The 144,179-nt window shown below is 45.8% G+C and overlaps 1 protein-coding gene across 3 annotated transcripts; it reads right to left on the reverse strand.

Moving 5' to 3' along the window:
* Positions 1 to 10,998: 10,998 nt before the first annotated feature.
* STARD8 (StAR related lipid transfer domain containing 8) lies at positions 10,999 to 93,023 on the reverse strand. Of its 3 annotated transcripts, XM_070365404.1 has the most exons (15): positions 92,820 to 93,023; positions 77,747 to 77,780; positions 25,148 to 25,219; positions 22,984 to 23,065; positions 21,932 to 21,995; positions 19,185 to 20,587; positions 18,320 to 18,493; positions 16,300 to 16,459; positions 15,652 to 15,850; positions 15,048 to 15,258; positions 14,662 to 14,776; positions 14,156 to 14,380; positions 12,941 to 13,158; positions 12,664 to 12,840; positions 10,999 to 12,516 (listed from the first exon to the last, which is right to left on the reverse strand). In XM_070365404.1, the coding sequence occupies exons 1-15, from the start codon at positions 92,862 to 92,864 to the stop codon at positions 12,399 to 12,401; spliced, it is 3,297 nt and encodes a 1,098-aa protein (XP_070221505.1). In that variant the 5' UTR covers positions 92,865 to 93,023; the 3' UTR covers positions 10,999 to 12,398. The 3 variants fall into 3 exon arrangements, with proteins under 3 accessions (XP_070221505.1, XP_070221506.1, XP_070221507.1); XM_070365405.1 differs by lacking the exons at positions 77,747 to 77,780; positions 92,820 to 93,023 and adding an exon at positions 44,260 to 44,428; XM_070365406.1 differs by lacking the exons at positions 22,984 to 23,065; positions 77,747 to 77,780; positions 92,820 to 93,023 and adding an exon at positions 44,260 to 44,428.
* Between the last annotated feature and the right edge of the window lie 51,156 nt (positions 93,024 to 144,179).

Here is a 144,179-nt window from a genome sequence, read left to right on the forward strand (position 1 = left end):
ACATGCTCTTTTTGTGAGCACTTGGGCCAGTCAGGCACCTGTAGGCTGGGGGCCTTGTTCAGTGTATGCAGTGTGTGTTCATGTGGAGAAAGGCGCCCATTGCTATTGCCTACAGCAATAGCCCATTAGAGTGTTTCCACACTTTACCAGGGTATGGAACTGAGGCTAATCCATGGGAAGATGAGCTACTATTTGTACCTCCATCCTCACTGTTCAGCCAGCTTTCCCAAAATAATCCCTCTAGTGGGAGATCATAAAATGTCTCATAAAAGAGAAGGAAGCCTGGGGCCAGTCATATTCATACTACAAATTGCATTAGGGAGAAATGGATTTGAGGACTGTGGGTGTTGTGGGAACCCAGTCTTTCAAGATTTTAAGATGGAGAGAAGCCAGAAACCCAACCTCCTCAACTGTCAGCACACTGGCATCCTGGGCAGTTCAGAGGAACTGAGGCTGGAAAGGTAGAGTAGGACTGGTCAGGGAGAATACAGGCAGACTTGAAGTGGGACTGGGCTGACCATGAGGGCTCAGTCCTGGGCTGTGGGCAAGCTTCAGGGCACATGGACTGGGCCCAATTCAAAGACGAGGCTGGTTCTGATGTCATGAACCATCCCTGCTGTACCTTTGCTATGAGTGGGACTCTTAATTCTCCTGCCTTCATGATTACAGTTATCTCCCCTGATCTCCCTGCAGCTCTTCTTGCCCTCTCATGTCCACAACCCACACAAGCATCCAGAGTGAGCCTTCCAAAAAAACAGGCCCAATCTTGTCACTCGCAACCTAAAACCCTCTGCTTGTTCCCTTGAGTCTATGGCAACAGTCCCCAAATTATGTGGCCTGGGATGATCACTGAGATCTGGATACAAAAAGGGTTCCCAGGGCAAATATGTTAGGAAAATGCTTCATTCAAAAAAGTAAAACAGAGGTCTTTATTGTAGAGCAGATCAGCATTTGTACTGTGCTAATATGTATGTCATCTATCCCATATTTCTCATAGGACATAGCACTCAGCAGAACCCAGTTTGAGAAACACTGGCTCTGAATGCCATTTACAATCTGGTGCTTGCATACACCTCCAGCTCCTTTGTCTTTACTCATGCTGTCCCCTCAACTGGAATGCCTTCCTTGGCCTTCCCATTGTCGCCTAATTCATACTCATCTTTTTTTTTTTTAACTTTACAATATTGTATTGGTTTTTGCCATATATCAACATGAATCTGCCACAGGTATACATGTGTTCCCCATCCTGAACCCTCCTCCCTCCTCCCTCCCCGTACCATCCCTGAGTCGTCCCAGTGCACCAGCCCCAATCATCCAGTATCATGCATCAAACCTGGACTGGTGACTCATTTCATATATGATATTATACATGTTTCAATGCCATTCTCCCAAATCATCCCACCTTCTCCCTCTCCCACAGAGTCCACAAGACTGTTCTATACATCTTTGAAGACATTTAGATTGTGCCTCCTCTATGAAACCTACTCTGGCTTTCCCTACCCACTCTTCATCCTTTATTCTCCAGGCTGTGCCTATGTCTGACTTGTGACTTATTGCCATGTATTGAACAATTTCCATATTTGCCTCCTGCATGGGATTTTGAACTCCTTGTAGGCAGTCTGGGCTTTATTCAACTCTGGGCCCAGAGCCCAGCCTTGATGAATGCTAGATGGAGAGATGGGACAGAAAGAGCAATAGAGAAAGAAGAAAGAGAGCTTAAGGGGAGTAGAGAGAGGGAATGAGAGAGCAAAAGCAAGTATATGAAAGCTTTGGTCAGGAAGCCCTTGTAGTGCCCCAGTTTCTATGTGCCAAGCTAATGGATTTGAAATAGAAGAACAGAACATTATATAAGATGCTCTATGCAGCTTTTCTAGAAATGGTCAACGGCTCTTGGCTTATTGGCATCCAATAAGGCTGCAGCCCACACACATTTCCACTCAAGCCAGCCCTCATGTGCCCTCCAGCACACCCGCTGCCCACATAAGCCCTAAACCCAGCCCTGCTCTTGCCCCTGGTCTGCTCTGGCTTTTGGGGCCTCTTTGGCACTCCTTCCCTGGTTTTTTCAGAACTTTTCCCTAGTGGCTATGAGTAGGTTTCTGTCCTTCTGGGGATGGGAGCAAGATGGAGGGGAGATAAGAAAAGGCTCAGTGAATGTTGGGAAAGGCAGTCTCCTGCAGCTGTCCACCCCCTACCCACCCTGGGTCTTGGACCTGGAATGCTGTGCAGGGCTTACGGCCTTGTGAGGGACTCTCTCTCTGTTCCAGGCTTTACGTACTTTCCTTTGTTCTGCTTAATCCCCGCCATCAGTGACCCTCAAGTATGCTCCCAACTTTCTGTATTTCAGCCCCTGGAGGCAGGGAGGGGAAGAATGGGGTTCTTCTGCTGCGGCATGAAGTGTAGCACCTGTAGTCATGCTTCAGAACAGATCCTCCAGCCCTGGGGGACCCACACTCTGCAAGGGACTGAATCCTGAGAACCCTTTCTCCTCTCTTGCTGTAAGTAAAACCTGGCGTGCCTGTCCTCTGTTGTCAGCAACCTGGAATCATGCACTGGTCTCTTACCCTGGTGGCACTTATTTGCTTTTTAACCTTGGCTGCACAGCCTGAGCACCCCATGAACAATGACACAGAGAGACCTCTCCACACATTGGTTGCTGGTTTTCACCCCCTGTGTGTAGGCAAAGCAGGATAGCACAAGGCTGAGGTCCTGGCAAGAACCCCACTCGGAAAGAGACATCATCTCAGATGTTTACAAACTTCTTGGCCACGTTGTCAGGGCAACTCTGTGACACTTTCCTGGAGGCTGTCTAGGAGGAGGGCTGCAGTCCAAGAAAGGCTGACTGGAGGCCATGCTTCTGACTGCACCCCACCTGGGAGCTGGTCTTCCTGCCTGAGCAACAGCCGCCTGCTGCACCCCCTTGCTGAGGTTCACTTCCTTGAAGAAGTCTGGATAGCAGTAAGCTCACTCAGCTGCTTCTGAATCCATCCTGGGGCTAAGATCCTTGCTTTCTGTAAGTTCTTGATTCTATCCATTCTTCTCCTCACATTTGCTTGAGCCAGGGAACAAAGAGTCTGGATTGTGTCTATGACTTTGTGTGTGCACACATGAGTATGTGTGTGCAACACACATGTCCATGGGCACACGTGTATATGCATAGGCACGCTTTACCCTCTGAGCCACAAGAAGCTCTCTATACCCATACCCAGGAGAGGGCCAGGGGCTTCTTCTCAGGGAACAGGAGCCCAGAAGCCCCCACATCTACCCTCTGATGGAGAATGTGGAGGGCATACTCTGGTTCAGCCTCCTAGATCCTGCGGGCTTAGAAAAAGAGCTGGTTGTAGAGGTCTTGCTCAGGGTCACATAGCTGAGAAGCAAAAGAGTTGAGTCGAGACCCCTCACAACTTCACGGCTCCTGACTCATGGAGTAGGGTTTTTTCTACTACCCCAGAGCAGACAGAAGCACCTTCATCCTGCCTATCCCTGAAGCACTGATGAGAACCACAGAAGCCAGTGGACAGAGCAGTGCATAGTTGGATGTAAAGGACTGTGTGGCTGTGAGAGATGACTCTTAGGTACTGTCCTTCCCTGGGTGTCTGGTGGAGTGTTGAGCTCCTGGAGGGTACTCAATCTTGTCTGTTTGCTTGCCACTGCCAAGGCACCAGCTTGATAATTCTCTCCTTACATCCTGCCATTTCTCTCTGCACCCAGCTGCCCAAGCTGCAGTGGTTGTGAGGGCTGCTCCTTTAGAGCTCCGAGAGCAGGGCTATGTGGTACAGTCAGTTCCCTGTAGCCCTTCTTTTCTTCTCCCTTTACCTTCTCACTCTTGAGCTCTAGACTTCGGTCTTGGCCAGTTAACCCCAATCACAGTCAGAAGGCTTTGGGTTAGACCAGGGGTTCTCAGCCCTGGCACTATAGGTGTTTGGGGGCTGGGGAAATTCTGTTATGGAGCCAGTCCTGTGTTCTAAGCAGCAGCATCCCTGGCCTCTCTGCCATTCCATGTGCCATTGGCACACGCCTCCCCCCCGCCACCCCTTAGCTGTGACAATCAAAAGCATTTCCAGATATTGTCAAATGTCCCCTGGGAGGCAAGATTGCCTTCCATTGAGAAGCACTGGGTTAGACTGAAGGCAGCTACTGTGGTTCTGCTTCCCTTTTCTGGAAAGGCTACCATGTGGTGGGCTAGTCCATCTCCAAAGCTCCCAGTACCTCTCTGATGGCTTTTCTCTGCCATGTTCCTTTCCTGTTTCCACTAAATCCTGTAACTCCAGGGCTAACACTTGGTGGCTAGGCCTGGACACTCCCATCCACACAAGACCTCAGGACTCAGGTGGCTTGGGGTGAGAGCTGGTGGGAAGGAAGGGGACAGAGGCTGGCGGAGGACACTGGGACTCACCAGTATATCAGTAGTAAAACTAGATTTTCAATGCCAAGTCCTAGGCCAATGCATCACTTACATTTTGTAGCCCAGCTGGGTCTTTCTAAGACTTTGCCTGTCCTGCTAGGTGCTCACACCATGGCTGAGCCCCAAGCTCCTGGCTTTCTCCTCTTGAAATTCCTGATTAATTAAATGAAAAGTCTCCCTCTGGGCATGTAGGGGCAAGCCTCTGCTCCAGACCCATCCCCACATGCATGCTAAGTTGCTTCAGTCATGTCTGACTCTGTGCAACCCTATGGACTACAGTCTGCCAGGCCCCTCTGTCCATGGGATTATACAGGCAAGAATAGTGGAGTGGGTTGCCATGCCCTCCTTTCCCAATCCAGGGATCAAACCCAGGTCTCCCTCATTGCAGGCCGATTCTCTACTGTCTGAGCCACCAGAGGTTTTGTGAGCATCTAATGAGAAAACAGAGAGGCAAACTGAGTCAACTACACTGAGGAGGAGCAGGCTGGGTTTCATTTCTGTGACTCCCCCTCCTTGCCCTGGGCCCTGGGCCCTGTCTCCCTTCTCAGCACCCTGCCCCTCCACCCCCTATCTTTGTCTCCCCTCAACTCTGCTTCCCCTCCTCATAAAGCTGTCACAGGCCGGGACATGGCCATTTCCTCTGACTACACAATCAGTGCTTGTTTATGCTGATATTTTTCTGTGACCTGGACAACATGTCCCACCCCAGGGACAAGCTGGAGCCACTGGTTCAGCTGACTCCGCCCCCTGGGGGAGCTTGTTGGAAGGAGGCCAGTCTTAGGCCAGGCTCAGTTCTTCCCCGGCCCTTCAGAGGGGAAGCTAGGAGCTGGGGGCTCTGCCTCCCAGTCAGGAGCTTGGGGCCATAAATCACTGTCATCTGACAGCAAAGAGTTTGTCTGAGGTCATATAAGCCAGTTAGAGGCCCTGACAGGCACTTGCTTGCCTCTCTGGACTAGGAAGTATAGCTGGGGTAGAGCCGGGAAATGATAAGGGTGTCCACATGCTTGTTCAATGCACCCAAAGAGAAATGTAAAGATAGACACCCAGCTGTTCAGGCCTCAGGACCTCTCTCCCCCTGAGCAGAGGTGTTTTTACTCATTTATAGCTTCTGTGTTGCCCTCTGCAAGGTCCAGCTTATTATTAGTTTTGTAGGCCCAGCATCCAGGGCCCACAAAAATGTTTTAACTTTATTTTATTATCAGAAGAGAAAAATGAATATAATGCCAATGGATATATTTATAATGATTAGTCTAGCCCAGACAATATTTGTCTTTATATCAATGCAATTTTAAAATGTTGTTTAGGAAGGAAGGGCCTATGAAGACAAAAGTAGGCAGGGCCTTGAAAGTCCATATGCTACCCCAGTCTGTGCTCAATCCCAGGCCTTTTCCATTAGCTTGAGATAACATCCACCTGTCTAGAGGCTGCAGCAGCCCAAGGCCACCCTATGGTCCTTCTTGGGCAGGGCAGGAATCCTAGGGGCAGGCAGACCAACCCCCAGCAGCCTGTGGGGGTGGCCTGGGGCAGAGGAAAGTAACTTCCATGACTAGTGTGCATCCCTGCAGCCCTGTCCCTCTGCCCTCCATCCTGGTTTCAGCTTTCCTCAAATGCTTTTCCCCCCTGTTCAATAGCTCTCATGCTTACCACTCGCGGCTCCCTCTCCACCATTCTAGCAGACACACTGACACTACCAGCAAGAGGTGGGAGCATCCTCTCACTTCGCTCTCGGGGGGGAGTGGGAAGAAGACAACCTTGGGAGTCTGGGCGGAAGTCCCAGCTGAGCCACTTGCTTGCTGTGCACCCCAGGGTAAGTCTCCTTGCCTCTCAGACTCTCAGATCTCCATCCAGGAAAAGGGGATGATAACAATGCACAGGGGAATTTTGAAGTTAAAGGATATCCTGTGTGGGCCTGGTATAGAGTCAGCAATCAGTATCCATGTGCTCCCTCCTGGGTGGCGGAAGTTTGTTGCAGTCCTTACTCAACCTTCCCCAGGTTCCTTCGAGCTCCAGGGCCCCTTCCCATTCCCACAACCCCAATTTCATGTTCTTTCATGTCTCCCTGCTCCTACACACATTCAGTTGCATTCAGTACACACTCCCTGAGCTCCCTGATGTTGGCTCTTCTAGACCAGACCCGGTGCTGGCCACTGGAACTACAGAGATGCCTCTCACTTGGCCCCTGTTCTGGATGTCATAGCCTAGACGAAGAGATGAGCTTGTACATTTGAGGTCAGTTTTATGTGATAAAATTCCACTCAAAAAAATACTTCATGAGCTCAGAGGCAGGCTGGGTGGGGGAGGCTAGCTGAGCCTGGAAGGGTGTAAACAGAGAGGATAGAAGAGGGCAAACCAAGTTGCAGGGAGTGGGACTTGGACAGCAAGGGCTTGGAGTAAAGGAGCCTACACAGGAAACACAGGGAAGTGGTCCCTTTCTGCCTAGGACTATACTGGGCACTGTACTGGATATGTGGGTTCCTTGCGACACCGTAGAGAGGTAGGCATTCCTGAACCCATTTTACAGATGAGGCTCAGAGTCAAGTTCACACTGCTAACAAGTGGCAGAACCAGAACTTGATCCCACTTCTGTGTCTCCAGATGCCTTCCCTGGACCTCCCAGCCTCCTCAAGCTGGGCACTATGAAGGACTCAGAGACGAATCTCACCAGGATCAGGATCCCAGGTGCTCCCAAATTAATGGGGATACTGGCAATGTGACTGGTACCCAAAGAATCCTAAGATGAGGCATCAGCAAGATGGAGGTCTTAGATGCAAAGGGCAATGGCAACTCAGAGGAGGGACAGAACAAACCTTGCTAGAAGTTCTGGGAATGACTTTATTGTAGAGACATATTGGGCCTGAGTGTTGCCAGACTGGTGAGGCTGGAGGGTGAGAGTACCTTGCAATAATCAACCTACCTTGCTAAGTAGTTCACACATCTCTCTGAAGCTTGTTTTAGTTATGTGCAGGGAAACCGGGGCCCCAAAAGATTAAATGATTTGTCCATAGCCCCACAGCTAAGAACTGGCAGAGACTTGAACCTGGGTCTACTGAGTCCAAGATAGTCCTACAAAAAGGAACTAAAGGAGCATGCCCAGGACATGGCTGGAGAACAGAAGTGAAGGGGGAAGAAACCTGGTGGACAGATCAAGGCTGCATTGTGGGGTCCTGAATGCCATAGTTTAGTAGTCAACTGGAGGGGGAAGGAAAGTGGAGGCACTGACAGTTTTTGAGTCAGAAAGACACTCGACTTTGGAAGATTAACCTAGTATGAGGTATAGGTGGAAAAGGCTGCAAGAGGAGAGACAGGAGGTAAGGACCTCTGCTGAATATCCATGTAGAAAGAAATGCACAGTGAACTGGGTTGTTGCAGACACTGGGGCAGGGGCTGAAAGGGGGACGGCTTGCAGCAAGACTCAACCAGATGTGGCTATTTCCTCATTAGGCCCACGTGATCTGGCCCTACATCTTTGACCCCATCTTCTCCCACTTTCCCCCACTCCCTGCACCCCAGCCACCCTGACTTGGGAATGTCAACTCTGTCTCCACCTTAAAGTCATGGTACTTGCTCTGTATTTCTTCTGCCCATAACTCTTTACCCTAAATCTTTGCATGGCCCATTCCTTCTCCTCGGGTCTTGGCTTCCATATCACCTGCTCAAAAAGGCCCTCTGTGACCACCCTATTGGAGTAAGTGCTCAGTCACTATTACCTCAGCAGGTTTTAATGCCTTCATCACCATTATCATAGCTGAAGTTAGCTTATCCACCTCCCTCCACCCATCCATCTACTAGAATGGGCACTAAAGGCAGGTGAGAATCTTATCAGTCTTGTTAACTGATGTATTCTCTGTGCTTCAGCAGAGTCTGGCAAAAAACTGACATTCCACAACTACATGTCAAATGGCAGAATGGATGAGAAGTTGAATGAATGTATGGATGGATGCATTGGTTGAGAAAGAAGGAGGGATCATGGCTGATGTGGGGATCTGAGCTGGGCAGCCAGGAAGAGACAGCACCACAAGTTGAGACAGAGCAGGAAGCAAGGAGCAGACTGTGTGTGGGAAGATGGTGAGTTTGGCTTGAGCCTGTTAAGTTTCATATGCAGGTGGGGCCTCCAGGTGGAAAGGTCCATTTATACAGTGGGAAATATTGGCCAGAGCCAAAAGAAGTGATGGAGCTGTCAGTCATGATGGTAGGGGCATCTGCACAGAGGTTTAAACTGAAACAATGGATGTCAGCGAGGTCCCTAATGAACAAGGTGAGACAGAGGGGACAGGATAAGAAAGGAAGGCATGGACGGATAAACAGGAAGATCAGCCCATGGGGCCAACTTCTTCAGGAGGAAGTAGGGTGAAAACCAATCAGTGGTTAGGACACAAAGAGATCACCAGGATATTTAGGGCCTGGTCAAGAGGTAGCTGTGTCCAGAATGGTGAAAGCCAAGGTTGTGGGGGTCTGAGAGTCAAAAGGGTAGGTGGGGCTTTGGTGCAAGTCAGGAAATGATATGCATATGTAGCCCAACCCCACCCAGCCAAACACCCAGGCCCAAGCCCTCCACAGAGGCTGATTGGCAGGGAGGAGGCAGGACAGGGGAGACTATGATTTATTCATGTCTGCCATGTCCTAGGCACTGTGTAGCCATATTCACAATCATTGGTTTATTTAAATATGACAACAACCTTAAAGACACAAACAATCATTAGCCTTGTCTTCTGTGAGAAAAACCAAATCAGAAAGGTTTCATGTGCCACTTAAAGTCACAGAACCCGGTGATGATAGATCTTGTCTGGGTTTGTCTACCATCTACCCTCAGCCACTCTGGCAACAGGGCACTGGAGACTAGAAAATAACAAATTGATGCTCGCAGATAGATTGTCCAGTTCCCATGTGGGATTCACCCACAGTCTGGTTTCATTGAAGTAGTGGATCTGGGGAACTATATGGGTTGGGAATTTGAAGATGAAAATTCTCTGGCAACAGGGCAAGGCCAACTCAAGGTGGATCAAGATATAAGACTGAGGGTTACAAATGGCCATGAGTGGTGCCTGCCATGTGTGGGAGCGGCCTGGGTGACCCTCATCATCATGACATCTACTCCCACGTCTATAAGCTATGGCAGTCCATTCACAGACTGCATGGCGGGCCAGGCAGAGAGGCAGGGATGGAGGAATGGAAGCCTCTGCTTTACGCAGGGGAATAACACTAAGGCCCGGAGAAGCTCCCCTGCTTGGTACTACCTCTCTCAGAAAGACAAACATGGAGGAGCCACACCAGGCAACTGGTCCAGGGCCTCAGAGTCCAGAGCTGAAAGACTAGAATTCTCTGGCCCTTCTAAGAGCCTCCTCTGTAACTCTTTTCTGTCTCCTAGTGGCCATCACCTGGGAGGTCAATTTCATGCCACCCATGAACAGCATGCTCAACCTCATTCTCTGTTACCATCACCATGGCCTCCTTCCATGACCAAGTGGGGCAGCACTGTGCCAGAAGGTCCCCTAGCTGCCTGCCTGGAAAAGTACTGGCTTGGGCTTCACACCAGTGTTGCCTAACACCAGAGCTGCTTGAGTGATTTCCTATCCTACCATCATACCTGGGTTGCCTTCATTGTTTTCCCAAAGTCAAGGGGCTAACAGGCCCTCTGCTCCACTCTCTTCCAGGTCTAGCCAAGACCCCCAGGCAGCAGCAGTGAGGAAAGGCCAATGACATGTATGTATGGCTGAACCCAGAAGAGATTGGAAGAAGGTGACAGAGAAAGGGACTTGAAAAGTACCCTGATCTGTTCAGGCAGGGTAGAGGTACAGACTGGGATGGGCCATGTTGAACATTTACCAAGTCAGACTTGTGACGAGGTGATCACTGGCCTGTTTGGCCCAAGAGGAAGCTGAGGTTCCGAGAGAGAGAGAGAGAGAGAGAGAGAGAGAGACACCGTGAGCAAGCGAGCAGGACTTGTTTTCTCCAGGCTGCTCAACAGTACTCAAAGGGTGCAAACAGACTGGTTGGAAAGCCTATACTCTCTCCAGCTGCCCCTCAGAGCTTGGGAATTTTATGGCTACAGCAATGTGACCAAAAAAGTGCTTCCTACAGGAAGTCAATATGAGGAGGCCTCTCTTTGCTGGTCACTGGAGCCAAATCAGGGGCTGCCCTGAGGCGCTGAGACATGTCTTGTGGGTAGAACAGGGTCCCCAAGCTTCCTGAGACTGGGTCATAACTCTTTATCCATCAGCTTGAGCTGTGCGCAACAGAGGAAGAAAGGACAGCACAGCCAAAGGCATCCCTCCATAGGGCTATCATTAGTATGCATAAGGTCATGCTTAGGAGCTGCTCAGATAGGGGACCTGGTCAAGTCAGGGAATAGGGTTTGTGGCTTCTACTGAAGCCCTACTTCTTGGAATCCTACCTCCCCCCAGCCCCAATAAACTCCCAAAGAGAAAGACTGAAGCCTTTCCCCATTTTTCCTGCGGCCTCCCCTGGTGTCCTGTGTTAATGTTCACAACATCTGAGCCTGAAGTTGAACTGAACTTGCATCGTAACTTGTCCCTTGTCCCTGGCCAATCACCTCCGCAAAGACAACCACACAGGTAGAGTGCATCTCTAGGAATGCTTTATTGTTGCACTGGGGGGTATCACATGGACTGTGCTCTCCACCTCCCCTGTCTCATCTTAAGTGCCCTGCCCCCCAAGGCTTGCTAGACCTCTGCCCCCACCCACAGATTATGGTACACTCATGATAGAATATGTGTGTGTGTATATATAGATAGATGTGACTGTATAATATATATATATTTATCTATATGTACATAACACAGTTTTAATATTGATACAATACTGACTGTACAGTATTTATAGGTACAAATAAAATAGATAGGTTTAAACATTACAACTGGTTGGCTGGAACCCATCCCACTACAGTTTATTCAGCCAAAAATAACAAAGCACCAGTTGGCGTTTGGCATTTGACTTTGCATGTGAACCAACATGACTGGTAGGTGGGATAGATCAGGTTTGGATCAAGTCCCAGTGGGCTGAGATGACACTAAGCCCTTCCATCTGACGGGCTGGCTGCTTGAACCAGGGGCCAGGTCTCTGCTGGAGGGAGGGGCTGTCATATCAGCCTGCTACCACAGGCAAGAAGAGCAGAAAAAGTGATACAAACACAGATAGTGTCTCCTCACCACCATCTGCTTTTATTCAGCCTGTGCGGTGTCTGTTTACTCACTAGACATGGCAGTGCATGGCCAACGGCTACATGGGACCCCAGGGAGTGGCAGATAAAGTATGGGGCCCAAGTCAGGGGAGACTGGCTCATTGGTCTCTTGAGATCTGATAAAGGAAGGTTCTCCCCACTCTCACATCCCAAGCTAACCCAAATCGTCATGTCACCTACTGGGACCCATCGTTGCCCCCTCCTTAAATCAGCCTCGTAAAAATCAGCATCTTATTTACACAAATCAAACAGCTCATGGTGGTTGGGGCTGTGCTGTGCTCTGCCCCTGTGCCTGTCCACTCCAGTTCAATTTCTCTGCAAAAGCCAGTTCAGGATCAGTGCTGGGCCCAAAGGCAAGACCAGAACCTCCTGTCCAACCTCAAAAGGACCCTAGCAGCAAACAGGATGACTTAACCTCTCGGAATAGCAGAGAGCTGGGAGCACACACTGCTCTCTGCCTCCTCAACCCACAGGCAGGAGAGCTGAGAAGACTTTAGACTGACTGGTCGCCCCATGGACCCAGAGGGCAGTAGCTGTCTTCCTGCTCTGAAAATGACTCCTTTCTCTCAGAAGGGCAGAACACAAGTTCAGGGGTGGAGGTGGAATGGAGAGCGGACACCGAAATTCTCTTTTCCTCCCTTGTACATATGGAGGAACTTCAGGAAGTAAAGGGGACTGCGTGGCCTTGCCTCTACCCTTAGGAGCAGCATCCATCTGGGAGCTCTCTGCTCTCATCCCCCCCTCACTGCCTTTGTGCCAGGGGGCCTGAGCAGTGGCACTCTGGGATCAGGCTGAGGCTCACAACTTTGTCTCAGGGCCAGCTGCCTGCAGGGTCGGGAAGGAATCCCGGATCTTTGCCACCTCCATGGCGCACAGGTGTCCGAAGACTTTGTTGTACCAGTCAGGAGAACGGCCCCTGAGGAGGTAGAAGCAGGAAGGCGTGAGTTGTGGGTTCTTCCTTTGAGCCCCTTCCAGGGACAAGGAAGATAGGACTTGCCTCCTAGGATCAGGGGCATGGGGCGGGGCAGGGGCAAGGGACACCAGGGCTGAGGGGGCTTTGTACCTGAGGTCAGCACGGCAGATGTGAGTGAGCCGGGAGCGGCCCAGGCCACAGGGTTCCATGAGGTACTGGGACGTGAGCATCAGAGCCCGCACCCCCGACTCCGGCACAGGCTGCTCAGGATCCAGGGACTGAGACACGAGGAGGCAACCCCCACGGGGCAGGTCAGAGCGCCACATCCTGTGGGGAAGGGATGCACACATTCAGCTTCCTGGCACTGGTTTCCTCCCCACCTCCCCAGTCCCCCAAGCACACAAGAGTGACAGCTCATGCCCCTCACCGGAGCACCACAAAGTCACGGCAGGGATGGGGTGCCATGCTGTCAGTGACATAGTGGTACAGCTCCACACCCGGCATCAGGGCTTCCAACACCTGGGCCCGCAGGAGATCCTCATCCCAGAGGGCCCTCTCCCGCAGGACACGGTGTAGCACCACGGCTGGAGGGGCTGCCACTTCTGTGGATGCCTTCCACACGCGCAGCGGGTGCCCGTCTGGTGCCTGTGAGCAACAAGAGGAGGGACAGGGGCGGCTGTCAGGCCTGGAGAACTCCCACTCCACCCCTGGGCAACGGCCTACCCTCACTCCAGCCCCCAACAAGGGAAGGCTGCAGGGCTACTCCGCTAACTCCAGCCAGATCCAGACAGACCAGCCCTGTGTTTCCTGTCCTCTTCCTCCTTTTCAGATTTCTGCTCCTCTGCCTGCTCAAGAGCACAAAAGATGACAGGACACATATTCTCCAAGGCCTACTAGGCTCTACCAAGCAATGGGCACAGTGCTTGGAATTTCTGGAACCAATGATGATGGTCATCCTCAATGAACTCCTCCACCTACCATGGCAAGTGGAGCACGTGCAAAGCAACAAAAGCTGCCACTCCTGGTGCCTTTTGCATGTGCCAGACCCTGTACAAGCCTCTTACCCTGATCCTGTGAGGGGGTTTTTACTATGACCATGGCAAACCTCGGACTTGTGGCCTTACTTATAATCAGAATTGGAGAAGGAACATGGCTCATGTCAAGAAGGACAGAGAGAAGTTACCTCCAGCCTGGGGCATGACTGGAGCCTTTGAACAGAGGAGGGGGCATATCAAGTTGGGGCTGGAAATGGCTGGGGAAATATAATGCTTGGGGCAGGTCTGTCCTGGCAGAAGAACAGCAGCGGTAAGAAGCACAAAGGTGGAAATGTAAGGAGCTCAGCATGACTGCGGTGCAGGGAGGGATGGGAGTGAGGCTCTAAAAGTAGTGACCTTTTAGTCAGTGCGGCCTTCTGGAAGGAGCCTTCGGGAAGGTAATGCCAGCAGGTGCTCCCCAAGACAGAGCCCTGGTCTCGCTTGCTTCTCACTTCCTTATGGTGCTTGCTCTGCTGCCTGCCATTCTCCATTCTCCATGCAGAAGCACAGTGAGAGGCGGGGCAGCTCCTTCCTTGGGGATCCTTGCACACAGCCTGTGCTCTGCCCCCTCTTGGTCCCATGGCCAGCCTGGGCAGCAAGGTCCTCACCTTCTTGCAAGCCAGCTCCGTGTGCTGGGGCCCCGGCATGCTCATCCAGCCCTTGAAGCGCTCAGCAGCATTGTGCAGCAGCTCCTGGATGCTCTCTTCCATATAGAGGCTCAGGCTTACACCAGCAGCCCGGGCCTGCCGCAGTTCAGCCAGGGCTGGGCCTGGAGGGCTGAGTTCGGCCGCACTGTAGGAGCCACACAGTTGCAGCACCATGTCTTGGGGCACCTGGGAGGGCATACACAGACTGGGTTGGGGGCCAGGGGGAGTGGCAGAAGGTCAGGAACCTCCGGTCCTAGAGCCTATGGGGTCTGCCAGGTTCATTTTAAGGGAGCAGAGCTCTGGATGCTGCAGGGTGGTAGATGAAAAACTACAGGGGAAGAGCTGAAAGTAGGAGATTGAGGCATATGTGGTCAAGATCGGCCCTATCCCTGATTTAGGCTGCAAAGGTCAGGTATGTTGGTTCTACTGGGTCTGGGAAGTAGGCAACATGGCCTAGAGTGACTCACCTGGAAAAGTTTCTTGCAGTCACTGATCATGTGTGATAAGCCCTGGGTGGCAGCCATGTTCTCACTTAAGTCCCTAGGGCCTGGCCGGCCAACTAGGCTGCGTTTGCTCTTGATCCTGGAGGGAAGGGCCAGGAAGAGAGGGCCAGGAAGAGAAGATGGCATAAGGGCACAAGACAAGCTCCCCAGAAGCCTGCTTGCCAGTCCTGAACACAAAACAATCTGTTGCCCTTTCCAAGCCCCTGCTTCACAGCGTCCAACCAGCCCCAGGCCCCTGAAGAGTCAGACTGACCCCTTGTGGTGATGCCTGGGAACTGCCGTGCCAGCCAACCAGGGCCAAAAAGCCAATGAGCCCCAAACCCTCCCTGCCATGCCCTGCCCTGTTTCACCTGGGTGAGGGGTTATCCTTCTTGGAGACGTTGAGGTGGAAAATAGAAGGTGCCAGGCACACTGCCAAGTTACCGGCTGTCATCTGGTTCTCCTCAGCAGAGGCAATGTCACTTAGGAAATAGAGCAGGGTCTGTAGTACCTCTCGGTTCTCATCGGGGAGCAGCAAGGTGGCGGCTTGTGTGGCTGCCAACCACTGATCCTTGGGGAGGACTGTGAGGAAGGCATGACAGAAGGGTTTCCTTATTCCCCAAGAGCCTCTGCATTCCAGGAATGCAGAAGGCACAGCAATCCCAATGTGAAATTGGTGAGGGGGAAGGTGGACTCTGGGGGGGTCTCTGGGTGCTAGATCAAGCCTGGCTCTAATGTGAAGTGTACCCTCGTGGAAGTCCCTGCCTTTCTTCAGGGCCTCAGTCTATCCTTCCATATAATGGGTTTGGGGAATACAATGTGGTCTTTAACAACCTTACAACTCGGCATAGAAAATCTTTCACTGAGCTCATGGGCATGGCTATACTTGCCTGCACAAGGTTTATCTTCCACAAACCCTAGGATTCAGGAAGGCTGAGAATCTGGCAAGTTACCGGGGATAGGTGGGTGACTCACGCTGGTAGATCTGCAGGAAAGTGGTAGTAAGCTTGCTGGTGAAGATGGGCTCGGGCAGGTCCCGGAAATACTGCTTCAGTAAGTCAGCCACATCATAGGCTGACTGACCCTCATAGCAGACGTTGTCAGGGGAGGTCTCATTCATTTGACGCAGGGTCTGGATCCTGGACTTCACCCCAGACTTGCGGAAGATGCCCACCTGGCCCATGGGGGGGAGGGAAGGAGACTGTGAGGCCAGCCATAGACTAGGTATCAGGAGTGTAGGGCACCCCGGAGACCCCCAAGCCTGGCAAGCTTCCTGCTAGGCAGGGTAGGAGAGAAGTGGAAAAACCAAAAAGATGAGTTTTTATAGCTTTGGGTCCAAGGAAAGAGATGGCCTTAAGGGAGATGAGTAGGAAAACAAGGTCCTAGGCTAAGGCAGGCTCCTGGTAGATGGGGGCTACTGCACTTGGGCAAGAAAAAGCTGGCACAGAGCCAGGTGAAAGGGAGCTTGGGTCCATCCTTCTTTGGCCTTCATGAATATAGGAAAAGTCTCCGTTGGGCCAGCCCGACCCAGGAGGAAGGCCAGAGTGGCTTCCCTCCCCGATCCCTCAGCCTTGGACTTCTTTCCCATTGCCATCTCTCCTCATGCTCCCTGGAAGGCCTCACCTGGTCCAGGCACTGGCTACGCAGGTAGCGCATGGCTTGCTGAATGCTCTGGGGCAGTGGCTGGCCTGTGCGCTGCACATGAATGAGGGGTGGCACCCCAAATACCTGCTGGCCCCGGTAGTTTGGTGTCTTGTTCCTCTTCATGAACTTGGGGACTGACCTATTCAAGGGAGAGATAAAAGATCAGGAATGGGGACAGGGTAGGCCCAGACACAGCTTGGAGACTGTCTCTAGTCTTGGGAACTCAGGTCCAGCTGCCCAGAGTCAACATTCATTGAGCATCCACTCTAGGCCAAGTCCTAGGGAGTCCCAGAGGAACACAGGGAGCTCTCAGTCTGGTCAAGGAGATGACTGCATTGATAGGCAGTGACAATACACATGGCCAGAAGTGAGCCAAGAACTTAAGGAAGACCCACAAGGGAGGGTAACTATACCTAGCAGGTCAGGGAAGGCTTCAGAGGGAAGGTAGAAATTCAGCCAGCTCTTGAGGGATAGGTAGGCATTGTCCCACAGGAGAAATGGGGAAAAAAGACATTCCAGGCAGACAGAAGAGCATGGTCAAAGGTAAAGAGGCAGGAACCAAATTCTACATTCAGAGAAGGGTGACTGGTCTGCTGGCCTGAATGGTGGTGTTGTTTGGGCATGGTAGAATAAAGACCCTGACAGATGAGGCAGGGTTGAAATGTGAAAGGATCATGATGGGAAGGAAGCCGGATCTTATTCTTTGACACAGGAGGGTTTTATCAGGAAAATGATCACCAAAGCTGCATTTCAGGACAATCTCCTTAGTGGCAGCATGGAAATTGAGATAGAAGAGGTATAGCTGGGGGGCCTGGGGTCCCCCTTCACCCCCTCCTCATCCATGGCACACACTCATGTAAATCCCATGTGCATCTCCCACAGACATACATAAGGCACCCGGAATGGCTCACAAGCACATGAAAAGATGCTCAACATCACTCATTATCAGAGAAGTGCAAATCAAAACCACAATGAGGTACCATTTCACGCCAGTCAGAATGGCTGCAATCCAAAAGTCTACAAGCAATAAATGCTGGAGAGGGTGTGGAGAAAAGGGAACTCTCTTACACTGTTGGTGGGAATACAAACTAGTACAGCCACTATGGAGAACAGTGTGGAGATTCCTTAAAAAACTGGAAATAGAACTGCCTTATGATCCAGCAATCACACTGCTGGACATACACACCGAGGAAACCAGAAGGGAAAGAGACACGTGTACCCCAGTGTTCATTGCAGCACTGTTTATAATAGCCAGGATATGGAAGCAACCTAGATGTCCATCAGCAGACGAATGGATAAGAAAGCTGTGGTACATATACACAATGGAGTATTACTCAGCCATTAAAAAGAATACATTTGAATCAGTTCTAATGAGGTGGATGAAACTGCAGAGTGAAGTAAGCCAGAAAGAAAAACACCAATACAGTATACTAACGCATATATATGGAATTTAGAAAGATGGCAATGATAACCCTGTATATGAGACAGCAAAAGAGACACAGATGTATAGAACAGTCTTTTGGACTCTGTGGGAGAGGGCGAGGGTGGGATGATATGGGAGAATGGCATTGAAATACGTAAATTACCACATGTGAAACGAATCGCCAGTCCAGGTTCGACACATGATATAGGGTGCTCAGGGCTGGTGCACTGGGATGACCCAGAGGGATGGGATGGGGAGGGACATGGGAGGGGGGTTCAGGATGGGGAACACATGTACACCCATGGTGGATTCATGTCAATGTATGGCAAAACCAATACAATATTGTAAAGTAAATAAATAAATAAAACTGAGATTAAAAAAAAAGAAAATAAGGCACCTGGAGTCATGCTGGCCTCTCCAGTTCCCCAGCACATCCCACCAGTCCACTGACATAAGGGCTCCGCCTGCCTGACCCACTTTCTGAGGATGACCCTCCCAGGACCCTGGAGTGGGGCAGGGAGGGATCTAAGACCTGGATAAGCAGCTCAGTGCCCACTCTGGCCCAGGAGGACTCACCAGACCCAGCCCTGTTTGTGGGGGATGGTGTACTTCTCCATGAAAGTGGTGAGCCGCAGCAGTGAGCCCTTGTGCAGGAGGTGTATCTGGCTGGCAAACTGCCGGTTGATCTCCAATGACTCTGAGTTGAGGCTGGGCCGGTGAGAGTTCTGAAAGCTGTGCCAACGGAGCTTCCTAGTGAGAGGCGAGGGGGTAGAGAAGGCTGGAGGAGCAGGTTTCAGCAAACCTTAGGAAAAGTTGTGTTCTTCTGGTCCTTTTCCTCCCCCCGCCAAAGAAAATATATACAAAGAGATGGGACCACTGTCAGCACTGCTGCGGGGCTCCAGGGTGGAGGAAGCTTAGTCTTGATTTCCAGGGCTGCCCAGAGGCCAAGATGTTGTCAGGGAGGGTGGTACAGAGATCGGGCCCATCTAGTGCCAGCAAGCAGTATGAGCCCCTCTTCCATTCAAGACTGCAGGGGAGGGGCTTCTCTGAAAAACCCAGAATAGTGAAGCTGGGGATCAGAGACCATCTCCTGCAATGCCCTTGATTTACACATGGGCTACCTAAAACCCAAAAGGAGCTACAGTTTGCACAGGCCGTAGCAGAGGCAGGTCCTAAAGCTTACATTCTAGATTCCCGAGTCCCGTACTTTCTTTTTCTCTTCTGGGACTGGCTGCAGCCAGGCAATCACTCAGCCCCTAAGAACTTTCCCCTGTGCCTTGTGACTAAAAAACTGGAAGTGGGAAAGGGGGACATGGAGGGCGGATAAGGAAGGGAGGGGAGAAAAGGGGTAAGGGAAGAGATGAGAGGAGGGGGAGGGAAAGGGAGAAGGGAGAAAGAGAGACAACAGAATCCTTGCCCCACCCTTACCCTGAACTCCCACCTGCAGGGTCTGGTAAGTGAGGCCCCGACACCTGAATCTCGTCGCTCACGGGATACTGATGTCTGGAGTCCAGTTGGGGACCCTGTAGCCTCAGCCTCGTTCATGGAGTTCCTGCTACTATCCAGCTCACTGGAGGAGGCCACAGTGTCGGAAACGTGTCCTTCTTCCACAGACAGGCTGGAGGAAGAGGTTGGTTCTCCCACTGAATGTGTCTCCTCCTCATGATCCTGGGCAAAGCCTGGGGCCCCAGTCTCTGACTGTGCCAGGAACTTAGCCTTGGCAGGGGTCTGAGGCTGAGCCAGGACTCCAAGTTGCACATCCACCTGGCCCAGGGCTAGGGACTCCCTGAGGGCTGGAGCCTCTCCCTGGGTCCGAGCCTCACCGGTCTGGCCTTCCACTCCATCGGTGGCTATTTCTACTGTTGAAGTGGCCTCCTCCTCTACTTCCTCCTCCTCCTCTTCTTCCTTATCTCCAGGCCCCAGGTCTGGGCACATGGCCTGAGACCAGAGCTCTACCCGCTGCTGCAACCCCCACACGTGCTGGAGGATGTCATCCAGGTGAGTGTAGCTGTCCCCACCTTCCTCCTCCTCCTCTTCAGCCTCGGCCCCAGCCAGTACAGGCTCAGCTGGATACAGCTCTGGCATGTTGTCATAGATGCTGGTGTGGCTACCTGTGGAGCCACAGGAGCCCCGGCGCCCTTCATGGCCCCAGTGCCTACCCGGCTGCCAATCTGCCAGGCGGTGTCCATCCTCTGGGCACAGGCTCTCAATGGACAAGGAACGAGGGAATGTGCCTGGTTTGTGGTCTCTGGGCACATGCACCAGGCAATCACCCTGGTGTGCCCGCGGAGGAGGCTGGAACATGGCCACAGGCCAGGCCTCCCAGGCCCTCTGAGTCTCAGCGCCACTGCCACTGGCTGATGTGGCCGCCTGGTTCTTGGCCCGATAGAGGAAGCCATGGCGACTTCGGAAAGAGAAGGCTTTGGCAACCTTTTCTGAGGTGACTGAGCTGTGCTCCAGATCTGCTTGCCGGCCTCCACCCTTTTCCTTCCGTCTGAGAGACTCAAGGTGCTTGAGGAAGCTCTGGGAACGGTGCTTCTTGGTTTTGTCCCGGGGGCCCTCCTGGCCCCGAGTGGGGCTGAAGAAGGGCCAGTGACTTGGGCTGGAAGAATGGCCTAGCAAGGGCAGATCCGCTGGCTCAGGTGGTAGGCTCACAGTGATGGCAGGCAGGGAGGTGGCACTAAGCTCAGTGAGGACGCCCTCACAGCTAGAGGTCACTGGCAGGTCAGGGCTTGCTGGGGCCAACAAGTCAGAGGAACCCATGCGAGACCACTGCTTATTTTCTCGCTCAAAGGTCCAGTGGTTGCTGATGGTACAGTGCTCTTCCTCCTCTGAGTCTTCATTCTGAGAAGAGCATCACAGGGTAGGGTCACGGGTAGCCAGTCCACAAGCCCTTTCTTGGGCTCCACTCTCTGCCTCCAAACTCTTTGGGGACTTGGGGGCAAAGGGCCCTGCTCTCTGACTGAGAACACATCCTCAGAGTAGGAGGCACTCCTCGGCACTCTGGGAGTGCCGGAAGAAGCCAGGAGTCATGGAGAAAGCCTGGATGGAGGGTAGTGGTCATCTGGTCAATGAAATCCCTACCCATTTTTACAGACAGGGAAACCTAAACAAATGAGAAGCTGCTTGCCCAAGGTCATGGCAACCCACTTCAGTATTCTTGCCGGGAGAATTCCATGGACAGAGGAGCCTGAAGGGCTATAGTCCATGGGGTTCCAAAGAGTCAGACGTGACTGAGGGACTAACAATTTCACTTTCAAGTGAATGACACAGCAGGGCTGGAATCCAAGCATCCCTGACATCCTGTCCTCAGCAGCCTCCCAGCGAGTCTTGAGGCTATAGTCTTAGATAAGAATCCCAGAATGCCAGAGCTAGAAAGGATATTTTACATTTTCTAGTTTTCTACTTTGCAAAGTGGGGACGCTGAGGAACAGAGAGGGGAAGAACTTTGTCCAAAGTCACTGAAAAGTCAGTGCAGAGCTGGGGCTAGGAGCCCAGGCTCTCCTGTTTCCCTGGCGACTTGTTTACGGCAGGCCTCTGGTGGAAAAAGCTCCAGAGAAAAACCCATAAAGCCTGACCCCAGGGAAGGGTAGGTTCATTTCCCCACCTTCCAGGGCTACATGCAGACTCAGAGCCATCTTAGTTCCTACAATCCCAGACTAGCAGAGTCAGAAAGGTTTTTGGAGGGTATTAATGCTGCTCTCAATTCATTGTAGAGCTGGAGAAAATGAGGCTTAGTGTAAGACTTCGTGAAGTGAGATTGGACATCCTGACTTCTAAGATCTTCTAAGATCATATAGGCCATGATTTTCCATCACATTATTCTGTCTCTGCCCCCAGTGAAGGAATTTTTGCCATCACAGAGAAGGCATGTAGGCAGATGGACTTCCCTGAGGGATGTCCATCACTAGGTCAAGTTATTAGAAAATCCAGGAGGGAGTGGTGGGCTGATAAGGCTGAGTGATGCTATGAGTCAGGGTACTTTTTCTCATACCCCAACTTTGAGACCAGGCTAGCCGAAACCCAGCAGCCTCATAAACGTACATCCTACTCCCAGGCTGGAGCAAGGCACCACCCTGGACAGCCCAGCCTCCTAGGACACTGGACTAGTTTCATAAGTTGTTCGTGTTCGTCCTGGGTTCGCCATGGTGCCACAAGACCACAGACCCTATCCTTGCCCTAACTCACCTGCTTGCATTGAAAATGAACCTCCAGTTTCATCGAGGCACAACTGTTCAAGGTCATCAGCCTCCTGCAAGTAACACAAAGCAGGGTTCACCCAAGGGTCACAAGCCACCGAGCCTGCAGGGACTAGCCTAGGACACTAGGAAGATGCCGTCCACTGCTTCACATGCTCAAGACATCAAAACATCTCCCAAGTCCCTGTGTTCATGAAGGTTTCAGTGCTAGACATGATGCTGTAGAAATTATGGGCTCTTGTCCTCTAGGAACTTACAGATGTGAGACAAAAAATAAAAACAGCCACTACAGAGATGGGACACATTCAAGAACAGAGCAGACAGAAGGCATAGAGGGCACACAGAGGGTGGGACGAGCAACTTCCCTGAAGGCAGGGGGGGTGCAGTCAAAGAGAAGTCTTGCTGGAGAACAGAAATGGGATTTGGATCGACAGAGAGACAGAGACTCCTATCCCAGTCTTCAACCAAAGCCTGTGACAAGGTAGAGAGGGAAATGGTCAATAAACAGACCAGTGCATGTGTGAGGGGTAGACTGAGGCTGATAAGGTTGGGCAGAGCCATGTTGCAAAAGGCCTCAGGTGTCATGCTAAAAAAGCTTTAGACTTCTTTCTGCAGACGGCGACATATTTCAAGCAGAGGAGCACTCACTGGGAAGCTGACTCTGATGGCTCTTGTGGAGTTGTATCAGAGCAAGGATGGGAATGCAGAGATGGAAGATAGGAAGGCCAGTTAGAAGGATGGATCCAAGAAGTCGTGGTTTGGCCTCAAAAAGTAGAGGGGGACAAATTAGAGGAATGTTTGGAGGCTCTAACTGAAGGGAAATAAAAGGCCAAAGACCTTGGCTTTCTAGTGCCTGGGGGTGGGCAGTGAGGATATCACAGGCACAGAGACAGAGTGAAGAGTGAAGAGCATGAGAGCAGCAGATAAGCTTTGTTAATAGGCAGGTTACTCTGTCAGGGGGGCAAGGATGGCTTTTTTTTCCCACGAGGAAGCCCCAAGCCAGGCCCATGACCTCCCAGGCCTAGCCCTTAGCCCCCCTACCTGCACAGGGCCCCCAAAGAGTCCTCGTCCAAAAAACTGTGGTCCTTCTTCACAGAGCCAATATCCACAGGAAACAAACCTTCTGTATGGCAGAGAAAAGCAGAGATGAGTCTAGAGCAGCAGGTTAGAAACTCAGTGCCAGGGACCCTGCAGTGAGAAGAAGGGGGAGCAGGCAGCAGGGAGCCAGGCAGGCGAGAGCTGAGGAGGAGGAGAAAGGCTGCAGTGAAGGAGGGACCCAGGGAGCTCACGGTTGGCCACAGGGGGAAGATCAAGGAGAAGACAGAAAAGTCAAGCTGGACAAGAGGACCCATCAGTCAGTGAGGCAGGTTCATGCGGGAGGCTGCTCAAGACGGGGAACCTCCTCTCTGGCCCAAGGTGAACCAGGGGGACCAGGAAAAGAACAAGGACACTGTGCAGTCAAACAATAGCTCCCTTTCCCTTCTGCTCAGAGCAAGAGCACCTGCTCCCTGGGGTTTGAGAAGGGAAAGGGGGAGAGGAAGGAGCGGAGGAAGAGGAGAGAATACCTGCAAAATCTCACACCTCTCTGCCTACTGGTAAAACAAGCCCATGAACTCATTTACTAATGTTAATTGAGCACCAACTTTCTGCTAGACACTGGGGACACAACAGCGAATGAGACAAAAATGATCCAAGCTTTCATGGAGTTTGCGCTCTCACAGGGGCAACAGATGGTGAACAGTATGCGAGAGAAACAAAGTATGCTGTTACAAATGCTAGCAAAGACATGAGCCAGGGTGACAGGGTAAAGAGAGGCCTTACTAAGGCTGAGCCCTGAAGAGCAAGAAGGGGTCAACTGGGCCAGGAGTCTGGGAGAAAGTCTCCAGCAGGACCAAAACTAAGGCTCCAAGGAGGGCGAGAGTCTGGTGTGAGCAGGTGGTAGGAAGAAGCCCAGAGAGTAGTGAGCAAAGTGGAGAGAAGCACGTGGAAGCTGGGCGATGCAGTTTTGTCGGCTAGAACAAAGCGTTGCCGCTCACTTCATTTTGGGTGTGCCATGAAGCCCACGGAGGAGTGAGTGACAGAGTGGAGTGGGGTATACTGTGGTCAGGCCTGCACTCCCTGGGTCACTCTAGCTGCTGAACATCAGAGTAGAGGACGGAGTGTAGAAAGGAGGCTGTAGCACTAGGCTGGGCGAACAGATCACACTAATGTGACAGTTAAGGCGATATGAAGTGGATAGATTCAAGATATAGTCTGGAGGGAGCAGGGTCTTGCTGAAGGGTTAGATACAGGCACAAAGGAAAAGAGAACCAGAGGATGATGTCGGGATGTGGGGCTTAGGTGGTGGTGGCGCCATCAGGTGGTAACATCTTAGACGGCTGTCAGACAGCTGAGCAAAGATACTGAACTGAGAGTTGAAGCGATGAATCTGGAGTTTGGGCCTAAGGGCTGGACAGAGAGACATTGGGGAGTCATCAGAATATACATGGTGCTCAGAAAAGGATCTCCTCAGAGATAAATGTCCACAGAGAAGAAGGGCTAGGACAGAGCCCTGGGACACTCTAACAATGAGAACAGTTAGAGGAAGCTGAGCCGGTGAAGGAGACTGAGAGTGGCTGCCAGAAAGCCGGGAGAAGAGGGTAGTCCAGGAGCTGGAATGGCCAACTGCACTGAATGCTACTGCGAGATTAAGTCAGGTCTGAGAAGTGACCGCTGAATTTGACCACATGTAGGTCCCTGGTGAACTTGACAAGGACTGTTTTGTTAGTGAGGTGGGGATGAAGCCAAGATACAAGTGGGGATGTGGGAAGAATGGAAACAGCAAGTATGAACAACTCTAGAGAAAAACAGAAAAATGAAGGAAAGCAGAGAAATAAGGCCGTTGAGAGGGGAGGTGAAAGCAGGGCTACCCGAGTGCACCCTCCATGTTACGTCTACATAAATACCTTCCCTGGGAGCTGTGCAGAGCAGCAGCCCTGCCTGAGACAAGGTGCTTTAACATATGGGAGACCCCAGAACTTGTGAGAGCTGATGAGAAGGCAGGAGAAAAGACAGGACAGAGGTTGTAACGATGGGAGCAGGCCAGGATAAACAGCTTCTTGTGTGGTGGGAGAAAAAAAATCTTACGGGCCCCATGTTCCAACTGAAAAATGGAGGGATAAGGCAACTCTGGGGTGGGGCAGGGGGAACCACTGAGTGACCTTACCTTCAAAAAGCTGAGCATACTTAGGGAAGCCTGTTGCTCGGAGCCACCTGCATGCTTTTTTGGCCTCAGCTTCTAAAACAGATGAGAGGAAGAGAGACAGGCAGAGGAAGAAGGTTAGCAGGTGCTGGCGGCAAGCCACCCTGGATATGCACACTTGAACCTCCAGCAGGGAAGCACCTATAGCTCTGGTGACCTGGAAATGACAAGAGAAGCACAAAGGAGCTATCGCATTCCCTCCATGTCACAGCTAGGATTTCCTTTCTGCTCCCCAAACCCTACTCCCTGGATGTGGTGGGACACCTCTCTCACACCGTATTCTCTGCCCAAGAACAGGACCACCACCAGCAACAACTCTAAGGAACATCTGGGGTCCAGGAATACTGCCAGGGGAAGAAACCACCACTGTGTCTTCATCCACTCCTTCCCCCACCACCGGGGGTCACCCCCTTCCACAGCCCAGGTCCAGCTAGGGATACAAAATGTTCAACAGCGTTATTCTGTTTTCCATCATCATACCTAGTATTCCCCAGCATTCTGATAACAAATCTCATTTAACAGACACCATAAGCTGTGCGGATTTTAATATGCTTATTTTACACATATCCAAATAGGTTCAGAAAGGAAGGGCTCATCTGTAAGTCTCACACCATAAGGCAGTAGTGCAGAGGCCAGAGTTCAAGCTCAGTGTGATCCCCGCTCAAGGTTCTGACCCCTTCTAACAAAGCAGCTCTTCTCCCCCATCACCAAGGTCCAGGTGAGGATGCCTCCATCCCCATGGGGCTTCCCCGGACTGCTCCAGCCCTCCCCCATGGCTTGGCCTCTTTGTGGCACAACCCAATGCTGACTGTCCAGCTGACAGTGCTGGCTTATGGGAGTCTTGGAGGGCAATGGCTGGGTTAGCCTCCCAACTCTGCCCTGGGAGTGCCTGGCACAGGGTAAGGTACCCCTGATAGCCTCAGTGGAGACTTGCAGGTGGACTAAAGCCACAGTGGAGGCGCTCCTGGCCATGGCAGGCTGAATATCTGCAGCAGAACCCTGGGACTGCCCAATTCCCCACCCATGGTGCCAGGGAGCAGTGGGGCTGGGGCCATGGGAGCTGTCATTGATGTTGGGGCCACAGAGAGGCTGCCGCCTCTGCAGAGCTGCTCTGCCCATGGATTCCTGCCCCCACATTTCTTCCACTTCCTTACAGACTATAACCAGGAGCCTCCAAGGAGACTGGTGGGGATTTTCCAAGACAGGAAGAGCTCTCTCCCCAGTGGTCTCCCACAGGGAAATCCAAGATGAGATTCTGGCAGCCAGGAATCATAAGTAAAGGACACAAATGTATTTCAGAGATCCTAGGTGGGTAGACAAGGGAAGGAAGAATGTGGGAAGGTGGAAGTTGGTCGGAAAAAGATAGCCTGACCAAGGGTCACTAATGAGGAGTTGTTGCAGAGAAGAAAAGGCTCTGAAGCCTCTGGAGCCCCTAAGGGCTTAATGGGCCAAGGGCAGGGGTGGGAATGAACACTCTGCATTTCTGAGAGCGTGTGCATTGGTTGCTGCTGTCCCAGTATCTGTCTCTGCAAGTAACTGTAGCCAAGTTTGCTCATGTCCGTGATCCACATAGATCAGTGTGGGACCATGCACCCGGATACACTCCCCCTCAGCCACCTCAGTCTGTACCCACACCTGCATCTGTGTGCACACGTGTTTTACGTCACTATAACCTTCTAACCTATGACAGAGATTTAGGAATCATGAGGACCTCTGAGAGGTACTGGAAAGTGTTTGCTCCCACAGAGCCCAGCTAGCAGTACCTCAGCCCCTCTGGCAGGGGGCAATGCTAGACCAGAAAAGGATCTGGATCTCTAGGTCAGTGGTGATCCGGGGACATAGTGAGAACAGCCCTAAGGAACTTCACTCCAGCCCAGGCCGCATTTGACGGACATGGTTTTGCTGGTAGGACAGCTGAGCCAGCTGCCACAGCCACTTCCCTGTCTTTTGCTCCTACCAGCCCCCCGGGAAAAGGCCACCCGAGGCAGGGGGACCACCCTTCAGGATCAGGTCTGCATGTCAGGAACACATGTAGCCTGAAGACCACTGTAGCCTCTGGTCACTCATGGCTTAGAGGCAGAACAAGGAGGAGGCAGCAGAGGGAGACACATCCGGATGCCCTTCCTGAGCCTGGAGGAGATGGAAGACGGCAGAAATGAAGTCCTGATCTTACACATCTGCACATTTCACCTGAGTCACAAGGGGCCGTGGGAGAGGGGAAGGCTGCCCACTACCCTAGTGCTTGGCAGTAGCCCTGGCCAGGGTTGGTGGGAAGGGAACCAGCTCACTCAGGTGGGTGCCAAGGCTTTTCATTCATACATAGAGCCCTCTGTGCTGTGCTGTGCTTAGTCGTTCAGTCTCATCCGACTCTTTGCGATCCCATGGACTGTAGCCCGCCAGGCTCCTCTGTACATGGGGATTCTCCAGGCAAGAATACTAGAGTGGGTTGCTATCCTCCTGGCGATCTTCCCAACCCTGGGATCGAACCCAGGTCTCCCACATTGGGAGCCCAAGAATTGGGAAGCCCAAGAATACTGGAGTGGGTAGCCTAGCCCTTTTCCAGAAGATCTTCCTGACCCAGGAAACGAACCATGGTCTCCTGCATTGCAGGCAGATTCTTTACCAGCTGAGCTACCAGGGAAGCCCTTAGAGCCCTCTAGCTTCCTGCTATTCAAAGTGTGATCATTAGACTAGCGGCATCGGCTTCACCTTGGAACTTGTTAGAAAGGCAGAATCCCAGACTTTCTGAAACAGAATCTACATTTAAGTAAGTCCTTGAGTGATCTGCATGCACATTAGAGTTTGGGAAGCACTGGCACAAATCAGCTAGCTCAGGGATTTTCACCCGTGGACGCACATTAGAATCAACTAGGAAGCTTTGTAAAACTACCAATCCCTGGGAGCCCCACCCCCAGAGGCCGATTTAATTGATCTGTGGTAAGACTCTCCAAATCAGTATTTTTTAAAAGCTACAGTATAGACATACTGGAAATGGCCCAAGGGACTTTACCAAATCACACAGAATTAAGTGTCACAACTGAAATTACTACCATCTTTTAATTCCATGTCCTGTGCTCTTTCCATTGTATTATGGCACTTGCCTTCAGATGCCACATAAACAAAAGGCTTAGATTCAAAGGAACCAACTCCAGGTCCCCAAACTTTTTTCTGCCCTTCTGATCTAGTGGAGTGACAAGTCTGAGTTCAAATCCTGGTCAGTCACTTGCTCTCTGACTAAGCAGTCTGACTAGCTAATTCTCTAACTTTGGGCAAGTTGTTTAACCTCTCTCTGACTCAGTATTCTTTTCTGTAAAATGACAAAAATAGAATCCACCTCTAATAGCTACTGAGAACATTAAATAAAATACCAGGGATAAAAAGCACTGGCACATTGTACCGAGCATTCAGCAGAGAGTTACTACCCAACACTGACAGGAGGGTCCCAAGGAAAAAGAGAAAATGGGAGAAAAAGACCCAACTAGTATTCTTTTCTGGGCCTGGATAATGGCTGCATCTATACCTCTGTCAGAATTGGAACTAGATGGCTCAAGGAAGTGAGAGTAGGAGGCAGAATTATCAAAGAGGCCACAATAATTCCAAAAGACAAAGCAGCCAAGGGGTTAGAAGCAGGGTCTGAATGAATCCTCAACAGCACCTCCTGGCAGGAATCTAAAGAATGTAATGGCTTATTACCTGCCAGGATGTCAGGGACATTGGCTCCTGACAATAGACCACCTCACAGAGGCTTGAGAGGCCCTGAGGCTCCCTCCCAGATGGAGTGGTCAGGGGCTTTTGTCTTAGTGATTAAGGGCTGAGCTAAGGTGCTTTGCTTTGTCCTTCCCACCAATCCTAGCCTGGCCAGGCTGGGGCCAGGAGTGACCACCCATCCCCAGTAGTCAGTCAGTGTCCCTGGGGCTGGGGCTCAGGGAGCCCAGACCAACGATTGCCTTATGTGCCTGGCAGGAAGAGTGACACTGGGCAGGCTGAGACGAGTGATGGAGGAATGTCTGTGGCCCCTGGTCCTGCCTGTGTCCAGATGTGCGAATTCCAACAGTTTTAACTACTATGTTCTGCAGGCCATTTTGCTGGCCAAGACTAGGGTAATATGCCAGGACAGGTCAGGGACTGCATCCAGCTGGCACAAGCTGTATTCCACTAAGATTTAAGCCGAGATTCCCTGGGGAGGGGCCCAGCCGATCCCCTCAAGGGTTGGGGGAGAGGACATACTAGAATGCTCCAGAGTCAATCATGCCTCAGTCTCCCAAAGGGAATGACAAAGAAGAACTAGCTGAGCAGCAGTGTACTGTCTCAGGGGTAAATGACAGTATCTACACCTACACTTCCACAGGCCACATCCAGGGATCCTCTTAGCACTGCACATTTTTCTATACAGAGGAGGATACAATGAAGAGAAAAGCAGGGCTTCTGTTTTAGAGAAACTACATGAACAAGGGAAGAGTTTATGGACTCAGGAAAAAGGCAGCACTATTTCCCACTGAGGAAATACAATAACACCCAAAGATGATACCTGAGTTGGAGAAAAAGCTTTGTCCAATCAAGCTGACTCTCCCACTTGCTGCCTAAATCATCATATGCAACTTGCTTTACTCTCTAAGCTTTGGTTTCCAAATCTACAATTTGGGGACTAACAACTTTACTGCCTACCTCTGAGGTTACTGTGTGCATCTGGCTGGGTTCTGTCTGATTTTGAGAGGCTGTATGAAAGTTATCATCAGAGAGGGCTGCTTTTAATAAGACAACTTGAACTTTGTATCCAGAGTCTTTAAAGTTCAGTTCAGATTGTGTCCTAGGTATAAAGAAGTGGGAAAGTGAGCTAGGAGAAGAAAAGACAATCAACAACTAAGCTGCCAGAGCTCGGGTCTCATCCAGCCACTCTCCTCACTCGCCAGTCACCCCTCTTCACACCACTGTCGGGGAACTCAAGGCCTTTATGCCTTTGGTTACCCTGTGGGCTGTGAGATAGCTGCTGCCCAAGTCCTGGTTCAGCCTGCTCCCTCCCAACCCAAAATCCGGCTCAGGCCTCAGGACTGGGCAAGATCCAGGGCCTAGGACAAGAAAGGGGTAGATGTCACAGAGGCCCAAATCAAAGTGTTCTTGTTACTACCAGAGCAGTCCCCTCTCGATTTGGGTACATATTATAATCTGGGGAACTTGAAAATGCCAGTGCCCGAGGCCCAATTAAATCATGACCAATTAAATCAGACTCTCTGGAGATATAATTAGTTTTGTTTTGTTTTTGAGAGCTCTCCAGGTGATTTGAAAGCACACCCAGGATCGAGAACCGCTGCCCAAAACAGACATAACCTGGTAAAAAAAAGCCACAGCATAGGTCTTCAGAAATATTCTATCCAGAGGCTACACTCAGGCCTGTTCTTATCACTGGCTCATGCTCTCTTTGGGGCCAACGAACAGTGATGTGAATGCATGTGATAGACATCTGCAGGTGTCTGTGAAGGCAATTTATTCAGTTAGCTGACTTATTCCATGAGGCAGCTTTCAACAAACTTGGTTTCGTTTCTCTTACTTAGCTGCCTATTTGGAAGGGCATCTCCCCCGTGGCCCTCAGTGCAGGATGAGTGATAGTCAGTCAGTCATGTCAGATTCTTTGTGACCACATAGACTGCAGCCCACCAGGTTCCTTTGTCCATGACATTCTCCAGGCAAGAACACTGGAGTGGGTTGCCATTTCCTTCTCCAGGGTGAATGCAGGATGGGTATCTCCAAAACAAGGTTTGTTTCAGCATGGTGTCTCCCACCTCCAGTGAGCCTAGGGGAAAGAGCCAATGTTCAGAGGGGTGAAGAAAGCCCTGGGAGGCTGCTGTCTATGTGACAACCCAAGGTCCCAGGTATCTATGTGACAACTCAAGTTTCCAGGGTGGACTCTGTGAGGCCAAGCTGGTCGCCCTCTGGTAGGCAGAGGGGCCACTGACCACTCGTCTTGCTGTTGCACGTGGGAAATGCCAAGTCCTAGCAAAGAGCTTCTCAGATCATTTCTCTTGGTTGATGCAGCTCTCAGTTCTTCTGCCCACCCCTATTCCTAGAGAGGGACCTCACTTGAGGAGGTGTTGGCCTTCCAGCAGAGGGCTCGGATCTCAGCTGACCCCAAGTGCTTGTGACCTGCTCCTTCCACTCTCCCATAAGATTACACTAAGGGGCCTTGGCCATGAGAAATGTGTCCACTCAGCCCCGAGGCAGTACTTCATTTGAATTTGCACAAAGGGGTCTGTGGGATTTGTTCTGACCCTGGCAAAGGTGCTGCAACAGGTGACCACCCAGATATGCACCTCTCTGTCTGGGAGACTGATGGAGAAGGGCCTTCACAAGGGCCAAGACTAAGAGTTGTCATGGATGCCGGGACTGTCAAGACTTCCCCTCCTGACCTTGCAGCGGACATGCCGGGGTCTACCATGCTCTGTCTACTGGGAGGTCAGGTGTACTGGTTGTCTCTCCTGCTCTTAGCTGGAATCACAACTCTAACTAGGTTCTTCCAGGGGAGGGGGAAAGGGAGACTGAGACCAAAATAACTCTTATCCCACATTCCAACCGTTGCAGGAGGGGTGCCGCAGCAAGGACTGCTGATGTCAAGTGGCCGAGCTTGATAGTGCTAGACACTGACTGGCCTCTGGTGGCTGGGCAGAACTCGGGGCCCCTGCTGCACCTGTTCGGATGTGAGCCCTGGTCTCAGCTAGAGCTACTGTGGGACTGGGTGGCAACAAAATGAAGCCACAAAATCTACTTGCTGGCCAGTGGCAGGTTCACAGGTGTGGCCCTCCTTCTCTAACACTCCATGTCCATGCCATGGCCATGAGGCCACAAGGATTCTCAACCAGAGACAATTTAACCCCCCACCCATCACTACCACAGGAGACCTTGGGCAATGTTGGGAGACATTTTTGGTCATCACAACTGGGGAAGGATGCTGCTAGTATCTACCGAGTAGAGGTCAGGGATGCTACTAAACATCCTATAATGCACAGGACACCTCCCATAATAAAAGAAAGCTTGACTCCAGACCTGAAGTGTAAGAGACCAGGAACAGCAGCTTCCTTCCACCTTACCTGGGGGCCTCAAGCACCTCCAGGCAGCCCCAGCCCACCTTGGGGATGTCCTGAGAAGTGAGGTGAAGAATGAATGCAATGTTCACTGTAGGTCCCTTATCTCTGGACACTGTGGACCCCTTTCAGCATCAGCCAGGGGAGGTGACAGTTCTTATTTTTGGAGTTTTTATAAATATGGAAGTGATATAAGGAACTTCCAACTGTGCTCTGTCTCCACACACATACACAAAGCTGTAGCCCAAGCTGCAGTATGCAGCCATAAGTGGAGGAGGGCCATGAGGGCCCTGTGGCTAAGCCAGACTTCTGGCCTGCTGGGGCTGCTTGAGAATTTGGGTCCAGAGGCGGCCCGGTCTGTGGTCTCCTAGGCAAGCACTTGATGCAGCAGAGCCAAAGCAGACAGCTGACATTTTGCCTGGCACAGGGCTTCCTTGTGAAAGTGAAGGTCAAAGCTGTCACCTGCTCTGCCACAGAGGCTCCATTAGCTTTCTTGCCCTCAGGGGATCCTGTCCCCTATCCGGATCATCCCAGGTGCTCTGACAAGGTCATGGGAGACAAGGAAAGACAGGTGTTTTAATAATTCACGTGCTACTCCATCACTTCCAGTTCCCAGCCTGGAGGCAAGAGATACCAGCCTAACTGGTATGGGGCAGATGGAACTGCCCTCCACTGTGGTATGGGTGAACAGGGTACTGGATCCAAAGTCAGGAGAACTACATTCTGATCTTAGCTCCACTAGGAACCTGTCAGATGACCTTGGGCAAGCCAGTACCTCCATCTAAGTGGCAGTTTCCCTATCTTTCAATGGCCACTCACCAAAATCTAGACCCAGAACAGAAGTATGTGTGATTGGTAGAGAGGGGAGCCTCCTCTTGCATGCTCTCTTCTGGGAGACTCAAGAAAGAACCCTCAATAGGGACCAAGAACAAACCCATCTTTCCCTTCCAATTCAGCTCTCCTGATTTCTGGCCTCCAAAGGCACCAAACATTAAGGCTTAAACCTCTAGTCAGGCTGGTCTGTCCTCTCTCTGCTCATGTATTTAGCCACCAAATTCTATCCATTTTTCCATCCAACAGTCACGATTTCCCATGCCCAATCGTGCTCCAGGTTCTCATGCCTGGATTATTTCCGCCCTGCAAGTTCCCAGCCTCCAGGCTGTCCTTTCAACAGGTCATCCTGCCAGCTTCTTCTCCAAAGAGCCCAGCTCTGACCTGGCCACTCTCCTAGTCTGCAACCTAATGGGCTCCCCACCGCCCACAGCTGGGGCAGACATCAAACTGATTTCCACCTCCACACTCAAGACCCGGCCTGACTTGAAGCTGCAAATTCCTATTATTTATCACGATGAAGGTCAGACACCCTATCCCATGAAGACTTCATTCCCTGATCTCTCACCAACCCCCTAACACCCAGTTAAATTAAGTGCCCCCCCCGAATATTTCCATTACCTTCTCGACAGCATGTATCTGTTTCCCCCATTCCACTGGAGCTCCAGCAATTGGGTCCTTTGTATCTCAGTCTCCCCAGTGCTATGTGGTGTAGGCTACTGCATGCTCTGGCAACACCTAGATAGGAAGTCCTGTTTCCCAACTAAACATCGTGCAGACCTTTGACTTCACCCCCTCCTCTGGCATCTCCACAGTGGGGACACAGAACTGAGCTGCTGCTGCTGCTAAGTCACTTCAGTCGTGTCTGACTCTGTGCGACCCCATAGACGGCAGTCCACCAGGCTCCCCCGTCCCTGGGATTCTCCAGGCAAGAACACTGGAGTAGGTTGCCATTTCCTTCTCCAATGCATGAAAGTGAAAAGTGAAAGTGAAGTCGCTCAGTCGTGTCCAACTCCTAGCGACCCTGTGGACTGCAGCCTACCAGGCTCCTCTGCCCATGTGATTTTCCAGGCAAGAGTACTGGAGTGGGGTGCCATTGCCTTCTCCACAGAACTGAGCACACATCTGCAATTCAGCAGACTGGCTGACTGGCAGCCCACCTTGCCCCAGGGCAGAAACCATACATTCAGGAACCAAGGACCAAAGGTGTGAGAATAGAAGATAAACTCCGGATGAGGGTGGAGGCATTCTGCCTCATGGAGCACTTAGCTCTCCCATCCCAAGCTCCTGTGAGCACGCAAACTTACTTAAGAGAAGGGACATCCACCATCTTCTGCTTCCCTTTCCTGTTCTGCAAAATGTTGGTGCTCACCTGTTTTGACCCTGTACCACCACTTCTACATCCCAACCCCCCTTCCTAAACCCAACTTCCCTTTCCTCTTGCTGAGGCCAAATATAAACTTCTGGGCAGGAAATGCCTTGAAGGAGCTTGGCCCCACCCTGAGATCCAGAGAAAATTGTCTCTGACAGAAAAGATATAGGCCTGAGAGAAGTAGCCTCCTCAGGCCAGGTCTGCTCTCCTCTGGAAGCCAACAGACACAAGCCTGCCTTGGAGCCCAGCAGTGGCCAAAGGGAGGGCTGGGACAAGGAGTTCAAAGGAGAAGGTGGGGACAGGGGTGATGATAGGAATGCTCAGGCCATGGTGAGGTGAAGGGAAGGAAAACCCCAAAGAGTGGCCTGATGGCCGTGTTAGGACTCCAGAGCATACAGGTTCTGCAGTACGGTGAGTGGGAAGAGTAACAAGCTAGTGATCTGAAGACCTGACTTTTAGTCCTAGCTCTGCTACTTCTCAGCTCTGGCTGTGATCATTATTGATAACAATTTTTATGATACTGAATGTAATTATGTTGTGCATTAAGAATAATTCATGATAGACACTAATATTTACTTACTATGTGCCAGACCCTGAGCTAAGGACTTTATATAGATCATACTGGATAAGACTTTATTTCTCTATGCCACAGTATCCTCATCTGTCAAGTAGCATTACAATCATAGTACTGACAAAATGAGGTATTTGCAAATATAAAATGAGATAATAATCATAGCAGCCAAAGGGCAACAAGTCATCATTATTGTCCCAGGCATTAGATTAGGTACTTTTTATATGATTTATGTTATTGAGCCTTCATAACAACCCTGTGAGGTTAGTGCTCTGATAATATCTCTATTTGATCAATGAGAAAACTGAGGCCCACAGCTACAGAGTAATTTCCCAAGGTCATCAGTGAAGAAGTGGTGGTCCAAGATCCACACTGAGGCAGTCTGGCTCCAGAGTCAGAGCCACTACATTAGAATCCTCATTATATAGGAGAAATCTTCTAGGCCACAGACATAAAAAAACATATACCAGTTTTTCTGCAGTATGAACCATTAACTTGAAGTAAGTTCCCAGTAGTAGAGAAGCACCTGATCATGCTGTATCTCTTTGGTCTCCACAACAGCCCTGTCCAAGGCTGGCCTGCTGGACAAAAGGGAAACTAAGGCTATGAAACGTCAGTTCAGTTCAGTTGCTCAGTCATGTCCAACTCTTTGTGGCCCCATGGACTGCAGCATGCCAGGCTCCCCTGAAAGGTCAAATGGTTTCTATTGGACTACAGATGAAACCAAGAAACTGAGTAAATGCCCACAGCCCTCCTGTTGATCTGTTCTCACGTCAGCATCCCCAGGCTCTCCCCTCCAAATCCACTCCCCCTTGGTTGCGTATTTATTCAACCAATATTACCTGAGCACCTACTCTGCACTGGGCCCTATGGTAGGCACCAAGGTCTGAAAACTGAACAAACATTGAACTCTCCTAGAGTACCTGGCAAGAGCTGGTACTAGGCCCTCCTTCTCAGGGAGGCAGAGGCTAAGATGGACTGTCCTTGAAGCACCCCCTGGAGCTCATTTGGAGGCAAGTAACAGAATGAGCTCGAAAGTAACGGAGCTGGCAGCTGGTAAAACCTGAGGGAAGTAAGCTCGCAGCACCCGAGAGCCCTGAGGTGGGAACACTGGAGGGAGGACTAGAGCATCTAGACAAAAGCCCCTCACATACATACCCAATTTAGCATGTGCCAGGCCAGCTGCAGGGCTCACAAAAGTGAATCCAGCCAGCTACCCACGTGCCCCTAACCACCCACACCTTCTAAATAATACAACCTGGTTGTGAAGATAGCTCACTAAAATGTCTCTTCTCCTAATGCCACCTAGCAGCCTGCTCTCCACCCTCAGTGCAGGAAAGTGCTAATCAGGCAGGCCTGCTGCCATCAGAACAATCCCCACTCCCTCCTGCACACCCGCCCCCATCTCAGCGCAGCTCTGCTTTAGATACCCAGCCCTCAGTGTTTTCTCTCCTCTTCATCTGTCAACCCTGGGGGTCTGGAACATGCAAGGACCTGGGGACTGTATGTACAGGACTCGGTGATTGCTGGTGGGTGTGGGGAGCAGTCAGGCAGGGGTGGGAGACTCGAGATTTAGCTCTTGCCTCCCAGGCAGGCATCTGGGAAAGGGAAGGGGAAAGCATGACACAGTCGCTAAGGATGTGGGTGGTGGACTCAGACTGCCTGTGTCCTGATCCCAGCTCCATCACCCTCGAGCCGCATGACCTTGGGGAAGTTCTTTTAACCTCTCCCTGATTCAGTTTCTTCATACATAACATGGGGGTGATTATAGCAGTACCCACCTTACTGAATTGTCATGGGAGCTAAGTAAATTCAAATGTGTCAAGAATTGAGAAGAATTCCCTATTGTTCTTGGTGTTACCATTGTTACTAAGTCTCTTTCAGAGTAATAAATGTCACTAAAGGAGCCCGGAGGAAGGGAGCCCTGGAGGCAGGCACAGTCAGGAAGAGCTTTTCAGGAGGAGGCAGAATCTGAAATGACAGAAAAGTCCAGACTTAGGCCCGAGAGGTGGCAGGTTTGAGTATAGCATGTCTCCAAGTTAGTGAGAAATAGCAGTGACAAGGTAGAAGAAAGTACTACTAAACAACAATAACAGTGAGAGTGCTATTTATACTATTGGATTTCATATTCAGCAACCCCTGAGGTAAGTACATACCTTCATCTCACAGCTGACAGAGGCTGGAAGCTCACAGAGGTTACAGAATTTGCCTAAAGTCACCCAGTGCTGCATTATACCAGAGTCGCCACTCCTCACAGTGACACTGTCCTGCCCCGGGCATCCTGTGTACACTTCAGGGGGTGTTTTGCTTTGACTCCATTCTGGCCCCTTTCCCACATGACCCTCTCTGTTTGTCCCATTTACAAGACACTACTCAGGTGGGGGCTGCTCAGACCAGATGTTTGGGGCAACGTGCTTCCCAAGCTCATTGCCCTTGCCTGCCTGACTTGACTTCAACCTAGAGCAGAAAAGTTGGCTGCAAGTGCCTCTCTCGCACCTCAGACAGGCCTGCCTCTGCAGCCCAGATAAAGGACAGGAAATCCTCAGGCACCTCCCCTAGAGGTCCCTCCCTCTACCATGGGAACAGAACTACAGCCTGGGCAGAGGTTCCTCTGCAGTGGGGAAGCTGCCAAGTCAGCCCCAGCAGCCTTGGCTGCTGGGGTGTGGTTTGGGGGAAACGGGGAAGGCTGAGGGTCAGAAGACATGGGTTCCAAATCCTTCCTCCCTGGAGACTGAGCGCTTCCTCTCTCTGGGCCTCAGGTGGGGATCAGCCAGGAACCTGCTGCAGGGATCACATGGTCTATCTGACTGGGTTGCTCTGTGAACAGAATGCGGTCATGGAACTGAAAGTCCCTTGGAAACTTTAAAGAAATGGTAGGACTCGTCACTGTCATCATCACTGACTGCTAGAGGCATGGCTGAGCTGGTGCTTCTCCCCATCTGATTCACACTTCTAGGCCCCACTGTGGGCGTGGCTCAGACTCATTTCCAGCTTTGATGCTCCTTAAAATATCCCTTTCCTACACCCCCCACCAGCTCAAGAGACAAAAGCAAGTGGCAGAAAAGCAGGCTATATGGTCAGCCCCCACACAGTACAATGCAGTCAGCCCATCCCAGTGAGCACCTCCTCTCCTCAGGCTTGCCCTCAGATGTGGGGACACCAAGAAGAAGGCCATACCCTCCCAAGGGCACCACAGTCATGGGAGTTAGCTGGACCAGAATGACAAACAAATCAGAGAGAATTGTATGAGGTGTTTGGACCCAGGACTCCTGGGGTTCAGAATCAACCTGCTGGAGTCACCATGAAAAAGTAATGGAGAAGTCTGGAAAAGTTGAGGGTACAAATAAACGGAGGTGAGTAAGGGGCTCCCCAGAGCCACAAATGGTAGAATGTGCAAAGGCCAGTAATGAGGCTGGGAAGTACTGGTCCCAGGTCCCCTGAGGAACATTTGGAGGACCTGAGGCTGTTTGGCCTGGGGAAAACACAGAGGGACTCGGGTTCTATCCTTAGACATCCACAGATCAGAGAGAACAGATAGGGTCTAGGCGGTCCCAGGGGGCAGAGCTGGGACCCAGGGGTAAAAGCCAAAGGGAGACAGAGATCAGCTCAACATTGGGGGAAAGAAAAAAAAAAAAAAAACTTTGGAGATTCCATGGATGTAAGCCACTGCCTTGAAACACTGTGCTCCCGCTTATTGAAAATGGGTGACAGGAACTGCTCGAATACTTGGAGCGAAAAACCCGAGCTACTGAAGGAGAGTTAGACCCAGTGCCCTCTAAAGGCCTTTCTTTCCTGAGCTCTGTCTGCTTCCTACCTCTAGTGTATTGCGGGAGAAGCATAAAGGTGACCAGAACTGGTTAGGCCCTTGGCCGGTTCCCACAGAGACCTGGGATCTCAGGAGCACTGCGGGCTGGTACTACACAGGGAGGGAGCAGGTCACTCATTAACTTGCGGCTGAATGGGTCGAGGGTGGCCACCTGGGGCAGACACAAGCATGAGGAGGGGCAAGAGAGCAAACTGCACAAAAGTCCACGCTCAAGGAAAACCCAAGCTGTGGTAGTTCAAGGCCCTGCCAACCCTAACTGACCAGCCAGCCGAGAATATTTAGTGACTAGGCATGGTACAATTTGAAACCAGTTCACCTTTGCCTTGTGGATAAGGAAACGTTCTTGACTGGGAACGCAGAGTCTCATGGCTAGAAGGAAGCCTGGGAGACCACCAAGTCTATGTCATCTACCCAAGCTAGGCCCAGGGAAAGCATATTGTCTTTTCTGAAGTCACTCATGGAGAGGTAGCTAGAGAGAGGCACAACCAGAAGCCAGGTTTCCTGACCCTATCGCAGGCCCATGGGGTTCACTAAATGTTGGTTCCTTCTTGTCTCACTGAAACTGCAGAAAACTTGTGGTCTAGAGCAGTGGTGCCCAACTTTTTTGGCACCAGGGACTGGTTATGTGGAAGACAATTTTTCCATGGATGGGCGGGGGGGAGGGTTGGGGTTGGTTTCAGGACGATTCACGTGCATTACATTTATTGTGCACTTTATTGCCATTATTATTACATTGTGATATATAATGAAATAATTATATGACTCACAATAACACAGAATCAGTGACAGCCCTGAGATTGTTTTCCTGCAACTAGACAGGCCCATCTGGGGGTGATGGGAGAGTGATGGGGAGCAGCTGTAAAAGACAGATGAAGCTTTGCTCGCTCACCCACCACTCACCTCCTGCTGTGTGGCCCGGTTACTAATAGACCACAGACTGCTCCTGATCTGTGGCCTAAAGGTTGGGAACCCCTGGTCTAGAGCTATCTATATTGGACGTGTGTCCTAGCTTGATCCTTCCCAATTCCCACTGCTTGTCAAGATACAGGCTCTCTGAGGAATGCCTCCTCCTCCACTATGGAGGCCTCAGGTCTTATGTCCCAGTCTGGTGTGAAGGGACCCACAACTGGACTGAAAACAGACACACACAGCCCCACCCCACCCCCCAGTAATGGCGAACCCTTTGAGTGGGCATTTCTTGCTCTTTTAGACTTTCAAATTGAGATCAGGGATTCAACTGCTCCTTGAAACACCCCCACCCCCTATGACTCTGACGCCTAAAAAACCAAACAAACAAACAAAAACCTTACCCCATTGTCCATCTGAATTTCTATTAATTCAACTCCCTGCCTGTCTCTATAATACCACCCAAGATGCGTATGCATCCTTCAAGCAACGTGAATGACTACTTCTGTTTCCCCAAGTGAAAACACAGGGGCAGAAGCTTAATTGGCCCCAGAAGTTCTCATGCCTGAATGTTCATTAATGTCCCCTTGGGGGACGGTAAGGGCTTAAAATGGGGTCCCTTTAAGGCCTGGGGTGGACAAAGAGTTAGTTAATGGCCATCCCTAGAGGTGACTTTCCAAGGTGGTTATTATGTGGCTCAATCATTAACCACACAGTGGCAGGACCCTGGGTTTGCTCAAAAGGAGCCACTCCTTTCCCAAGGACAGCCCAAGAGCAGGAGGCTCTGGGGTAGCAAGGCCTGGATGAGGGAAACTCTCCCTCAGCTACACAAGGGGGTGGAGGAGGGCTGGCCCGGATACGGAGGAAGTCAGCACACCCTTACTGGGGTGGGAGGGAAAAGCGAGACAGTGAGGGTTTTTATCATGAATGAAAGAGGAAGCTCCAAGCTGGGTCATGGTGATTAGATGACAAGCTGGGAAAGACGCTCATCCTGAATGCATCCTGTTTTGCTCTGAACTGGAACTGGCCTTGGGGGCCAGGGGCAGGGGAAGGCCAGGAGGTGAGAAGCCTCCCAGGAATTCTCCCAGGCCTGCGACCTCAAGCTCCCGGGTGGCCCTGAAACTAGGGAGGCCAGCAAGAAAGTCAGAACTCTCATTTACCCCTACAGAACTAAGGCATGCACATACTTTTCACAAGATTCCTCCACAAGTCAACCTTGGGAGCCCAAGCCCCAGAGCTGAAACCTCAGAGACAGTGGCAGGCACTTTAAAACAAGGGGGCTAGGGCTCCATAATCCCTCCAACTCAGACCATTCGTAGGCCTCTCTTTCAAGGTTCAGCTCAAATGTCACTGCCTCTGTCAGTCATCTTCCCATCGGTCAAAATTCACTGTTGCCCAGGTCAGTCTTCCCAGGGCAAAACATCCTCAACAACGGGAAATATGAACTGCTAGAGTATTTGATGATATTAAGGAACTGTTTTCAGGTGAGATAGTGGTGCAGTATCTATCATTTGAGTCTCTATCATTCATACCGGAGAAGGCAATGGCACCCCACTCCAGTACTCTTGCCTGGAAAATCCCATGGACAGAGGAGCCTGGTGGGCTGCAGTCCATGGGGTCGCTAAGAGTCAGACATGACTGAGTGACTTCACTTTCACTTTTCACTTTCATGTATTGGAGAAGGAAATGGCAACCCACTCCAGTGTTCTTGCCTGGAGAGTCCTAGGGACGGGGGAGCCTTGTGGGCTGCCGTCTATGGGGTCGCACAGAGTCGGACATGACTGAAGCGACTTAGCAGCAGCAGCAATAGCAGCATTCATACATATAATATGTAATATGACTATTTATAGACAAATTGATAAGGTGTCTGGGATTCATGTCAAAATAACAAGAGAGTGAAGTATAAATAGGGAAGGATTGGCCATGTGTGGCTAATGGGACTTTACTCCATCGATCATCTCTACTTTTATGTATGTTTGAAATTCTTCATAATAATTTTTTAAAGCCCTCACCAAGGTAAAGGCTTGGTGTGTCATGTATCCATGCCACTAACTCCCATCTACTAGATGGCAGATTTCCAGAAGGTGGGGGTTACACTCTGTGTCCTTCACAAGAACTAGTACCAGAACTTAATGACTAATAATTTATACAGCACTTGGTAATTTACCGAGCTCTTAGCCATGGACCTTCTCATTTAATCTGCTGAAGTGGATAAAGCAGGGAGAAACCAAGAAAAGAGATCGAATGGAACAGCAGAGCCTGAGTTAGAACCTCCATGTGTCCTGCTCCCAGTCCCCTGTTCTTTGCCTGACACCACTAGACTCCTGAGGAACTTTACCTTCAGTTCTGCAGCTCCAGCAAGGTCGGGGTAAACAGGGACAGCAACAGTGGGGTGTGCAAATTCCAAAGTGGAAGGCTGGGCAGGAGGAGGCTCAACACACACAGCACTTCAGATTGGTGACAAGGACCCAGACTGGGGCCTCCTGTCCAGTGACTCAAATTTACTAGGACCTGTTCCCCCTTAATACACACACATAAACCAAGGCCCCAAGTCACAGATGAATAAAGCTGCAATAAACACTTGACACCAATAACTATGTGCCCAGCCCTGTGCTCAACTCCTCTGTTAACAGTTGCAGGGTGGAGGAGTTCACATATTCCATCCTAAAGCCCTTGCATCTTTCACATCCCCTCTTTACTTTATCTGATAACAGCCTCCCAAAGGCCATGACGCTGGATCCTACCCAAACTGGGAGCCCAGGAAAAAAGTTATCTTTAATCTATTCAAGCCAGAGACAACTCCTTCTTCTAGTGAGAGACCCCATGGCTCACCTTCCCCAAGAAGGTAGGGCACACCCTGCCTTTGTTAAACCTGTCACCTGCTGAACCTTGACATCTGCCACAGCATCCCCATTATAGACTCCCTCTCCTCCTTTTGGGACTTTCTGGCTTTTAAGGCACAGAAATTCCAAATCTCAAATCCAGAACATAGTTGGACAAAGGTCAAATCCTGAAAATGAGGACCAGCCCAGAATGTCTAGCAATATGGTAGCTGTAGCCTTTGGGTGAGAGCCCCCCACTCCCCAAAATCATCATTCCCATCACACTCTTCTGGGTTAATCCATCAACCACTCAGAAAGCACCTGCAGATGCCATCTCCTCTACTTCTCTACACTCTTGTTTTGCCTCCTCTCATCCCCAGATAAGAATTATCTTTTATTCCAGGAAGATGAAAGTGAAGGGGAAATTCACAGAGCAGTAAGACAGATGATGGGTGGGGACATCAACCCCTAGAGTGGGGGCAGGAACAGATCCACAGTAGGAGTCAGGGTTTGAAAATAGCCCTTGGTATGATTCATCACCGTCTCCTGCAGGGACCCCCGACATCGGTGCTCTGAGTGAGATGGAGACAAGCCAGGGCCCTCCAGCCCAACCTCTGGGGCCCAGGGCTCAGGGTTGGCCCCACTACTCTCCACCTTCAGTCTGGCTGCTGTCTTGGTTGCCTTTCCCAGTACCACTAGTTTTCCAGCTGGCTTAGCTGCATAATAACGACAATGCTCTCCATCTGCATAGCTCCTGTCACCCCAAGCATCTCAGAAACAACACTTTACCTGCCAGCTTAAGAGCCTGGACCCACGCAGCAAGTCACCAGATGTCAGGGTGGAAGAGACTGGCCCCTTATATACTGAAATCCAGCCCACTAACCAAGGTGCAGTTGAAAACACTGGCCCACAGAAGTAGCATGACTCGCCTAAGGTCACATGAATTAGTGGCTGAACTTTGGTTTTCTGAGTTGTAAATCAGTACTTTAAAAAGTCTTGGGAGAACAGAAATGGAGGAGAGAACCTCATACTATCTAAATGGGGAAATCCCCAAAGCTTCCACTAACTGGCTCACAGGTTCTCTAATCTAAAACCATCTTGGACTTCATGGGGTAAAGCAGCCCTGAAAGACGCGACTTATCCAAAGAATTTCGCTTGATCCCCGCCGCTGTCTTAATATCAGGAAAGTCCGGGCGTTTCTCAGAAGGGAAGGCAGTGACCTGAGGGGAAAGCCCAGGCCGCCCAACCAGGGGCTTCCTGGAAATGTGCTCAACAGAAGAGGAAGGAGAATAGAGGAAAAGCGGCGTGACTCGACCACAGAGCCCAAGCCCCGCCACCCCGCTCAGTTTCAGCCCGCCTCCGAAGCCCCAGAGCCGCGGCTCTGGGCTCCAATCAGGCCCGGGGGTAATGCGCGGACAGCTGCCTTCCACCACCCGACTCGCGGGGCTTTCTCGGGAGAATCGCGGACGGCGGCTCCGGGAGTCCCCCAATTTTGGCGACTCGGGCCTCAAATCCCGGGGACGCAAGTGGTTCGGCTCGCTCCCCTTGCGCCTCCTGTGGACGCCGCGCAGCCGAAACGCTAAGAGCGGGGCTGGAGCGCGCTGGAGAGGCGAGGCGAGGGAGCCCGGGCGCCTCGCCGGCCCCGACCTCCTCCGGCCGTCGCCCTAACTCCCACCTGAAGACCGCGTCCGTCGCTGTGGGTTCGAGTCCCGACGCAGCTACCAGCGGGCGGGAGGCACGCGCGGAGCCTGGGGTCGGGCGGGGGTAACGGGGCCAGCCAGAGGAGCAGCTGCTGCGGCCCCTTAGCTGGTGTCAACCCGGAGCCACTCTCGGCGCAGGTGGGGACGGAGCAGCGGCGAGTCGGGCGGCGGGGACGCCCCGCCCACCTATGGGACCTTCAACCAATGAGGGCGCAGTCCGGCCCACCGAACTCCCCAGAAAGCGGCCCAAATTGTGGTGGGTGGGGCTCTGCCTTCAAGTTCTTCCAATCCCTGGGCCTCTGCCTCTACCTCCGGTCACACCGCTGAGGGGGCGGCATTGGGGGAAGGTACAAACTCAGGGCCAGCAACTAAGGGTGAACAAGCGGGGTTACTGGCGAGCAAACTAGTATCTATTGAGCTCTGTGTCTGGCACTCGTGTCGGGGATTTAAATACTTAGACTATGAACTCGGGAAGGTTCAGTTGCTTGCTGAGGATAATTTACCAGGAGTTCGGAAGACACAACTTTAGTGAGATCCCTGATTAGTTGGGTCAACTAAAAGAACATTAGGTATTTGAGAAGCAAGTTGCCATTCCCATCTTGTTCAGGCCTCAGCATTCTGCAACTCCCCCACGATTCCCAGCTCTCTGCCCCGTGTCCAAACTCTGTGCAGAGAAATGTAGGGAAAATTTGGGGTATCTGCATTAATCATGTTAAAAATCCCTCATAGCTCAGTTGGTGAAGAATCTGCCTGCAATGCAGGAGACCCCTGTTCGATTCCTGGGTCGGGAAGATCTGCTGGAGAAGGGATAAGCTACCCACTCCAGTATTCTTAGGCTTCCCTTGTGGCTCAGCCGATAAAGAATCCTCCCAGAATGAGGGAGACCTGGGTTTGATCCCTGGGTTGATCCCTGGTTCATTAATCATGAAATGAGAAGGCTCCTAAAAGTTGTGACAAGTACCACCAGAAAGCCTGTTTAAATTCAGTAAGAAACAGAGTGTAAAGTTTTGATTTCTCTCTTGCCTTTCCTCACAAGGGTCCAATACAATTTCACACTTTCATTTCATTGTTGAATCAGGGACTCCTATTAATCAAGGATGGGAGTACCCAAGACCCCATGCCATTCAATCATTATCCTCCACATTTACAAAATAGAACCTAAGAAGAAATGACTCACTCAAGTTTTCCCAGCAAATCCATGGCAGGAATAATACCTGCACACTAGTCATTTTCTCCTAATAGATGGGAGATTTCATACCTAACAAATGGGAGAAATGAAGCTGAAGTTCATAGAAAGCAAGGACTGCATCCAACTTGTTGCCCAGAGTACACAACACAGAGAAGAGCAAAAATTAATGTTTTTAACGCTGCAACTTTCTTAAAGTAGTCTGAGGCAATGGCAGAGCTAGACCTAGCCCCAGGTGCCCCCCTTTTGCCTGGCCTTCAGTACGCTAGGCCAAATTGGAATTCTTCTACCTTCCTTCCCTGCCAGCCTTGATGAGAATGAGGGGAAAAATGGTGAAGCAAGGTGTGTACACGTCTGTTCCTCTCAATGACAAGACTGCACACAGCTGGCACTTTGTTCAAGATGAGCAATGTCCTCTTGGGTCTTGGGTATGGATGAAGCCTGAATCCTAGAACTAACTCCTGGAAACAAAATCCAACCCAGAGTCAGAAATCTTTATCATGGGTGGGAAGGGAGATGACCTTCTTCCTGACACTGGGTTGCTATATTTGTAAGCATCCCTAAGGCTCTGAGTTGGAGCCAAACTTACCATGTTTCTGGAAAAGGCTAGAGGGATATAAGAATGTGGGTCCTGCAGTGGTCCTATAGGTTCCCTAATGATGAAAGTGAAAGAGGAAAGTGAAAAAGTTGGCTTAAAACTCAACATTCAGAAAACTAAGATCATGGCATCTGGTCCCATCACTTCATGGCAAATAGATGGGGAAACAGTGGAAACAATGAGAGACTTTATTTTTTGGCCTCCAAAATCACTGCAGATGGTGACTGCAGCCATGAAATTAAAAGATGCTTGCTCCTTGGAAGAAAAGTTATGACTAACCTAGACAGCTTATTAAAAAGCAGAGACATTACTTTGCCAACAAAGGTCCATCTAGTCAGAGCTATGGTTTTCCCAGTAGTCATGTGTGGATGTGAGAGTTGGACTATAAAGAAAGCTGAACACCAAAGAATTGATGCTTTTGAACTGTGGTGTTGGAGAAGACCCTGGAGAGTCCCTTGGACAGCAAGAAGATCCAACCAGTCCATCCTCAAGGAAATCAGTCCTGAATATTCATTGAAAGGACTGATGTTGAAGCTGAAAGTCCAATACTTTGGCCACCTGATGCAAAGAGCTGACTCATTTGAAAAGACCCTGATGCTGAGAAGGCTTGAAGGTGGGGGGAGAAGGGGACAACAGAGGATGAGATGGTTGGATTGCGTCATCGACTCAATGGATATGAGTTTCAGTAAACTTCGGGAGTTGGTGATGGACAGGGAGGCCTGGAGTGCTGTAGTCCATGGGGTTGCAAAGAGTTGGACACAAGTGAGCAACTGAACTGAACTGAACTGTACTGAAGGTCTTGACTAGAGACAAGTCTAGTCAAGGCTATGGTTTTTCCTGTGGTCATGTATGGATGTGAGAGTTGGACTGTGAAGAAGGCTGAGTGCCGAAGAATTGATGCTTTTGAACTGTGGTGTTGGAGAAGACTCTTGAGAGTCCCTTGGACTGCAAGGAGATCCAACCAGTCCATTCTGAAGGAGATCAGCCCTGGGATTTCTTTGGAAGGAATGATGCTAAAGCTGAAACTCCAGTACTTTGGCCCCCTCATGCGAAGAGTTGACTCATTGGAAAAGACTCTGATGCTGGGAGGGACTGGGGGCAAGAGGAGAAGGGGACGACAGAGGATGAAATGGCTGGATGGCATAACTGACTCGATGGACGTGAGTCTGAGTGAACTCCAGGAGTTGGTGATGGACAGGGAGGCCTAGCGTGCTGCGATTCATGGGGTTGCAAAGAGTTGGACACGACTGAGCGACTGATCTCATCTGATCTGTACTGAAGGTCAGGAAACCATATCAGAACAGATTCCATCTGCCACATGACACCAAGCACAGTGCCTACAGTAGCTTCTCAATGTTTGCTAATGGGTGAATGAATGTTAAAAGATACTCAAGGGACAACCATGAATAAATACATGAAAAAATAAATCAAATGAATGATGAGCAAAAAACTCAAGTTACCTTTTGGTAGATAAATTTAAGTGAATCAGATACGATGGGTTCTGAGACACCCAATTCTTTAAAAAAAAAAAAAAAAAAGGTTATCAAACCAGAAAACTACAAAAGGGAAAACTACAGGAAGTGAAAAACTACAAAAGGAGCAATTGCTATAAATAATTAGAACAAGAGCTTCACAATGCCTATCATAGACTAGGTACTCAATAAAAACATCTGGTCATGAGTGAACACAATAGTCAGCAAAAGCTACAGTCCTAATATTTGCGATGAGCACTGTGACATTCTGAAATGGCCCAAGCAGATGTCTAGGCTATTTCTGTGGGTCTTTTTTTTTTTAAAAATCTCTTTCCCTTATCCCATGAGCTTCAGAAAAGCCAGGAGAGCTCAGTTTCTTCAGAAAAACAAAGATAACTCATCTCCTTCAAACACCAGCATCCCTTGCTCCCCAAGATCTCCAACCTAAGCCAGAGTCTTGCATGAACAGATATTTAGCAACGGTTCCTGGAAGATGAGAACATGGTACCTTTTCACAGGTCCCTTTCTGGGCAGCATCTTGAATGACTCTGGAGATAATGGGAACCTCCAGATTCTTGCCATCCCTTTTCCTATAACCCCGCCCCCAATTTCCTGTGTGTCCTATAGTGTTGCTGCTGCCCCACATGCCAGCTGAACCATCAGGCAGAGAAGTGTAGTCTTCATGAGGGTAGGCTGAGGGCAGGTGACTAAGTCTCAGGGTGCATGCATGTGTTTCTATGCCTGAGGCATGTGGCTGCCCTCATTCTATCACTACCATAGCCCACTGTGTCATACAAAAGGCAGGACAGTGGATTCTGGAGTCAGACAGCCTGGGTACAGAAGTGCAACTCTGCTAGGTACACTAGCTGTGTACCTTGGGCAAATTTACTTTCCAGCTTTCTGTGCCTCAGTCTCCTTATCTGAAACGTATGGACGATAATCACATCCTGACCTTATATTGCTGCTAAGCAGATCCACTAGACTAAATTACCTAGAACAGTGACTGGCACCTAGAATGTGCTTCTAAGTGTCAGATATGATGATAGAGGCACTGAGCAATGGTGGAGTGAGTCCTGGATCAGGAAGTAGGAAAGTTAAGTGCTAGTCTCCATGGCTTTCTGTCTGTGTCACCCAGGAAAAGTCATTGTGCCACTCCAACCATCAGTTTCATCTGTAAAATGAGGGGAGAGCACAATCTCTAGTGGGCAAAGTTGAGACAATGGATATGAGTACTATAAAGGGTGACAGGATGGCACTGAAGGTGTTGTAAAGCTAAGCTTTTGCCAAAGCCAATCAACCCTTTCCTTCTAGGCAGTGGTAGAGAGAAACTCCATATGCTGTTACCCTGAGTCTTACTCTGAGACACTTGGGTCTCAATAAGTGCCTATCTGAGAAATTAACAACAGTCCCTACACCCATCCCTGTCCAGATGGGAATTCCTCGGGCTACTGCCGTCAGACCCATAGTCCCACTCCAGAATGGTCCAGGGTAACATCAGGAAATAACCCAAAAGACTCTTCCACTACTCTCTCCCATGCAGCTAAAGAGCAGCAGCAAATAATTCCAGGGAACTCAGTAGGGAAGAATATATGGGGAGGAGGAGCTGTGAGGGAAAAATAAATTAGACCAGCCCCACCCAGCACATGGACGCGACTGAGCGACTTCACTTTCACTTTTCACTTTCATGCATTGGAGAAGGAAACTGCAACCCACTCCAGTGTTCTTGCCTGGAGAATCCCAGGGACGGGGGAGCCTGATGGACTGCCGTCTATGGGGTCGCACAGAGTCAGACACGACTAAAGCGACTTAGCAGCAGCAGCAGCAGCACCCAGCACATGACCATGGGTGCCCTGACACATGCACTCACACTTGCACACACATTCAAACAGGCCTCATGGAAAGCCCACCAGTCAGGCCTGGGAGGGTAAAGGCCTGCTTCCTGGAGGTTTAGGGTGCCCCCAGCCTCATGAAAGGGGACTTCTGATCAGGTTGCCACAATGTGGGATTGTTACAGCTTGTTAAAAAATTCCTGAGAAACCATGGCCACGTCAGGGGGATTCACACTCAGAGGGGCAGCTGGAGTAGGGCCAGATGTAGGGAGGCGGGAATGTAGTGGGGGGAGTGGCTTCCAAAGGTGAGGGGCACACCTCACTGAGCACTGCCAAGTAGAGGTGGGGGACAGAGAGCTATGTCCTGGGATGAGCACAAAGACCCCCTGTCAGCCCACAACCCAGGGGACCAGCATGGCTGTGCTCACCCCGCATGCCAGAGCACCGTGCAAGGGGGGCTCTGTGCTAGGCTGGGACCTCTGGGCTGGCTGCAAGGGCAGCTTGAGCATTGGCTGAGCCAAGCACAGGCTAGGGGAGTTTCAAGGGTCACTTGCCTTCTCTGAGCTAGGATACAGAGGCAATCATTACCTCCCGCCTGCCTTCTGCAGCCATCAAGAGGAGAGTGTTGGGGCAGCTCATGACTGCCTCCGGACACTTGGACTAGGCAACTGGAGGCAGAAAACCCAGGCCCACTTAGTCCCTGTCCTCAGCTCTTCCCCAGACATCCAAGAGCCTGCCCCATCCCACCCCTCAACACCTCCAAACACCAGATAAAAGTGTCAGCTTGAAGGCCTGCAGCATGCACACAACAGACCTAGCAATGGATCCCTTTCACATCCAGGCTGTGACTCTGGTCTGGCTTTATAGGACTGTCTCAAAGGAGCTAGAGGTTTTCTGCTGCAAGCCCCCCATCCCTGGCCCACAATACCACCCCCGTCCCCACGCTCAGTTCCCTTGGGGAGGTCTGCCTGCCTTGAGTCAAAAAAAAAAAAAAATAGGTGGGTTCACACTGGGTACACACTCCCAGAGCAGGATGTCCACCCCCAGCCCCCACGGCCCACGCCATTCCTGTCCTTCAGAGGAAGGGCACAGTGTGCTGAAGGGAAATAAGCAAAAGCAAGCCCACTTCCAGCTAGAGACTGTCACCTTGCCCTGCACCTTCCCCATGCACACAAACAAGCAGCTGAGGTCAGAGGAACCTCCCTCTACCTTTCCCAACAGCCACCTCTGTCCAATCTAGCTTCAGTCCTCAAACTTGCTCCTTCCTGTCTAGGCTGTTTCCTCATCTGAAAAAACAGGACTGGGTCCTGGTTTCTATGGTCCCTTCTTTCCAGATTATTCTCTACTCCTGTGAATCTCTCTGTATGTTCCCATGGGAGTAGGACTCCCAGAAAATTACATGCATGGATCTTCTGTAAAGGAAGGGATGGTGGGGTATGAGGGTCCTTTGAGGGTGGGGATTAGCAGGGGGCCAGGCAAGAAAGAGCAAATGAAAGAGTGAAAAAGGAAGAGGGGGGTGAGATGAAATTCAGAGAAAGGGAGGGGCTGAGGCCAAGCTGGCCCAGAGGACTGGAGACTCGTCCTCTGCCTCCAGTGCTGTCCTCAGCTCATCTTGCAGCAGTGGACACCCAGAGCCTCTGAACTAAGCTCAAGATCCTGCCCCCTTGCCAGGACCCTTCCACATGTCCCTCCCGGGAAACAGCTCCAAAGACAAACTCTGGGAGTGTGAGGAGGAGATGAAGGAGGAGGGGTTCTTCTTTTCCACCCACAGTCCCCACCATCAGCCCACCACAGCCTGACCTCATGCTGCAGCCCAGAAAGTTGGAGGGCTGCTCGGATGAGGGAGTGAAAAGGGACAGAGAGTAGCTTTTACAGTTCCTGCCCACAGCCTGGCCCAGATCAACCCCGTGATTATGGGTCTCTGGGGTTTGGTAATCTCAACTCAGGCAGACAGTACCAGACGTGTGGCCACCTATCCACCCTGTCTCCTTCCCTTGAAGGATAGCCCTCAGAGGTCCCAGGATGGCATCGGAGAGGGCATGGGATGTGTGATGTGGCTCCAAGGTCACTCAGCAATGGCTTGGATTTTTGGCTTGGAACTCCTGTTTCATCTCAGTGTGCCCTTAAGCAATCACAGCTCTCCCCCTTCCCTGGTATCCCTACACACACACATATTCTAATTCGACCCTGAGCCAGGGCCAGGGCTCCCCTACACATACACAACAACCTGTCAGTCAACATGGTGGGCATCCAGGCACTCTTAGGGGCTTGGGTAGGGAACAGGGTAGATAGGCCCAACAAGGGTCCCTGCATTCCTGGAACTACCACGCCAGTGCAGAAGGCAACAGCATCCCTAGATGGAGAATGCTCAACCCAGGCAGGCAGGCAGCCAGGTGAGGTCCCAAAGGACAGGGAGAGAAGAAAAGACAGCAAGGTTGGACATTTGATGTGTCTGAATCAAGCAGCCCCCCAAGAAACACCAGGAAAGCTTCTCCTGGGTCCCATTCCCACCAAGACTCCTGGATCAGGGGACAGGACACTGCAACTCTGGCTTCTACCCGGCTTCTACCACAAGGATACTGTGTGACTAGGCTGAGAATCTTGCCCTCTCTGGTCTTCAGTGCCCACGTAATAAGATGGTCTGATCTGAGGATCTCCACAGCCCCCATCCTTCAATGCATTCACACATTCCATGACAAATCTAAACCTGGTTTGCTATTCCTTATGTGGCATTTGAGTGGGAGCAAGGGGGAAATTACCAGGGGAAAAGAACGGGCAGAACCTGAAAGGTTTTTTTTCCGTGCTCAAAGAAATATATATTTTTTTCTGTTTTAAAAAAGACAAAGTGCCAGGCACTCTTGGAGACTTTCTGGAGTGGAAAGAGACCATGGGGATGGAGCTTTTAGGCTTTTCTAGCTGACTAAAAAGGTGCTGCCAGGGTGGCTGAGCTGTGTCACACAACTATGGGACAGAGTGGGGGAGGAAAGTGCTCTTGGAGTGATGGAGAGTGTAGGGAGCTATGGGTTCAGTAGTAAGACATGGAGACAAAACATGGGATAGGATGGACAGATATATGAATGAAGGGGTAAAAATACATATAGTGGGACAGGAAGACATCAGGAGGGTCCAAATGCCATGCCAGAGACAGCGACAAAGTGCTAGAGGAATAGGGAGCCGGGAACATACTATTTATTAAAACTGCCTACTACGTGTTAATAACCATCAGTTCAGTTCAGTTGGTCAGTCACGTCCGACTCTTTGTGACCCCATGAATCGCAGCACACCAGGCCTCCCTGTCTATCATCAACTCCTGGAGTTCACCCAAACTGATGTCCATCGAGTTTGGGTGATGCCATCCAGCCATCTCATCCTCTGTCGTCCCCTTCTCCTCCTGCCCCCAATCCCTCCCAGCATCAGGGTCTTTTCCAATGAGTCAACTCTTCGCATGAGGTGGCCAAAGTACTAGAGTTTCAGCTTCACCATCAGTCCTTCCAATGAACCGATCTCCAGGACCGATCTCCTTTAGAATGGACTGGTTAGATCTCCTTGCAGTCCAAGGGACTCTCAAGAGTCTTCTCCAACACCACAGTTCAAAAGCATCAATTCTTCAGTGCTCAGCTTTCTTCACAGTCCAACTCTCACATCCATACATGACCACTGGAAAAACCATAGCCTTGACTAGATGCATCTTTGTTGGCAAAATAATGTCTCTGCTTTTGAATATGCTATCTAGGGTGGTCATAACTTTCCTTCCAAGGAGTAAGCATCTTTTAATTTCACGGCTGCGATCACCATCTGCAGTGATTTTGGAGCCCCCAAAAATAAAGTCTGACACTGTTTCCACTGTTTCCCCATGTATTTCCCAAGAAGTGATGGGACGGGATGCCATGATCTTAATTTTCTGAATGTTGAGCTTTAAGCCAACTTTTTCACTCTCCTCTTTCGCTTTCATCAACAGGCTTTTTAGTTCCTCTTCACTTTCTGCCATAAGGATGGTGTCATCTGCATATCTGAGGTTATTGATATTTCTCCCGGCAATCTTGATTCCAGCTTGTGCTTCATCCAGCCTGGCATTTCACATGATGTACTCTACATATAAGTTAAAAGAGCAGGGTGACAATATACAGCCTTGACGTACTCCTTTTCCTATTTGGAACCAGTCTGTTGTTCCATATCCAGTTCTAACTGTTGCTTCCTGACCTGCATACAGGTTTCTCAAGAGGCAGGTCAGGTGGTCTGGTATTCCCATCTCTTTCAGAATTTTCCACAGTTAATAATCATAGTAGACAGTTTTTGCTCTTTCTGAGAGTAGGATGCCCGCCCAAGGAGAGGTGGAGAGGGACAAAGCCAGACGGACTATAGGGATCAAAGTATGGTATACCCAGGGACAGAGCGAGAGATGGCTAGGAATTATAAGCAAGCGGACTGCAGGGGTGAAAGCTCTGAAACGGGGGTGGTGGGGGGAGTGGGCTGCCAGTCAGGCGCGGGGTTGAGATGGGACAGACGAGATGGGAGGCGGCGAGGAGAATGGGAGTGCAGAGCCTGCGGCAGTGCAGCCGAGCCCTGACCTCCGCAGGGTCCGCTCGGCTCTGATCACCTGGTTTCCAGCTCTGCGGGTCCCAGCGGGTGCCCTTCACATCCCGCGGCGTCCCACTCCGGAGCTTCAGGATCCGCAAGTTCCGCCCCAGCCCAGAGCCTGGGCCATGAGTTCGCGGCGGCGCTTGCGCCTCCGGTGGCTGCCGGGGACTCAGCGCGCGGTTGGCAGCACCGAGGGTGGGAGGAGCCAAGCGAGCTCCCGTCCCCACCTTGAGCAGAAACTCCCACTTCGCGATCTTACACCAACTTTAAGTCATTTGGCTTCACTGTGCTGCCTCACCAACCGGCCATGTTGTAGTCCCCCTCTGGCCTTCTCCACCGGACCCCCTATTTGAGAAGTGTCTCACCACCACCATTTCTTCCACTCCAGTTTGAGACAGTGACGGTCTTCTTTGTCAGCAAATCAGCCCCTCAGCCTCCTGTCTACCCCAGATCTCTCAGACCATGTGGCATGACGGAAGACCTTGTGCAACAGCCAGATGGTCAAGGAAACAATGGTTCCCGCCTTCTTGGCTGACTGACTGACTCACTCCTCAGCCTACTCTACTCCCACACTTCTCACCACCCCTGTTTTCTGTCTGACAAGAGCAACTGGACCCTGGGTTCCAAAAGGTACCCCTTGAAACTCTCCTAGTGCCAAGAATACCTTGGACCTTATGAGCAGGCTGCTGCTGCTGCTGCTAAGTAGCTTCAGTCGTGTCCGACTCTGTGCGACCCCATAGACGGCCTCCTACCAGGCTCCCCCGTCCCTGGGATTCTCCAGGCAAGAACACTGGAGTGGGTTGCCGTTTCCTTCCCTAATGCATGAAAGTGAAAAGTGAAAGCGAAGTCGCTCAGTCGTGTCTGACTCTTAACGACCTCATGGACTGCAGCCTACCAGGCTCCTCCATCCATGGGATTTTCTAGGCAAGAGTACTGGAGTGGGGTGCCATTGCCTTCTCCGCTTATGAGCAGGCGCATTCCTTAAAGACTGTTTTGTGTTACAGTCTCAAAACTGAGATCCACGAATACAAATGACTTGGCCATCACTTAAGAAAGGGACGATATGTTGCAGGACAGTTATGAGAATCTAAAGGGGCTAATCATTGTACCTGGCATAGAATACAGTCTCCATAAAAAAAAAAAATTGCTTTTATCCTCAAAGATATCAGCACTGGGCATCTACCACCAAAAAGAGCCTGGACCCAGGACCCTAAGTTATATAACCCATTCCCTTACCTTTAACTTCCACCTAAACAAGCAAACTTACACTACCTGACTGAGGATTGTGGGCAGTCCTATCAGCCTTTGTTTACAATGGATGAAAGGCAGTAAGATGCCAACTCACAGACCTGGCCATTTCTATTCCACTTCTGGTGGTATCTAGTAAGGGGGTGGAGATTTTACCTTAACTGCAGCATAACCTGGGCCATTTTTCCTCTCTGAGCTTCAGTTTCCTCATCTGTAACATGGGGATAATAGTTCCAACATGAAGATAATAATTCCAACATAAGGACATGGTGATAATAAGGATAGGATATAGAGTTGAAGTTCACAGCCCCTCCCTCTACTGTCTCTTTTCTTTGTGCCACAAGATGAGAGCTTAGCAAACCCATTTGTGAGGGGAAGGCTGGGAAAAGGAAGAGGTTTGTGAATTGATTTGTGCTTATTTGTCTGAAATTTGCACCCATTTTTCACAGTATCAGTGGCAGAGTTGGAAGGATTGAAAGATTAACATGATGATCGCCATGTCATTTGCCCTTTGCCAGGACAGAGCTGGCACAACAGTAGGTGTTCACAAATATTTATTGAATGAATATATTCTTCACATGGGGAAGAGAACTTGCCCAAGGTCACACAGTGAATTCATTTCAGAATTGAAACATCTCCTGTCTACTTCCATTCTGCCTGTGGAGTTCTTGTTTATCCCTTGTATGATCACAAATCAGTAAGGAGCCCACTTTTCTCTCCCAGCACCCACTGGCCTATTAGGAATCCCCGTTCTGGAAAAACAGCCATCAGGAGGGCCCCATCTGTGGCTAGCTTGGTGCTGCCAAGCCTTTGACTTCTGAGTTTCTGGAGCCCCTATACAGAGCCTGCCACAAAGGCAAGGTCCCTTCTGAGGAAAAGGAGGCCTTGTTCAGCTTGTTCAGCTTCATCCAAGGACAGGAGTTTCCCTTTTGCTCACTGGTGGGGTTGGCGTGCAGGCAATAGTCCCTTGCAGCAGCAGCCTAGAAGGAAGGATGGCAGCAGTCATTTCCTACCCTGCTAAGGCATCTCTCTCCCTGGCCAGTCCTTCCCCTATTTCCTGAGTTCCATTGCTTGGGCTCTGGCCAGAACAGTAATATGAAAGGGCTTCAAAATTTAATTTGAATCACAGGACCTAGGAACTAGAAAGGATCCCCAGAGATCATTTATTCCCATCTCCATCCCATTGCAGGAATGCCCTCTGTTAATAAATAGGAAGGGGCATCTGACTTAACCTCTTACAGCTTCAGCTTCCTGTCAAAGCTTCAACTTCTTGTCTCAACAAATGGACAGGATGACACCTACTTGACAGTGTTGTTGTGGGAGGAAATGTGAGAATGAATTTAATAAAAGCTAATGCGGGGCATCCCTGGGTTGCTCAGTGGTGAAGAGTCCACCTACCAATGCAGGAGGCATGGCTTCGATCCCTGGTCCAGGAGGATCCCACATGCAGGGAAGCAATGAACCCCATGTGCCACAACTATTGAGCCTGTGCTCTAGAGTCTGGATGACTAGAGAAAAGCCTGCACAACAGTGAAGACCCATCACAACCAAAAATAAATAAGTAAATAAAATTTAAAATAAATAAATAAAAGCTAATATGTATTAAGCACTAACTATAGGATTGGCCAAAAAGTTCTTTTTTCTGTAACATCTTATGAACAGACCCTAATGAACTTTTTGGCCAGCCTGATATATGCCTGGCATTGTTCTAAGTACTTTTTGCGTATGAATCTATTTTCTTACCACAACCAATAAAGCATTTAATTATCATCATCATCCCATTTTATAGATGAGGAGAGTGAGGGCCAACAAAGATATTATAACTTGCTATGTTCACACAACTAAAAAGTGATGATGGCAGAATTTGAACCCTGAACCTCAGTTTTCACCCATGTGACATGGAAATCACCCTTACCCCAGAGAATAATCCACTGTAAAAGTTCCATGAGCTCACTTTTGTTTGGTTGGAACTTTTGTACCCAAGAACCCATAAGGCTGAGGGGGAAGAATGTGTAGAACCCCCAGGGGCTGAAGTTGTAACTTCGTATCCAAGCAGGGAATGTCTTTAAAATACCTGCTCTTCAACATCTTCTTGAATTTTCCAGTTAATTCCGGTGTGCATCCATATTGTTTTCATATAAAAATGGTGCTTTAATCCTTTAAGCCTTTGAGGAAAGTTGACACTCCAGGAAGATGAGCCACATTGGTCTGTGCATCCATACGCCTCTAAGCCCCTGCCTTAGACCCCAGGGGTACCAAACACCAGGCACATGGAAGGCCCTCAGTCACTGAGAATAGACAGTAACATTTATGAAGCACTTGTTACGTGAGTCAAAGTTATAAACACTTTCCATGTACGATCACACTTGAAGCATCACGAAAGCTCTGTGAGGAGGTCAAATTATTATCATTGCCCTCATTTTTGGTGGGAAAATTGCAGCACAGAGAGATTAAGTAATTTGCCCAAGGCTGCACAGTTGGGAAGTGACCACTGGGCTTTAAACCCAGACAAATCTTTCAGCTTTGGTTAGTAATCACTATATACACTGCCTCTCCAGCCACGACAGAGCCTTTTGCCCATGCATTGCCACAACTTCAAACCAGGAAAATTGAATTGGCAGATGCAGACCTTATTCAAATGAGATGAGAAGTTCCTTGAGGGCAGAGACGTAGTGTCTTCTCCCCACCACCCAGCCAGGAGCTGGTTCTCCACTCATCTGTGGCGACTGACTGTTTCCTGGCTCCAGCAATTTCTTGGACCCAGCACCTGTTGGGCTGGTGAAAGAGCACTAGCATTTCACACAGGAGTCCTCTGCCAACCTCCATAGCAAAGATCCAGATTCACAAAGGGCTATCCATCACCTACAGGGACAAGTCCACACATCTAAGTTTGGCATTCATAGTTCCACACAAGCTCACCCAGCCAAAGCAGCTGGCACTCCCAGAACACACTAAACTTCATTAACTATCCTAATGTGTTACATGTGTTCTTCTCTCAACACAAACACACACAACGCTTATCCTTATTTCCTTCACTCATTTCACATTTACAGGGTGCTTTCAGTGTACCTGGCACTACTCTAAGCTCTTTGTACATTTTAACTCATACAGTCATCACACAAACCCTGTAGGTATTATTATTATCCCATTTTACAGATGAGGAAACTGAGGCATAAAGAGGTCAAGGTATTTGCCCTATCTCCTTCACTGGGCAAAGTCCCACAGACCCTGTAGCCCCTCTTATGAATAGAATAAGCCATTCCCTTTCCAGTCACTCCTTCAGCTCAGTTTCATCAGCAATAATTCTATATTGAATTATCTGTATGCCTTCCTTGTCCAATAAGAATTTGGATCCTCTGAGGCCTGGGACTGTGTTTTATTATTTATGGCATATACATTGATCAGGAAGGAGCTTGGCACAGACTAGGTATTTAGGGAACATTTGTTCAAGGGCTGAATGAATGACTCAGAAGCAGCCTTGCCCAAACTCACTGATGGAAGAAAGATTTGGGGTCTTCTCTCCCCAACATTACTAGGGTAGAGGAACATCAAGATGGCTTGGTGACCAAATATGAAATGCAGCTACCTTTGGTGAGAGGAGAAGACAGAGAAGGCCTCTGCATCCCTTCCTGCCCTTTGCGTGGTTAACTCAAACCTGGCACCCTGACCACAGAGCCATTTGAGCTGATGGGGCATCTACATCTAGCAAGCCATGAAAGCTGGCAGCTCTGGGTTCTGCTCCAGAGAATTGACCTCACTGGTTTCTGTGGTTCCCTCCCAAGGTCTCCACAACTGTCTGCAATTCAGAGGTTCATATGGAAAAGAGCTTAAATGTCATTCCCCCAGGGAGTTGGGGTTTGCTGCTTTAAGGCTCAAATGTTATGCTTCAGTCAACTTGCTCTATTCTTTCCATACTGGCCAAATGCACTCTGTAGACAAGTAGAGGGCAGTTTGGGCACAACTCTGGCCTCAAGTCCTGGTTCCATCATTCAGTAGCTGTGTAACTTTTGGCGAGTTGCTGAACCCCAGTTACTTCATCTAGAAAATGGAAACAATATTTTCCTGCCCCAGAAACCTCTAGATAATGGACCTGAGAGCACTTTTAAAATGGAAAATGACCAGATTCAGAATTGTGGTGGAGTACTTCTTGGATCAGTGTTCTGCCTCCAACTGAAGGCAGAAAGGTGAAAGATGGAGACTGTCTTTCCTGTCTCCTCTTGGCTGTGTCTGACTATAGCCCAATCATTAGCCTTTTCTGGGCCTTAGTAAAATAGAAGGGATCATTCCTAGGTCCTGGAAGACTAGTCTTATAAGAGTTACTGGATGGGCTGCAACAGTGTATAAGTTGCACAGATTTTATCAGCTCCAGAGAAGAGGACCCTAAGAACTGCAACCGTCAGAGCAGCCTAGACTTTGAACATCAGCATCAATGCTACTTAGATGACATGTCATATCACTTTTCTGAGCTTCAGTTTCATCACTATTAAAGGGAGATGGTAAACACCTACTTGGACATCAAGGAGATCAAACCAGTCAATCCTAAAGAAAATCAGTCCTGAATATTCACTGAAAGGACTGAGGCTGAAACTGAAGCTCCAATACTTTGGCCACCTGATGTGACTCATTGGTAAAGACCCTGATGCTGGGAAAGATTGAAGGCAGGAGGAGAAGGGGACAACAGAGGATGAGATGGCTGGATGGCATCACCAACTCGATGGACACAAGTTTGAGCAAGCTCTGGGAGTTGGTGATGGACAGCAGGCCTGGCGTGCTGCAGTCCATGGGGTCACAAAGAGTCGGACACAACTGAGCTACTGAACTGAACTCAACTCAACTCCTACTTCCCCAAACTGTCATGTGACCCAAATAATATATCATCAATAAGATAAGCTTGTCAGTGGCAAACCCATCCCTTAGCCCTTCACCTGCCTCGCTGCTTCCTTCCTGTCCTTCCTTCCTTGTCAGCCTGTATCACACAGGCTGATCAGTTTAGTGTCCACTAATTCTTTCTGCTTTATGTGGGAAGTAGTCATAGCACCTACCCACAGTCGCACCCACTCCCACTCCCCAACTTTAGCACACACAATTTTACCCCAATGGAACTTGCAGAAGCCCTCCTCCTCTCTCCATTACCTGGCAAGATGCAGTACCACCAAACAGGAACAAGGACCCTGCAGTCTGGCTCAGGAGTCCAGGACTCAGTCCATTTAAGCAGCTGGCCTTGCCATGAATGGCTTTTGTGTCAGGGAAAGAGTTTGCAGTTTGGCGGGGATGGGGAAGTCAGTCATCTACATCCTCACCTTTGTGTGACTAGCCAGGAGGACTGGCAAGTCATGGCAGTAAGCAGACTCTGTTTGCATCCATCACTAGGTGTGTTCCTTTAGGATTCCAGGTCAGTGCATGAGAGAGCACCCAATGGGCCAGGGTCTCAACCGAAGCCCAGCATGGAGTTGGTGTGCCCTCAGAGAGCATCTGCTCCACCCCCCCATTATACAGATGGAGGTCCTAGGCCCATCCAGGGAGGGGCAAGAAACCCAGGGCCCTGTACCCAGGCTTTGCCCTTCAGTATTCGCTCTTGCCTTGCCCTGTCCTGCAGATTCTGTCATCCTCCTGAGGTCTTATGGGTCTGAGTGGTTCAAATGATCAGGTCAGAAGGGATCCAGAGAAGTCCCACATTTCTCTGAGGGGTTGTTGAGTCACTAAGCCATATCTGATTCTTTGTGACCACATGGACTGCAGCATGCCAGGCTTCCCTGTCCTTCTATATCTCCCAGAGTTTGCTCAAACTCATGTCCACTGTGTCAATGAGGCCATCCAACCATCTCATCCTCTGTCTGCCCTACTCCTCCTGCTCCCAATCTTTCCCAGAATCAGGGTCTTTTCCAGTGAGTCAGCTGTTCACATCAGCTGGCCAAAGTATTGAAGCTTCAGCATCAGTCCTTCCAGTGAATATTCAGGGTTGATTTTCTTTAGGAGTGACTGGTTTGATCTTCTTGCAGTCTAAGGGACTCTCAAGAGTCTTCTCCAGCACCACCGTTTGAAGTCATCAGTTTTTTAGTGCTCAATCTTCTTTATGGTCCAACTCTTGCATCCATATATGACTACTGGAAAAAACATAGCTTTGGCTGTACAGACTTTTGTAGCAAAGGGATGGCTCCACTTTCTAATACATTGTCTAGGTTTGTCAGAGTTTTCCTTCCAAGGAGCAAGCATCTTTTAATTTCGTGGCTGCAGTCACCATCTGCAATGGTTTTGAAACCCCCAAAATAAAATTTGTCACTTTTTCCACTTTTTCCCCATCTATTTGCCATAAAGTGATGGGACTGGATGCCACGATCTTAGTTTTTGAATGTTGAGTTTTAATTCAGCTTTTTCACTCTCCTCTTTCACCCTCATCAAGAGGCTCTTCAGTTCCTCTGTGCTTTCTGCCATTAGAGTGGTATCATCTGCATATCTGAGGATGTTCATATTTCTCCCAGAATCTTTATTTCAGCTTGTGAGTAATCCAGCCTCGCATTTTGCATGATGTATTCTGCATATAAATTAAATAAGCAGGATGACAATATACAGCCTTGATATATTCTTTTCCCAATTTTGAACCAGTCCGTTTTTCCATGTCTGGTTCTAACTGTTGCTTCTTGGCCTGCATACAGGTTTCTCAGGAGGTAGGTAAGGTGGTCTGGTATTCCCATCTTTTTAAGAATTTCCCACTGTTTGTCATGATCCACACAGTCAAAGGCTTTAGCGTTGTCAGTGATGCAGAAGTATATGTCTTTTTCTAGAATTCCCTTGCTTTTTCTATGATCCAATGGATGTTGGCAATTCGATCCCTGGTTCCTCTGCCTTTACTGCCGAAGCTTATTTTGAAGGATTTTGAGCATTATCTTCCTAGCATGTGAAAGTGAAAGTTGCTCAGTCGTATCTGACTCTTTGTGACCTCATGGAATTCTCCATGGAATTCTCCAAGCCAGAATACTGGAGTGGGTAGCTTTTCCCTTCTCCAGGGGATCTTCCCAATCCAGGGATCAAACTCAGGTCTCCTGCATTGCAGACGGATTCTTTACCAACTGAGCTATCAGGGAAGCTCCTCCTAGCATGTGAAATGAGCACAATTGCATGATAATTTGAACATTCTTTGGCACGGCCCTTCTTTGGGATTGGAATGAAAACTGACATTTTCCAGTTCTGTGGCCACTGCTGAGTTTTCCAAATTTGCTGACATATTGAGTGCAGCACTTTAACAGCATCATCTTTTAGGATTTTAAATAGCTGAGCTGGAATTCTATCACTAGGGGGGAATATCTCTAAAGGGAACATCTGTAATTTCTTCTCTGTGTGGTATCTTCAGTTAACCCATGCCAAAGTCTGCAAACAAAAGCTGACAAAGTGCAGGTTGTCAGATAAACAGTGGTGAGCCTTGAACACCACTTGCAACACAAGTGTAGCAGTGAAAGGAGTGGGGAGTCAGGCTGTCCCTTTGTACTTCCCCAACAACAGTGAGTTGAAAACCAGGCTGCTGTTCCAGAACCTTGAAGGCGGAGTCTCTTGAAAGTGTTCTCTCATGCCAAGAGTTCAGTCAGAAAGGCTAAATGGCAGGATTTAGCCCCTGTGTCAGCTACATCCCCCAGACTGGAGAGCTCAGGGACAGGGACCACATCCTTTGTCAGAACAAAACCCCAAACCCTGTGTAGTTAGAGGCTCTGTGAGGACAGGGCCTTGTCTTGTTGTCTTAAAGTCAGGGGTGGGCCCAGCCAGATATGAGGGTCCAGAGGGGCTGTTCACACTCAGGGCCTAGAGACAGGGTCTCTGGGTCAGCCTCCCCCTCCCTCCTGCTCACCCTCTTTTCCTGGCTCTTCTCCATCCAAGCCTGGATGGTCTATGTTCTAATTTAACCAAGGAGGTTGTTCTCTTTGACCAAGTTATTATCCTTCAAGCCCAGTGTTGCCATCTGTGTTCCCTTCGGCCTTTGACCTGCTATATAACCTTTGGGCAGGTTACTTGCCCTTTCAGGTCTAATGATATCTTCATCTGATCATAAAAAGGTTAGATGGACTAGATCAGCAGGCTTGCAGTTTGTGCCTCACAGTGGCTAGGAAGGAGCCTTAAAGCCTATCGTGGGGATGTTGGAGGAAGGGAGAACAAAGGAAGGCTGAGCCTATCTCACCTTGCTTCAGTCAGAGTCATGCTGCTTTTTGTTTTATACTTTGAGCTTCCACATAGGATTTAGTTTACACCTAAAAAAAGCAAATGGACTAGACATGTCCTCACACTTAGGCCTCAGTTCCCTTCTGAGTGATCATTACAGGCCATAATACAAGTCAAACGTTTAGAGCAGTGCTCAGCATGTAACAATGGTGACAATGATAGCTATTATTTATTGAGCACTGAGTGCCAGGCATTGTTTAAAGGTTGTACCAGAGTCAACTTATTTGTTCCTTCCAAATCTTCTCAAGAGGGCGCAATTGTTATCTTCATTTTACACATAGGACACTGAGGCAACTGAGAAGTTAAGCAACTTATCCAAGATTGCACAGCTAATGGATGGTGCAACTGGGATTTGAATACAGGCATTTTGACTCTAGGGCCCTCCTTGATCAGCCCTACTATTGGTTCTCAATACGTATTTATTTATTTTTGCTGTTCTTATGGTTGTTTCCATTGGCATGTTCTCTTATCCTTCATCTGCAAAATGGGCTGAGTTCCACCTCTCAATGTGACTGTGTGCCTGAAACCAGACCATGGCTGTAGAGCAGGTACATTCCTGTGTTGGCAGCCAGGCCAGGCTTCAGTATGCCCTCAAGCTAAATCTGCAGAGCTAAAGCCTATGGTTTGAGGCCACTTCCCCAAACAGTGCACAATGGGAAAAGGGTGAGTTTGCTAAGAAAATAAGTGCTGGCTTACATGCTCAGAGCCTAGAGGAAACCAGAGAGCAGACCAGCGGAAACTTGTAAGGTGGCTGGATGTCCCACAGGCGATGAGGCTCTGCTGACGTGCTCAGTTCAGCCCTTACTGACTCAGCACTCTAATTGCCCTCCATTTGCCCAGGTCAGCCTTCCTTCTTCCATTTCATCTCCTTTTCTGGCTCCCTCTGTTTTTCTCTTCCTCTCTCCTCCTTCTGCTTGCTCAGCAAGGCTCATAATAACTTGCCAAACCAGAACTCTCATATTTCTTATATTTCTGCTTGGCAGGGGAATTTCACAGCTGGTCCTAACGTCTTCTCCTAAATGATCACATTCTGGCCACAGTCATCTCTTCTCGGGGTTCACTAACCTTCCCCAGCTGGTTCCCTCAACTTGAACTCAAAGCCCAAAGCTTTGTCCCTCTGCCTACCTTTGCTTGACTGTCAGAGCCACTAACTCCCTGGGTGCATCCCCCTCTCTTTTCTGAGTCTCAGTCTCTCTATCTGATAAAGGTTGAAGGGGAGGTGGTGATTTGACTAAATGATATCTGAGGAGTTTTCTAGCTCTAATTTACAACCATTTTATATCTGATCCATTTAGAAAATTGAATTTTCTTGACCACTTCTCTCTCTCTCTCTCTCTCATTTGTATCTATGTATATGATGCTAAAGCTGAAACTCCAGTACTTTGGCCACCTCATGCGAAGAATTGACTCATTGGAAAAGACTCTGATGCTGGGAGGGATTGGGGGCAGGAGGAGAAGGGGATGACAGAGGATGAGATGGCTGGATGGCATCACTGACTCGATGGACGTGAGTCTGAGTGAACTCCGGGAGTTGGTGATGGACAGGGAGGCCTGGTGTGCTGCGATTCATGGGGTCGCCAAGTCGGACATGACTGAGCGACTGAACTGAACTGAACTGATATGAATGTGTGTGTGTGTGTGTGTGCTGAGAACCCAGAAAACAGGACTTTGGGCCAGAATCTGAGGAACTGGGAGCTTTACAAAGTGGGTCAGCATGTTAAAAGCCAAGTGACTTTATTTTTTTTAATGTAAATTTATTTATTTTAATTGGAGGCTAATTACTTTACAATATTGTATTGGTTTTGCCATACATCAAAATGAATCCGCCACAGGTGTACACATGTTCCCCATCCTGAACCCCTCTCCCACCTCCCTCCCCGTACCATCCCTCTGGGTCATCCCAGTGCACCAGCCCCAAGCATCCTGTATCATGCATCGAACCTGGACTGGTGATTCGTTTCATATTTGAAATTATACATGTTTCAATGCCATTCTCCCAAATCATCCCACCCTCTCCCTCTCCCACAGAGTCCAAAAGACTGTTCTACACATCTGTGTCTCTTTTAAAAGCCAAGTGACTTTAGAAAAATGGTTCCCTTGTTTGAGGTTGAGCTTGATTCCAGAGGAAGCTCAGGGAAGTGTCTGTCTAGAACCCAGGAAGCAGCAAAGCACCAACTCCTCTAGGTGTAGTACAGCCCCTGGGCTTGAGCTCCATGCCTGACCCCCATCCCTTCCAAGAGTGACCCCCTGCCTGTTCCAGACAAGTCATCAGAACTAGGGGCAATGGGGACCCAACCCTGGATGGGCCAAGATTTCTGTTTTCAATGTGCTGACAGTCAAGTTACAGAGACCAGCACGGAGATAAATAGAGCATCCTTTACAGTTGTCCAAACACTTTTAGTGATTTTGTCTCATTTGGTCCTTACAACAATGCTGTGAGATAGCAGGTGAGGAACTGTTATCCCATTTTACAGAGCAAAGGACTGAGAGTCAAAGATAGGAGAGAATTGACCCTAGCTGAGTGGAGAGCTGAGAGACAAACCCAGGTGTTTAATCTTCAGAGCTACTGCTCCCTCCAAAGCCTCATGCTCTCTCAGATTTTCAATAACCTTGATAATAGAACCTTTCTGGGAAGCTACTAGAATAACTTCTTAACGGTGGCTAACTTGGAAAATGGGAGTGAAGATTAATGGGACTTTGGCTCTCTATCTTATATCCAGATATTCATTAAGGATTTTCCTCTGAGAATGATTCTTAACCAGTATGTGAAGGAAATGGGCTTCCCTGGTAGCTCAGCTGGTAAAGAATCTGCCTGCAATGTAGGAGACCCCAGTTCTATTCCTGGGTTGGGAAGATCCCCTGGAGAAGGGATAGGCTTCCCACTCCAGTATTCTTGGGCTTCTCTGGTGGCTCCAAAGGTAAAGAATCCACCTGCAATGCTGAAGGAGGGCATGGCAACCCACTCCAGTGTTCTTCCCTGAAGAATCCTCATGGACAGAGGAGCCTGGTGGGCTATAGTCCATGGGGTTGCAAAGAGCTGGACGTGACTGAGCGACTAAGCACAGCACAGCATGTGAAGGAAATACTCCAGTACAAGGCAGAACATGATCCATTCTCTAAGACAAGTATACACAGTATGCAAGAGACTTAAAGGTTGGAGGACATACTATTTGACTTGAGTTTCAAAGAATGGCAAAGGTCTGAACAGACTGAGATGGAAGTGGGAGTCTGTGAATCCCAGGGACCCCAGCAGCACTCCAGCTCAGCAGATGTCAGTAACTTCTGAGACAACTGTGCTGACTAGAAGGAATTCTTCCTGAACAATTAAGTACATAAAATGGGCAGGATTTCCTGTTTTCTTTCCTTTCTTCATTTTATATTGTGAGCTACCTAGGCCTGAGTCCCAGCCTTGGGAAACACCTGCTTCACCCACTTGCCCCTCACCTGGAACATGATCACGAATGGCTCTGGGGGTGGGCCAGTCCAGCCACACTTGAGCAGAAGGAGCCATGGGGACCAGGAGGCTTTGCATACAGAAGGGGGCCCAGCCAGGCCTCCCACACTGCTTTTCCCTAAGGTCCAGGATCAGTGTCAAACTATCAGATGATCAGATTGCTCACATTTTTGGAAAAACAAGGTCAAACACCTATTCAATTAAGTGTCACACAACCATAGTGTGTGAGAGATGGAAAGGCCTTAGTAGCCGCTCTATCCAATTCCTTCATTTTAATGATTGGGAAGTCAGGGCCGAGAAGAAGATAGTTGCCCAAGGTCACAGAGCTGTTAGCCACCAAGCCATTGTGCCTGACTGCAACTTTCACCCTACTGACAAACGACCCTTGTGAGCCAGGCCTTCAAGGGGCTCATTGGCCAATAGGAGAAAGCAGCACATCTGGTCTTTGAAGACGGGGAGGTGAACAGAAGCACATCTGATACTTCCATCACTCCACCCAAAGTTGCCCTTTGGCCTCTATACACTGGCTCCCTGGAGTGGGGGTGGGGCTCCAGAGCAAAGATAGTTAACCTGGGCCTTCCCCATCCCAGAGGCCCAGGGGCTCATTCCTGAGATCTCAGCTCCTGCCTTCTTAAATCTCAAATCAGACTTCTGGACTGGAGAAAACATCTCTCCCTCCCCCCACTCTCTTGCTTGGACTGGTCATGGTGGTAATTTTCATAATCATTTAATAACTATTATTTGTATATTGCCTGAAAGTGATTCCTGGGTCCAGAAAATCCCCTGGAGAAGGGAATGGCTACCCTCTCCAGTATTCTTTCCTGGAGAATCCATAGACAGAGGAGCCTGGTAGGCTATACAGTCTATGGGGTCGCAAAGAATCAGACATGACTGATTGACTAACACCTTCACTTTGGGAGCTTATTGAGCTGTCTCACTCCCACTATCACACTTAGTTCCCACAACAAACCAAGAATTGGGTATTTGGATCTTTACTTTCAAACGGAGACAACTGAGGCTCAGAAAGTTGATAAGTGACAGAGTCAGACATCAGACCCAGAGATGTCCGAATTCTTCAGAAACCGAGCCCTTTGCATCAACCTTAAACTACTTTTTTCACTGGCATCTTGGGAATGACGCATAAGTGGATGGGTGGATGGAAGGATAAAGCAAATAGCCCTCAAACACTGTCTCTGTGGCTGGCTATGTATTCAGTTCAGTTTAGTTCAGTTGCTCAGTCATGTCCGACTCTTTGCAACTCCATGGACTCCAGCACGCCAGGCCTCCCTGTCCATCACCAACTCCCAGAGTTCACTCAAACTCACGTCCATCGAGTCAGTGATGCCATCCAGCCATCTCATCCTCTGTCGTCCCCTTCTCCTCCTGCCCCCAATCCCTCCCAGCATAAGGGTCTATTCCAATGAGTCAACTCTTCGCATGAGGTGGCCAAAGTACTGGAGTTTCAGCTTTAGCATCATTCTTTCTGAAGAACACCCAGGACCAATCTCCTTTAGAATGGACTGGTTGGATCTCCTTGCAGTCCAAGGGACTCTCAAGAGTCTTCTCCAACACCACAGTTCAAAAGCATCAATTTTTCGGCGCTCAGCTTTCTTCACAGTCCAACTCTCACATCCATACATGACCACTGGAAAAACCATAGCCTTAACTAGACGGACCTTTGTTGGCAAAGTAATGTCTCTGCTTTTGAATATGCTATCTAGGGTGGTCATAACTTTCCTTCCAAGGAGTAAGTGTGTTTTAATTTCATGGCTGCAATCACCATCTGCAGTGATTTTGGAGCCCAGAAAAATAAAGTCTGACACTGTTTCCACTGTTTCCCCATCTATTTCCCGTGAAGTGATGGGACCGGATGCCATGATGTCGTTTTCTGAATGTTGGGTTTTAAGCCAACTTTTTCACTCTCCTCTTTCACTTTCATCAAGAGGCTCTTTATTTCTTCTTTGTTTTATGCCATAAGGGTGGTGTCATCTGGATATCTGAGGTTATTTATATTTGATATGATATCAATATGATATCTGATATATTAGATATGATATACATATCTGAGGCTATGTATTAAGCATGAGGATACAGAGGGGAATGAGACAAAGTTTCTACCCTCAGGGAACCTACCTGCTTAGTGAGTGCTTCTCAAACTTTTGCACCATAGTACCCCCAAACAACTGAACAGGATGAACTCATTCCCTGCACAGCCCTGAGGAGCCACGGAAGTCCATGTAGCCAGTCACAAGTGAGAAATTTCCTGGACGTCTCTATATTTATCTTACAAATTCGTGTAAATTTTGCATGCTATTCCATTACCTACATTTATGCTTGTTTTAATTTAAAAATGATGTTTCCCTCCCCTCAGATCTTTTAGGGAGAATGAGCTATTCCAAGCAGATGCTCTTGGAAACATCTTCTGGGAAAATCTTCTGCTTACCTCTAGCCCAGGGGGACAGAGATACCATTGAAAAGCAACAGACAGTAGTAGGCTTTTGTGTGGTGAAGGTCAAGATTTTGGTAAAGAGGTCATGTGTGTGCATGCATTCACACACATGACACATATAGAAGCTCTGTAGCCAGAATTGTTTGCTTTGCAGGACCATGTTTCTTTGGCACCCAGGTGATCCACACTTCAACCCTGCCAACTAGCTGTGAAGTAGGCATGTTCCTCAGCCCAGAAACCAGAACTGGAAAGGACACCAGGGATTCTCAAAGGTTTTTTACTTCCTAAAAGACCTTTTGGTGACTGTGATTGAGAAACAAGATGGCATCCACATCCCAGGAACAGAGAGCTGAGAGGAGAGAAAATCAGGCAAGCTTACAGCTGCTTATGTAGGTTGATGAAGTAGTTATCCTGTGAGAGATATTTAGGGACTGGTAAAGTGCTTCCCTGTTTTTGATGGCTTTCTCAAGACAAGAAGCATGTGTTTCATAAAGTTTGAATGTTGTTCTGCCATTTGCATGCTCTGTTAATGGATTAATGAACTCATTATTCATTCTGCTTTTTTTTCTTTGTTTTAGAGAAAGGTTCTGCATGCCAGCCTACTTTGATGATCTTCAGGGAAACAAGAAAAGGTGCTCCGACTTTCTCTGGGGCCATAGGTTAAAGGGAGCAGGGCATCTCTGGGGTCCAGATGTGCTGATAACAGCAGTGAGGTCAAAGTATAATAGCGCCAAGTGGCAGAAGGGGGAGGTGGGGAGCGTTGGATATTCTGAAACGGTTTCTCCTCCACTCCTTAAGAGTCCCTTTTGGCCTTTTTCTTTTTCCAAACCTTGAAGGGCTTTGTGTTTTGTTTTCAGTAAGGAGGCCTTTCCCTTCCCTGGTGGGATGTATTCCCTGGAATATCCTGCTCCAGGGGCACATGACAGAGAGTTGGAAGCCTCTGTTCTCAGGAGCCCTACTTCCTATGTTTTCATTTTTCCTCTTGAAACATAAACCAAACCAACTCTTCCTGTTTCTGGTTTGGGGATGTGGAGAGTCACACAGCAGGGACCCTCTAGCAAACAGGTCAGAAGGGGCCTCTGAAAGCTGCCCCTTGGCTGCCCTGCCATGGGAGGAGGGCTGTTGGGATGGAATTTTAGTCCCATGGAAAGAGGAGAACAGCGTCCAGGCTGTGATGAGGAAGCAGCCAACGCTGGTTCTGATGCCTGTTTGTTCTTCTTTGCCTTTGCCCTTACCCCAGGCTGATCAAAACCAGGTTGCCATGGAACTTTTATCAGCTGAGCTACTGATCTTCAGCCCTTGGGTACTGTCAGTCTGGAGCAAGTTTAGGGGAGAATCATCAGGGCTGTGAGAAATTGGGAGCTGGTGCTGTTCGCTCTCTGGAAAGACAGATTCTAGGAGGATACTATACAAGAGTGGGGACTTGGGTTCTAGTCTCAGTTTTACTACTAAGTGCCGTCTTCTGTTTTTCAGATGACCTACCTACTCTGAGCTTCAGTTTCACCAATTGCAGTGGGAACATTAGACTGTATGAGCTACAAGGCTCCTTCCATCTCAGACTTTGGGAAATTCTAAGCGCCAGCAGATTGGTCATAGAGAGGAGGAATATAACAACTTCCATGAGACTGCAAGGGGTGAAAACAAGACCACTGGGTGGAAGTTGTGAGGAAGATTCTGGCTTCACATAAAGAAGGACTTTCAACTGAGTACAGAATGAAAAGGAATGCTTGACCATACCTGGAGTTTGGACTGAGCCTGAGTGGATATATAGCAGGAATGGTAAAAAGGGAGCCTGTTAGCAATTGACCACATGACTAGAGCAGTAGTCACCAATATTTACTTTTATGTGACCAACTTCAGTCTCCAAATGAAACCTTTATGGAACCTCCAAGAGGTGAAGTAGATTTGGCTGAGTGAAGCAACCCTGCAGCTCTGTCCTCCCCTCATATCTCCCAGTGAATCTCTGGGAACTCTAGAGTTCCTCAGAACTCAGTTTGTAAGCTACCAGTTAATATAAATATGGTCTTTAAGTGCCCTTCTTGTCTTGAGATGTAGGCAACCTCCAAGTTTCAAGGGTTTGGTGGAAATGTGTTTTACATGGATCTGTACCATTGACTGCAACTCTTAGCCCCTCAAAGCCTTGTCTCAAGACAATTTGCCATCTGGAGCCAGTGGGGGCTCTGTGTTGATCTGTAATAGCTAGTTCAGAGCTGAAAAGATAGGGAAGAATGTCTGCTGAGAAAGAAGTCACTAGTCTAATTACCAGCAGTTCTTTCACTATGCCATCAAAAATAAATGGCAGTCCTTGCAGATTCATTGTTTATGTGAGGCCCTGTGCTTACTTAGTTCTGGGAATATAGAGGTCAGTCAGATGTAGCTCTTGTACACCAACAACTCATGATCCATGGGATATACAGAAAAGAAAAGAAGCAAATGCAGAACAGCATGTTGTGTTATAATAGAGATATCGACAAGATGGGTTTGTCCAGAGAACCAGAAGATGGCTTGACAAGCCAAGTAGGGGGGCTGGCAAAGATACATGCAGTGGAGAGTCCAATATGAGAGTTCATTGTATGCATGGGAAATACTGTCCCACGAGGCTCAGAAATGTGTGGGTGTGGTGGCAGATGGAGAAAGAAAGATAGGTCATTAAGTTGTGAAGAACCTTAGTTGCCAATGCAAAAAATCTGGATTTTGACCAAAGGTAGGGAACAATCAAAGGTTTTTGAGCATGACCAAATTTTTCTTTTAAAGAGAGAACTCTGACAGCAGTATGGGAGGTGGACCGGAAGGGAAAGCAAGCTGTCAGGGAGACCAGTTAGGAACCATAGAAACCATCCATGACAGAGCTCTTAAGGGCCAAAATGGAGGACTATGACGGTGTGGGTGGAAAAGAAGGGACAGATTTGAGAAACATTACAGAGAAGATTCATGGGCATGATTTGGTGACTGGATGGTAGCCAGTAAGAGAGGGAGGAGCCCAGGCAATTTCCATGATTCTTGCTTGAGTTACAGGGTGGATGATAGTACATTCAACAAGAAAAAGAATCCTAGAGAAGGAGAAGGTTTCCAGGAGAATGATGAAGAACTATGACTTTTAGTGTTGAGTTTGAAGGATTCATGTGAATTCCTGGTAGAAGTGTCCAATAACACTTCTCAGGTCCTTTCCAGATCTGCCATTTCATTTGCAATTCCCATTCCTCCACCCAGCCTGTGGGTAGCTGTCCTGTGCCACACAGCCCTTATTCTGATCTTCTGGATTGGCCCAGGCTGCAAAAGTGGTCAACTCAGCTGTGCATCAGGACATTTGCCTGGCCCATCTGTAACCCTGGCTTTCTATTTTGCATTCCTGAAAGCAAGCATCGGGGACCTGGAATTCCCATCCCCTTTTGACCCCAAAAGAAGCTATTAGGCTTTCCTCTATGGGTCTGGAAATCCTTTCCTTATCCCAAAAAACATCTTGAAATTGCCCTTTCCTCTGACCCTATCCTTGCCTCTCCCTTCTTTCAGTCTGACTCTGGCAGGAACAAGGGGTGGAGGATGACACAGAGTATAGTACAGATGATCTTGAGACCTTCTAGTTCAACTTTCTTATTTTTCATACATGGAAATTGTGGCTCAGGCAGGGGAGACAACTAACTCAAGGTCACAGAAGGAGTTAATGTCAGATCTGGGATTAGATCTTGGAATTTTCAACCCATAGTCCAATGTTATTTACCTTGGCTGAATTCACTGTAGACCACAGTTGAAAGATTTCCTGTCTCAAATGATAATCAATCCCAGGAACCCACTAACTCAGTCGATTTTTATACTACTCCCGGTTGCTGGGTAAAATATCTGTCAATTGCTAGATAAGCTATGGCCGGCCAGTGTTCTTCATCAAAAGGCAAATGTTAAATGGGCCAGATCTGTCAAGAATTAGTTACAATAATTTTTTGGTCTTTTTCAAAAGAAAGGGAGCTAATTATTATTATTCTGGTAATTTTCATAGGCTCAATGTTTTGGTATACTCTCCTCTTGAGCCTTAGAAGTGATGTTTAATAGCAACTTAAATAAATGTCTTTGTTTCTATTTTCTCCCTTTTAAACTAGTCTTCTCTGCTCTCCCAGAGCTGGAGGGACAGGTCTGGGGCATCTGATGGATGAAGTCTGGTGTTCAGGCCAAACCTGCAGCCAGGCTGAAGCCAGGTGGGTTGGGGAACCAGGACTCTTGTTACAGGCCAACTATTACCCCCACCCCCTCACCAGGTCACCTCAGCCATTTCAACAGGAGCTTGGAGAGAAGTCCCAAATGGCTATAGGCAAGAAAAAAAGTCTTGTGCACTGGGAACAGGGGGCCTCAGGGAGGATTTGGTGTAGGGCAGTGGGAGGGAAGGTCAGCAGGCTTCTCATCTCTGTGGGATGCTGGGAAGGGGAACTAATGGGTTAAACAGAAGTATAGGTTCTATAAGTCAAGAAGTCATTAAATTTCATTCAGAGCAGCAAGATACCTTAGAGTTCATTTGGACCAAGCACTTCACTTTATAATTGGGAACACTAGGGCCGAGAGAGGGGGAGGGACAGGCCCAAGGTCACACAACTGGTCAAAGACAGAGACAAAATGGGAACCTAGAACTTCTGGTACTCTGGTCAAGTGTTCTCACTTCAGTACCTGTGAGGCAATTCAGAATGGTTCAGGTCAGAATTTGTTTGGAGGGAAGGGGCTCCTTTTAGGCTCCAGAACTTATTTCCATCTCAGGAGCAATTCATTCTTAAGTAATAGGAATAAGGAGTATGGAGTGCTGTAGGGAGCCCGGGAGCGTTCAGCAAGTCTTGGAGTGAGCCACAGAGGCCTAAAGGCCCGTTTGACCTGACAGTTTGTATAATCACCACCTGTGGTTTCCAATGCTTGGTATATATGCAAGGGGTGATTTGGAGTGATACATCAACATTTTGAATTATGATAGATATATGTGAATTCATTATGTATTAGGAAAGCTGTAACCAGTATCTCAATCCCTCATTTCATAGATATTTACAGCTTGGTGGTGGTTTAGTTGCTGAGTTGTGTCCAACTCTTTTGTGACCTTGTGGACCGTAGCCCACCAGGCTCCTCTGTCCATAGAATTTTCCAGGTGAGAATACTGGAGTGGGTTGCTGTTTCCTTTTCCAGGGGACCTTCCTGACCCAGGGATCCCGGGTCTCCTACACTGAAGTGAGGTTATAGTTTAAAATCAGTCTGAAGTAAAGAAACACAGTAAATACATACTGCACAGGATGAAACGATGGCAAAAACTGTGAAGTTGGTTCACCAATAAGTGAAACTTGGAGAATATTGTGTTAGTGGATGCTTGGGCCATGATAGCAGGATCATCAAAGGTCATTCAAGCCATCCTCCTGGGCCTGGGCAGCATTATATATGTTGAAGCCAGTTAGATGTTCCTAATGTTGATGCCTTTGAACTGTGGTGCTGGAGAAGACTCTTGAGAGTCCCTTGGACTGCAAGGAGATCCAACCAGTCCATCCTAAAGGAGATCAGTCCTGGGTGTTCATTGGAAGGACTGATGCTGAGGCTGAAACTCCAATACTTTGGCCACCTCACGCAAAGAGTTGACTCATTGGAAAAGACCCTGATGCTGGGAGGGATTGGGGGCAGGAGGAAAAGGGGATGACAGAGGATGAGATGGCTGGATGGCATCACCAACTCGATGCACATGAGTTTGGGTGAACTCCGGGAGTTGGTGATGGACAGGGAGGCCTGGCGTGCTGCAATTCATGGGGTCACAAAGAGTCGGACACGACTGAGTGACTGAACTGAACTGAACTGAACTGAATGTTCTCCTGTGCAGATGGCACCAAAGATTTGCTCTGTCCATGAAACCACTAGGAGAGAAGCAGTAGCATGACAGAGAAACCTTTGATTGACTAATCTTAATAGGAAGACGATTACATATGCAAAGCATACTCAGTCATCAGCTTTGAGTCAATGTCTTGGCTTTTTCTTCTCTAAAAGGTCCCTGGTCAGTCCTCCCCTTCACTATTTCCATTCTACTCTGGTGGAAACTTACAAGAATGGCATATGAGAACAGAACAGGCTCAGTGTACAGATAGAACATTGAGAGTCAGAGAGGGGAAGGTTCTTAAGATCCTTCAAACATGAGTTGTGCAGTCAAGACTAGATCCCAGGCTTCTTGATTCCCAAATGCTTATTTCACATTTGCTGCCCTGCGATTCCTTATTCATTGCCCTCTTGGCACATTCCCCTCAATCTGACCCCAAAGCAGGCACCTATAGCCTCCACTGAACTCCTGGCTAGTACAGCTCCCTTTCTTTAAGAACTTCTAAACTCATCAAGGGCCCAAGAAGCTGGTAACATTGGTCATATCAGAGAGGATTGCTGAGTGGTGAAGAGATAGGCATAGGGAGATTTTGTATTTTCATATCTCTTGAATTTTAAAACAGGTGAAAGCATAACCTCATCCCCCAAAATCAATAATAAATCAAGAGTTCTCTCCCTCCCTGAGCTATATCTCAAAAATAATCATTTTTGCTCAGAACTTTGATATTTTTAATGCACCATTTCTTACACTCCATGCAAGAACCCCATGAAGTAAGCTCCATTTTATAGATGTGGACACTGGTCCAGAGAGAGGAAGTTCCATGCCTGGGCCCACACAGTGAATTGCTTATGAAATTAGGACTACAATCCAGGTCCTTTGATTTTTGGTGTCTTGCTGCTTCCACTGCCATATCCACATACACTCTTAATTTGTTCCAGATTGGCTTTCAATCAGCCTAAGGCAATGTGTTCACATTTGTCCTTAAATAGACATTTTCAAACTTTAACCTAGAGAAGCAGCACAAAAGTCAGTTCTAGCTCAGTTCTGTAGGTGACAACTTCTTCTGCCTGGCCCTATCCTCTTAAAGACACTCCTCTTTCCTCTAGAAAACACAGACCACTCAAGCCACCTGGTGCCCACCGTCCCGGGATGCAGCCCTGGCAACTCAGCCTGGCACAGACAATCTAATGAGGCAACCTGGCAACTTCTGCCAGTGCTTTTTTCTGGGAAAGGTCATTATTTCAGGACCTGAGGGTTTCTTTTTAGCCTTTGCAGCTGGTGTCTCTGAAATAGAGAAGTTTGTCCTTTCCCCACTATGGGCAGCCCACATATATTGTGCCCCCAGAAGTCTCTGTTGCAAAGTAGGAACTGTGTTCAGCAAGAAGCTCTGGAAGGAGATGGGGCAGGTTGGGGAGAGGGAGGTAGTAGAGAGAAACAGATGCATGCTGCATGCTGATCAAAGCAGTGTTCCTGCTCCACAACGGGTCCCCTCTCATCTGCTGTCAGGGCAATGCAAATAAACACCTCTCCCTGCTGGCTCTTCCTTTTGAGCAGCCACCACCCAAGAACTCAGGGTCCTAAGGTGGAAAAGCCCTTAGAAGGTCACCAGATCCCTTCTCTGCCTCCTTGTAAGACCAGTGACCTGGGGAGGTCCTCAGGAGCAAGGGCTCCTGTTGTCTATTCCAACATCTTACCAAGATGCTCTGTGCAGGCTCTTAGCATCCCAGTTCTTAATTGGTGTCTTTCTGCTTCCCTGAGCCCCAACCCTAACTGCCATCTAGCAGCCATGCTAATTCAAGTCCTGAGCTCATCCTGATGAAAAACTGTAGCCAGTGGAAATGGCTGAGGTCAGGTTGGAGCCAAGAGGATGACCTAGATGACCTCAGAAAAGCCCAGTTGATGCCAGGAGTCCAGGCTCTGGCGGCAAATTCATTTCTGGCCAATATCTTTCTTTCTCTTTCTCCCCAAAGCAGTCATCTCTAAACAACTGTGTCCTCTTCAATGGAAGGTAGGTGCTCCAGAATGCCACCCACTTGTTCACACCTAAGTGGGACACCAGAGGCAGAAGACAGTTAAGCAAAGAAATTTGCAGCAGAGGAAAGACAGGGATTTTTCTCCCTCAAGGCTATGTACATCCCTTTAGTCCTAACTGACTCTCTTGGTAGATTTCCAAACGAAGTAAGCATTGGAAATATCAGATATCGAACTCCAAATGCCAAGTCTCTTTCCTTCACCTCTTCTTACCTGCTCCCTTTCCCAACATATCTCCCATGCCTTATATACTTTTTAGTGAAAAGAAAGCATCTGAGAAAAAGGGAAGCATATGGGTGGCGGCCACTTGCTGATAGCTCTATAGGGAGACCTTCCCCTGGTTCCCTGACCGGAGAAAATCATCCATCTGAGAAACACAGAAGGTCTGCATGCTCATTCACCTCAAAAGACCTCAGAAGTGGACTTTGGGAAAGGAGCTTGGGAAATGCCCACTGGAGGGAGACAGAGGACATCTCAGCTTCGGCACTAGGACATCAGCTCCAAGCCCAGACACCTGATCAGCTCATCTGTGAGGATCACTGAGAAGCTCAGTGCTATTGCACGCTACGTGTGAGCCCCACCTTACACACTTACCGGCATTCTTCCTCCCTTGAAGCAATGGGAAGCACTGTAAAAGAAAGAGAGAAGAAATTAAGGCATTGCAGAGCCCCACAAAATATTAGAATCAGAAGGAATCCTTGAAGTCAGCAAGTTCAATCTACCCATTTTACAGAAAAGCACATGGAGGCCCACAGAAAAGGAAAATGAGGTACATGTCGAGAGCAAAGTGGAGCTTAGGAGCTCAGACTCCTGACTGCCCACTCCACACTACTTTCTCCCACTCCACTGACTGACTCCTCTGGTTCATGTCATTATCATAGAATAAGAGCACCTCCAAGTCAGGAGATTGGAGGCAGTCTGTGCAGGTCACAGTACTGTTCCAAGGCCTGACAATAAGAATTATCATAGAATCAGTCAGCATTTGCTTGGAACATACCATCCTTGGCATAGCATCAGCCAGATTAGAAGTAAGGTATGTTGGTGGAAAAAGCACTATTTGGAATTGGAAAGCTCAAGTTCCAATAGGGCTCCCTTCCCCTATTTATTGATTATGTAACATTGGACATTACCCATAATCTTTCAAAACTCACTTTCTGCATCCATAAGCCTAGGATAGTAATAATCCCAAGTTCATATATTTTGTAAGAAATTGCAACACACAAAAATATTTTAAATGGTAAAGAATATTATAAATTAACTCATTGAAAATATTTATAGAGCACCCTCTCCTCCGTGGATCACAGCCTTGTCATGGTGAAGGGGCTTGTGTAACTCAATGAAGCTATGAGCCATGCTATGCAGGGCCACCCAAGATGGATGGGTCATAGTGAAAAGTTCTGACAAAATGTGGTCAACTGGAGGAGGAAATGGCCACCCACTGCAATATTCCTGCCACGAGAACCCCATGAACAGTATGAAAAAGCAAAAAAACATGATCCTGGAGGATGAGTCTCCCAGGTCAGAAGTCATCCAATATGCTACTGGGGAAGAGCAGAGAGTAATTACTAATAGCTCTCCAGAAAGAATGAAGCAGCTGGGCCAAAGCAGAAATGACACACAGTTGTGGATATGTCTGGTGGTAAAAGTAAGCCTGATGTTGTAAAGAACAATATTGCATAGGAACCTGGAATGTCAAGTCCATGAATCAAGGTAAATTGAACATGGTCAAGCAGGAGATGGCAAGAGTGAACATCAACAGTGTAGGAACCAGTGAACTAAAATTAATGGGAATGGGTGGCTCTAGTTCAGATGACCATTATATTTACTACTGAGGGCAAGATTCTCTTAGAAGAAATGGAGTAACTCTTATAGTCAACAAAAGAGTCCAAAACGCAGTACTTGGGTGCAATCTCAAAAATGACAGAATGATCTCAGGTCATTTCCAAGGCAAACCATTCAACATCACAGTAATCCAAGTCTATGCCCCAACCATTGATGCTAAAGAAGCTGAAGTTGACTGGTTCTATGAAGACCTACCACAACTTCTAGAACTAACACACAAAAAAAGATGTTCTTTGCATCATCAGGGATTGGGGTGCCAAAGTAGGAAGTCAAGAGATGCCCAGAATAAAAGGCAAGTTTGGCCTTGGAGTACAAAATAGAGCAGGGCAAAGACTAACAGAGTTTTGTTAAGAGAACACACTGGTCATAGCAAACACCCTTTTCCAACAACTAAAGATACGACTCTATATATGGACATCACCAGATGGTCAATACAGAAATCAGACTCATTATGTTATTTGCAGCTGAAGATAGAGAAGCTCTATACAGTCAGCGAAAACAAGACCAGGAGCTGACTGTGGCCCAGATCATGAACTCCTTATTGCAAAATTCAGGCTTAAATTGAAGAAAGTAGGGAAAACCACTAAACCATTCAGGTATGACCTAAATCAAATCCTTTATGATTATACAGTGGAAGTGATAAATAGATTCAAGGGATTAGATCTGATAGAGTGCCTGAAGAACTATGGATTGAGTTTCATAACATCATATAGGAGGCAGTGACCAAAACCATCCCAAAGAAAAAGAAATGCAAGAAGGACAAATGATTGTCTGAGGAGTGCTTGCAAATAGCTGAGGAAAGAAAAGAAGCAAAAAGCAAAGGAGAAAGGGAAAGATATAGCAGAGTCCCAGAGAATAGCAAGGAGAGATAAGAAGGCCTTCTTAAATGAACAATGCAAAGAAATAGGGGAAAACAATAGGATGGAAAAGATGTGAGATCTCTTCAAGAAAATTGGAGATAGCAAAGGAACATTTCATGCAAGGATGGGCACAATAAAGGACAGAAACGGTAAGGACCTAACAGAGGCAGAAGAGATTAAGAAGAGATGGCAAGAATACACAGAAGTATACAAGAAAGGTCTTAATGACCCAGAAAACCATGATGGTGTGGTCACTCACCTAGAACCAGACATCCTGGAGTGTGAAGTCAAGTGGGCCTTAGGAAGCATTACTATGAACAAAACTAGTGGAGATGATGGAATTCCAGCTGAGCTAGTTCAAATCCTAAAAGATGATGCAATTTAAGTGCTACGCTCAATGTGTCAGTAAATTTGGAAAGCTCAGCAGTGGCCACAAGACTGGAAAAGGTGAGTTTTCATTCCAATTCCAAAGAAGGGCAATGCCAAAGAATGTTCAAACTACCATATAACTGTGCTCATTTTACATGCTAGTAAGGTTATGCTCAAAATTTTTCAACCAAGGCTTCAGCAGTATGTGAACCAAAAACTTTCAAATGTACAAGCTCCATTTAGAAAAGGTAGAGGAACCAGAGATCAAATTGCCAAAATTCATTGGATCACAGAGAAAGCAAGGGCATTCCAGGAAAACATCTGCTTCATTGCCTACACTAATGCCTTTGACTGTATGGATCCCAACAAACTGTGGAAAATTGTCACTTTGCTTATTTAACTTATATGCAGAGTACATCATGAGAAATGCTGGGCTGAATGAATCATAAGCTAGAATCAAGATTACCAGAAGAAATATAAACAACCTCAGATATGTAGATGATACCACTCTAATGGCAGAAAGTGAAGAGGAAGGAACTAAGGAGCCTCTTGATAATGGTAAAAAAGGAGAATGAAAAAACTGGCTTGAAACTCAACATCAAAAAACTAAGATCATGGCATCCAGTCCCATTATTTCATGGCAAATAGAAGGGGAAAAAGTGGAAGCAGTGACAGGTTTTATTTTCTTGGGCTGCAAAATTACTGCAGAAATTGACTGCAGCCTTGGAAGGAAAGCTATGATAAACCTAGATAGCATATTAAAAAGCAGAGACATCAATTTGCTGACAAAAGTCTGTATGGTTCAAGCTAAGGTTTTTCCAGTAGTTATACAGATGTGAGAGTTGGACCATAAATAAGGCTGAGCATCAAAAAATTGATGATTTCAAATTGTGGTGCTGGAGAAGACTCTTGAGAGTCCCTTAGACTGCTAGGAGATCAAACCAGTCAGTCCTAAAGGAAATCAGTCCTGAATATTCACTGGAAGGACTGATGATGAAGCTGAAGCTCTAGTACTTTGACCATCTGATGTGAAGAACTGACTCATTGGAAAAGACCCTGATGCTGGGAAAGATTGAGGGCAGGAAGAGAAGGGGGCGACAGAGGATGCTATGGTTGGATGGCCTCTTTGACTCAATGGACATGAGTTTGAGTGATCTCTGGGAGATAGAGAAGGACAGGAAAACCTGGCATGCTGCAGTCCATGGGGTTGCAAAGAGTCAGCTACAGCTTAGCAACTGAACAATAACAACATCATCAATGCCCTACAAGACACTATAATAGATGTTAAGAATATGGCATAGATTTAGATAGATAAGGTCCCTGTCCTCATGGAGCAGGGACAAATAATAAATAGGTAAATAAGTCAATAAGTAAATTATAGCTATCAGTAAGATCCAAGAAGGAGAAACCTTAAAACCAGGATGAGGTAGAGAGTGATAGGATAGATGGAATAGGCAGGGATTGCTTTAGAAAAGGTGATCAGAGAGTGTCTCTCAGGGGTGCTGAACTTTGAGCAGAGGCTTGAATGACAAGAAGGAGCCAACAATGTGACAATCTGTGTACAGAACATTCCGAACAGAGGTTGAGAGAGTCAAGTGCCAAATTATGCAGGGTTTTGAAGGCCAGGGTGAGGATTGGCTTTGATTCAAATGATGTTAAGTAGCTATTGGAGGGCATAGAACAAGAGACTGGCAATATCTGACTTACATCATAGAGAGATCACTCTGGCTGCTGTGTGCAGAATGGATTGTGGAACTAAAGAGGAAGCAGGGAGTCTCTCTTAGAAGGCCTTTGCGGTAATGCAGGTAAGCAATGTTGGTGGCTTAGGTTAAAATGATAGTGGTAAAATGTGAATGCAATAGTTAAGGAAGAAAGAAGGGTTCCTCTTAGAGGTGGAAGAGATTTCTTGCCTACGCTCCTGCCTTCAAGCAGCTAGTCTCTAAGCCAACCAAAATCTTATAAGGAAATGAGTTGCCATAGTACTTTTCACCTCTCTTATCCTTGCACAGATTGCTATACCAGGTGCAGACACTTGACCACAATGATTTCTAGTTCCAGGAGATTAATATAAGCCCTGCTGCTGCTACTGCTGCTAAGTCATTTCAGTCGTGTCCTACTCTGTGTGACCCCACAGGCGGCAGCCCACTAGGCTCCCCTGTCCTTGGGATTCTCCAGGCAAGAACACTGGAGTGGGTTGCCATTTCCTTCTCCAGTGGATGAAAGTGAGAAGTGAAAGTGAAGTCGCTCAGTTGTGTCCGACTCAGCGACCCCATAGACTGCAGCCTACCAGGCTCCTCCATCCATGGGATTTTCCAGGCAGGAGTACTGGAGTGGGGTGCCATTGCCTTCTCTGAATATAAGCCCTAGAGACCCTGAAATGAAAAAAGTCAGATCTACCTTTGTAGACTGAAAGACAAAATCTGGTGAATCTCCAACCCACAATTGACCACAAGAGAGAGTAGGGGTAAGAGGTGTCCCCCTTGAGTGTTCACTGGCAAAATCCTCAAGAGACATTAGTCTCATGGAGATGGAAAGTTCTAGAATGAGATAGGTATAAAGAGAGGGAAACGCCCAGTTGAGAGAGACTAATGAAATTCTCCTACAAAGCTCCAAAGTGGACCCATGATTAAGCAAGTCAATATAATTTTCAGTGGTGGACAAAAGGGGAGTAAAAAAGAAGGTTGAAGAGGTGGGAGGGAAAGTGGAAGCAGGGCCCTGTGAGATCCTAAATGTAACAGTTCTGGAAAATTAGGAGATGAACTGGTGGGTAGGACACATGGTTACTCTGAAATCATATTCTATTCATATTAAATTCTCTCCTCTCCTACCCTAACCACTAAAGATGTAAGAGAATTAAGGATCATTCAGGAGTTAATTAGGCTTTAAATTTACACAGGTATTTGCAGATTATAAATAAGTAAGCTATTACAAAGTAGACTGTCATAAACAAGGTAGGTTTTCTTGTGCTCATGTAACACATGAGGAAAATGAGGCCCAGAGAAGAGAAATTACTTATCCAAGGCCACACAACAGTAAATGGCAGAACCAAGTTTACAGTTTAGGCTGATGGGACTCCCAGTTTTATTTTATCCTATTCTTTTCTCTCTGGGGTCCAGGATAACCTGGCCATGAAACCCTCTCTGCTTTGGACCCTGATCCTGGCACTATTTTGGTAGCTGAGAGGCTTACAGGGGAAAATGGGGTATGAAATTTTACATCACAGAGTTTGCTACAGGACGAAAATTCTTTTTGTTTCTTGGTTGTAAAACATATTCTTTTACATGGAGATTCTGGACAGAGGAGCCAGGAGCCCAGCAGTTATAGAGATAGGCACTCTGGAAGAAGATCAGGATTGGTGGTAACAACTGGTTCCCATCCAGTTGGTTACCATCCAGTGACTCATTCAGTTATTCATTCATTCACTTACTCACTATGAGCCTCTAAGGGCCAGGCCCTTTGATAAGTACCCAGGGCTTCAGATAAATTAGATATATTCCTTCCCCTTGAGGAATTCACGGTCAAGTGGGGGCAAGAGGTAGGCCACAAGTACAAATCATCACAATTCCATGTAAATACTGGAAAAATCATGACAGGAGTAACATAAATAAAGTCAAGGAGGTATGGAAGCATGAGATTTGAGGAACAGTGTATATCTGGCTGGAGAGCAGAGTGCCAGACAGAGAGTAAGAACTGGGTGTGGAGCAGTGGTCAGGGCCATATCATGAAGAAACTTGTAGGTCAGTGTGATAGAACTTGAACTTTATCCAGAACCCAGTGGGGAACTCTTGAAGGGGGCTAATCAAGGTTTATGTTTCAGGATGCTACTCTGTCTGTTGAGTGAGGAATTGGGAATCCGAGTGGGAGAGGTTAGGTAAAACTTGAGACAGCGAGGCTGGAGAAGATTGGGTCAGTGGCCTTTGGGATCAGAAAAGAAGGGACTAATATATGAGCTGTCTACATAGTGGGACCACAGTAAGTGACAGGACGTGGGAGGTAAAAAGAAGTTGAGGATGAGTCCAAAGTTTCTGGCCTGGGCAACCAGTTAACAGCACCAGGTGGAGGTGCTATTAACTGGGGTCAGGAACAGAGGGAAAGGCCTGATTGGGGTAAGCGGGAGGGTAGTTTTCCTTTTGTAATGAATCTCATTCTGAACCTCTCAGATTTGAAGCCTATGTGGAACATCTGCTCAGAACTGTACAGTAGCCCCAGCAGTGGACCTGCAGATACAAACTTACACAGAAGCAGACATGGTTCTTGTGTTTGAGGTGCTTGCCATCTAGTGGGAAACAGAGTAGCTAGACAGAAAGAGACAGATACAGAGTTTTTGAGAGAAAAAGAGAATTTTATTGAAAGAGTATAAAAAGAGAGAGCCAGAGCCCAAAGGGGGATGGATACAGGAAGCTGGTCTCTGAATGAGAAGTCAAGAGGTCTGAGAGGGATAGTTTGGAGGCCATCCACAAAGACTACTGACAGGCTTTGTCCAGACCTGAAGAGTTCTCAGCATCATTGGTGGATTCAGAGCTCAGCATTCCAGCATCCTCTCTGCTGGGCCTGCTGGCTCTATGCCCAGGCCTTGCTCTGCTATCTGAAGGCAAGTCAGTGGGGACTTTTCGTCTTTTCCTTGCCTGGCTTCCCTGCTCCGCCTCAACCCCTGGCCAGTCCTGTGCCACAGGCCCCAGCCTAGGGCTGGTCATGAGAGCACGTTCTTGACATTCCAGCCTCCCCCAGCCTTCTCAGCTGGACCACACAGAGCCCTATTCACAGTCTGAGCCCCCCTCCTTAGTGGGCTATCACCACCCTCAGACCCAGACTGTGTGTTGCCAAGAAAGACTGTGGCCACTGTGGGAAGGAGACTCCCTGATCCCTCCATAGTTGATTCCTCTGTCTTTTGGGGTCTCTCTGTCAGGAGAGGGTTCAGCGGCTTTGGTTACTTGTATGTGCATGAGAGTACACGTGTGTTCTATGCACTCAGCCAACTTCCTTTAGGCTGGGCCTAAAATAGAGGCTGTGTTGGGGTGGACACAGGGGTGGATAAGACACAGGTTGGATCCTTAAAGGAGTTCACAGTCCAGCATGGAGGTAGCTGGGTACGTGGAGGGCAGTGTGCAGGTGAGGGCTGGGTTGAGCCTGCCACCAGGTCTTCAGTTGGAGCATTGGTGTCATGGTGTCACTTTTAAACCCCATCGCAGTGGCCTGGGAACATGTGTTCACGGGTAGGGTGTGAAATCTGGGTGTGAGGTGGTGTGGTCCTGAGGGATGCCAATTTCTTCTCTGGAAAGAACAGAAGAGACATTTAAAATGGGAGAGAGATTTAAAGTGGGACTGAGTGATAGCAGGCATTCTGGTCACGCGCCTTTGACTAGTTCTTTGCTAGACCTCAGACTTGTTGCCTATAATGATAGGTGGGTCCCTGATCATTCTAATCCTTTCATCACAAGGAAGAAGGTGAAGGACAATTTCAGCTGGGAAAAGACACTGTGAGAAAGGATTTCAGGAAGGCCTTTGTAGAACTCAAACTGGGACAGCATTTTGAGGAATCCCAGAGGGTTCTTTTTTCCTTTCTCTGAGGGTGCAAGCTATCCTCGACTAGCTTGAAATGTGTGAGCCTCTCAGAAGTTCTGACTCTCCTTTCCCACCCACCAGAACTACCATGGTCTAATAACCTACCCACCCCTAAAAGGGGATCCAACCTGTAGCCTCAGGGATGCTGATCTGTATATCATTTTCTAACTCACCCGCTGACAGATATCCTGCTCCCTTGGGCTCTTTTTGCCTTAATTCCTTCCTGCCAGTCCTGGTGGAGTGTTTTTTGCTCCTTCCCCACTCCCCACTCCTTACTTGGCCTGCAAGGCCATGCCAGGTCTGGCTCCTTGCCTTTGGGCCCGTATCGCCCCAGCCTTCTCCAGCTTCATGCCCTCCTGCCCTCCCCACCTCCACAAGAGGCAGAGAGCTGGGCTGGAGAGGAGAGACAGCGAGAGGAAAGAGAGAGAGCACAAATAGCTGCAACTCCCAGGGGTTCTCTGGACAATCTCAGGAATGTCACATCCCAAAGATTTGATTTTCCCACCAGCCAACAGGGACCCTCTTTCCTGCCTAGAGCTTGGGAGTCCCTCTGGGAGAGGGGCCTTAGACAGGGTGAGTGCAGTAAGGGACTGGAGAGGGGAGATGTAATGGTACCACAGCAGAATGGGCCCTCTTTTCCAGACTCTGAACTAGTTTGACCCAGAGTGGGAGTAAGGGTAGAGATAGGAAGAGCGAGTGGAATGGCCTAAACAGCTCACTTCCTGAGCCTAAGGGTAGTAATATCAGTGTTTCCTTCTGTCTTTTTATCTCCACAGTATGTCACCAATTCTAGGCTTTCTTTGGGCAGGTAGAATTTCACCCCATTCTATGGATGAGGAAACTGAGGGCCCAAGCCATGGGCCCAGGATAACAAGAGTAACCCATGAACTATCTTCAAATTTAAGTCAAATTTTCTAAGTATGTACTGTGCAGCAAGCCCTTTCACGTGTCACCCTTGCAATCAATTTTGAAGTGGGGACTATTATCCCCATATTGTAGATGAGGAAACTGAGGCTCTGAAAGGGGAAGAAAAGGCAGAATCTGGGCTGGCAGTTCCATTTCCAGCAGCTACTACATTGTATCATTATACTGCATTCTTCTCTGAAGCTCCCAGGGGGACCCAGGCCAGATTAGCTAAAAAGGCCAGAGAATTTTAACTCACACCCATTTCCAGGGCCTCAAACTCCATTTTCCAAATGCAGAACTTCCTTTCCTCTGCCCCTTGGCAGTTGCAGCCTTGGAGCTGCTGGTCTAACTGGACTCCAAGGTCCCTAGTGGCAGAGGCTGCTCAGGGGTGGGCCAAAGGGATGGGATCAAGGAGTTCCACTCCCTAACTCCACTGTGAAACCTCTGACCCCACATCCCAGCACAGGATGCCTGAGCTGCTGCTCCCTGTTATTGTTACTAGTGACTTGGAAATGCAGGCCAGGCCTTGGCTCCCAGAGCTTCTCAGGCTATTCTCCAGCCCTAGGGGCTGCTGGGAGGACTGGCCTTCAGGGCAGGCTCATTTGTCTGAGCCTGGGCTCAGTTCCACTCCCCAGGGAACTTGAGTGGAAATCACTGACATTTGGGGAGCAGATTTTTTTTCACTTAGCTTAAAAGTTCAGAGAAGTATACATTGTCAACTTGAAAAAAATTGCACAACCTAAAACTTGAGAATTACTTGAGAAATTCTTAAGAAAAACTTGAGAATTTTATTTGACAGTCTTTCTGAGGGCTTCAAGCCCGGAAGACAACCTCTCAGATAGCTCTGAAGGACTGCTCCAAAGATGTAAAGGAAGAGCCAGGATATATGGAGCTTTCAAAGACCAGAGAGTTGGAATATCAAAAGATTACTGTTAATTAAATAAAACCAGATATCTCAAGTTAATGAATGTAGCACTTTTCTGTGTGTGGGAAGATGCAAGAGTCTTGCTTTTTTTTTTTTTTTTTTCCAGCCAATGATAGTAAGTATAATGAGAGTTATTGAAGCTGGAAGGACTTTCAGAGATAAACCAATCTAACCCCCTCATTTTATAGGTGGAAAAAAACTGAGGCAGAGATTACATAAACATAGTGGAAAGAACATGGATTTTGGACCTTGATTACCTGTATTTAAAATCCCAAGTTTATCACTTAATAGCTGTGTGACCTTGGATACATTTCCTAACTGTTCTGTATTTCAGTCAAATGAGAATGATGAGTGTAATAGCACCCACCTTGCAGAGTTGATTGTGATAGTGAAATGAGTTAATATTTGTGAAGGACTTGGTTCAGTGTCTACCATATACCATGTGCTCTATAAATGTAGCTAATCACTTTTTTCTGCAGTGCTTTGGGCTGGGGCGGGGGTGCGGGCACAGTGTAGGGAACTGGCATTGCCAATCTGCAGGTTTCCCCACTTTCTTCTTCCTCCACCAGCCATATCATCAGGCATGTCCTCCACTCCCAGTAACCCCCACTCATACTCTTTTTGGTACCAAAGAAGCTGAAGGCAAAGTAAGAATTTGTGTCCAAAACATGAGTCAGAGTCAAAGCTTTGATTCCTATTCCCCATTTTACCTCTTTAGTGCCCATGGGCACTTCTCCCACTCCCCAGAACAAATACTGTCCAATCTCAGATGGTTCTTTAGCAAACTTCACCAACTGTGCTGAGATGAGGCAACTGGAGGAGAAGGCGCAAATTCTGGAGGTCCTCACCCCTATCCCTCGATTTTTCCAGCTGTGCTGTTGCAGAAAGTACCCTAGTCTCCAGTTAAACTTTTCCTTTGCCTTGAGAACTAGGCGGATTTGCACACACAAGAGGGGGTGCTTGAGAGTGTGTTCTTGCGTGAACTCAGGAGAGCCCTCGTGCACATCTGCACCGATAAGCCTGGCTGTGTGAGTGTACAGTGACTGCGGAAAAGCGTGGCATTGTTTGTTGGACCAAAACTGGATGGCCAGCCTTGACAAAGCTTCCCAGTTTACAAGGGATTTTTCAATCTGATTTGTTTTGCCTCCCATAGAAGCAGGTAGGTGAGACAAGGTTATTACCACATGCGTTTATGTACATGTGTGTGGCAGTCCTGCCGGAATTGCTGTTATATTCTACCAGAGACAAGCTGTGTTTGGATTTTGCCACAGAGCAAGTAGGAAGACTACAGAATATGTGAGGATCTGGCTGTGTCCTTACCCCATGTGTGACCTTGGGCGCATCTCTTCCCCTTTTTGAGCCTCAGTTTCCTCATCTGTAGTTTCAAGAGAGGAAAAGGGAGGGAGAAACAGATGACCTCATTGAACCTTGTCACCCTTGATATTGTGTGATTAGCTTTGTCTGTTCTAAGGGGAAAGAATTGAGGGCCAGCAGGGAGTACTGATCCTCTCAAAGTCACCTAGAGGTCATGGCTGATATGGAACTCCAGCTGTATTCTCCACCTCCCAGGTCAGTGCCATTCAGGACCTAATAAGCTCGCCTGATACAAAGAGAGTAACATAAGAGAGGATCCATGTTCTGGGCACTCATGATGTGTGTCACACCATGCTTGGTCTGGAATGGGGCAAAAGGACACATCAGAGAAATGGTCCTGTGTGTATGCGTGTGAGTATGAGGCTGAGGGGACTCTCATGCATACATAGTGCCATGTTGAGAGGTCATGGATACCTTCTCAACCTTCACTGGCCTCCAGGGAAGACGCATCAGACATGTATGGAACTATTTACACTGAGTTCATCTCACATCCAAACACCTTACCCTTTGGCTACTCCTAACTTCAGCACAGCTCAAGGCAGTCCTGGACCCTGGCCTGACCTCCTCCCATCTTCCCAGTAACACTAACTTCTGAAGTATCACCCTTCAGCTCCCAAACAGGTTGTTTCTGGTCCTAGAGTCAGACAGGGCCAGAGGAGAGGGCTGAAGAGGAGTTGTGGCATAGGAGCCAGTAAGACTTGAGTTCTTAACCCTGGAGTTGCCAAACATGGAATAACCTTTGTTCTTTGCTCTGATGCTCCCAGTGAATAATTCGGAAATCTACTGCCAGTGAGTCATGTGTGTTGACCACTTATTCCATACCAGGCACTTTAAAGACACAATCTTCCCAAATCCTCATAGCATCTCTGTGAGGCAGGCCCTGATTAGTGTTATTTTGCAGACAAGGAAACTGAGGCTAACAGAGGACTTGCTTAAAAGCACACACCTCATGTGTGTGTGTATGTGCATGTGTGCACGTGATGGGTGGGGGCTGGGATTCCAAGTTTCTTTGCTTCCTCCCTCTTCAAACATCCTGAGCTGATGGAGAGCTCCATGTGGTGCTGGATGCTAGGAGCTCAGTTTCCCCATCAGGACCACAAGAAGGTCGAATGAGACATCTGAGACGGCCCTTTTAGCTACGGCAGGTTCAGGCATGGCCATGCCCCTCCCTGTAGGCAGCTTCTGCATCTGCCACAGCTCCCTCCCACACAGCCAAGCAATTGCTCACAAGGGGCCCAGCTCAGAGAGGCAGGGTGGCTCAGGGCATCCCATACCCCTGACTGGGTTTACAAGCCCAGAAGTCCTGCCTATTTGACTGGGTCTGCAAAGCAGTAGTGCTGGAAAAAGAGACACAAAACTCAAGGTGTACATAGGTCTGGCAGGCCGCCTCTTATCTGAGATCTGTGTGTTGATTCATGCCTGCCACAACCCTGTGTGCACACGTGTGTCTTTACGCTGTATGCATGCTTCTGTATGTCTAATTGTGAGTGTGCCTGCAAGCTCATGCATGGGAGAGTGTTTGTGTGCATGCATGCCTACCTCTGTATGTGCATGTGTGCATGTGTGTGAGTCTACATGCTTGTGGATATGTACTATCTGTGTGTGCATGTGTGATTGTGCATGTATTTGCCTCTATGTGTATATGTGTGTGCGCACACACTTGAATGGTGTGTCTATGCATATGTGCGTGTAGCTGAGAGTATGCAGAAACACATGTGTAGGCTCCATCTTTGTGGACATGTACATGAGTGAATGTGTGCCTGTATGCTAATGTCTGGGACCAGGGATAGAAGTCCCTGACTTTTTCTTGAGGGTCTCTGACCCCAACAGTCTCTAAGAGACTGTCATTGGTTGAGAGCATTTGCCGGGAGTCTGACAGATTGGGGTAATGAGTGCAAAGGGATTTAAATCCATGCCAAACACCCAGAATGGTTCTCCAGGGAGTGGACAGTCATATCAGTCTGGTGTCCAACCTCATAGGTACTTTCACCCCCTCCTTGCCCTGTTCTTCTCATTGGGTCCATCTCTCATCATCTCCTCCACTCCTTACTGCCATCGCAGCCACCTTCCTGGCTTTCACATCACTACTTGGGCTCCTCCACACCATTTCTGCCCAAGGCAACTGGAGTGATTTTCTTAAAACTGTCCACAACTATATCCATACTTTATTGAACTCCTCCATCCCCTAAAACAACAGTCCCCAGATTTTGGAATTTCATGGATGAGGAAGGCAATATTTAAATAAATGAGGAAGGGAACAGTCAGAGTATTGGAAACTTTATTTTCCTGAGGACAGAAATTTTAAAAATCTCACACTTCTATTTCATTAAAAGAAATCATTTGAACCCCACCCCCATAAGAAGTAATAGTAGTCTCTAAATAAAGAATAGTCCTTTGACTTGAATTAATTTAGCTTTCTGCAAACTGCAATGCATTAGCCCTACCCTTCTCATGTTTTACTGCAGATGAGTGAAAAGCTCATTTGAGAACCTCACTAGGTGAGGGCCAGGAACCCATGGATCAATTCCAAATTCTATGGGAGGTAGACTCTTGTCCTCCATCTCCAGCTCCTCTCTCCTCAAACCCTGCGATAAGTAAGGCACATGATGAAACCAGCCCTTCCTCCAACCCATCACTGCCTCCAGACTCTTGCTGATGAAGTTCCCTCTGCCAGGCATGCCTGGAATGCCCTTCCCCCCATTTGGACTGACAAACTTCTCTTCCTTCAAGCTCAGCCCAAATGTGACCTCCTGTGAATCCATTCTAAGCTCCTCCAAGGATGCCAGCTTGACTTTCATCCTGTCTTCTATGTAGTCAGGCTAGTTGTCGAAAGTTCTCCCTACTCGGTGCAGCTATGGGAAGCCATATAGTGTCAACAAGACTACGGATTTAGGAGTTCGGATCTCAACTCTGCCAACCATATCTGAGTGATCTTGTAAATATTTCTTGATCATTCATAGTGTCCATTCCCCATCGATAAAAGCAGGAAAACAATGGCTTGCTTATGGTGAAAATCACCATCACAGTTGACAAACAGAAAGTGCCTAAGTCTAACACATACCATATATGAAATAAATATCAGCTCCCTGATTCTTTAAAGCAGAAATCACATCCTCTACATCCTCATGGGTCCTGCTGTGCTTGTGTATCCTGCATACGTGCCTGTGTATCTTGTGTACAAGATATTGCAAGCACTCAACAACTATTTATTGACCAACTATCTAGCATAGTGTCTGGCATATGTCTTGATAAAGATTTAACACTTTTCTTACCTCTTCTTTGAGGACAAAAGCTATTTGTTTTTTTGTGTAATTCCTGTGGTGCCTAGCACAGAGTAGGTATTTAATATATGTTGAAGGAAATTAGTAGCAATAATCATAATAATAGTTACCATTACTTGTATGGTATGGATGCTACATGCCAGGCATCACGCTAGGAACTTTACACACATTGTCTCTTATATTTCCTTACATTTAATATGTAAACAATAACACCAACCTCACCACCCTATAAAGTTGGTGTCACTATTGTCTTTATTTTAAAGCTGAGGAAACGGAGGCTCAGAGAGGTTAAGAATCTTGTCTTTGTGGCAAGGGCAGGGAAGCAACAGAGGCAAGTTTTAGAAGAAGAGCCAGCCAGCTGTCTTATTTCTGTGAGAAAGCAGTAGAAGATCATAGAGCTGTTGTCAAAGGTAAGACTTGAACCCAAGCCTTTCTAGCTCCAAGGTAGTCTCAGAAGCCTATCTGCCTTCCAGCCAGCACTCAGTGGTCCCCAGCTGCCTCCTTCAAACCAGAGCAATGGAGTGGGCTGGGGCTAGGTAACCTCTTACCTTCACTTTCCTGAAGCAAGCCCAAAACACGTCCAACAGAGGCATGGTGGGGTGAGGGGAACTGGCAGGGCCCAGCAGAGCTCTGCTGGGCAAAGGTCTCTCCCTCTCTGGGGACCAGGCTACCCAGAACCAAAGGCTCAGCCAGAGCTAGCTCTGATCAGGCGCTCCATCAGCGGCTCATCTCGGGAAGAGGCGGAGAGCAGCGGCCTGAGCTCAGCTCGCCTGCACTTCTCCTGGAGGGCCCGAGGGAGGGAAGGAGGGAGGGAGGGAGGAAGAGAGACTAGCTGAGGAGGAGGGGCCAGGAGGCGGGTCGCTGATTCAAACTCGGCACCGTTAACCAGTTGGCTAGTACTGGACAGCAATGCCATTTGAAATTCCCTGAATTTCAGCTCCCAAGCTTGGAGCATCCAGCCTGCTGCAGCTTACCCGCCAGTCCTGCCACATGCACGCTGGCCTGCTTGGCTCCTGCCACCTGCGAATGACACACCAGCCCTTTCTGGGTGCCTCTGTGTAAAACCGAGACCACACAGGGACACTGGAAAGAGTGCCAAGGAAAAGCACCCAGGGAGGAGAGCCCTCGACCTGAGCAGGACTCAGGTTGGTGTGGAGACACAGAGGGGAAAGGCCTTAGAAACCTTTTCTAACAGGAGGCTCTGGGCCCTGGGTCACAGGGTCATCCTCCTCACCCTGCTTTAATGTCAGGAATCATGACTCACTCTGGCATTTTGGGGAGACCCTCTCCTTTCTGGGCCTCAGTTTCCCAACTGTACAATGAGAGGCAGGCTCACAGGTCACTAAGTCTCAAGTCTGTTGTATGGCTCCCGTTTGGAGTTAGCCACAGGGCAAGTCTGTAGGAAAATCCCTTCTGGTAATTACTACCCCTCTCAGAACTGCTGTGCTGCCCTTAGGCATCCATAGGAAGTCAGGGAATGCCCCAAAGAGAACCCCAGCTCTCAAAGATCATTTTCTCCATCCCCCTGCCTCAGAGCATCACAGCTTTCTCCCAACTCAGATATCCTGGCTGTGTCCTTTTCTGAACATCGAAGCAGATGACAATTTCCCTTCTTTATCCACTCCCATGCTCCCATGCTCAGAACACTCCAGTTCCAGTTTAGCCTGGAATCTAGTCTTGAACCCCCTGGATGCACTGAAGTCAGCTCTTTCCATGGAAACAGAGTTAGCACTAGCCACTTCTAGAGGCTTTTTGGGCAGGAAGCCATTAAGAAATAATGATTCCCCTCCCCCACTTCAAAGCTTCAGCAGGCAGGGTGCCATGGCTGATGGCCAGAGGGTCCCAGGGACCGACCCCAGGCTTGGGTCTCTTGGGGGATATGTCATCACAAGTCCTAGAATAACTTACTCCTTCTGGCCTCACTTCCCTTTCTGAGATTCATGATGGTCAGGCAAAGGGCCAAATCCTGGGGCCCGAGAAGATCTTAAGCCTACTTTGAGCAAGCCTTTGCCTATGTTTGAGGACTTTCCTCATCTGTGGTTTGGTCCAGAGGTTTGTCTTGAGGGTCTCTAAGGATCCCTCCAGCCCTGCTTACAACTTACTCTGTGGCCCTCAGTTTCCTTATTTATACTCTGGGGAGGTTGTGATAACGGATCTCTCACCTTATCTCTAGCCTCTGGGCCATCTCAGACGTTTGTTCTGCTGGGCTCTGTCAGAAGGATATTCAGACACAAGGCAAATGGTTCCTTCACACCTACCTCCAACTGTATGCATGCTCACGAGGGGAAGCCCCCTGCCTGGGGCAGGCAAGTAACACAAGAACCTAGAGTGGAGCAGTGTTTCCTCCTTTGAGTGTATCTCCTCTTCCCCCTCAGCCAGATGTTTGAGGATGGAGAGCCACGGAGGCTGTGCGGCAGGAATGCAGGCCTCCCAGAATGACCCCCTTCATTAGATTCCAGCCTCTGGGCAGAGGTGCACCAGCTGTGCCTTTGGACATTCATTCAGGAGGCAATAGTGCATAGCATACTGACTTGAGAGATCAGGAGATTTCAGTTCTGGGCCTCTCACACTAGTTTGGCTTTGAGCTTGAGGATAGTAGCCTTCAACCACTAAGCCTATGAACTATCGCAATGAACTGTCTGGATTCAAATCCAAGTTCTGTTACTCTCTAACTAGGTGACCTTCGGCTGCCTTAATTTCCTGATCTGTTAAATGGGGGATAATAATAGTACCTACCTGGTTGGGAGGTTTAAATTAAATGAATTAGAGCATTTAGTACAGAGCCTGGCATACAGAAAATTCTCAAGAAATGTTATTTGGTATTACTAAAAAAGCTAAAGCTTTGGAACTTGGCAGACTTAGATTTGAATACTGGTTATGCTGTCTTTTAGCAGTGCGCCCTCAGGAAAGTCACCTCATTTCTGTTTCCTCATCTGTAAACTGAGGATTCTCTGTTTACATGAGGGAACTGCTGTTAGGAGTTGATGGAAGAGAACATTCATTTACACTCACCATGCTGGGCACATAGTAAGCGTTCAATAGATTTGAGTTTCTTTGCTCCCTCTTCTTTTCCTGGGTGCTCCTGACTCTCCCTGCTCTTGGTAAAGCAGAAAGTATGTTAATTTGGCATTCTTTAGACCCAAATTCAAATCCAGGACCAGCTACTTTGGGGCTATATAACTACCTTAGGCAAGTCACTTTCTCTCTGGGACCCTCAGTTTCCCTGGCTGTAACATGAGGATGCTGAAGCTGAAGCTCCAATACTTTGGCCACCTGATGCAAAGAGCCAACTCAGGAAAAGGACAGAGGAGGGACAGGACAGAGGAGCCTGGCATGCTACAGTCCATGGGGTCGCAAACAGTTGGACACAACTTAGTGACTGAAGAACAACAACAAACATGAAGATGAGGGTAAAGATCACTACTTACCTTCCAGACTTGTCATTAAGGAAAAAGCAACATGAAGAACCCGATGTGTAGTGGTTTCTCTCAGTCAACACAGATTCTCCGTCCTTTCTTTCCCACTTCTGTCCTCCTTCCCCACCTCATGGGGGCTCTGAATCTGGGAGGGCCTCCCTTGCCTCATACCCAAGACCTCCCATGATGGGCATAACAGGCTGTTTTTGTTTGGTGGCCAGGTTCCAGAGGGGCCGGTTATTGAGGGAGTGAAGAATAGCGTATGGAGAGTCTAGCAGTTAGGACAGGTGGACCCAGAGGGACTGGGAACTTGTAGACAGACAAGCAGGGAGGCTATCACATTAACCCTCATGAGACTAGCTGCTTTCTTCCTCTACTCAGGAACTGGCACTGCCTGCCATAGGGTGTCTTGTCTAAGGCCCAAGTTACCAGTCTGTGCCAAGGAACCCAGGTAAGGGAGATAGTATATTATCTGGTATAGCTTAGATCTGTGAATTCAGAAGAATGGCCTACCTCCTGAGGTCACTGTGTTCTTTCCTCTGTCAGATATTGAAGTGAAGTTGCTCAGTCGTGTCCAACTCTTTGCGACCCCATGGACTGTAGCCCACCAGGATCCTCAGTCCATGGAATTTTCCAGGCAAGAGTACTGGAGTGGGTTTCCATTTCCTTCTCCAGGGGATCTTCCCAACCCAGGGATCGAACCCGGGTCTCCCGCACTGCAGGCAGATGCTTTACCGTCTGAGCCACCAGGGAAGCAGATCATATTTGGAACCACTAAAGTGAAAAGGCTTTATAGAATGAGACAGGAAGTCAGAGACCTTACTAGAACCTTCTTAAACTTTTTGCTCTCAATATCTCTTTATACTATTAAAAGTTATTATTAAAGATCTAGGCATTCTTATTTATGTGGATTGTATCTATGGATATTTGTGGTATTAGAAATTAAGACTGAGATGTTTAAAGGGGATTGATGGATTCATTCATTTTAAAAACATGCTTCAAAATTAGACATGTTCACATATTTTAGAACATATTTTTAATATATTTTGTGAAGAATAACAATATTTCCTAAAATAAATTTACTGAGAAGAGTGGCATGGTTTTACAGTTTCTTGCTGCTCTCTTTAATATCTGGCTTAACAGAAGATAGCTGAACTCTCATGGTTGCTTCTATGTTCAGTCTCTTATGATAGGTTGTTTTGACTGAAGTATGTGAAGAAAATCCTGCCTCTCAAAGATACATAATTTGAAAAGGGAGACCTCATTGATCATTGAAAAGGGTCTCAGGGACCTTTAGGGATTCTTGGGTCACACTTGAGAACCACTGTATTACAAGATCCTAATTAGACCTCATTAGAGAATTCTGAAACATGTGTGCTGGACGAGTCTTACAGAGCATTCAGTTTGAAATTTTTCATGGAGCAAAGAGGGAAACTGAGGCCCACATAAGGAAAGGAACTGCCCAACTTCACACAGCAAGCCAATGCTGGAGCTCATACTTGGACCCAGATCTCCTGCTTCGTAGGACAGTTCTCTTCCTACCAACTTTGTTAAATACAGGTTACTCAGTAAAGAATCTGCCTGCAATGCAGGAGACCCAGGTTTAATTCCTGTGTTGGGAAGATCCCTTGGAGAAGGGAATGGCTCCCCACTCCAGTATTCTTGCCTGCAGAATCCCATGGACAGAGGAGCCTGGTGAACAACAGTCCATGGGGTGACAAAGAGTTGGATATGACTGAGCGACTAACACTTGCTAAAATGCAGCTTTATAGTTCCAAGCGTACTATGGTGGAGGGTACTCTAGTCTGGGCTATAGGGAGGTTTGGGTTCTAATACTAGATCTACATCATTGATGTGCAGCAGTCAAAGCTTTTCTAAGCATTCAAAGATAGTAGCATAGATCAAGAATGTAGTAAAGATTATGAAGTAGTGAGCTCCCCCATCATTAGATGTATACAAGGGAAAGTTGGCCCAAATAACTTCTCATGTTCCTAACATGAGAGCCTAACAGAGGTGACTATAAATGGTACCTTGCACCAAAGTTCAGGCAGGATTCCTGTGGCAGGGCCTAATCAGTCCTTTTTCCAGGTTGAAACAGGAACATGGTAACTCGAAAGAAGTGTTTGAATAATTATTCCACATTTATTTTATTTAAAAAACTGTTTATGCGTTTATTTGCTTATATTCTACCTTTCATTCACCAATGTCCAATCATTCATTCAACAAGTATTTACTTGACACCTACTACACAGATCTTGGCATTTGTATTTCATCTTTTTTTCCCCTTGGTCTCTAAATATTTACCAATGTTTCAATCAGTGAAATCTACTATAACAGAGGGAGAGAGCAAAGCCCAATGGAAATCAAGTTTCCTAGAAGTCCATAGGCAGACAGGAATGGAGTGAAAGGCACAAGTCTAGATTTCCATTTCTAATAATCACAGTAGAGAATGGAAGCATAGAAGTGTTCCTATGAGACAAACAGTTGCATTACAATCTCCAAACAGCTGTTTACTCCCCTAGAGAGGAATATGCTATTATATAAGCTCCTGGAGGACAGAAATTTTCTCCCAAGGGAATATGGTTTTCCAATGCTCGTGTATTTTTCAGTACAAAGCCACTCCCTTTGGCATCTAGCACTTTCAATCAATGGGGCTCAGGATCTTATATCCATGCCTTTTATGCATGTATTCATTCACTCATTCATTCAGTAGATCTTACTGATCACCACACTGTGCTTGGCCCCAAAGATATAGAGATGATGATGTATACTCACTCTGTTCTAAGCACTCTCAAAGCTTTATCACATTTAGTTTTCACAGCAACTCTCTGCAAAAATTACTCTTATAATTCTCATTTTACAGATAAGAAATGGAGTCTGAAAGAGGCGGAAAATCTCGCCCAAGTTCACACAGTTGGTAATTGGTAGTGCTAAAATTCAAGCAAAACCCATTTGACCTCAGGGCCCATGGACCTCAGGGCCCATGCCCATACACATTACTCTCTACTCAGATATGGTCCCCGTCCTGGTGGAGGGCTGGTTCATGCTCCATGGAAGAGTTAAGCCAATAGATAAAAGAACTCTGATCCAAGATAGAGCAGGGGAGGTGGAAATACAGAGACAAGGAAAGTACTATCAAAGGATAGATCAGGGTCAGCTCAAAGAATAAGAACATTTGAAAGAAGAGATGTATTCAGCTTGAAGAATGCACAGGATTTGGGGAAATAATGGATTGAGTATTCCAGACAGAGGGGCTAGCATAAGCAGAGGCCTAGCAGTAGGAAATCAGAAATCACCTATTAATTACATGTGACAAAGCTCATTCAGGTGGTCTGCTGTGTAGGTTGCATCAAGTTGCCACACTGAGCAAAATATAAATACAAGACACTCAGTTAAATTTGGATTTCAAATCAACAATGAGTAATTTCTTAGTACAAATATGTCTGAAATTCAAATTTAACTGGTATCCTGAATTTTAGATATTTTCTATTTTATGCAGTCCTAAGGGGGTATAAATGAGATGCTAGAATAAGAAAAAGTAGATTAGAACCAGATCATAGACAGCCTTCAATGTCAGGTTAGGTAGTTGCCATGTGACCTTCAAAAATGCCTCACTGAGTTTCAGTTCCCCCATCTGCAATGTGAGGGCACTGAACTAGACCAGTAACTCCTAAACCTGGCTATACATCTGATTTTAAAAAGAGAGACTGCCAAGCTACTTCCCAGATATCCTGAATCAGAACCTTAAGGAGTAGGGTCCGGTTCTCTGGTGATTCTGATGAATAGCTGGGATTGGAAACCAATGGGCCAAATGGCTCTAGGGGTCCTCTAGCTCCCATGTTTATTATGACCAATCCAGTAATTGATTAAAATGGAGAGACAGAATATACCTTTATACCTTTAACTCCCTGAGCTCCTTCGGTCTCCTGATTTTCCTCACCAGGGAGGCCCAACACCAAAGACTTTGGGAATTCCCTATCCATTCCTCTCTCAGAGACAGAAGATTACCATTTTAAATGAGGCATTCCAGCAGATGAAAAGCAGATAATCATTTCTACAAAATGCCCCTTGCCTTGGCAGGAATTTCCTCATGCCCAAGGGAGGGGCCCAGGTATGGTTGGAAAATGGGATGGAGACTAGGGTTCTGTGTGTTACAGGACCATTAAGGCAAGCAGCCAGAGACTGAGGCAGGCCTGAATGTGATCTCCAGAAAAGACATGAGATGTCCTTGGAGAAGTGAAATTCCTGCTTTTAGAAAGTCTGGTCTCCCAGTCCCCAGGGCCTCAGGTGGGAAATGCAGACTTTCCAGCTCAGGAATGCAGTGTCCCTGCCCACTGCCACAGTGGTTCTGCCCATAAGTAGGTCAGCTCAGCACCTCCTAGCTCCTGTGGCCCCTAGTCCAGCCAACTTGTTAGGCTGAGAGTCAGAGGCAGGGCAGGGGACATGAGATTCCCCAAGGATCAAGCTCTGCTACGTTTCCTAGACAGGCCCAGCACCCCTCACCTTGGGCCAACTCACTCCGTCTCTCTGGAGAGGCCTTGGGCTTCATTTCTAAGTGTGACAGCCCTGAGGGGCCACCACTGGCTTGGCCTCACAGGAGGTGGTGGTAACCGAGGGCTGAATCCCTTGAGCATCTGATTGTCAGCAGGATTGTTGGTCATTATCAGCCCAGCACATGAGCAATTTCCTGCATGAAGCAGTGGCTCCAAATGGTCTGACAAAGGGGCTGCTGTCTCGGCCCTCACAGGCCAGAGAGAACCTGGCAGGGCTAAGTGCAGGGTGAGAAAGCTAGCCAAGAAAGGGAAAGGAAACAGAGAATGTGTCACAGATGTGGGTAAGAGAACTGAGAAACAGGGCAGGAGAAAGAAATAAACTAGCTTGGAACAAGTTCTTGGCCAATGACACAGTGGGGACCTCCTCTTCAGGCTCCAGAATGGCCTATGGGCATGACTCAGGGAGACTTTGGGTTAGGGTAGCAAATTCTTGGGAACTTCTTTGCCAGGCGTGGTGGGTAGAATGAAATTCTTTGTCATAGGATAATGGCTTCAGGAAACCTGGATGCCCTGAGAGATGGCAAGATCCAGGCAGGCACTACAGGGTAAGCGTTGCTACATTTGCAGGAAGGTAGGCAGAATAGGCTCTCTGGAGAGCCGAGGTGACAACCAGGAGTGGGGATGCTCAGGGGAGCATGCACGGTAAGTAAGATGTTTGAGTCATGTCCAACTCTATGCAATGCTATGGACTATAGCTCGCCAGGCTCCTCTGTCCATGGGATTCTCTAGGGAAGAATACTGGAGTGGGGTGTCATTTCCTTTTCCAGGTCTTCAGTCGTATACAATGTCTTGAGGGAGAGTGTGGCAATTGATGAGTCCATGGACAGATATTGCCAAGTACTCTAGGAGGGGTTGAGGATGTGGCACCTGGAGGGTCTCTGTCTGTGGGTGGAAGGATTCCAGAAGGAGAAAAAAGGCCAGATTCTAGTTTACGAGGGGATCAGTAAGGGCAAAGCAGGACACTCAGGTCACCAAGGATGGAACTAGGGATCAAAGTGGGGACTTGGTCACCATTACTTGGTCACTGTTACCAGTCAGAGCCCCATGAACCAGGATGCAGGGCCAGGGCCAGGCCACAACAACAAGGTTCTGATGTTGAGTACAGCAGGTGGGCCTGGGCTGCCCAGTGTCAGGATGGATGCCAGAAATGGGGCTGGGTCCGTAGGTAGGATCAAAAGGTCTCAGCTATGTGGGAAAGAGATCAGCAATGGCTGGGTCCTGGGCAATATTAGATAACAGACCCCACAGCACCAAGTTCAGTGCAGAAGTGTCTGTCTCCTTGAGCTTGACACCACTCAGCTTAAATAACTTGACTCAGAGTCTGCACAGTGGCCAAAAGCCTCCCAAGAGGCCCAGACTCAGGAAAAACAAGCCTTGAATTAAGAAGCTGTGACCTTCTCGGTAATTTGGTGAACTCTGAGATAAGCCATTCCTAGGCTTCTGGGTCTTCATTTTTCTATCTACCATCTATCCTTAGGACTGGAGGAAGAAAAATACATACATGGAAGGAGAAGAAACCAAAAGAAGAGTAATAATAACAGTGATGACGATGATGAAATGAAATATAGAACATTAAGAGGAAAGTATAATGACGAGTTCTAATAAAATAACCACAATCATAGCTAACATACATTAAGCACTTACTTTGTGCCAGATGCCTCTCTAAATACTTTTCATGGATAGCTTCATTAACCCTCACAGAATTCCTGAGTGGTAGCTAGAAATGAGGAAATCAGTTACTTTTGCCTGAGGTCCTAACAGTTGTCAAGTGGTAGAACCAGCTTTCTAATCCAGGCAGGCTGGCTCCTGAGTCTGCATAAGTAACTCTCATACTCAATAGTCTCCAACAAGGAGGCTCATGGGGATAATAATAAAAAAAAATCAACCCCAGCTCCTCCCTGTAGCCCAGTTAGTAGGAGTTTATCCACCAGTGGGCATGGCTTGGTTGTCCTCTATATCTATTTTTCAACAATAAACAAATAAACAAGTAAATAAATGTGCAATAAAAATAAAGTAAAATGCCAGGTATTGACCAGAGCTATAAAAATACAACAGGAGGAGAAGAAGATGAAAAATGAGGCCCAAAGCGCAAAAAGTGTCATCTGGCTGGAACTGGAGCCTTGATCTCTCTATGCCAGGCTTCCTTGCATTGTCCTATTCTGTCTCCTCACCCTCCATCCAACATCTCATCAACCACCTGCCTCATCAAAGCCTTAGACTTTGGCAGATTCTACCAAGGCCAAGGCTCAATGTATGTGGTGGGCTGGTTCTTCCCATGGGCAATGGGGCTCCCCTCTCTAGCTATTAGGAAAAGTGAAAGTGTTAGTTGCTCAGTCGTGCCTGACTCTTTGTGATCCCATGGACTGCAGCCCACCAGGCTCCTCTGTCCATGGGAATTTCCAGGCACGGATACTGGAGTGGTTTGCCATTTCCTTCTCTAGGGGATATTCCTGATCCAGGGATCGAACCTGGGTCTCCTGCACTGCAGGCAGATTCTTTCCTGAACAGAAACTCCAATTTGCCTTTGTCTTTCATTGCCTGCAATGTGGGAGACTTGGGTTCAATCCCTGGGTTGGAAAGATCCCCTGGAGAAGGAACGGTTACCCATTCCAGTATTCTGGCCTGCAGAATTCCATGGACAAAGAAGCCTGGCAGGCTACAGTCCATGGAGTTGCAAAGAGTCCAACATGACTGAGTGACTTTCACTCTCAATTTTCACTTTTTCATCGCCCTGGACTCTGGGCTCATGAACAGTAGTGCTGACCCCTGGTAGCAAGGCTGGGCAATGGGTAGAGAGGCTAGTGTTCTAAATTCCTGGAATTCACTAGCAGTGAGCTGCTCAGCTTACAGATAGTGGTGAATCTGTACACTATTCAGAAAGTCAGGCAGTCAGCTCTTTTTTGAGCATCAGCCACCACATGTTTACCCAAGATAAGAAAGGCACAATCCTGCCCTCAAAGAGCTTGTAATCTAGTTTTGGGAACAAAACAGACGTTTCTATTGGAAGGGAAGGAGCCCTTAGACTGAGAGGAAGTAGACATACTTTATAGTCCCAAGAAGCTGAGTAATCTTGGGTAAATCTCTGCATCACTCCATGCCTTGGTTTGCCCTTCTGAAAATCTGGATGACAATCTTGCTAGGGTTATTATTTTTAAGATTAAATGATAGGATGGATGTGAAAGTATTGGAGATCTGTAAATTGAAGGGGGTATTTATCCTGGTCTGAACAGCTAAGCTGGGTGTGGCCAAAGTTAACTTAGACAAGGAGAGTGTTGTGCTCTTCAACTCATTTACACTTTCTTAAGAAAATAAAAATGGAACTCTTTATGAATGAAGCTTGGCTTTCACAGTGACCTCTACTAAGTTAAATACTTACATCAAATGCACAACTTACACATGATTTTTAAATACACAAACAGATACAATTCCATACTTTTCTCACTGGTTTTCAACTGTTCTTAATCATTAAGATTAAACAAGTAATGAATATGAAATGTTCTTTGTAAATTGGAAAAACGCAATGGAAATGTGTTATTATTACCAAATGTAGGCTCTGTTATATTTCCTTCTGCTGCTGCTGCTAAGTTGCTTCAGTCGTGTCCGACTCTGTGCGACCCCACAGATGGCAGCCCACCAGGCTCCACCGTCCCTGGGATTCTCCAGGCAAGAACACTGGAGTGGGTTGCCATTTCCTTCTCCAATATTTCCTTCTAGAATCCTCTAATTTTAAATTAGGCATTCCAGGAGGGCCTAATTTATCTGGCAGCTCAGGTCATTTGGGCATCAAATGTGAGCACATCTTATAATGTTGGGATAGTATGGGTTCCTTGGATCCAGCTGAGGTCCACAGAGCTGACCAAGCTGCAGTAGATTTGGCCATTATGGGGAGGGGGACTGACTCCTTTCCCACAGACAGAAGCCCTCAGGAGGAGATGGATTTTGATCTGGTAGCATAAAGGATGTTAAGACCTTGGCATTTGGAGTATAAAGACCAAAGACTATAGGGGTAAAGACAGGACCAGCAGGCTTTAGAGACACCACACAGCCTCCTGTGTCCATGTCTGTGGGCACACTTTTCTCTTTTGGGAAAAGGATGGGGCAGAAGTAGAAAGAGAGAGGTGAAATCTCAGGAGTGCCAAGGCTTCAGGAACTCTTCATTTCCTGCTCTGTTCTCTCTGTTTGCAACTTCCTCACTTCTGAGAAATTCTCCATTTTTTAAAAAATGAAATCTGCTTAATGAAATATTAGACGATTCTAGAGGGAAATGTAAGGGAGTCTATATTTGATAGCAATAACACATTTCTGTCGTATTTTCCAATTTACAAAGAACATTTCACACGTATTACTTAATCTTCACAATCAAGAATATCTGAAGGCAGTTCTATTTCCAGTTTTTTAAGGAATCTCCACACTGTTCTCCATAGTGGCTGTACTAGTTTGCATTCCCACCAACAGTTTGTAGACTGTTGTAGACTTTTTGATAGCAGCCATTCTGACCGGCACGAGATGGTACCACATTGTGGTTTTGATTTGCATTTCTCTGATAATGAGTAATGTTGAGCATCTTTTCATGTGTTTGTTAGCCATCTGTATGTCTTCTTTGCAGAAATGTCTGTTTAGTTCTTTGGCCCATTTTTTGATTGGGTCGCTTATTTTTCTAGAACTGAGCTTCAAGAGTTGCTTGTATGTTTTTGAGATTAATTCTTTGTTAGTTGCTTCGTTTTCTATTATTTTCTCCCATTCTGAAGGCTGTCTTTTCACCTTGTTTATAGTTTCCTTCGTTATGCAAAAGCTTTTAAGTTTAATTAGGTCCCATTTGTTTATTTTTGCTTTCATTTCCATAACTCTGGGAGGTGGGTCATAGAGAATCCTGCTACAATTTACGTCAGAGTGTTTTGCCTATGTTTTCCTCTAGGAGTTTTATAGTTTCTGGTCTTACATTTAGATTTTTAATCCATTTTGAGTTTATTTTTGTGTATGGTGTTAGAAAGTGTTCTAGTTTCATTCTTTTACAAGTGGTTGACCAGTTTTCCCAGCACCACTTGTTAAAGAGAATGTCTTTTCTCCATAGAGTATTTTTGCCTCCTTTGTCAAAGATAAGGTGTCCATAGGTGCGTGGATTTATCTCTGGGCTTTCTACTTTGTTCCATTGATCTGTATTTCTGTCTTTGTGCCAGTACCATACTCTCTTGATGACTGTTGCTTTGTAGTATAGCCTGAAGTCAGGCAGGTTGATTCCTCCAGTTCCATTCTTCTTTCTCAAGATTGCTTTGGCTATTCGAGGTTTTTTGTATTTCCATGCAAATTGTGCAATTATTTGTTCTAGTTCTCTGAAAAATACCATTGGTAGCTTGATAGGGATTGCATTGAATCTATAGATTGCTCTGGGTAGTATGCTCATTTTCAGTATATTCTTCCAATCCATGAACATGGTGTATTTCTCCATCTACTTGTGTTCTCTTTGATTTCTTTCATCAGTGTTTTATAGTTTTCTATATATAGGTCTTTTGTTTCTTTAGGTAGATATATTCCTAAGTATTTTATTCTTTTCATTGCAATGGTGAATGGAATTCTTTCCTTAATTTCTCTTTCTGTTTTCTCATTATTATTGTATAGGAATGCAAGGGATTTCTCTGTGTTAATTTTACATCCTGTAACTTTACTATATTCATTGATTAGCTCATAATTTTTCTGGTGGAATCTTTAGGGTTTTCTATGTAGAGGATCATGTCATCTGCAAACAGTGAGAGTTTTACTTCTTCTTTTCCAATTTGGATTCCTTTTATTTCTTTTTTTGCTCTGATTGCTGCGGCAAAAACTTCAAAAACTATGTTGAATTGTAGTGGTGAGAGTGGGCATCCTTGTCTTGTTCTTGACTTTAGGGGAAATGCTTTCAATTTTTCACCATTGAGGATAATGTTTGCTGTGGGTTTATCATATATGGCTTATATTATGTTGAGGTATATTCCTCTATGCCTGCTTTCTGGAGGGTTTTTTTAAATCATAAATGGATGCTGAATTTTGTCAAAGGCTTGTTTTGCATCTATTGAGATAATCATATGGTTTTTATCTTTCAATTTGTTAATGTGGTGTATCACATTGATTTGTGAATACTGAAGAATCCTTGCATCCCCAGGATCAATCCCACATGGTCATGATGTATGATCTTTTTAATATGTTGTTGGATTTTGTTTGCTAGAATTTTGTTAAGGATTTTGCATCTATGTCCCACTGCTGGGCATACACAACAAGGAAACCAGAATTGAAAGAGACATGTGTACCCCATCACAGCACTGTTTATAATAGCCAGGACATGGAAGCAACCTAGATGTCCATCAGCAGATGAATGGATAAGAAAGCTGTGGTACATATACACAATGGAATGTTACTCAGCCATTTAAAAGAATACATTTGAATCAGTTCTAATGAGGTGGATGAAACTGGAGCCTATTATACACAGTGAAGTAAGCCAGAAAGAAAAGCACCAATACAGTATACTAACGCATATATATGGAATTTAGAAAGATGGTAATGATGGCCCTATATGCAAGACAGCAAAAGACACACAGATGTAAAGAACAGACTTTTGGATTCTGTGGGAGAAGGTGAGGGTGGGATGATTTGCGAGAATAGCATTGAAACATGTATATTATTATATGTGAAATAGATCACCAGTCCAGGTTCGATGCATGAGACAGGGTGCTGGGGGCTGGTGCACTGGGATGACCCTGAGGGATGGGATGCGGAGGGAAGTGGGAGGGGGGTTCAAGATGGGGAACACATATACACCCATGGCTGATTCATGTGAATGTATGGCAAAAACCACCACAATATTATAAAGTAATTAGCCTCCAATTAAAATGTTTAAAAAAAGAATATCTGAAGGCCAGTGAGAAAATACAGGGGCTTCTCAGGTGGCCTTAGTGGTAAAGAACCTGCCTGCCAATTCAGGAGACATAAAAGATGTGGGCTCAATTCCTGGGTTGGGAAGATCCCCTGGAGAAGGAAATGGCAACCCACTCCAGTATTCTTGCCTGGAGAATCCCATGGACAGAGGAGCTTGGCGGGCTGGAATCCACGGGGTTGCAAAGAGTCGGACATGACTGAAATGACTGAGCACCAGTGAGAAAATAGAATTGTATCTATTTGTGCCTTTAAAAATTGTGTGTGCTTTGCATTCTTAGACACCCAATACTACCACTGCCTCCCAAAACATACATTCTGACCATAGTTTATCAATCAAGGGATGCATCTAGGGATGGTTAGCTGACTTAAGCCTGGGAGATCTAATTCACTTCATGTCAAATAGATGGGGAAAAAATGGAAACAGTGACAGACTTTATTTTCTTGGGCTCCAAAATTACTGCAGATGGTGACTGCAGCTATGAAATTAAAAGATGCTTGCTCCTTGGAAGGAAAGCTATGACAAACTTAGACAGCTTATTAAAAGCAAAGACATTACTTTGCCGACAAAGGTCCATATAGTAAAAGCTATGGTTTTTCCAGTAGTCATGTATGGATGTGAGAGTTGGACAATAAAGAAGGCTGAGTGCTGAAGAATTGATGTTTTTGAACTGTGGTGTTGGAGAAGACTCCTGAGAGACCCTTGGACTGCAAGGAGATCAAACCAGTCAATCCTAAAGGAAATCAATCCTGAGTGTTCATTGGAAGGACTGATGCTGAAGCTGAAGCTCCAATACTTCGGCCACCTGATGTGAAGGAGCCAACTCATTAGAAAAGACCCTGATGCTGGGAAAGACTGAAGGCAGGAGGAGAAGAGGAAGACAGAGGACAAGCTGGTTGGATGGCATCACCAACTCAATGCACATGAGTTTGAACAAGCTCCGGGAGATGGTGAAGGACAGGGAAGCCTGTTATGCTGTAGTCCATGGAGTTGCAAAGAGTTGGACATGGCTGAGGGACTGACAACAGCAACAAATCTAATTCTACCCTTTAACTTTACTATCTGGAGGGATTTACTCACTCTCAGGTTATGTGAGGCACAGAGGCCATGTTATCATGGGAAGCGGGCCAGTTTTCTGCAGGAGAGACTGAAGATGGCTTGCAGAGAGAAACTGATAGTGAGATACAGCTAGATTCAGGTCCTGGCAGTGTTCAAGGGCTCAGATACAATGGTTCCTGAGGTGCTGCTATATTCCTGTCTCTTGAGTTTCATTTTTCAATCATACATTACACTACTTTTGCCTAAGCTACTTTGAACTGAATTGGTCAATTTCTAACAAAATTCTCTATCCTTGATTTTGCATCCTCAAATCTTTTATAGGCAGTACTGTCAAATAGAGAAACAGAGGCAACTCATTTTTTGGTCATTTTCTTATTTGACATATTCACTACATTTGACTATTGATTATTTCCCCTCTCTTAAAACACTTCTCTTATGTTGAAGACTCTTCATTCTCCTTAATCTCCTCTTCTGTTTCTGATTCTGCCCTTCCCCATCTCCTTCAGGGAGACATATTTCTCTGCCTCACCACTGCTTTTCTCTAAAATTATATCCTAGGCTCACTCTACTCTCCCTAGATGACTTCACTCATTTTCAAGATTTCAACCACATTTTATGTGCTGATGACTCCCAACCTTTGTTTTCAGGCCAGATCGTTCCTTCAGCTCCAGACCTATGCATCCAGTTGTCTATTCAACACCTTTTGCTGAATGTGTCACAGGCACCTCAAATGCAACACATCCAACATTGAACTCCTCATTTGGTACTTTGGTTTATTCTTCACCTTAATGAACAGCACCCACACATTCAGTAACCAAAACCAAAAACCTGAGAATCCTCCAGGCTTCTTCTAATTTTCATTCACCATGTTCCACTGTTCCATCAGTCCCACCTGCTCTCTCAGTTTGTCAGTTATTTTCCTTTACTTAGTGTTAATGGTAAGGGAGTTATTTGTAGCAAATTAGAATTAGAAATGGCTCCCCAAATGCCCTTCTCACTGACTAAGTTGTAATGCTTTGTAATTATCTATCTGAGTTATTATAATGACCAGTCTAGCAAACATACCACACACACACCTAATTCTAGAATCTTCTCATCCTCTCAATCCCTACCATCCTTGGGCTGGATCAGGCATCAGTTTCTGCCTAGGGTAGGTGGAAGGGTTCAAAGTGCTCTGTGGAAGCATACCAGGCCACCATGAGAGGAGAGGGAAAGTGTCAGAAGCTAGGGCTCTAGACCCTACCCCTTCCTCAACAGTGCTTGTAGATGCATTGATTCCTTGATTTATATACTGGAATACAGGATAATTTCATTGGAATAGACACTGTCTAACCCCTTTCACATATCTTCTGTCACTTGATCTTTACAACATCCCACAAGGCAGAAAACATGCATGTTTTGACAAGTAAATTAAGGCTCAGAAAGGTTATGTGACTTGCTTAAAATCACAACACCTGAAAAGTAGTGGAGCCCAAATTTGAACCCATCTGTCTGCCTCTCAATTCTGCCTTCCCCCGACCATGCCATAATTCTTCCTCCCTTCTTTGCCTGGACATGCACATACCTGATTCTGCTAAGGTACTAGTTCAGTTTCAAGGACAGGGCATTCACAGAATGCCTAGTCAGGGAGCTGGAGAAGGGAACAGGCAGGGCAGAAATGTCTCCTTATATCACATACAAAATGGAAGACTGGAAGAGACCTCCTATTTTGTAAGAAAGAGACAAACTCCTGAGAGGAAAAAGACAGGCTGAGCATGGGCCATAGACCCAGAAAGGACTCAAACTCTTTTAATGAGTCTCACCAGTGGTTTTACATCTACAGAACATTGAAGACTGGACTGATTTTGAGAGAACTGAAATTGCTTTATTCTGTGATCCTAAATTTTATGCATGCTAAGTCACTCAGTGGTGTCCGACTCTGTGACCCTATGGACCTTAGCCCGCCAGGCTCCTCTGTTCATAGGATTTTCTAGGCAAGAATACTGGAGTGGGTTGCCATTTCCTAGTCCAGGGGATCTTCCTGAAACTGCATCTCTTGTGTCTCCTGCATTGGCAGGATTCTTTACCACTAGTGCCACTGGGAAGGTGCTCTAAATTTTATATTCATTATCATTACTTAAAGTATACCTACATAAATATTTTATGACCAGAAAAAAAATTTTTTAATTTAGTTCAATACCCTTTCCTGTCACTCCCATTTTATAAACAAGAAAATAGTGGCCCAGAGAGAACTGACCGGGCTGACAAAGTGGGTTAATGACAGAGCTAGGGCTTAAATCCAGGTCACCTTATGGATTCAAGACATGCCTCACTCTATAATTCCATTCTGATATCCTAAACATTCATTTTACATAACAAAAGAGGAGACCCCATCTATACCATAAGAAACAACTTTAAAAGTAGTCTTGCTCATTGCTCAGCATTAATTGGAAGAGAACATTGCTGAAAAGTTCTTGGTAGGAGGAGAGAAAGAAAAAGAAACACACTTCACAGAGCCTTTCACTTTCCAACCCTTTGGAATTTTAAATCCATTTGAGCATGCCTCATTTTTATCATCATCTGGAATTTTCCAAAAGGGCATTTCACATTGCAGTCAATTATATCACATTTAATGCCACCTTGTATAACAATCAGATCATTCCATTTTGCCTACCTGTGGAGAAATGCTGACTCTTGGAGAACTTGTAGCCTTCTTCCTTGATTTGTTTTTCATTCCTCCTTTTCTATCCTGCTTTCCTTCCCAGCGTGTAAGAGGCAGACCCAGAGTTGATCAAAGGAAAAGAGAAGGAAGGAGGAGGTATACAGATCCACAGACTCAACCTGGAACTTTCTTATAGACCCAAGCCCCCTAATCTACATCATAGGCTAACAGTTTGCAGATGGAGGAAGCAGCAGGGGCTCACAGGCAGCCGCACAGTGTCAATCTCCCTCTAGTTCTGGAATCAAGTTCATATGGCCTTGGAAGTAATATCAGAGCTCTGCCACTCACATTCACCTCTCTGAGCTTCCATTTCATCATGTATAAAATACGAGTAAAAATGTGCACCGGGTTTCCATGTTGAGAAATGGTAATAGCATATGTGAAAAACTATGTGGTGAACAGTATAAAGAAGTCACACTTCTGTAAGATGTGCCACATCTCTTGGTGTATATGTGTGTCTGCTCGCAGGGAAGAGAGATGGAACTGGCACAAGATTCAGTGAATCTCTTAGCCCTGTTCCAGGCTGACATAGATATGGAGCAGTACCCTGAAGCCTTACCTTACTGGGGTCACTGCTGCCCCTAGGGGATCACTCCTAGTCCTCTGAACCAGCTCACCAGGGGTTTACATTTATATCTGGAGGGATGAAGGAGGGAAGGAGAGTCTAGTTATGAATCCCAGGACCCATTCTGAAACAAACACACACTGAAAAAATGGAGAGGGACATTCAATTGGCTAGGTTGAGGGCAAATGTGTGAGTTCTTTTATATCTCTCTGCAGGCTTCTTGTTTCAGGAATTCCCTACCACCCTTCTCCAATCCCCTAGTTAGGCAGGAAGGAAACAGCACAGGAGATAAGTATATAGAACAAAGTAGATATGATATAAATATTATCAACATGTCAATGTAAAAGTTAAAGTACACAGGGCAAAGTTTGGAAGGAAATCTGAAGTAAAAGGTAAGCGAGGGTCTTCTTTATCATCCATCCATCTCTATAAGAAAATTTATTTTCAGTAACACATATGATAATAATGGCCAGAAAGGAGACAGAGTGAAACTTTTGCTTAACTTTTATTAATAATCACAATGATATCACTGTTTATTTCAAATACACAGTATGAATTGAGGAATAAACCATAGGAGTTGGAAACACAAACTTCACCTGAAGTGAGCTCAAGCAGTCCTGGATGGTTCTGAACCATTACAAACTTACTTTTGAAGAAATGCATGTTGCTGAACCTGCATGTTGTTGAGGGCTGTCTATGTAAATGGGAACTCCCAAAATTAACTTCCATGTACAACAAAATGTTTATTAAAGGTTAGGTAACAAAATCATGCTAATATGAAAGGTTGTAAAGCAATAAATTTCTTACATCATTGTTTCTTTGTAAATGTTGTTCACTGAAGAGTCAAGTAGTGTACTATAACACATTTTTGTTCTTTATATAACTTTTTGTTTTGTCCTGGTGCTTGCAATTGACTTTATCTTTCCCTCACTTTTAAAAAACTTATTTTCATCATATTCTCAATAATTTTATTCAAACTCTATCATATTAGGTATTCTAGCCAGTTCCTTTTTGTTCAGAGGTCTCCCCAGCAGAGGTTGTCCTCCTGTTTCTATCTGGGTTGTTTTGTTAGGACAAATGCACATTTCTTATCATCTTGGAACTTCAAGGGTTTCCTGGGTATGATCTACTATTTACACTTTCTTGGTATATTCCTACATTTGGTGGAACACATCCTCAAGGGAGTTTCCAATAAAAAGGTGGGTGGAAGTTCAATTTCATGAGTTCTTATGAGTGTGAATTTTAATTCCTGGGTCAGGAAGATCCACTGGAGAAGGGATAGGCTCCCTACTCTAGTATTTTTGGGCTTCCCTTGTGGCTTAGCTGGTAAAGAATCTGACTGCAATGCAGGAGACCTGGGTTCAACCCCTGGGTTGGGAAGATCCCCTGAAGAAGGGAAAGGCTACCCAGTCCAGTATTCTGGCCTGGCGAATTCCATGGACTGTATAGTCCATGTGATCGCAAAGAGTCAGACACGACTGAGTGACTTTCACTTTATGAGTTTGAAGATCTTTTAAAAATTCTATCATCATACTTAATTTGCAGTTTTGTTAGGTGTAGAATTATTGGCTTAAAACATTGTGTCATAATTATTTCATGATATTGCTTAATTATCTTCTAAAATGCAAAGCTTTTTGATAAGAAGCTCAAGGTTAGTCTGATTCTTATTTCTTTGTATGTGACCTGATTTTAACTGCCTGAAAGCTTTCAGGATCTCCTTTTTCTCCTTAGTATTCTGAAATGCTATCATACTGTTATTAGTCATCACAGGATGATATTAGGCTCCTTTTCATTCCTTGGGATAATATTCATTATGCCCTTTCAATTTAGACATTCATGTTTCTTGTTAATGGTAAAATCTTTTGGATTAATTCTCTGATGATTTTCTGCCTCTATACTTTCTTTTTTTCTTTCTTTATGTTATCCCTAGTACTGGGACAATGAATCTCCTGGATTGATTCTCTTATATCTCTTATCATTTTTCTCCTATATTTTCTTTACTTTTGTCTTTTTGTTTTCTCTTCTGGAAGATTTTCTTGATTTATCCACCAATTCCTCCATCAATTTAAAAGAATTTAAGAATAGATATATTTTTAAATTCCAGTTCTCTTTTGTTCTCTGATTTTTTTCCTTATCAACTTGCTTTTGTTTTCTAAATCCAGTCTTCTTGAGACAAATTAGACTTAATGCACTTCTATCCCCTGAATTTTTACTCTTTCTTCCAAATTAATCTCTTCTTTTATTTATCTGTTCTCTATATTTAGCATTAGAAACAATCATATATCTGGAGATCCTTGACTTTCAAGTCATATTTTATTATGAGGCATTAAAATCTGGTTAGGAACAAATAGAATCAACAAAGAAGAAGGGCAGCAAAAAATGAAATACAAACAGAAACAAATAAGCCTAACTATATTTCAAATGAATAGCATAACCTCACTGAAAAGGAAAATAAAGTGCCTTTTAAACACAGCATTTGACCATATAGCCTCAAGCTAAAGATAAAAACATATATATAAACAAATATTAAGCTCTAGTTAGTTGGGTTTTTTAAAAATAGAGGTATGATTTATCATTTCCAAAACTAATATGTGTTCAAGGATTGCGTAAGAAGTAAATATTTTGTAGAAATAGGAACCATGACTTTCACTTTTTAAAAAGGGAGTTATAAAGTGAAAGTCTTTCAGTCGTGTCCAACTCTTTGCTACCCCATAGACTATATAGTCCATGAAATTCTCCAGGCCAGAATACTGGAGTGGGTAGCCTTTCCCTTCTTCAGGGGATCTTCCCAACCCAGGGATCGAAACCAGGTATCCCACACTTCAGGCAGATTCTTTACCAGCTGAGCCACAAGGGAGGCCCAAGAATATTGGTGTGGGTTCAGTTCAGTCACTCAGTCATGTCTGACTCTTTGCGACCCCATGAATCGCAGCACGCCAGGCCTTCCTGTCCATCACCAACTCCCGGAGTTCACTCAGACTCACATCCATCGAGTCAGTGATGCCATGCAGCCATCTCATCCTCTGTCATCCCCTTCTCCTCCTGCCCCCAATCCCTCCCAGCATCAGAGTCTTTTCCAATGAGTCAATTCTTCACATCAGGTGGCCAAAGTACTGGAGTTTCAGCTTTAGCATCATTCCTTCCAAAGAAATCCCAGGGCTGATCTCCTTCAGAATGGACTGGTTGGATCTCCTTGCAGTCCAAGGGATTCTCAAGAGTCTTCTCCAACACCACAGTTCAAAAGCATCAATTCTTCAGCGCTCAGCCTTCTTCACAGTCCAACTCTCACATCCATACATGACCCAGGGGATCTTCCTGACCCAGGAATCAAACTGGGGTCTCCTGCATTGCAGGTGGATTATTTACCAACTGAGCTATCAGGGAAGTTACTAATAGGGAAAAATGGTTAGAATGAACCATGTTGTATTGGGTTGGAATTGGAATATCAGCATGGCTTTTAATATATGTTTATATCTGCATTTATTCTAGCTCATCCTTTGAGAGCTCCATCTGTATTATTTTCTTGCCATTGCCCATTACAAATGAAGAAAGAGCTAGTTTCAGACTAAAGCTAAGAAAATACAAGATGAGCCTGGAAATTTTGGTTTTCTAAAAAACATGCTCAAAGAATGTTGGGGACATGCCAAAAGGACACAGGAGCCAGTTTGAAGGGACTGAACCAGTCAAATCTGGTACAATTTGAGTATCAAAACAAATAATGTAAGAGACTATAACTCACAGAATAAATAAGAATCCCTGAGTCCATGCAGGTACACATAAATGAATAAATGCATAATGGAGAGAGAAAACACCTCCTTATAGTGGAATGCCAACTAATAAATGTAGAACAAATGCTGGAATTAGGAAATTACCATTTCTCAACCACCATAGAAATGATTGTTTCAGACAAGAATTATCCATGGATGCTAAAACTTGTGAGTAAAAGTTTGATGAGAACTAGAATAGTTACACAGCCTGAGTATCTCCCTACAAGCCAGGTATTAATTACAAAGAAAATGTAGTAATGTTGTAGTGGATTGACTTGGCAAACAGGTGATTAAATCAGATGGTTAAAGTGAACTTAATCACGTGATTAAAGTGAACATTACCCATAATGGGACAAATGGACATCACATATCTGATGATATGATGCACTAAGAAAGATAAAACATCACCTTTGTGAAGTGAAGTCGCTCAGTCGTGTCCGACTCTTTGCGACGCCATGGACTGTAGCTCACCAGGCTCCTCCATCCGTGGAATTTTCTAGGCAAGAGTACTGGAGTGGGTTGCCATTTCCTTCTCCAGGGGATCTTCCCAACCCAGGGATCGAACCCGGGTCTCCCACACCGCGGGCAGACCCTTTACCATCTAAGCCACCAACCTTCGTAGTATGCTTAATAAAAATGCATAACCTAAATCTAATCCTGAGAGGACATCAGATAAACTCAAAGTGAGGAACATTGGTTCTATAAAATAAATGTCCTATACTGTCCTAAAATGCCAAGATCATGTCAAGAAAGAGAAAGACAGGAAGCATCTAGGTTAAAAGAAACCAGATTGAATTCTGAACTAGAAACAGAATTTATTTTGATTTTGCTATAAATATATTAGTGAGTCGATTGGTGAAATCTAAATAACGTTGATATTAGGTAACAGTTAAGTGTTAGTTGCTCAGTCATGTCCGACTCTTTGTGACCCCAGGGACTGTAGCCCACCAGTCTCCTCTGTCCATGGAACAAAAAGAAGCCTGCCAGTCAATAAGCCCTCACCAGCTCCCAACTAGATTCCTCTGTCCATGGAATTCTCCAGCAAGAATATTGGAGTGGGTTGCCATTCCCTTCTCCAGGGGATCTTCCTGACATAGGGATTAAACCCTCATCTCCTGCATTGCAGGCAGATTCTTTACTATCTGAATATTAATTTTGTGATTTTGATATTTATATTGTGATTATGTAAGAGAATGTCTTCATTATTAGGAAATTGACAGTGGTGTATTTAAGAGTAAAGGGGCATCATGCCTGCAACTTCCTCCCAAATGGTTTTAAAATAATATATATATATATATATAATGATATAGATAGGTACAGATAAGTAAATTGAATTAGACAAAGAAAATATGGTGAAATGTTAATACTTTTGGAAATGTAGGTGAAGGGTATACAGGAGTTCTTTTAATATTTTTGCAACTTTTCTGTATTTATAAAGTAATTTATTTTTTTAATTTTATTTTTAAACTTTACATAATTGTATTAGTTTTGCCAAATATCAAAATGAATCTGCCACAGGTATACATGTGTTCCCCATCCTGAACCCTCCTCCCTCCTCCCTCCCCATACCATCCCTCTGGGTCGTCCCAGTGCACTAGCCCCAAGCATCTAGTATCGTGCATTGAACCTGGACTGGCAACTCGTTTCATAGAATGGCATTGAAACGTGTATAAAGTAATTTAAAAACAAACATTTAAAAAATCTGGTTGGGAACTGGTGAGGGCTTATTGACTGGCAGACTTCTTTTTAGGATGACTGGGTGGTAAACTGGATGATATACTAGGACACTCCAAAACATCAGAAAACAGGGGTATTTTCTCCAGAGTTTGTCATTTTTGTTCAAGAAAAATCCTTCAATTTTTTGGTCAAAGGATAGACAACTGACTGCGGAGAATGGGAGTGAAGAAGTTGTTAGAGGGTGATAGGGTGGTTGGGTTCAAATACTAGGCCCTGTCTTCCTTGCCTAAGTTTTGAATGAACTGAGAAACGAGACAAAGAAGGAAGTCCTATGGATAACAAAATTGCAGTCTTTGTATCCATAAAGAATAAAAATACAGTGTATATCAAGATCAAATTGATTTCCTAATACTAAAACCCAGAACTGGAATAGTTTATCCACTTGCTGCAGTGCTAGAACATTCCAGGACTCCCCATAAGGCAGGGTGGGGCGTGTTCTGCTAAGGTGGTTGCATGGTGGAGATCCACTGAGAGTACACACTCTCTATGGGAAGACCACCCTCCTCCCCATTCAAGGAATGGAGAGGAAGGAGCTAGAATTACATCCTGGTTTCTCTTTCTAAACTCAGCAATTAGAGTTATGAGAAGAGGACAGTGTTTAGGAAATTCTTTCTCCCAGAAATCAGGAATGGAGAATTACTCTCTATAGAGAAGAGTTCGCACTTCTCGGCACAGACTTTCAACATCCCTGTCTTCAGCCTCACTTTCTACATCTGCCCAGCACCAAAACTGGCATTTCTAAACAACTACACTGAGGGACAGTAAGAGAAGATCCTAATGAGTACAGAGAATGCATATGCAGAGAAGTGGGAGGAAGGCTCATTAACATGAAGCTCTGCATGTGGCTCTCAGAGGAATCAAGTGCCAAGAAAGGAGTTGTCAACAATGTCATGTCAGTGAGAGGCTGTAGGAAAATGAATATTGGAGAAAAGCCCTTGGATTATAAATCTAAACTAGGGTGTCAGTGACATGTGGATAGAGATGAAGGCAGAAGTCCTATTGCAAGGGGTCAAAAAGGGGTGAACATTTTTCTCCTTGTGCTTCCAAAACATCCTAAAAATGACCTGCCTTCTCCCACCAAAGGTACAGACTTTTCTCTCCTGGCCAGCACACAGTGTTTCGGTTTCCTCTCATTTCTGGCTCTGACTGTTTCCCAGTGTGATGATACAGAGGAAGAATGTGGTAAGAGGCTGGCTCTCACTTCAGTGCTAGTCACATGCCAGTTTTCCCAGGCAGGATTATTCCCATCCTAAGCGCTGAGAAAACCTGAAAACTGCTTTACCCAAGCCAGGATACTATTTTCCCTCTTCCAGAGAGTCAGGTTTGAGTTCATAAGGATGTGCAGTCCACCAATTCAATAGAGGCCACGTGGAAGGAAACAGGCCACGTAGAAGTACAGGGCTTCCCAGGTGGCACTAGTGATAAAGAACCCACTTGCTGATACAGGAGACGTAAGAGACACAGGTTCAGTCCCTGGGTCAGGAAGATCCCCTGGAGGAGGGCATGGCAACCCACTCCAGTATTCTTGCCTGGAGAATCTCATGGACAGAGGGGTCTGGTGGGCTACAGTCCATAGGGTCTCAAAGAGTCAGCCACAACTGAAGCGACTTAGCACAAGCACACACAGAAGCAGTATGGCAGAAAGGAAAGAGCATGGACTCTGAAATCATAACTTTGGTATTACCACATGAATGACATTGGGAAAGTTACTTAACTTCTCTGAGATTTAGTTTCCTCAACTATATGGGGAAATAATGTCCATTCACTCACAAATATTTACTAAAGATCTACTAAATGACTAAGTTCTATGAACAACATAGGCATGTCATCCCAGAGCTTATGTTCTAATAAGAAGGCAGACATTGCCAACATAATCACAACAAATGTTTAATTGCTAAGGGAACAAATAGAGGGAGGACTTAAACTTGTATAGAGAAGGGACTTATTAAAACATCTAGAATTAACCAGATAAAATGTGGCTAAAGGGAGAGAATCCCAATTGGTGGTGGGGGGTGGGGTGGGGTGGGATTCGGTGTGCAAAGACTCAAAAACAAAGGTGAAATAATTTCAGTGTTGCTTGAGAAGAGAGTGCCAAGGGAAAAGAGATGAATTTGAAAAGATAAGAAGAGGCTAGATACTAGCAGGTCGTAAGGCAAAGCTAAAGATTTGGGGCTTTTCCCCCTTAGTACTGTAAAGGGAGCAAGGTAAAAGTTTTGTTTTTAGCAGTGCTGGTAAGAATAATGTCATTAAAAAAGGCAGAGTAAGGAACATCCAAAATTTTTCCCCTTCATAAAATCAAGAATGCTGGCAGAAATGATCAAAATTAGCTTTTTCTCAGAACTTTGGAAATAAACTAAAAGTTTTGAACAATTAGAGGAGTGTTTATTCAAGAAAAGGGCTGAATCTCAGTCAGAGTATATTCTGTGGCATTTTAACTTGCCCTACAGCCATACCCACTTCCTGGTTCCACAGTAGACTTGAAAACCTACAACTCACAATCACAGTGAAACCAGAAGCCTGGAAGCTAATGGAAAGTGCAGAATACAGTTGGAGCTCTAGTCTCTACAGGAGTAATATTTTTGTATACGATTAAATTAAGTAGGGGTTTCCCAGGTGGCTCAGTGGTAAAGAATCCACCTGCCAATGCAAGAGATACAAGAGATGCAGGTTCAATCCCTGGGTCAGGAAGATCTCATAGAGGTGGAAATGGCAACCCACTCCAGTATTCTTGCCCGGAGAATCCCATGGACAGAAGAGCCTGGTGGGCTACAGTCCATAGGGTCACAGAGAGTTGGACACAACTGAAGGCGACTTAGCATGGCACAGCAAAGTTAAGTTAAACTAATCCAAAGTAGATTGTTTTAAATTGAGATGTGAATTATAATCCCCACGGGGAAAAAAAGTAAGAAATAACCCAAAACTATAGTAAAAAAGATTAGAAAGAAATTAAAATAGTACACTGAAAATATACATTTAACATAAAAGAAGCAATAGAGAACTATTAATGGAGGATAGCAGTTCATGGGGTCACAAAGAGACGGACACGACTGAGCGACTGAACTGAACTGAATGGCAGATAAGTGAAAGTCACTCAGTCATGTCCAACTCTTTGCAGCCCCATGGACTGTAGCCCACCAGACTCCTCTGTATGTGGGGATTCTCCAGGAAAGAATACTGGAGTGGGTTGCCATGCCCTCCTCCAGGGGATCTTCCCAACCCAGGGATTGAACCCAGGTCTCCTGCATTGCAGGCAGATTTTTTACTGTCTGAGCCACCTGGTATCAGTACTCACATTGAACACAAATGATTAAAGCACTACAATCAAAGGCAGAGATTTGCAGAATGGATATAATGTAAATATGTGCTATTAATAAGAGAGATTCTTTTTCTCAAAAACACAAATAAATTGAAAGCAAAATGATGGGAAAAGGGGACTTCCCTGGTGGTCCAGCGGCTAAGACTTCCTGCTTCCAACGCCGGGGGCCTGGGTTTGATCTCTTGTTAGGGAGCTAGATTCCACATGCTGCAACTAAGAGTTCACATGCCACAGCAAAGCACAACCAAATAAATAAATATTTTTTTAAAAAATTCACTTCAGTTGGATTTTTCAACTCAGTCACTTCACTGAAGGCATTGTTTTAATACTGATAAATATAATAAAATACTTGGAAAAGATACACCATACAAAGAGTAATCAAAAGAGAGCTGGAGTGGCTATATTAATATCAAACAAAATAGATAAGATAAAATTTGTTCAGTTCCATTCAGGCGCTCATTCATGTCCAACTTTTTGCCACCTCATGGACTGGAGCATGCCAGGCCTCCCTGTCCATCACCACCTCCCGGAATTTACTCAAACTCATATCCATTGAGTCGGTGATGCCATCCAACCATCTCATCCTGTCGTCCCCTTCTCCTCCTGCCTTCAATCTTTCCCATCATCAGGGTCTTTGCAAATGAGTCAGCTCTTCGCATCAGGTGGCCAAAGTATTGGAGTTTCAGCTTCAGCATCAGTCCTTCCAATGAATATTCAGGACAGACTTCCTTTAGGATGGACTGGTTGGATCTCCTTGCAGTCCAAGGGACTCTCAAGAGTCTTCTCCAACACCACAGTTTAAAAGCATCAATTCTTCGGCGTTCAGCTTTCTTTATAGTTCAACTCTCACATCCATACATGACTACTGGAAAAACCATAGCCTTGACTAGAATTTGTTACTAAAGGCAAATATATTGTAATGATAGAAGAGTTAATCTATCAAGAAGATATAATTATAAATGTATATGCACCAAAAAATGAAGCCTGCAAAACACATGAAGTAAAAACAGAAACAAAGAAATAGACAATTCAACAATACTTGATAGAGACTTCAATGATTCCTCTTTCAATTACACATAGAACAGCTAGACAGAAGATCAACAAGTCCTTAGAAGACTTGAACAATATTATATACCAACTTTTGCCTGGAAAATCCCATGGACGGAGAAGCCTGGTAGGCTGCAGTCCATGGGGTCGCTAAGAGTCAGACACGACTGAGCGACTTCACTTTCACTTTTCACTTTCATGCATTGAAGAAGGAAATGGCAATCCACTCCAGTGTTCTTGCCTGGAGAATCCCAGGGACCGGGAAGCCTGGTGGGCTGGCGTCTATGGGGTCGCACAGAGTCGGACACGACTGAAGCGACTTAGCAGCAGCAGCAGCAGCATACAGCTTATAGAACACTCCATACAACAATAGCAGAATACAGGTTTACCTCAAGTGTACATGGAACATTCACCAGGATAGATCATAATGTTATGATATAGGAAGTCTCAATCAATTTAAAAGGATAGAAATTATACATAGTATGTTCTACAACTACAATAGAATAAAATTAGTAATTGATAACAGAAAGAACTTTTGGAAATTACAAATATATGCAAATTAAGTAACATGATTGCAAATAACCAATGGACCAAAGAATAAATCATAAGAGAAATGAAAAAAAACCTTTGAGATGCATGAAAAAATACTAAACACAAAACTTATGAGATATCCTCTCTGGGGTTTCTTTTACAAGAACACTAATCTCATTAAGTGTTAGTATTAATACCCTCTGTTCAATTCCTGATATTGGTAATTTGTGACCTAATTACCTCCCAAAGGACCCACATCTGAATACCATCACATTGGGGGGTTAAGATTTCAACATATGCATTTTGAGGGGACACAAATACTCAGTCTATAGCATGAAATGAAGCTAAAGCAGTGCTTAGAAGGAAATCTATAGCTGCACAAGTCTAGATCTAAAAAATAACACAAATCAGTAATCTAAATTTCCACTTTAGGAAACTAGAAAAAGAAGAGCAAACTAAGATCTGGCCAGCAGAAGAAGAAAATAAGTATTTGATAGAAACTAAATGTCATAAAGAATAGAGAAACAATAGAAAAAAATCAGTAAACCCAAAAGTTGATCCTTTGCAAATGCCAAAAATATTGACAGACCTTTTACTAGACAGATGAGAGAGAGAAATTAAAATCAGAAATGAGTCTTGTATGTTATTTTTCGCTTTTTCCTTACTGCAAATGGGACCTAATTAAACTTAAAAACTTTTGCACACCCAGGGAAACCATAAACAAGACAAAAAGACAATCCTCAGCATGGAAGAAAATATTTGCAAATGGAGCAATGGACAAAGGATTAATCTCCAAAATATACAAACAGCTCATGTAGCTCAAAAAAAAAAAAAAAAAAAAACCAATTAAAAAAAAATGGGTGGAGGACCGAAACAGACATCTCTCCAAGGAAGACATACAGAGGGCCAACAAACACATGAAAAGATGCTCAACATTACTAATTATTAGAGAAATTCAAACCAAAGCTACAGTGAGGTAGCGCCTCACGCTGGTCAGGATGAGCCATGCATGTGTGCTCAATTGTGTCTGGCTCTTTGTGACCCTATGGACTGTAGCCCACCAGACTCCTGTGTCCATGGGATTTTCCCTGCAAGAATACTGGAGTGAGTTGCCATTTCCTCCTCCTGGGGGTCTTCCTGACCTAGGGATTGGTCAGAATGGCCATCATCAAAAAAACAATAAATTCTGGAGAGGGTATGGAGAAAGGGGAACCCTCATGCACTGTTGGTGGGAATGTAAACTGATACAGCCACTGCGGAGAACAGCTGAGGTTCCTTAGAAAACTAAAATCAGAGCTACTATATGACTTCCAAATCCTACTACTGGATATATACCCTAAGAAAACCATAATTCAAAAGGAAACTTGTATCCCAGTGTTCATTGAGGCACTATAATAGCCAGAACATGGAAACAACCTAAATGTCCATCAACAGATGAATGGATAAACAAGATGTGGTACATATATACAATGGAATATTACTCAGCCATAAAAAGAAACAAAATTGTGTCATTCTCAGAGACATGGATGGACCTAGAGACTGTCATGCAGAGTGAAGTAACTCAGAAAGAGAAAAACAAATATTGCATGTTAGTGCATATATGTGGAATCTAGAAAAATAGCATAGGTCATCTTATTTGCCAAGTAGAAATAGAGGCACAGACACAGAAAACAAACTTGTGGATACTACAGAGGAAGGAGGAGTGGGATGAATTAGGAGATAGGAATTGACATATATACACTACTATGTATAAAATAGATAATTAATGAGAATCTATCAAAATCATCTATGCTCCTCCCACAAGAAATTAGAAGTGCAAAATAATTCCAAAGCAGGGCAAAGTAAGGAAATAATAAAGAGTATAAATCAATGAAAATGAAACCAGAAAAACAATAGAGAAAATCAATGAAACTGTGCATGAATGCTCAGTTGTGTCCAAATCTTTGAGACCCTATGGATTGTAGCCCCCCAGGCTCCTGTGTCCATGGGGTTTTCCTGGCAAGAATACTGGAGTGAGTTGCCATTTCCACCTCCAGGGGATCTTCCTGACCAGGGGTTGAACCCAGGTCTCCTGCATTAGCAGGAGGATTCTTTTACCGCTGAGCCATGGAGAAAACCCAACAATGAAACCAAGAGCTGCTATATTTTTAAGTCCAATACAATTACAAATACTTTGCTGAGACTGACAAAGGAAAAAAAAAACCCACACAAATTACCAATATCAGGAATTGAACAGAGGGTATTAATACAAACCCTGGGACACCAAAAGGATGATAAAAGAACACTACAAACAACTCTACACACATCAGTTTGACAACTTAAGTGAAAGTGACCAATTACTTGGAAAAGAAATTACCCCATCTCATCTAATATGAAATAGATATTTGAATCACTCTATAACTATTCAAGTAACTGAAATAATAATTTTAAAACTCAAGCTCAGATTGTTTAACTTGAGAATTATACCAAACATTTAAAGAATTAACAAGTCTACACAACATCTTCCAATAAATAGAAAACAACTTCCAACTCATTTACGAGGGCAGTATTACCCTGAATACAAAACCAGACAAAGTACTAAAAAGAAAACTATAGACTGATATCCCTCATAAACATATACACAAAAATTCTTAATAACATATTTGCAAATAGAATTCAGTGGTATATAAAAGAAATTATGCATCTTGACAATATGAGGTTTAATTAAGGGCCATAGGGATACAAGATTGGTTCAGTATTTGAAAATAAAATAATTTAATTCACCTCTTTAACATGCTAAAGAAGAAAAATCACAGAATCTGAACAGTTGATGCATAAAAATCATCTGACAAAATTCAACATGCATTCTTGATTAAAAAAAAACCCTCAGAAAAACAAGAATAAGGGGCAACTCCCTCAATTTGATACATATTTTCTGTAAAAAACCTAAAGCTAACATTATACTTAATGATGAGATCCTAAATGTTATCCCTCTAAGATCAGGAAAATTCTTACCACTTATTCAACATAGTTCTAGAAGTCCTAGCAATAAGGCAAGAAAGAAATAAAAGATGTACTGATTACAAAGGAGAAATTAAACTGTCCCTATTTTCAGGTGGCATGATTGTCTACACAGAAAATCTCAAAGGATCTACAAAAAAATTCCTAGAACTAATGAGTGCAGCATGGTCATAGGACAGAAGATAAACATAAAAATCAGTTATGCATCTGTATACTTGCAATGAACACATGGAAACCAAAACTGAAAAATACAACACCATCTACAATTATTCAAAATATGAAATACATAATCCAATAATGCATGCCTTTGTATAAGTTTTTTCCCCTATTCATCACATTGTATAGATTTATCCATGTCGTTACGTACATAATTTCATTTCATTTTGTTGTTGAATAGTGTATTATTATATATATTATATATCACTGTCTGTTAATCATTTCTCATTTTACAGACATATGGATTGTTTCCAGATTGGAGCCACTATGAATAAGGCTACTGTGAGCATTCATGCTCGTGTCTTTGTGTGGATATGTTTCAATTCTATTTGAATACATACTTAGGTGTGGAATTGTTGTGTCATAGGGAATACATATGTTTAAAAGAACTGCCTGTGTGTGCTAAGTCGCTTCAGTTGATTTCAACTCTTTGCAACCCTAGAGACAGTAGCCCTCCAGCTCCTATGTCCATGGGATACTCCATGCAAGAATACTGCAGTGGGTTGACATGCCCTCCTCCAGAGGAAAGAACTGCCTAACTGTTTTTAAGGTGGTTATAACATTTTCACTACCCATTTATAAGATTTATGATTGTTTTACATCCTTCAAAAGATTTGGTATTGCAGTGTTTTTAATAATAAATATTCCTGAGGGTATGTAAAGCTGTCTCGTTGTTGTTGTTGTTGTTGTTTTCTGAGATATAATTGACATATCTGGGGCCACTGGAGAAGGGAATGGCAAACCACTTCAGCATTCTTGCCTTGACAACCCCATGAACAGTATGAAAAGGCAAAAGTTAGGACACTGAAAGATGAACCCCTCCAGGTTGGTAGGGGTCAAATATGCTACTGGAGAAGAACAGAGAAATAGCTCCAGAAAGAATGAAGAGGCTGAGCCAAAGCAGAAATGACACACAGTTGTGGATGTGTCTGGTGGTGAATGTAAACTCTGATGCGGTAAAGAACAATATTGCACAGGAATCTAGAATGTTAGGTCCATGAATCAAAGTAAATTGGAAGTGGTCAAACAGTAGATGGCAAGAGTGAACATAGACATTTTAGGAATCAGTGAAATAAAATGGACCTGAACGGGCAAATTTAATTCAGATGACCATTATATCTACTACTGTGGGCAAGAATCCCTTAGAAGAAATGGACTAGCCCTCACAGTCAACAAGAGTCCAAAATGCAGTACTTGGGTGCAGTCGCAAAAACGACAGAATGATCTGTTTGTTTCCAAGGCAAACAATTCAACATCACAGTAATCCAAGTCTATGCCCCAATCACTAATGCAGAAGAAAAAGTTGAACGGTTCTATGAAGACCTACAACACCTTCTAGAACTAACACCAAAAAAAATGTCCTTCTTATCAGAGGAGACTGGAATACATAAGTAGGAAGTCAAGAGATACCTGGAGTAACAGGCAAATTTGGCCTTGGAGTATAAAATGAAGCAGGGCAAAGGCTAACAGAGTTTTGCCAAGAAAATGCACTGGTTATAGAAAACACCCTCTTCAAACAACACGAGACAACTCTACACATGGACATCACCAGATGGTCAATATCAAAATCAGAATGATTATATTCTTTGTCAATGAAGATGCAGAAGCTCTATATAGTCAGTAAGAACAAGACCCAGAGCTGACTGTGGCTCAGATCATGAGCTCCTTATTGCAAAATTCAGATTTAAATTGAAGAAGTAGGGAAAACCACTAGGCCATTCAGATATGACCTAAATCATATCCTTTATGATATACAGTGGAAGTGACAAATAGATTCAAGGGATTAGATCTGATAGACAGAGTGCCTGAAGAATAGAGGTTTATAACATTGTAGAGGAGGCAGTGATCAAAACCATCCCCAAGAAAAATAAATGAAAAGGGCAAAATGGTTGTCTGAGGAGGCCTTACAAACAGCTGAGAGTGAAAAAAGCTGGCTTAAAACTCAACATTCAAAAAACTAAGATCATGGCATCCAGTCCCATCGCTTCATGGCAAATAGATGAGAAAATGATGTAAACAGTGACAGACTTAATTTTCTTGGGCTCCAAAATCATTGTGGCTGTTGACTGCAGCCATGAAATTAAAAGACGGTAGCTGCTTTATGACAAAACTTGGACAGCTTATTAAAAATCAGCGATTTCACTTTGCTGACAAAGGTCCATATAGTCAAAGCTATAGTTTTTCCAGTAGTCATGTACAGATGTGAGAGTTGGACCATAAAGAAGGTTGAGCAATGAAGAACTGATGCTTTCAAATTGTGGTGCTGGAGAAGTCTCTTTAGAGTAATTTGGACAGCAAGGAGATCAAACCAGTCAATCCTAAAGGAAATCAACCCTGAATATTCACTGGAAGTACTGATACTGAAGCTTAAACTCCAATACTTTGGCCACCTGATGTGAAGAGCCAACTCATAGGAAAAGACTCTGAAGCTGGGAAAGATTGAAAGCAAAAGGAGAAGAGGATGACAGTGGATGAGATGGTTGGATGGCATCATCAACTCAATGGAACTGAGTCTGAGGAAACTCCAGGAGATTGTGAAGGACAGGGAAGCCTGGCGTGATGTAGTCCATGGGGTCACTAAGAGTTGGACATGGCTGAGCAACTGAAAAACAACAATAATTGACATGATATAAAATTCACAATTTTGAAGTTTGCACTTCATTTTTAATATATTCATTATGTGCAACTACCACCACCACTATGTATACACAGAACATTTCTATTACCCCATACATGCTAGCAACTAGTCCCAATTTCCCCTCCCTATGTCCCTTGGAAACCACTAATCTGTGTTTTGTCTTTATGGATTTACCTGTTGTGAACATTTCATTTGAATGGAATCAAATAATATCTGACCTTTGTAACTGGCTTCATCTACCTGGCATAAAGTTTTTGAGATTCATCCATGCTGTAGCAAGTAACGATGCTTTTTTTTTTTTTTTTTAATATAATGGATGAATAATATCCCATTGTATGGATTTACCACATTTTGTTTATTCATTCAGTTCATGGACTTTTCGACTGTTTCCACTTTTTGGCAGTTACAAATATTGCTGCTGCTGCTGCTGCTAAGTTGCTTCAGTCGTGTCGACTCTGTGCGACCCCATAGACGGCAGCCCACCAGGCTCCCCCGTCCCTGGGATTCTCCAGGCAAGAACACCAGAGTGGGTTGCCATTTCCTTCTCAATGCATGGAAGTGAAAAGTGAAAGTGAAGTCGCTCAGTCGTCTCCGACTCTTCGCCACCCCATGGACTGCAGCCTACCAGGCTCCTCCATCCATGGGATTTTCCAGGCAAGAGTACTGGAGTGGGGTACCATCGCCTGCTATTAACATTTAAATAAGTTTTGTTTGAGCATATATTTTAAATCCTCTTCATATATATCTAGGAGTGGAACTGTTGGGTCATAAGGTAATTATGTATTTAATTTTTAAGGAATTGTCAAACTGTTTTACACAGTGACTACACTGTTTTACATTCTTTCCAGCAATGTATGAGGGCTCCAATTTCTCAACATCTTCACCAGCATTTATTATTGTCTTTATTTTTGATGATAACTATCCTAATGGATATGAAGTAGTGTTTCATTGTGGTTTTTATTTGCACTTCCTTATTGGTTAATTATGTCAAGCACTTTTTAACGCACTTATGGGTCATTTATATATCTTCTTTGGAGAAATGTCTATTCAAATCCTTTACTTATTTTTATATTGGGTTGCCTTTTTATTTATTGTTGAGTTTTAAGTTTTCTTTATATATTTTGGTCACTTGATACTGATATATAATTTGCAAATATTTTCTCCCATTCTGTGGGTTGTCTTTTCACTTTCTTGATAGTTTGCTTTGACACACAAGCTTTTAATATGTACAAAGTCTAATTTATCTATTTTTTCTTTGATTGCTTTTACTTTTGAAGGCATATCTAAGAAGTAGTTGCCTAATCCAAAATCACTCAGATTTACACCTATTTTTTAATCTAAGCTAAGAGTTCTATAGTTTTAAATATTACATTTAGGTCTTTGATACATCATGGGTTAAGTGTATAGGATGTGAGGTAGGGACCAAAGAATATCCATTTGTGTCCACATCATTTGTTGAAAATACTATTCTTTCCCATTGATTGATCTTGGAACTCATTAAAAAAAGTCAAAATTTATATATTAAAGTCCTAACCTCTAGTACTTCAGAATGTGATTGAATTTCGGTTTTTAAAGAAGCAATTATGTTAAAATGAAGTCTAAGGGTGGGGCCTAGTCCAATATAACTGGTGCTCTTAAGAGATTTGGATACAAACATACACAGAGAGAAGACCATGTGAGGAAATACATTGGAGGTGGCCATCTAAAAGCCAAGGAGAGCAGCCTCAGAAGCAATCAATCCTGACAAAACCTTTATTTCAGATTTCAAGCATCCAGAATCATGAGGAAATAAACTTTAGTTGTTCAATCCATGCTGCTATCTCTGGTATTTTATTCTGGCAGACTAATATAACTATAAATATATAGATTTATTTACAGACTCTCAGTTTTATTTCACTGGTCTCTCTCTATATATCTTTCTTTTTATTCTAGTACCACAGTCTTGATTATTACAACTGTGTGGTAAGTTTTGAAATTGGCAAGTCAGAGTGCCCCAACTTTTCAAGAATGTTTGTCTATTTGAAATTCTTTGCTATTCCATAAAATTTTAGCTTTTACAATATTCTGTGTATATGAAACTTTTTCTTTCTCCATTTATCTGTCAATGGACACTTAGGTTGTTTCCACCTCTTAGTTATTGCCAATAATGGAGCAATGAATATGGAAGAAAAATATATTTACAAGATCTTGTTTTCATTTCTTTTGGACAAATATGCAGAAGTAAGATTGCTGGATCATGTGTTAGTTCTATTTTTATTTTCTTGAGAAGCTTCCATACTGTTTTTCATAGTAGCTGCACCATTTTACATCCCCCACCAACCAATTTCTCTATATCCACCAACACTCATTGTTTTCTGTTTTGTTTTTTTTTTTTACATAATGGCCATCATAACAAGTGTGAGATGATATCTTGTGGTTTTAATTTGCATTTCTCTAAATCCTGAAAGATGATGCTGTTAAAGTGTTGCACTCAATATGCCAGCAAATTTGGAAAACTCAGCAGTGGCCACAGGACTGGAAAAGGCCAGTTTTCATTCCAATCCCAAAGAAAGGCAATGCCAAAGAATGCTCAAACTACTGCACAATTGCACTCATCTCACACGCTAGCAAAGTAATGCTCAAAATTCTTCAAGCTAGGCTTCAAGAGTATGTGAACCATGAAATTCTAGATGTCCAAGCTGGATTTAGAAAAGGCAGAGGAACCAGAAATCAAACTGCCAACATCCACTGGATAATTGAAAAAGCAAGAGAGTTCCAAAAAACCATCTATTTCTACTTTATTGACTATGCCAAAGTCTTTGACTGTGTGGATCACAACAAACTGTGGAAAATTCTGAAAGAGATGGGAATACCAGACCACCTGACCTGCCTCCTGAGAAACCTGTATGCAGGTCAAGAAGCAAAAGTTAGAACCAGACATGGAACAACAGACTGGTTCCAAATTGGGAAAGGAATACGTCAAGGCTGTATATTGTCACCCTGTTTATTTAACTTACATGTAGAGTACATCATGAGAAATGCTGGGCTGGATGAAGCACAAGCTGGAATCAAGATTGCCAGGAGAAATATCAATAACCTAAGATATGCAGATGACACCACCCTTATGGCAGAAAGCAAAGAACTAAAGAGCCTCTTGATGAAAGTGAAAGAAGAGAGTGAAAAAGTTGGCTTAAAACTCAACATTCAGAAAACGAAAATCATGGCATCTGGTCCCATCACTTCATGGCAAATAGATGGGGAAACAATGGAAACAGTGAGAGGCTTTATTTTGGGGGCGGGCCTCCAAAATCACTGCAGATGGTGACTGCAGCCATGAAATTAAAAGACCCTTGCTCCTTGGAAGAAAAGCTATGACAACTTAGACAGCATGTTAAAAAGCAGAGACATTACTTTGCCAACAAAGGTCAGGCTAGTCAAAGCTATGGTTTTTCCAGTAGTCATGTATGGATGTGAGAGCTAGATTATAAAGAAAAATGAGCTCTGGAGAATTGATGCTTTTGAACTGTGGTGTTGGAGAAGACTCTTGAGAGTCTTTTGGACTGCAAGGAGATAAAACCAATTCATCCTAAAGGAAATCGGTCCTGAATATTCACTGGAAGGAGTGATGCTGAAGCTGAAGCTTCAATACTTTGGCCACCTGATGTGATGAACTGACTCATTGGAAAAGATTCTGATGCTGGGAAAGACTGAAGGCAGGAGGAGAAGGGGACAACAGAGGATGAGATGGTTGCATGGCATCACTGACTCAATGGACATGAGTTTGAGCAAGCTCCGGGAGTTGGTGATGGACAGGGAATCCTGGCATGCTGCAGTCCATGGGGTCGCAAAGGGTCAGACATGACTGAGTGACTGAACTGAACTGATTGAGATTATTGTGGGGAGACAGCAAATTAGCCAAGATGGCGTGTTCAGGCTCTCTCGCCCCATATTTTGTAAATAATGACTATGTAACAGCTGAGATCCCTTATAGCACTTCACATCATGAGTTATTCGTTTGTTCACATGCTACTTTGTGTGGTATGCATATATGTGAGCTCCATCCAAAAAAGCGGTGGCATTTCTGCTGCATCATGGCTGTGTCTGTTGGATTAGCCAGGAGAGGAGAGAATGGATGAATACTGCTATGGCTGTAGCATCAGCCAGAAGAGAATACTGTTATGGCTGCTGTATCAGCCAGGAGAGAGGCTGTGTGTGGTCATGTTGTGTTATGTTATGTCTGTTGCTACAGCTGCTGTGCCAGCCAGAAGAGAATAAACATGCCTGAAGTTCCTGTGGCTCCTTGCGTCTTCTTCCGGCCTCTTTCCTCATGCCTTGCCTACCCTGGGTTCAGCAAACAGTGCAGAGAGTGTGAAAAGAGAGACAACTGATGTCAGGAACAGGATGAGAAGCAATACAATTACCATATGATTTTTATCTTTTGTTAATTTGTTAATATGGTGTATCACATAGATTTGTATATATTAAAGATCTGTTGCATTCCTTGGATAAATCTGACTTGATTGTGGTGTATGATCCTTTTAAGGTGTTGCTGGGTTCTGTTTGCTAGAATTTTGTTGAGGATTTTCGCATCTATGTTCATCATACAGATATTAGCCTGTAATTTTGTTTTGTGTGTGTGTGTGTGTGTGTGGTGTCTCTGTCTGGTGGTGGTATCAGGGTGATGGTGACCAAATCAACTATTCATGTTTGAGAGAGCTCTCACCCACCAAAATAAACTTTCTTGACTCTTAATTTTTATTGTGGAAAAAATTAAATGTATACAAACATAGAATAGTGTAATAAACCTCCATGTAACCATTACCCAAAAGCCTGGGAGGAAAAGGTTGAAGACAGAATGAGAGATAAGAAAGTAGAGCCAGATGGTACAGATAACTCTTTGTAGTGCTTCACCATAGGGAATAGCAGAGAACTGGAGAGTAGTTAGAAGTGGATATAGGGTAGAGAAGCATATTGGTAAGTGATGGAACTGATTCAATGGACAGGAAAATATTGATGATCATAGGAGAAAGAGAGGGTTTATTTACAGGAGCAAAGTCCTTGAATAGTCTGGAAGGAATGAATTCCAGTTCACAGTGGAAGGATGGTCCTATGATAAGTGCATGGAGAATTCATCCTTTGTGTTAAGAATGAAGGCATATAGTACAAGGATGGATGTCTGAAGAAGGACCAATTTGGTTGTGGGAAGGTCAGCTAATTGTCTTCTGATTGCTTCTGTATAGACAAAAAATAAGAATTGAGGTTATTACTAAGAGTGGAGAGACAGAAAGATGTTGGAGGCTTGAGGAGAGAGGAAAAGGTGTGAAATAGCTATCTAGAAGAATGAGAGAGTAAATGGCTAAGAAAATTTATGATTGTTAGGAGATTAGGGGCTCAAGTATTGTGGTTATAAACTTAAAGTAAGACTTGTCAACATAGTTTTTTTTTTCCCTTCAGCCATGTTCAGATGTCTGAATGCAAGGGGAGAATTTGGTTGAACTAGGGCACAGTGGAGGTTTTATGGGGTCAGAGAGGGATGGGAGCTGGAGTTGGATTAGAGGGTGTACAGAGCCAAGCAAAGAGAATGGTGCAGGTGATAATGGGAGGCTTGAACTTCCTTCTTGTGGCAAATTAAACAGGAATGTAAGGCATGAGGGGTCTGACGGTCTTTTAAAGAGAATGTAACTCTGATCACTCTGGCCTTCTTCCTGTTCATCACACACACCGCACTTTTTCAGATGTCAGGCTGTTTTGCTTGTCCCCTCTCCTAGAACACCTTCTCCATGCCTTGCTACCTTACTGCATTCAGGACTTCATTCAAATGTGAGCATCTCAGAGAAGGCTTCCCTGACCACTCTTCCTAAAAGAGCAACCCCTCTCCTAGTCATTCTTTGTGTTTTTACTCTGCTTAATTTTCTTTCCAGCACTTAAACATCCATCTGACACATCCTTGTTTAATTATTTGTTTATTGTATCTATCTCATTACCAGAGTTTCAGCTACATGAGAGATGAGAGAAAGACTTTTTTTTTTTATCCACTGTAGTATCCCCAGTGCCTGGCACAGTATCTGCAACATACTTGGTGCTTAGTTAACATCTGTTGAATAAATAAATGATTAGTTCTTCTTATAGCCTCCTTTGGTTTGGTCCTTTGAGGTTGGTAGTATTGTAACAGCAATAAGCCAGGTACCTATCAGAAGCTTAAGGTATCCTATGGACCACTTTATATCCTGCTGTGAGTAAGGTTAAGGCAGTAGTTCAGTTCAGTAGTTCAATTATGTCCAATTCTTTGCGACCCCATGGACTGCAGCATGCCAGATTTCCCTGTCCATCATCAACTCCTGGAATTTGCTCAAACTCATGTCCATGAGTCCGTGATGCCATCCAACCTTCTCATCCTTTGCCATCCCCTTCTCTTCCTGCCTTCAATCTTTCCCAGCATCAGGGTCTTTTCTGATGAGTCAGTTCTTCACATCAGGTGGCCAAAGCACTGGATCTTCAGCTTCAGCATTCTTTCCAACGAATATTCAGGACTGATTTCCTTTAGGATGGACTGGTTTGATCTCCTTGCAGTCTAAGGGACTTTCAAGAGTCTTCTCCAAAACCCCAGTTCAAAAGCATCAGAAATCTGTAATGGAGCCAGAAAAAAAGTCTTCTAGTTTTTATCATGGTCGCTTGGGAAACGTGAGGTAGGACATGGGACAGGAGGAAAGCAAGATCAGCTTTTTACCATACATCTTTCCCCCATTCCAGTGAACAGTATTACTGGTTATAGGCAACCTAGAGTTCTCAAAGACTATAACCTGGAAGTACTGGGTGGTGCAGGAAAACAGCAGAGATTGTGTCTTTTGCTACTTAAATGGTTAGGGGTTCTAGGCAGAGGAAGAGGTATGTAAGATGTCAAACTTGGTTATCAGGGACGTCAGAGCTCAAGAGTCCTGTGTGTGGCAGGCAGAATGCCAGAGCATTTGAGGGTCTGGTTTAGCATATTTCAACTGACAATTTATCTAAAGGAGATGAGCAGTGGACAGGGAGAATAGTAGTTGAAAGCCCTGGGAAAGGCACAAGATAGATGGATTCTTGATTTAAAAAAATATGGCAGTGCAAGTCAAGGAGTTGGAGTATGTCCTGCAGGCACCAATGAGGCAGCAGATAATGGCACTGAAGTGGCAAGTCAAGAAATAGACTATCTTACTCAGGGCATCTGCCCCATAGCAAATGTGGGATTGTAGCCATAGGAGGGGAGGGATAAAAGCATAAGATAAATCTCAGGCTTTCCTAGTCTATCCTTGGTCCTATATGTTTTTTTCCATGTGTGTCATTCAGAAAACTGGGCCTTATTCAGGCCTTCCAAAAACCTCAACAAGCAAGTCGATTGTCAGGCTGTCTGTTAGGGTAGCAGTGACGCCTCGGCAGAATACCCTTGCTGGGATCTCCCAAAGGCTGTGCTAGTGTTGATGCGCACTGCGAAATCTGGCAAGGCAGAGAGCTTCTGAGGCTCTGCCAGACTCTGATCATCTTGAGCATTGAATCATTGCTGACTCCTGATCGAGCCTGTTAGCGCAGTAAGAGGTGGGGAATTCAAAATATCACTAAATGAAGAATTTCCTAAGGTGGAAGAGGCAGTACCTGATTTCCCTTAGTTTTTATCTTGTACCAGGTTTACTCAGTCCAGGGGCTCACTGGAAGCCAGCTTTGAAGGAAACAGTGTCTCAGAGATAGACAGCCACTCCTTGGTCCAAGAGGTCACAGAAGACAATAGCCTTAAGGCCCTAGAATTTGACTGGAGTACTTAACAGGCCAGAGAACATGTATTAATCACTAGCTTCAATAACAAACAACTCCTACATCTCAGGGGCTTAGCACAATGGAAGCTTATTTATCTTTCAAGTCAATCTGTTGGAGAATCTGTGACACATCTCCAAGTGGTGACTCAATAATTCAGCTATTTCCATCTTTTTTTTTGACTTTTTTTTTCTTTAACTTTCCTGTTTGGTGATTGAACAAAAAAATGAACTGTCTGATGTGATTCTAAATCAGAGAAAATATTTAAGGCCTTATATAGAGCATAAAAAGATGTAAAGAAAGGAAAACTAGCAAATAGCAGCACAAGTAGACTAATATAAGTTATCAGTATATATTAACTACAGAAATCAATATAAAATATATTCAAATAGATAGACTCATAGATAAACCTAAACAGAATTTTTAAAAATGTTCCAGAGATTCACAGAAAGTTACATATGAAAAATACAAATAAAAGATAGAGATAACAGAAAACGAAAATGGAATGACTGGCTTAAGCCCTTAACAAAGATATAACAACACAATGCAAATGTTCTAAATATACCAATTAAAGCAAAAATACTGGTGGAGAGAATTAAACATGGCCTAACTATATCCACAAGAAATTTATTTCAGGTATAATTATACAGGTAGATTGAAAGTAAGAAAGATGAAACAAATGTATCAATAGTAGTCAATAATCAACAATAAATAATCTAAGAAAACAGGAGTGGCTATAATAATAATCAATAAAATAAGTTTGAAGCAAAATAAAATTATGAGAGATAGAAATGAGCATTATATATTGATAAAATGGTCGGTCAGTTAAGAAGACATAGTTACCCTAATGCATAGTTTGGTGCATTTGTGCATGCACCAAAAAATGAAGCTAGAGAATACGTGAAGCAAAAACTAACTGAATTAAAAGAAACAAACAAACCCACAACTGAAGTTGGAGACTGCAACATCCCTTTCTTAATAATTGATAGAAGAAATAGAAAATCAGCAAGAATATTCAGAACTCAATAATATTTCCATCTCTATCCCACATTGTGGCTTCAAGGTCACCCTAATGTTCCAACAGTAGATAGAAAAATGAGAGTGAAGAATCAAGCACTACTTAACCATATTGGCCCTGAAATGATACATATCATACCTACCTATTGTACTGATAAGAACTAGTCAAATGGTCCTGCCTACTTTGCCAACAAAGGTCTGTCTAGTCAAGGCTATGGTTTTTCCTGTGGTCATGTATGGATGTGAGAGTTGGACCGTGAAAAAGGCTGAGCACCAAAGAATTGATGCTTTTGAACTGTGGTGTTGGAGAAGACTCTTGAGAGTCCCTTGGACTGCAAGGAGATCCAACCAGTCCATTCTGAAGGAAATCAGCCATGGGATTTCTTTGGAAGGAATGATGCTAAAGCTGAAACTCCAGTACTTTGGCCACCTGATGCGAAGAGTTGACTCATTGGAAAAGACTCTGATGCTGGGAGGGATTGGGGGCAGGAGGAGAAGGGGACGACAGAGGATGAGATGTCTGGATGGCATCACTGACCCGATGGATGTGAGTCTGAGTGAACTCTGGGAGTTGGTGATGGACAGGGAGGTCTGGCGTGCTGCGATTCATGGGGTCGCAGAGTCGGACACTACTGAGCGACTGAACTGAACTGAACTGAGAGGTAGGTGGGGCTGGGAAATGGCTGGGAAGCCTCCTCTCAGAAACAAGTCTACACCATGGAAGGGAAGCTTGGACGTTTGGTCATCAGTTAGTGCTCCCTGCAACAGGACAGCCCTTGGGTACTTGAATTCCCCCAGTTCAACTTGAATGCTCTCTGTCCCTATTCCTTCTCAAGCATTAAAAGATAAATGGCCCATTGAGTTCAAATTTTGAAAATTCCTGAATCTGCTTCAACTGTTCAGCAGGATGCAATTAAACAGAAGTATGCAGCAAATCTTCTGTCCTCTTTTATAAATAATGGGGATGCCACCAAAAGAATCTGAGTGCCAGAGGACCCTACACAAAAGTTCTGATTGAGGTATTCCCCGAATCTCAAGATTCTAACTTTGAAAAGATACCTCATTTTGCAAGGGCTCCTGACCTTGTAATGAGATCAATTACATTTTTGTGGTTACTGTGTGGAACAGCTATTCTCCATACCTCTCAGGCAGTTCTTTTACAGAATGTCTATTTGCTGGGTGAGGCAGACTGGATATGACCCACAGTTTGCCCTAGGTGAAGGACATGACAAGGTCTTTCTGAGTCATGGATGCATGAATGATTGACAGCACCCATGGCCCTGTATAGTCCCTATCCTGACCTGCAAGGGTAAATAGTGTTACATGGGCTCCTTCCAGCAGATTTCTATTTATCTCATCCATTCAGACTTACTGTAGTGTCAGGAAAGTTGCCTAGCTAAGTCTCTTGAAACAGGTTTCATTTTAAAAGTTGTGAAATACCACAGAATCCACCCTTGCCTAGATCCATAGGTGGGCCCCAGGCAGAGGTATGCTGGTAAATGTGTAATAAACAGCCCTCCTAAAAAAAAGCTTTAATGATTTCCATGGTGCAAATATTCACTATGGCTGATTCCAAGCTATCAATATTATACCACTGAATACAAAGTTGAGGAGAGATGTACAGTATGTCTAACACTAATATATATGTTTAGTATTTCTACCATATAGATTGCATGGATGTAAATAACAGTAAAAGGTAGTAAAATCATTAGGAAGTGTTTAGCTTTGAGTATTTAATACCTATGTTTTAGTATAACATATTTAAGAGTAAGTTTAATGTTTAATAATGGCTGTGATTAATAACCAGCAAGCAAGATTTCTGAAAATTTATCAATCAGCTCTTGTGAACTGGCTTGAACACATCACTGATCTCAGTCCTCTCACCCCTGTACCATGGTTAACCAATCAGAGTAGAAAGAGGAGAGGAAGAGTGAGCCTAGAAATGGACAATTTCTTCTCCCAATGGACTGAGAAATTTCCCAGCAGTGATAACAGGGTGCCCAGGACAAACGACATGATCCATCACAGGGACAGACACAATTGTACATGTTGGTGGCATGTGTGTTTAAAAGCAGATTTTAGGAGGACACAGCCTACATAGCTTTGTGAGCTCATTTGCAGCCTTGAAGGTGAGTCATGTAAAAGCCTGAGTCATGGGTTGTACTGAATGGCCACCCATAAACACACTGAGTCACCAGTTTAGCTAGGCTTCCATCCTACTTGTGGAATGGCTTGGAAAGTCCTAGGATTGTCCTCCATTGGAGTCATCATTCTAACACAGGACCTATGCTGGTTAATCTATGCCTTACCCTGGAAAAAGTAGAAAATAGATGTCTTGATGCCCTCTAGCCAAGATAACAGAAGTTTGTCAATCACATCCCTGTTCCCCATCACCTTCACACACACAGAACTGACAGAAAACATATAGAATCTTTGAAGAAAAAGAGTTGCCAGTCTGCATAGACAGAAATGTCATCTGTCAATTTTGCCACTTGTTCATCCTCTCAAAGAGCTGTGAGGCCTAGGTCTCCATGAAGTGTTTCAATTGTATGAGAAAGCATGCTTCATTTAAAATCACTTGAGCAGAAGCAGAAAGGTTATGGTGGTAGTGTAGTACTGTCTTAAGCATGTATAAGAATTATCCAATACTGCATGTTCTTCTATGCTTGTACAGAAGGTACCTTGGGAATTAAGTGTTCATTGCCTGGCACTCACTTCTTGCTTCTGCATTTTTGATAGTCTTCCATTCTAGCCCACTACCTCAACTCAAGCCCTGTATTAGTTATCAACTGAGTGAGTGAGTGAATAAAGTGGCTCAGTCGTGTCTGACTATTTCCCATGGACTGTAGCCTGCCAGGCTCCCCCATCCATGGGATTTTCCAGGCAAGAATACTGGAGTGGGTTGCCATTTCCTTCTTCAGTTATCTATTACTGGATAACAAATTACCACCAAAACAAGAAACAAAGCGTCTCATGGTTTCTATGGATCAGGATATAAGGAGCAGCTTATCTGATAATCGATCTGATTTTGCTGTTGACCATCTGGTGTTGTCCACGTGTAGAGTCTTCTCTTGTGTTGTTGGAAGAGGGTGTGTGCATTCGTGAGGTCGTGAATGCACGACCAGTGCATTCTCTTGGCAAAACTCTACTAGCCTTTCCCCTGCTTCCTTCTGTACTCCAAGGCCAAATTTGCCTGTTACTCCAGGTGTTTCTTGACTTCCTACTTTTGCTTTCCAGTCCCCTATAATGAAAAGGACAACTTTTGGGGGTGTTAGTTCTAGAAGATCTTGTAGGTCTTCACAGAACCATTCAATTTCTGTTTCTTCAGCATTACTGCTTGGGCCATAGACTTGGATTACTGTGATATTGAATGGTTTGCCTTGGAAATGAACAGAGATCATTCTGTCGTTTTTGAGACTGCATCCAAGTACTGCATTTTGGACTCTTCTGTTGACTTTGATGGCTACTCCATTTCTTCTAAGGGATTCTTGCACACAGTAGTAGATACAATGGTCATCTAAGTTAAATTCACCCATTCCAGTGTATTTTAGTTTGCTGATTCCTAAAATGTCGATGTTCACTCTTGCCATCTCCTGGTTGACCACTTCCAATTTGCCTTGATTCATAGACTTAGCATTCCAGGTTCCTATGCAATATTGCTCTTTACATCATCAGACCTTACTTCCATCACCAGTCACATCCACAACTGGGTGTTGTTTTTTTCTTTGGCTTTGTCACTTCATTCTTTCTGGAGTTATTTCTCCACTGATCTCCAGCAGCATATTGGGCACCTACCGACCTGGGGAGTTCATCTTTCACTGTCCTATCTTTCTGCCTTTTCATACTATTCATGAGGTTCTCAAGGCAAGAATACTGAAGTGGTTTGCCATTCCCTTCTCCAGTGGACCACATTTTGCCAGAACTCTCCACCAAAGATGGAGAAGCTCTATACAGTCAGCAAAAACAAGACCAGGAGCTGACTTTGGCTCAGATCATGAACTCCTTATTGCCAAATTCAGACTTAAATTGAAGAAAGTAGGGGAAAGTACTAGACCATTCAGGTATGACCTAAAACAAATCCCTTACAATTATACAGTGGAAGTGACATTTGTCATTTCTAAATCTAAATCTAATTTTAAATCTAAATCTATTTAGATTTAAAGGACTAGATCTGGTAGACAGAGTCCCTGAAGAACTATGGATGGAGGTTCGTGACATTGTACAGGAGGCACTGATCAAGACCATCCCCAAGAAAAAGATACGCAAAAAGGCAAAATGGTTATCTGAGGAGGCCTTACAAATAGCTGTGAAAAGAAGAGAAGTGAGAAGCAAAGGAGAAAATGAAAGATATACGCATTTGAATGCAGAGTTTCAAAGCATACCAAGGAGAGATAAGAAAGCCTTCCTCAGTGATCAGTGCAAATAAATAGAGGAAAACAATAGAGTGGGGGAAGACTAGAGATTGCTTCAAGAAAATTAGAGATACCAAGGGAACATTTCATGTAAAGATAGGCTCACTAAAGGACAGAAATGGTATGGACCTAACAGAAGCAGAAGATATTAAGAAGAGGTGGCAAGAATACATAGAACGGCACAAAAGAAGATCTTCATGATCCAGATAATCATGACGTTGTGATCAGTCACCTAGAGGCAGACATCCTGGAATGTGAAGTCAAGTGGGCCTTCTTAGGAAGCATCACTATAAACAAAGCTAGTGGAGCTGATGGAATTCCAATTGAGCTACTTCAGATCCTAAAAAATGATGCTGTGAAAGTGCTTCACTCAATATGCCAGCAAATTTTCAAAACTCAGCAGTGGCCACAGGACTGGAAAAGGTCAGTTTTCATTCCAATTCCAAAGAAAAGCAATGCCAAAGAATGCTCAAACTATCACAAAATTGCACTCATCTCACACACTAGTAAAGTAATGCTCAAAATTCTCCAAGCCAGGGTTCAACAATACATGAACCATGAATTTCCAGATGTTCAAGCTGGTTTTAGAAAAGGCAGAGGAACCAGAGATCAAATTGCCAGCATCCACTGGATCATAGAAAAAGCAAGAGAGTTCCAGAAAAACATCTATTTCTGCTTTACTGACTATGCCAAAGCCTTTGGCTGTGTGGATCACAACAAATTGTGGAAAATTCTTCAAGAGATGGGAATACCAGACCACCTGACCTGCCGCTTGAGAATCCTGTATGCAGGTCAGGAAGCAACAGTTAGAACTGGACATGGAACAACAGACTGGTTCCAAATAGGAAAAGGAGTACGTCAAGGGTATATACTGTCACCCTGTTTATTTAACTTATATGCTGAGTACATCATGAGAAACGCTGGGCTGGATGAAGTACAAGCTGGAATCAAGATTGCTGGGAGAAATATCAATAACCTCAGATATGCAGATGACACCACCCTTATGGCAGAAAGTGAAGAACTAAAGAGCCTCTTGATGAAAGTGAAAGAATGAGAGTGAAAAAGTTGGCTTAAAGCTCAACATTCAGAAAACTAAGATCATGGCATCTGATCCCATCTCTTCATGGCAAATAGATGGGGAACAGTGGAAACAGTGACAGACTATTTTTGGGGACTCCAAAATCACTGCAGATGGTGATTGCAGCCATGAAAATAAGACTCTCACTCCTTGGAAAGAAAGTTATGACCAACCTAGACAGCATATTAAAAAGCAGAGACATTACTTTGCCAACAAGTCAAGGCAAACAAGCAACAAGCAAGGCATTACTTTGCCATCTAGTCAAGGCTATGGTTTTTCCAGTAGCCATGTATGGATGTGAGAGTTGGACTATAAAGAAAGCTGCGTGCCGAAGAACTGATCTTTTCAAACTGAGGTGTTGGAGAAGACTCTTGAGAGTCCCTTGGACTGCAAGGAGATCCAACCAGTCCATCCTAAAGGAAATCAGTCCTGAATATTCATTGGAAGGACTGATGCTGAAGCTGAAACTCCAGTACTTTGGCCACCTGATGTGCAGAGCTGACTTATTTGCAAAGACACCGATGCTGGGAAAGATAGAAGACAGGAGGAGAACGGGATGACAGAGGATGAGATGGTTGGATGGCATCACCGACTCAATGGACATGAGTGTGAGTAAACTCTGCAAGTCGGTAATGGACAAGAAGGCCTGGCGCGCTGCAGTTCATGGGGTCGCAAAGAGTCGGGCACAACTTGGGCGACTGAACTGAACTATTTTGATAAGTTCTTACTCAAGGTCTCTAAGGTAGTTGCACTTAAGATATTGGCAGGGGTTTCAGTCATCTGAAGGCTTTCGTAGGGCTGGAAGATTCACTTTCAGGATGGCTCAGTCACTTGGCTTTTGGCAGGAGTCCTCAGTTTCTCAGCATGTGGGCATCTCCATAGGCCATCTGAGTGCCATCATAATATATCAGTTGACTTACTCCAAAATGAGTGATCCAATACAGAAGGAGCACAGGGGAAGGTACACTGACTTTTTATGACTAATCTCTGAAATGACACAGTTAATTCTGCTTTATTCTGTTCATTAGAAGCAACTCACTAATGAATATTCATCCTATTCATTGGAAGCAACACATTACAGGCACTTGACCTTTAAGGGGACAGGAATAGGGTCTGCCTTTGAAGGAAAGAGTAGCAAAGAACTGGTGGACATATTTCAAAACTACCAGTTTTCCCTCTGTCCACAAATTATTGATATTCCTCCCACATGCAAATTACACTCACCACTCCCAAGGATCCTCAAAGTCTTATCCAATTATAGCATCAGCTTGAAGCCCAGAATATCATCATATAAATCAGATCCAGGCATACTTGAAGCTCCCCTCTTGTAGTTCTTTAAATATAGTTTCTCGATTACTGTTCCTCTCAACGTGGTGACCATGAACTACAGAGACAAACTATCTGCCTTCGTCACTCCACCCTACTCCCATCACTCAACATACAGTGGTTAGAAAGCACAGGATAACCTATAAAAATACTGCTCTACAAAAAAAGAGGGGAAATAGAAGGCACAAGGGAGTCACTGCTTCATAAACAATTCTGAAATCTACCTGTGACAATGTTGGAAGTTTCTTGATTCAGTCCTCCTCCTATCTGGGAGTAATTCTTCATGGCTCTTGGCTCTGCCCCTGCTGGAGTCTTGTTTCCACCTTCGAGGTAATCTTTCCTTTTCCTTGAAAGTCAGTCTATGTTTACACTTGCAAAGTTTTCTCATATTTTTTTCCTGGCAGAAGAGCTTTGGGGGTCCGAATGTCTCATTTCATTTTGTACTGTTTCTGCCCCTTTCAGTCCAAAATGATAGTGTTTCTCTAAATATAATTCTCTAAAACTTTGCAAGTCTTCTGTGAATCTTCTTAATATTTACTCTATTACATCAAAGACTCTCCCCAAAATATCTGTGAATTAAGTTCTTCCTAGCATTGAACTTTTTCTGAGAGTACAGAAGGAGGATACCGTTAAGCTTCTTAGAAGTTCTATTGCTTGACTGGATGCTCTTTGAGCCATGACCTTGGAACTTTCTGAAGTCTTAATAAAGGATTTTACAGTCTTACCTTACTTAGGCTTTATCTCTAGAACATGCTATCCTGAGAAATCCCTGTTGTAAAGCCATTTCTTAATTTTAGCATTATTTATCACTTAGACCATTAGAAATCTTCAAGAGCAGCAAATCTGGACTCCTTTCACATTTCA

The sequence above is a fragment of the Bos mutus genome, chromosome X (assembly GCF_027580195.1).
Source record: "Bos mutus isolate GX-2022 chromosome X, NWIPB_WYAK_1.1, whole genome shotgun sequence".
NCBI lineage: Eukaryota > Metazoa > Chordata > Mammalia > Artiodactyla > Bovidae > Bos > Bos mutus.

What these genes read in the sequence shown, in the direction of transcription:
- STARD8 (XM_070365404.1), bottom strand. Translation starts at nt 92,864, where the DNA reads ATGCCTCTGTTGGACGTGTTTTGGGCTTGCTTCAGGAAAGTGAAG. An exon ending in TCTTTGGGGGCCCTGTGCAG is followed by an intron (nt 21,996 to 22,983) that starts GTAGGGGGGCTA and finishes TGTTACTTGCAG; the next exon opens with GAGGCTGATGACCTTGAACA. An exon ending in CACAAACAGGGCTGGGTCTG is followed by an intron (nt 16,460 to 18,319) that starts GTGAGTCCTCCT and finishes TCCCTTGAATAG; the next exon opens with GTCAGTCCCCAAGTTCATGA.